This window comes from Mirounga leonina, unplaced genomic scaffold, assembly GCF_011800145.1.
Source record: "Mirounga leonina isolate KUSES-001 unplaced genomic scaffold, KU_Mleo_1.0 Mir_199, whole genome shotgun sequence".
NCBI lineage: Eukaryota > Metazoa > Chordata > Mammalia > Carnivora > Phocidae > Mirounga > Mirounga leonina.
The window spans coordinates 13,315,081-13,459,259 of record NW_023270498.1 but is presented as its reverse complement, the minus strand read 5'-3'; the positions used below and the strand labels follow the sequence as shown (position 1 = coordinate 13,459,259).

The following is a 144,179-nucleotide window of genomic DNA, read 5'->3' as shown; positions in this document are numbered from 1 at the left end:
TTAAAATTATCACGTAAACCACCCACGCACCCTCACACGCATGCTCATGGTTCCCCTTACTTCGCTTATCTTTTTTTCATAGCATGTATCCTTTATGATCTTGTAACAACGTAATTTACTTATACAGTGCTTATTGTTCATCCTGTCAATTCTACATGAGTGTAAGGCGCAGGAGAGCCGCTAAGTTTTGTCTGCGGTTCATTGATGCATCCCAAAAGCTACAACGGTGCCTGGCACCAGAAAATACATTAAATAAATAAATCATCATTACCACAGGACCACACAAAAAGCAAAACAGCAATACCACCGGTGTCCATTCAATTCACTAACATCTGTTTCAACATCTGCCACGTGTCAGAATCATGCTGGTGCTAAGTATATGTAGATAAACAAGTCCCCGTCCTCACCCAGCCAATAGGGCACCTGAGAAGGAACGGGAGCCAGTGAAGGATACCGTGAATCAACGAGAAACGTACTCCTTTCATAAACGTACTCTCTGTTGTATTGATCTTAAAATGGCCGCAGTGGCTACCTTTTCGACTCTATTGTCGTCCTTTGCTTCTAGCAACTAAAAACCATCGGCTGTCAAATCCCTAAAACGTCCTGAGGGGGCTTCTAAAAGAGACAGCGACCTTGGCCAGTAATCGCCCATCCACTGAACGACCTCGAATGCTTTTCCCGGTGCGCGGGGCTCCGACACCCACAACACTCTAGAGACCGCGGCCGGAATGCCAAGTGTTGCACTGAGCGTCCCGGCTGCCCTCCGCAGGGGTCAAGGTCGGACGGGCCCCGCGAGGAAGGAATCCGTCTCGCGCACAACAGGCGCTCGCCGACACTCTGGGTCCAGGAGGGAGCCCCAAACACCAGGCAGGAAGAAGCGCAGTCCTCAGCAGAGACTCACCCCCCAACGCCCGACACCACGCACGCATGCGCAGCGGCAGCCGCCGGGCGCAGCCGCCGGGCGCGTCCGCCTCGCAGCCTTCGCCCCGCCCCTCGGACCGGAAGAAGTTGCCGGCGCTTCCGGCGCCCAGCAGGCCCGTAGTTGCCTCGGTGATGTCGTGGGTTCAAAGCGCTCCCTTGGTCGGGGGTCCCGGAGAGGAGGGGGACGTATTTGACGAGGAAGCGGACGAGTCGCTCCTGGTGCAGCGGGAATGGTGGAGCCACATGCAGAGACGAGTCAAAGTAAAGCTGCGTGGCGGGCGCGGGGGAGATATGCTGGGTTGCGGGGACAGGGGCAAGGAGCTGTCAGGAGTCAGGGTCGCGAGAGTAGAGGCCAGCGTGGTGCCAGCCTGGCCCGGCGCCGCCCTCCCTACCCCTGCCACCCAGATACTGCTAGGATTTCCCACTGAAAGCGTGTGAAAGCACGGGGCGGCGCGTTAGACGCTGGGCACAGACCAGAATAAGGTGGGTCTAGACTTCGAAAAGATTGCAGTTTGATGAGGACCACAGAGAAGGTGGGGGAGAAACATAGACACTGACTGTACTAATTAGGGCTGTCAAAGGACATGTGGTTGCTTGAATGGGTGAAGAGCCTAAAGTTAGGAGTGGCATTAATCGAGACGTACGGAAAAAGTGAACTGAGGAATGTCGAAGAGCAATAAAGGAAAGCTACTGTGGCTAAGTGAAGGAATACCAAAGTTGGGTTCTTCTCTGTTCGGTGTGAATTACCCATATCTACTTGGTCTCGCTAGTCACTGAAACTAAGCTTAATACCACACACTCAGTTTCCAGCTGGAGTGCTCAGAGCTGAGTTCACATGGTGAGGTCCACTTCCACCTAATATCCTTGCCAGCCATTATGTTGCGCCTGATCTGCCCTTGTTTGTTTCAGTAAAATGTTTGCTTAGCCCAACGACCGTGTTACCGGTTTCAGAAACGCTTCACGTGAGGCGGGGCCTAGACAGGCAAGCATCTTCGGCTTCTGTGGCACCATCGCAGATGCAGGACAAAATCCCTGCCCACGGAGAATCTGCAGTTCATTTGAATTTAGATATCAAGCAAAATGTCTAAAATCACACTTTTCATCTTTTTCCTAACACAGTTTCCTCTTCCCGACTTGAGTTGATTATTGAAGACCTCCAATAACCTATTTATTACCCTGCCTTCTCACCCACTCACACCAGTGTTGCCAAGGGCCAGACGTGTAACTCTGGTTCCTTTCTGTGAAGGTGTTGTTAACACAGGGTTTTTTAAAACTGTACAAGAGTCATTATTTTTAAATGTGCCAAATAAGTCGACTTCAAAAGTGGGATGTGCCAATAATAAACCTTTATGAGAAGCGTACTCTGCTTTGGTTGTGTGGCTTTGCCATTTGTTGTAGAACCATTACGTAAAATAGTAAATAGTAATTTAGTAAAGGCCTATTTCATCAATTTTCCAAACTGGTTCTGTGACTTTCTAGAAAAACCTACAGTGGTTTACTTGGTGTTAATTACAGCTGCAGTTCTTCATTACTTATTTTTAGGAAGGTTATAGAGATGGAATAGATGCTGGCAAAGCAGTTACTCTTCAACAAGGCTTCAATCAAGGTTATAAGGAAGGTGCAGAAATCATTATCAACTATGGACAACTCAGAGGAACATTGAGGTAACTTTTTAAACTTAAATGCTGAGTCATTTTAACCTCAGTAATACTAGAGGACTTGTATAAAAGTAGTATGTAAAAATAAAGCACTTAAACTGAAGTGCTTTTTCTAGTGTTAAATCCACAAAAGAGTACTGCGGAGCATAGAATAATATGATCAGTTCATCCACTCTGATACGTGAGTCAGGTGTTGTCCTTTACTGCAAAGAAAATGATAGGAAGGTGTATATTTTTTGCTACCTGAACTACCACTAATTTGTATCTCAAAGTAATTTAAAAGATCTTCAGGTTTTGAATAAACCTTTCAATCTTGCACATGTGGCAGAACACAGTATAACAGACTTCTAGACTAGAAGCGCATGATGAAAATTATAACTGGTAATAGAGAAATGATTCCATTTACTTTAGCGCTGAACGTTGAACACCTGTCAAGATTCCATAGTAATAACAGCATATATCAGACCCAAGTGGTCAAATGGCAGAAAGAGCTAGGAGCATGACAGGCTTGTCATCTTTGACACTTTATACCTTTTAAATTGTCCTCTATAGAAAAACAAACAAACAACCATGAAACAGTTCAAAGAATCACTAATTTTAAAAAGTAGGAAATAAAAGTTATCAAAACAAAAAAAATTAATTGAGGTTTTAGGAAATTCAACTGTCAGAAATCAGAATTTATACACTAGGAAAATGATCAAGTATTCATTTTACATCAAGTTAAATCTTTTACAAGCTCAGAAAGTTTATTGCTAAATCTTTAATATCAATTGATTCCATTTTTAAAACATGATTACTCTTCGGGGCACCTGGGTGGCTGGGTCAGTTAAGCATCCAACTCTTGATTTCTGCTCAGGTCATGATCTCAGGGTTGTGAGACTGAGCCCCTCAGGGTCGGTGTTGGGCATGGAGCCTGCTTAAGATTCTCTCTCTCTCTTTCTTAAAAGAAACAAACAAAAAAACCCACAGGATTACTTTTCACAACCATTATTTTATATCATGATTACCTGAACAATCTGAAATGTCAGAAAATAAAAGTATTGTCTGTACTAGAAAAATAAAGATATCTATTAGGACTAGAAGAATTCTTACCTTCTTCAGGAAAATAATTAGTTATCTCAACAGTGATTACTCTATGACAAAGCTGGGAAAGAGAAGTTGCCTCAAAACTTTTTTTCTACCCTTTAGTTTTGATGGCAAGTACTTATGGTTAGAACAATTGTCTTCAACCTCGGCTGCACCTTGATATCAGCTGGGAAGCCTTAAAAAATAGTACCCCCAGAGATTCTGATTTCATTGGTCTGGGATGTGACCTAGGCCTTGACAGTTTTAAGAGCCGCCCAGGTGATTCTAATGTACATTCAGGTCTGAGAATCACTAGTCCAGAAGCTGTGTGCTGTCCTTCAAGGAGAAACTAATTTTTGTGATCTCTTTCCCTGAGTTGCATCCCTCTTCAGCAGAAGCTACACAGTCATAAAGAAAAAATCTAAAATCAAGAAAAGTGGATGTGAGGGGCGCCTGGGTGGCTCAGTCATTAAGCATCTGCCTTCAGCTCAGGTCATGATCCCAGGGTCCTGGGATCGAGCCCCGCATCGGGCTCCCTGCTCGGCGGGAAACCTGCTTCTCCCACTCCCACTCCCCCTGCTTGTGTTCCCTCTCTCTCTGTGTCTCTCTCTGTCACATAAATAAATAAAATCTTAAAAAAAAAAAAGTGGATGTGCAGTTGTGAAGGAGGTGTTAGGAATTATAAGCACTTTATGTGATTACTTCCAGTTTAATTTTTATCAATAGATAATATCTTTATATATTTTAAAATCTATTTTAGCATCATTACTTTTCCTGATTTTGACTTGCATTATTATTGATTCATTTTTGCATGGTGTTATCTGGAAAAGAAACATGTAGGGTTCAGCATCAAAAATTTGAAAAGCCTTTGATTGTTTAATTTTTTTCCTATTAAACGCTTGTTTATATTTTCATTCAGTGCTTTGCTGTCCTGGTGTCTCCTTCATGATAATGGTTCGGCTTTGATCAGTAAAATAAATAATCTTCTGGATGCAGTTGGCCAGTGTGAAGAGTATGTGCTCAAACATCTAAAATCAATCACTTCTCAGCCCCATGTTGTAGATTTACTGGACTCTATTCAGGATATGGACCTTTGTCATGTAGCTCCAGCGGAGAAAAAGACGGATGAAGCTAAAGATGAAAGACTCTGTGAAAATAATGCTGAGCTTCACAAAAACTGTAGCAAGAGTCTTAGTGAGGCAGATTGTTCATCTTTAGAATGTTGTAGAATACAGCAGCATGCACATTCTGAAAACCCGAGCCTCACTTGGATTTTAGAACAGACAGCCGGTTTAGTAAAACAGTTGGGAATATCACTTGACATATTACAGCACCTCAAACAACTTTAAAAATTCTCTTCACTTTTCTAATGAAAGTAATGTTCATAACATTTCTTAGAACATTTTGTTTCTTAACTAACCAAAATTTGTACCAGTTTCTATGTTGAACACATCACTTGTAGGTTATCCTTCATGGAAATTTGCAATATTTTCAAAATTAACACTACTCAATGTAATAAGAGCTTTTTTTCTTTGTCACTGGTAATTTTTATGTCATTTAAGATACGCTCAGTAACTCAAGTTGCCATTGTCATTTTCAAGTTTCTGATCAAAATTAAGCATTTTCAGACTCATTAGCAAAAGTGAACGAGAATCAAACACATTTTGTAAGGACCTAACCCTGCTTTCTGCTCTTGTCACCATTGGGTGGTTAGGACCTTACCACCCTCTAATTAGACCAAAGTTACCATAAATAACATAGTGGATAACATTGTAAATAGACACACACAGATATATAGAAATAGAGACACACATAGATATATTGAAATTAAGAGGCTATAAGTGTAAGAAACTGAAGAAATGTTTATACTGATGATTAAAAACAAAATATTAAAATTCATTTTTGGTTTTGTTTTTTTTATTCACAAGTAGTCCCTACACCCAGCATGGGGCCGGAGCTCACAAGCCCCAGATCAAGAGCTGCATGCTTCTCCGACTGAGCCAGCCAAGTGCACCATGAAATTCATCTTAGTTTTATGTTAAAGGCAAGGACATACAATTCCACGGAAAATACAAAATACATTCCGTGCTCAAGTACATGGATTTTCCATGTATTAAGGGTTAGTAGTGGTTCCTAACAAAGTGCCAGATTATTTCTAAGCTGCAGTTTTGTTTCACATATCCATACAGGAATAAACACAAACCACTGACATACATTACCCGGTAGCAGTATTCTTAGTCTAGCATAGACAAAATTAAGATTCGAGCTTTTGCTCCAGGACCTAAGCATATGAGACCAGGAAAGGATTTTTCAGCGCTTTCTTGGCTAAAATACAGAGTTGTATGAGGTGCCTGCCTTCAGACCAGACCTTCTTTTCTCTAAAAGATAGACATACTAAGATAGTGAGAGAATCTGATAAAAGAAGTCTTTCAAGAGATTCATAAAATATTCTGCTGTGATTTCACAACCTCCTTCAAGTTCACAGAACATTAAAAGTCATGCCTGGCTGGCTCACAGCTTGGGGTTGTGAGTTTGGGCCCCATGTTGGGTGTAGATTGCTTAAAAATAAAATCTAAAAAAAAAAAAGTTCACAGAACATTAAGAAATTAAGCAACAAATTTGAAGTGAGAAGATCATATATGGGGGCGACTGGCTGGTTCCGTCAGTGGAGCATGCGACTCTGGATCTTGGGGTTGTGGGTTCGGGCTCCATGTTGGATGTAGAGATTACTTAAAATCTTTTTAAAAAACTAAAGACCATATACTCTTTGAAGATTTCTAAAACATGTTGAAGAAACCAAGTGATATTTGACTTTAAAAAAAGTGTTTAAGGGCATCTGGATGGTTCAGTCAGTTAAGCATCCAACTCTTGGTTCCAGCTCACGTCATGATCTCAGGGTCCTAGGATTGAGCCCCACATTGGGCTCTCTGCTCAGCGGGGAGTCTACTTCTCCCTCTCATTCTCCCTCTGTGTTCTCCCTCTCTCTCAAATAAATAAAAATTTTAAAAAATAAAATCTTTTTTTTAAAAAGTGCTTATATCTCTCTAGGTGTAAACACTATTTCAGATATTTACTAATTGTCTTGTTTTATATATATATATATTTTTTTTTCCATGTTTATGGACCAGTCAAAATCTCAAATCCACATGGGATGTTATAAGCAGTCTCTAAAGTTAAAGTGTTGTTCTGCCCTGCATATTAGATATGAAATATCCATCTCTAATGATGCATCTCAAGAAAGTCACACCCTGCGTGAAAATTACACCAGTGCAGTAAATCTTGAGATTTTATGTGGGCTCACCCTGCTAAGATTCTCTGCAGATAATACCCCTTGCCACTACTGATAATACGGTGTTTTTGTGCAGATGTTCATAGAGAAATCAAGAGAATTAGCTGAGTTGATGAGGCTGTTTGGTCGAAAATAACTCTTAAGCTTGGTTTGCCTTTGAAAGTTTCTGGACTGCAGAAATGAATGTTAATGGTATGCCCATCATACCTGTGTCTAATGAACACGAGCCTCTATACTAGAACCAGCAGGATTGAGGGAAAGAAAGCCTGCTTGCCGTGTGTCTTTTGTCCTGACTCATGCTGTAGGCGTGCTGGCTGTTGCCATGGTCAGACCCCAGACGACCATAAAGGTAAAGCAAGACTGCAGGTGCAGCCAGAGTTGTAAGGCCCAGAACCCATACATGAGGCCTGAGGGGTGTGGCCGCCTTACAAACGGAATTCTCACCCTAAATAATTTCTAGATGCTGAAATCCCTGGAGCTCTTTAGTTTGTTTTAATGGAAGGAAGAGTCCACAATACTCTGCTTTTTGGACATTTTCAGTTGCTAGAGCTGCTTAGGCCACCAAAATGTGTGTGATAGACCAACAGGAAGTGGCAGCTGAATTTACCTGCCCGCATCCTTATCTCATTTATATCCTTAGCACTGCTTATGAACTGCTTTTGTGGTAAACCAAAATAAAAGCCTTGAACCAAGTCCAAGTTGGGATTCTCACCCATCTTCAAACTGAAGTCAAAGCTTTGTGTTCCAGTCCAAGATAGGCATATAGATACGTATAGGAAAAGTCCTTAACTTATATTAAAAATCTTACTGATTTCAAATAAGTAAAAATTAAAATCTTACTAATTTCAGACCAATGGATGAAGTAAATGTCATATGCTATATTAATAAACTACCGATCAGACTTCTGGCTCGACAGAAATTCTCAAATCTCTATCCTGATGGTATTTGACCTATAGTCGGCCTTTCTTGCTTCTGCTGTCACCGCCTCTTCCTGACAAACTACGAAGAGGAGTCTGCTGTCGCTCTCAGACTGTTTTCTGCTCATATACTCCTCAGCGTCAACCTGCTTCTTCTTAAGGTCACCTGTGGCTGAGCTCCCACAGTGGCCCCTTCCTGACTTGTCTCCCCCATCACTGGACATGGTGACCATCCCCGGCTTTTTACAGTCCCTCCACTTGCCTTCAGCAGCACGTTTTCTTACCCTGCTTACCCTGGTCTCTCGCTGTTTCCTACCATTCTGCTAAGTCTTGCCTTCTCTGCCTGCCTGAGGATGCCACACTTTCATCCTTGGACCTCTTTTTGTTTTTATACTCTAACCAGATCATCTCACTTGCTCCCACAGTTTCAAACATACTATCCCAAAGCTGATGTTCCCACGCCTCTTTCTCTCCCAGGCTCTAGACCCGTATTTCCGACTGCAATTTCTGCCTGCCTGGGTCCAGGCTTAGCTACAGAGCACGTCTAAAACTGACCTCGTTTCCATCTTCTCCCTTCCCCCGCCGCCCGAACTGCTGTGCCTTTTGTACTTGCGATCTCCTCCTGTAATCTCTGTTCACTCAAAGCCGGAACCTTTTTTTTTTAAATCGAGATATAATTGATACATAACACTATATTAGCTTCGGGCGGACAGTATAATGATTCGATATTTGTATATAATGCAAAGCAGTCACCACAATGAGCTTAATTAACATCCATCACCACACACAGTTATGATTTTTTTTTCTTGTAATGAGAACTTTTGAGATCTACTCTCTTAGCAACTTTCAAATATATAATGCAGTATTATTAACTATAGTCACCATGCTGCACATTACATCCCCATGACGTTTATTTTATAAATAGTTTGTAAAAGCTAGAAACATTTTTTTCTCTGCTTTTCCTTTGCTATCGGACCCTACTTCCAATGGGGAGTTTATCTGTCTTACTTTAAAACATGCCTTGAGGGGCACCTGGGTGGCTCAGTCGGGGAAACGGCTGTCTTGGGCTCAGGTCATAATCCCAGGGTCCTGGGCTCGAGCCCCCTGTCGGCTCCCTGCTCGGTGGGGAGTCTGCTTCTCCGTCTCCCTCTGCCCACCTCATCCCGCTTGTGCTCTTTCTCTCTCAAATAATTAAATCTTAAAAAAAAACATGCCTAGAATCTGACCCCTCTTTCATTCTAATCACCAAATTTTAATTAACCTTTGCACCAGCCTCATCACTAATGTCCGTACCTCGATTCTAGCAGTCTTCCTGTCCATGCTCCACTGCCACCCTTATCTACCGAAACAGGTTCCTTCTAGAGTTTAAAGCCTGTATTTATTCCCTTTTTTCTACTGGCTAAATTATAAACTTGAATTTCATTTCTGGACCTCCACGGCATTGTCCGTGTGATTTCCCATCCTGCCTTCTGCTTCACCGTGCACTCTATACCTCTTGATGGTTCCCAACTTCTAATTTTATTCATTGCTGACCCTTCACCCCAGATTATTTTATTCCACATCCATCCTTCCCAGCAAATTCCTACTTAACCTTCAGTACCAGCTCAAATTTCAACTTTCCCAGGCCCAGTTAGCTCTTTCCAGTATTCCCTCTGCATCATTTTGAGTATCTCAGACTTCAAATTTATTCAGGAAATTGCCTTATTCATTGTTACATCCCCAGCACTTAGCATCATAACCTATACTTAGGTGGTATCTTAAGTGAATCTACTAGACAAAATGAAAAGAAAACCAGAAATTTAGGATTCAAAATACATCACGTTTTGTTTTTAAAAGGGAAAAGGAACCTTTGTATTTAACTTTAAGAAAAAATTTTTCCTTTCATTTTGCATTTCAATCAAGTCCACATAACCAAATTGTGTCATCATCTTATACCAGGCTAAACAGTAGCATTAAGACAATACTACTTACCAGGGCGCCTGGGTGCCTCAGTCAGTTGATTTTGGCTCAGGTCGCGATCTCAGGATCATGATCTCAGGCTCCTGAGATCAGGCTCCATGTGGGCTCCATGCTCAGCGGGGAGTCTGCTTGGGATTCTCTCACCTTCTGCCCACCCCCAAATAAATAAATAAATCTTTGGGGGAGAAAAAGCAATACTGCTTATCGTTCATTTAAAATTGCACTACTGAATAAAATTACAGTATAATTTTTAAAGATACAAAATTACGTTTGGAGTACAGTTTCAGCTATTAAGCAAGAAAGAACAGAAAGAAACCGCAGGAGAAAAAAAACTGGAAAGAAACAAAAATACTTGTTTCTAGCAGGATGCCTCGTGCCTAATCTCTGATAGCAGTAAGGAGCTGGAGGAAATGAAGGAGTGGGTAAAAAAAATAGCTAACAAATACAGTGTTCATGATATACAAGCACTGTTCTGAAAACTTTGCACATATTAATTCATTTATTATTCACAACAACCCCATGCAACAAAGCTATTAATTATCCCCATCCCAGCGATGAGGAACTGGGGCACTGAGAAGATGAAATAACTCTTCCAATTCACCATTACTACATGGCCCAGATGAGATTTAAAGCAAGGCAAACCTAGCTCCAGAGTCTGTGCTCAAGGTAGATGTGTACTGAGTAATAGCCCAGTAGCAGGAGCTGTGTTTAGCAGAGGGACTGTGAACTGTATTTTCCCCCTCACTCTTCATTTCTACTTTTCTGTATTTTTCAAATCTTCTCCAGTCAAGTATTATTTTTTAATAAACTGTGCATAATAATCAGCAGCTACAGGGCGCCTGGGTGGCTCAGTCCGTTAAGCATCTGCCTTCAGCTCAGGTCATGATCCCAGGGTCCTGGGATGAGCCCCGCATCAGGCTCCCTGCTCAGCAGGGTGTCTGCTTCGCCCTCTGCGCACGTTCTCTCTCACAAACAAATAAAATCTTTAAAAAATAATAATAATCAGCAGCTACAAAGAACGATAAATTTACCAGAAATGTGTTTGCTATATACCTAGAAAAAGAAAAATACCATTCCCTAATTGGGGGAGGGGGGTGGGGAGAGAGAGAATCTATCATGTAGGGAGTGGTACAGCAAGGTGCATTTAGCATATTCAGAGATTAAATTCCCCTTGGACTCCTTAGACTTTCTACACTCCTCATGGAGAGGATAATTTGTGCCACCTATTTTGCGATAATGTTCCTTTAGCTCTCATAAATTTCTACTTAACTTTCACAAAGCAGGGGATTAGCTCTCTGCTTACAAATATATCCATTGATACAGATCGGCCAAAAGGAGCCAAGAGTCCTTAACATACACCAAACTTCATGTCCTTGCCCTATAAGTAGTCTGATCTTTCCAGAAAGAAGGTAAGCAAAGTACAAAGACCTACCTATGATAGATTCAATGCTGCGGAAGTTGAGAAGTTGAGTTCTCCGTTCTTTCGCGCGTGAGTGTGCAACTCGCGGCCGGGAGGGAGGCGGTGAATGTTTGGATCCTGTTTATTTCCCAGGAGCCGTGGGATGAGTTGGCCACTGGGTGGCGCTGCTGCATCTTTGCTTCGTCTTCATGGTCACAAGGACACGAAGCCAACGATTATACCTAAAGCTATGCCAGACAGATTGAGTCATTTGTAACACTGGAAGGTTGGGGAGTCAAGAAACCAAGAAATGAGGAGGGCCCCCCCTTTTTAAATTCTAGGCTGAGAATTTTTCTAAATCAAAATAACCATCATAAGGAAACCTGTTCTCAAGAAAAAAGCCCCTTTTATTCTCCAAATCCCTGAGGGCTAAAAATAAGCACCTAGAACCCAAAGTATAGGGCCTTTAATCAGAAGTGATATAAAATTATAATTTCACATGCTTGAAGCATCTCTATTTTGTGAGGCCGGACTGTGCCTAAAGTGTTTCAAACAATCTTAATCTCTCTCCCTCTCCCTCTTTCCATCTTTCCCTCCCTCTCTCCCTCCCTCTCTCCCCCCCCCTCTCTCTCTCCCCTTCTTTCCCTCTATCCTACCTCCATTTCTACCTCTCTATTTCTTTCATACACACACACAAACTGAACTTTTCAGGATTTAGAGGTAGGGAGAGACAACAACTGACTTTGTTAACCTCTCCAGTATGTCACAACCCTTCTTTTTTTCGTCAACAAGTCTACAACCAGAGGTTTTCCTCACATCAAATACAACTCTTTCCAGCTACTATTAAGCCTGTTTCCTTAGGAGTTGCAAAGTCACCGTCATGTAATATTACTTATAAAATAAGTATATAAGTTCTATAAGAAATTTTTTAACATGAAATATAAATAACTTGCCAAATCCTTTGTAATAATAAGAGTGATTTGACAACAATAAGAGTGATTTGACAGTTCTTGCCAATAAAGCAAAACTGGACTGAAGTGAGGGAGGGTATAATGTAAATAACCTGATAATAAAACACCTTTCTTTTTCTTCGTTGGAAACACCACAAAACAATTTCTTTCAAAATCAGATCCTAAAATAACCAGGGACTCTCATTTGTGATTATCAACTATCTCGTAAAACATCAAATCGTACTTTAGGAACCTTCAACGATGAAGTCATTTACTTGTTAAAAACTAACAAGGGGCACCTGGGTGGCTCAGTCGGTTGAGCATCTGCCTTCGGCTCAGGTCATGACCCCTGGGTCCTGGGATCGGGCCCCACGTTGGGTTCCCTGCTCAGGGGAGAGTCTGCTTCTCCCTCTACTCTTCTCCCCCTGCTTGTGATGTCTCTCTCCCTAATAAATAAATAAAATCTTTAAAAAAATAAAAACCACAAATTTTTCATCTGTGCTAGAAATTATGGTCATGGGGTTGATCACAGAAGGAAAACTCATTTAATGCACTTAGAGATTTAAATCCCAAGCGGGAGCCAATTAAACTATTGTTCTTTGAAATCACTTTGTTTTGCTATTCAAGATGCCAAATAATATATTATTAGTGTTTTAATCTTCTTATAGGACTGTATGAGGCTCCCACAAAGTCTGCAGTCTGGCCATGTTCATGATGACCCCATTTGTCACCTCAGAGACCGTTTTTATTTCTGTCCATATGCTAGAACAAAGGACTGCCTTGGTGAAGGTAGCAACAGCACTAGGGGCAGAGATGCGATCCGTGTTCACTCAGCTGCTCACAGGCTCTACCTCTAGTGTGAACATGAGACTCCTGACCTCATCCCAAGTTACTGCTGGCTCAAGGGAAGCAACCAAGGGACGACTAGAGAAAGGTCAGGCAGAGTAAGTGGCCTTTGACAGATATTGTTCAGTTGATGGAGAGAATGAGTAGAGAGTCTGACAAAGAAGTTTGCTGAAGATCCACAGCTTTTAGTTTGACATGGTGGGGTCTGTATGAAATCAAAGATACCCTACTTCTAGGATTTGATCTAAGGAAATGATTGAACAGGTAATAAAAACTCAGCACAAAGATACTCATTGCTACATTCTATCTAAAGTAGAGAAGAATTAGAAACAACCTAAACAACCAGCACTAAAAGAATAGCTAAGGGGCGCCTGGGTGGCTCAGTTGATTAAGCATCCAGCTCTTGGTCATGACTCAGGGCGTGATCTCAGGTTGATGGGATTGAGCCCCACCTCAGGCTCCGTGCTCAACAGGGAGTCTGCTTGAAGATTCTCTCCCTCTGCCCCTCTCCCTGCGTGCACTCTCTCTCTCTCTCTCTCAAATAAATAAATCTTCAAAAAAAAGAATAGCTACGTAAATTATAATCCATCTATTCATAGCAGTGTGACACACCCATTTACAGGTCATCATTATGAGAAACGAGATACTTATGGGGTATTTCTAAGTGAAAGCTAAAAGTTACATACCTATGTGGAAAAATTATGTTTAAAAATGTGTACTTTACAGATAAAAACTGGAAGATTATGCTCAGATATGGTAATGTATTCATGTGGTGGGATTAGAGGGTTTTTTTCTTTTTCAGAATTTTCTTTCATGTTGTGCTATTTTATAATAAGAAAAGGAAAATATTTGGAAAACTGTTCATTTTTAAGAAAAGGAACCACATATGCTTTATCCTGAAAATCAGAATCTGGAAAAAAGCAAATGCACTTAATTCAAAACAGTGGATCAAGAGAAGATCCCCAGACTACTCTCTGGTGAGGGGGCATACAACAATAAATCAAAATATATTTATTAAGTTTATAATTTTTTTCAGTTATATCAAAACCTAAAATTTATTCCTTGAAGTATAGATAATCGACTTTAAACCCCAATGGAAGAGAAAGGGGATACACTAGAAGCCATTTCTACTTGCCTTTAGTGCATTTTCTAACAGCCCTTGTAAGGTTTTACTTCGGCAGATACTAACAATTACACCTGCTGGGGGGTGCCCCAGGAATGTGGGTACATTCTCAGTAGCATGTGTAGACTGGCCTTAACAAAATAAAACAAAACAAACAAAAATTAAAAAGTGTTTTATTGGATTTGTCATAATATTGCTTCCATTTTAAAAGAGAAAGATCAGTTCACAAAATTGGAATTCCTATTAGCCCAATTGAGTTATTTTTCACTGACTCTCGGGGAAAACCGATATCATACATAGGAATCACTTGTACACAATACATCTTACCCAATAATAAGATACTCAGAACTTCAAAAAGTTCAACAAGAAGTGACTGACTGCTAAGTTAAATAGATTTGGAAGAGAATATATATATATATTCATATTTCTTTGGTTCTCCATGTTGATTGGACTATGGCAATAACTGGTCAAATTTGCCATTATTTTGTGCATGTTAATAAACTGTATGCATACATACATATGGTATTCTGTCTGCTTCCGCAAACAACTGGAACCTCTTCATTCCCACATCTGTAAAATGGAGGTAATGGTAGCAATTTCAGTGTTTCTCTGAGGATCCCCTGCCATCACGTATGCAAGTCAAGTGCTTACTCGGTGTCGGATACCCAGGAGAGCCGGTGTCCCTGGTGGCTAAGGATGGCAGATTGTCTGCTCTGAAGCTCCATCACTGACAAGTCCCGTCACCTTCCTGTGCCCGTTCCTGCATCTCTCAAATAATAGTGCCTACCTCATAGGGTTGTCAAGAAGAATAAATGAATTTGGGTATGTGGAGTACTTCGGACAATGCCTGGTACGTCTGCGGTGCTCACTACCCGTTAGCTGTTTATTTTCTGTTCTCCTGAGCGATCGTGCCTGCTATTTGGATAAACTGCAGCAAGAGCTTTAGCTGTCTTTAAACAACTTTAGCTATCATGAAAATCTGCCCTGATGCAGACACAGCCAAGCTTGCCACTGCTATGGCTAAAGGTAATTAGCATGATTCCTTCCTCTCGCTCTCTCTCTTTTTTTTTTTTTGTTTAGCGGGGGTTGGGAGGGAGAGATGGTTACATAAAGAAAAGAAAAAAACGTTTTAAAGATTTACAGAAATTAGTATAAAATTATACTTTAAAGTGATGATCGATGGGGGAGTTTTTGGAAACTTTGGGGACCTTTTTTTGGTTGTCAGAGTGATAGAGGAGGGTGCCCCTAGCAATAGTTGGGGGGAGAGGATGCTGTACCTGCTGCAATACCCAGATCAGCCCTTCACAACACAGAACTGTCCTGCATCCCTCACAACATTCAAATGCCCCGGAGACATTCATGTAAATGGAAAATCTGTTTATAATGATCTAAGCCTAGAACCTAACTATTTACTAAATATGAACCCAAATGGGTTTTTCTTTGTTTGAACATTATTGATTTTCCAAGTTATTAAATAATTAGGTTCCTCGTGAAGTATTTCAACATTACAGAAACAATGTAGAAAATATTATTTAGGAAAAGTAAATCTTCCATATTGCTACCTGTTATGGACTGAATTGTGTCCCCCCGAAATTCATGGTGGGACCTTATTCCCTAGTACCTCAGAATGTGACTATATTTGGAGACAGGGTCTTTAGAGAGGTGATTAACTTAAAATGAGGCTGGTAGGGGGGCCCTAACCCAGTCTGACCAGTATCCTTATGAGAAGAAGAAATTTGGACATCCACAGAGACACAGAAGAAAGACAATGTGAGGACATTGAAGAAGACAGTCGTCTGCAAGCCAAGGAGAGAGACTCCAGAAGGAACCATACCTGCTGACGTCCTGACCTTGATCCAGAACTCTGAGGAAATAAATCTCCGTTGTTTAAGCCATCCAGTTTGTGACACCTTGTTATGGGAGCCTGTGCGAACTGATAAGTCACCCCTCCAGATTCCTCCAGAATCTTTCTAGGTACATACTAGCAAATGGCACAATTTCATTTTACAGAAATGCATTGCTCAAAACAGATACACATTGAATATGCAGTATTTTCAGAGAGGATAATTTGATGTGCAGAACAAAATCCCTACTAAAATGAAATCATACCAAATATACAAAAAGCAGCTTGATCTGTTCCCTTTATAATATATCCTAGGTATCAGCCTGTGTCTGCAGTGGTAACTCTCATTTACTGAGGGCTTCGTATGTTCCAGGCACTGGAATAAACACTTTGCTTGCAATGTCTTACTCCCTGTTCCTCAAAGCCAGTTGAGATAGTAGAATTGAGAGCCCTTTGGAAACTCTAAAGCTCAGACTACACATAAAGGGTGTCTCCCCAACAGTGGCCTTCATGGAGTCACTGACTGGAAAACCATCAAGCCTGGAAGGAGCATTTACTCACCACACACGGAAGGAAACTGAGACCCAGGGGAAATGGGACCTGATTCTGGTCAACAGAAGCCCCCAAAATCATTTCTTGCAGGCTCTTGGGACACCACGGAAGAACCAAGCTCAGGAGGTTAAGGAAGGGCGTCCACAGCTCACCCAGCCACTGCGAGGCCCCAGCCAGTGTGGCCTCTTGAGTCTGCCATTTGACTCAGCAGAACCACTGTCGCCAGAAATACTCCATAACCACTCCAAGGTTTTCGTCCACTCCCTTCAGATTCCAAGTTCTAGGCAAGAGTGTTCAGTTCATTGTTCTGTCAGGGACGGGCAGAAGGACTATTGGTACCTCACATTGCAGGGGGAGAGCTGTGTCTGCCAGCGAGCCTCAGACGGTGGGAGGATCCCCCAGTCACGGAAGGAGACTCAGATGCTGGGCACAAAGCGGCCCACGTCCACCACCAAGGGGAAATTCGGGCTCAGGATCAGGAATCCCGACTTTCAGGTCAATCTTCTGTTCTACAACCCCTTCCTTTACCACCCTGGTACCATGGTTTCTTTAAGAACATGAGATACCTTTTTTGGGGGGGGGTGCAGTTTAGTACATACAGAATTTTTCTGGGGATACTACTACCTAAAAAGAAAGAATGTTGTAATGGGTTGTGTTTGGAATTTTGCCAACTGACAACAAATGGCTCCTGGTATCAAGCCACTGATGCAGCTAATTTATCTGTCACAAGCCCTCCCCCCACCCAGCTGCAGACTCTGTCATGCCTCGGTGAAGTAGTGCCCCCACATTCACATCTTAAAATACCAATGCTTTTGCTGTTAATTATCTTCCTTTTACTTCTCCCTTATATTACAATTACAGCCCCCCCCTTTTTTTAAGATTTTATTTATTTATTTATTTGGGGGGTGAAGAGGGAGAGAGAGAATCCCAAGCAGACTCCGTGCTGAGCTCTGAGCCCAACTTGGGGCTCGATCCCACAACCCCAAGATCACGACCTGAGTGGAAATCCAGAGTCGGAGGTCCAACCCACTGAGCCACCCAGGTGAACCCCATCACAATTTTTTAAATTATGTCTGGAGGTAAGATATTATAAATTTCACTTCAAGGGAGTCAAGGATGCATTACAACCTATTACTCATGGAAAAGTGCGTAGACACATGGGTCAACGTGGTTCTAAAAACCACTACTTTAAAGGTAACAACTTAGGATAAAATCTGGAAAACAAAAACTTTGGTATGTATCTTCCTCACTACCTTTTTTTTTTTTTTTAATTCTCTTTAGTTTCTTTATTTCCTTTCCTTGGCTAAGTGGCTCCTACTTATTTTTAGTCTCTACCGGTTTCCAGGGCTTTTTTTTTTTCTTCCCCCAGGTCTTTTTAAAGCTCCCAAAACTATATCTGTCTCTGAGAGATGTTACATTTTCTCCAGTCTTTCTTTTGCTCCAGACTCGATTTAATTAACATGTTCCTGTGGGCTTTCTGGTTTTGAAAAGCTAGTGACACTTAGTCCTTTGTACATGTAGGGAGCTTGTAAACTTAGCAAAGCTTGGAGGAAGGAAAAATCACAGCTACTCCCCACACTGTCCAGCAGGGACAGGAATTTCCAGTGTTTCTTTTCTGGCAGTAAGTGTCCTCTCTGAGGAGAAGGCTTCCCCGCTCCTACCAAGTATGTGCCTATTTGGTTAGAAGCTGTTCGCTGATTACAACCACTTACAACAAGCCAGGCTTCCAGGCTTCCTGTTTATTCTCTTGCTTGCTCCTGATTTCTAAAGACATCACCCTCCATTTCTAGAACTTACTTTAAAAATGAAGACACTATGCAATTTTAACTTTAGTTTAGTGTAAAATAAAAAAGTTATAAAGTAAGTCACTTGAGGTCATTTTAGAAGCAATAGAAACTAATTTACCTTGGAAATCGGTGAATTTTGAAAGGTACGGTAGCCGTAGATAAACATTCCTACTATGTAGCTTTCTATATAGCTAGTTCAGTGGCCTCAAGGGCACACGGATTTTAGGATCTGAAACCTGAAATTGAAGCTATTTGTTGATCGTTTGGGAAGAACGTCCTTAAACATATACAAAGAAGTACTCCTGTTCCAAGACTGAAATGCGTCCTTCCTGTGGGATGTCGGTTTTGCAGCATCTGAGTTGCTTCATTAGAATACAGTAGGGTTCAAACGTACTAATGTGTATAAAAATACTTAGAGATAACGTATTTTTTCTTATATAATTGGGGACACCACATCCTACTGAGTTTTAGTAAAAGTCCCCATATTCTTCTTGTTAAGAGTAGAAGGTAGCTCAAACATGGTTCTTAGCTGTGCAAGAAACCTGATTTTCTTCAAGCCGGTGTTTAACCAGCAGCATCTAAATCTGACCCACCCTCCTCCACCCCCCAAAGGCACTATTCCCTTTTGACTCCCAAACACCGGAGGAATCCTGGTGTAACAAAAGGCCTGTTTCTTCCTGGTAAGGCAACTGTTAGACTTCAATGAGGAATAGGCTACCCTCTCTTAAAATCTTGTCAGTGATTTAGTCCATCTCCTGCACTCCAGAGAGAGATAGAAGTCTAAGGTCTAATAAGAGATAAATATATCAAGTTAATTGTTCGCTGATTGTTTGGATGGATTTGAGAAAAAGGAGAATCAATGCAGAAATATTTGTTGGTGTGTATGGAGCACTGTCCCAGGGAAAAAACATTTTTTCTTTAGCTGAGCACTTGGTCGTGCTCAGGGGCGGATGCTAAATGCATTGACTTTAACTTCCACGGCCTTACCTTTTTGGCCGGTGGCAATGGCATACCCTGTCAACTTCCCTACTTCCCATAGCTCACAATATTGCCAGAAGGATCTTTCTGAAAGATCATATTGTTCTCTTCCATGTGCCTCCATGACGGAAACAACTGGTCTCAGCCTTCCTTTTCTTCTCTTTTTTTAATTTATTTAATTATTTAAGTAATCTCTACACCCAACATGGGGCTTGAACTGCAACCCCGAGATCAAGAGTCGCATGCTCCTCCAACTGAGCCCATCAGGCACCCCACGCAGCCTTCCTTTTCAATGTCTCCTGTTAGTACAATAAAGCCTCACCCACCAGGGAGAGTAACACATGCTGTTCCCTAAGAACTCTGTGTTCATCTAAGTATTTATTGCTGTGCCTGGAATACACTTTTTCCACTGACTTCTTCTTTACATTCAACCAAAGTACAATCTCTAGGAAGCCATCACTCATTCTGCCAGGGCTAAGCTAATAACTTTCTCCTCCGTACCTCCCTGGGACCTCCTATGTTGCCACATCACTTGTTATAATTAGTCCTAAGGGTTGCCCCATCGGTCTGTGAGCTCTTACTGGGATTGAACAGATTTTATTAAAATCTGGATCCTCAGGGGCGCCTAGGTGGTTCAGTGGGTTAAGCAACTGCCTTCGGCTCAGGTCATGATCCCAGGGTCCTGGGATCAAGCCCCACGTCGGACTCCTTGTTCAGCGGAGAGCCTGCCTCTCCCTCCCCTTGCCTGCCTGCCGCTCCCCCTGCTTATACTCTCTCTCTCACTATCTCTCTCTTTAAATAAATAAATATAAAATCTTAAAAAAAAATCTGGATCCTCAGCATTTAGTACACTGCTAGACATCTAGTAAGTGCTCAGTATACATGTATTAGACAAATAACATTCCACAGGATGATTCTTTTCTCTCCCACAGTCTAGACGACACTTCTTTAAATTCATGCAAGTCCCTTTATTTTCTGGGGAAAGGTATCTTGGATGTCTATGAGGATTTTGTCCACTGGAATGGTATTAATGAATAAAGTGACATAATTGGTCTGGTTTGTTTAGGTCTTTTGAATTTATAGTTTATATGACTCAATTTGACAGAACTTGATTGCTCTGAACAGAAGAAATAGAATTGCTGAACACAGAGTAAGAGATTATCAAGCATCCAAGGGAACCCACCAAGACATAGACCTTGTGGGAACATTCAGATGACTGTTGGATTTTCCTCTTTTATTTTATCCCATCCCTAGAATTTTGGGATTATTGGATCTGATGGCTATCTAGATCCATTTGGGATTGCTTGTTGGTGCATGGGTTTAAGTTTTAAATGGCCAACAACATTCCTTGACTTTTTTATACCATTATTGTCCAACCATCTTTGTGGTAGTTTTTTGTTTGTTTGTTTTTTGTTTTTTGTTTTTTGTTTTGATTATGTGTAATGTGTGACTGTTTCTATTTTTGTTTTTCTTTTATTTTTGGTCATTTTCCAAATTGGAAATAATTTGCCTACCCCTGACTCCTCATCTGGGATTTGACTGTGTCTTTGACATTTGTTAAATGCCAGGAAGTGTTCGTTATTCTTTCATAATTTATCCCAGATGTTTTTGTTTATTGAAATAATTCTTTCAAATGTGAAAGTAGTAAATTTTTTTAAGATTTTATTTTTAAGCAATCTCTACACCCAATATGGGGCTTGAACTCATGATTCCAAGATCAAAAGTCCCATGCTCTATGCCACTGAGCTAGCCAAGCACCCCGAAAGTAATTTTTTTAAGTGTACAGTTAACCTTTGAACCATGCGGGGATTAGGGATGCCCACCTCCCGCACAGCTGAAAATCGAAATGTATAACTTTGACTCCCCAAAAACCTAACTGCTAATAGCCTGCTTTTGGCTGGAAGACTTACCAATAACATACACAGTCAATTAACACATATTTTGTATGTTATGGGTATTATATACTGTATTCTTACAATAGAGTAAGCTAGAGAAAAAAATGTTATTAAGAAAATTATAAGGAAAATACATTTACAGTACTTTACTGTAAAAAAAAAAAAGTGCATAATTGGACTCAGGTATTTCAAACCTGTGTTGTTCAAGAAACAATTGTATGTTATTCACAGTTGTGATTACCCCACCTCGACTAGTGCTCGGTAATATGTGGTGCTTAATAAATACCTTAAATACCTTAAATGAATGGGTGAACATTTTACATCAAATCTTTTTCTTTAATCCCCACAGACAAATTGATTTTTTTTTCTGTCATTGAAATCAATAAAATGCTTATCATGATTTTAATAGAAACAAAACTATTAAAAATGTGTTTTCAACATTCTCTTAAAGAAGATTTTTTTTTTTTTTAAGTGACATGGCTTGGGGTTCCTGGGTGGCTCAGTCGGTGAAGCGTCTGCCTTTGGCTCAGGTCACAATCCCAGGTCCTGGGATGGAGTCCTGCATTGGGCATCCCTGCTGCTCCCCCTGCTTGTGCTCTCTCTCTCTCTGACAAATAAATAAATAAAATCTTTAAAAAAAAAAAGTGAGTTGGCTTTTTCAGTTTCAGTTGTATGACCTGAAAATTGTTTTTTAAAAAGCGAAAATAGAACGTCTGTATTTAAATTTTTATTCCTCTTGGGGCATCTGGGTGGCTCAATCAGTTAGGCGTCTGCCTTCGGCTCAGGTCAGGATCGAGCCCCGCATCAGGCTCCCTGCTCAGCTGGAAGTCTGCTTCTCCTTCTCCCTCTGCCTGCCTGTCTGCCTGCTTGTGATCTCTCTCTCTCTCTCTGTGTCAAATAAATAAATAAAATCTTTTTAAAAAAATTTCATTCCTCTTAACTACTGCTTATGAAAGGATAATCCATTTTGATCACTAATGCTGTTATGAGCCTTTGTGTTTTCCATAACTGAAGATGATTTACTTAAGTACCTGATACCTCTGTTACAAGATATTCTTGTGTTTGCCAGGAGGCACCATGAGGCCCATCAAGGGCGATTCCAGGAATCTGGCCCCAGCATCCAGAGCAGTAACAAAGCCGCTGCAACCAGTCAGCATCTAGGGAAATGCAGCCTTATTTCAGGAAGCCATGCTTGGAAGTAGCAGGCAGACAATAAGGTCATACATCATGAGACACCAAGACAATGACTCACCAAAAGTCCCTTTCCAAACCTTGGGCCTTAGAGGAAGTAAACACCTGACATGTGTCACTAATAAAATATGTGTTATACTTTACAGTATGTGATTGTAGAAGCAGGAAATTCAGAACACAAGGGAGGATAATTTCAGCGCAGCCCAGCCCCATCAACATGAAAATCACATGTGTATATAAATGGATTATTACTGAATATACAATATGTATTTAAGTATTTAGTATACTAAGTATTTACTAAGACACTATGCTAAACACTTATAAACTACAGTAATAGAGTTAAGATTCCCAACATAACTTAAATTTCAATCATTTCAATTAGTGGAGATATTTTAGATGTAATTATCATCACTTGTCATGAGATGATTATTATTTATAATCTATTTATTAAATGATAAAATCATGAAACTCATTGAGCACTTAGATTATGTGAAACACTGGCTAAGGGTTTCATAGGGTAACTGTTATTTTATTCTCATTAAGTGCTACTGTTATCCCTATTTTTTTTTAAGATTTTATTTATTTATTTGACAGAGAGAGAGACACACAGTGAGAGAGGGAACACAAGCAGGGGGAGTGGGAGAGGGAGAAGCAGCCTTCCCGCGGAGCAGGGAACCCGATGCGGGGCTCGATCCCAGGACCCTGGGATCATGACCTGAGCTGAAGGCAGATGCTTAATGACTGAGACACCCAGGCGCCCCCTGTTATCCCTATTTTACAGATAAATCAAGAGCCAGTAAGATTGAACTCCTATCCGCCTGGCGGCAAACCTATCCCCCTAAACGCTATGATCTTTGGCAACATCCCCTCAGGCCTCTCCACTGGAGTGCCCACCTTGGTGGTCGCCCACACAGCTTCCTAACACACCTTGCACCAGTGACCTCTCTGTCTTCCCCACTTTTCTACCGTGTTCCCTGGGACCACCACCTTCTGTATTCGTTTGCTGGGGCTGCCATAACAAAATGCAATAGTCTGGGTGCCTTACACAACAGAAATGTGTTTCCTCACAGTTCTGGAGGCAAGAAATCTGAGATCAAGGTGTGAGCAGGTTTTGTCCCTTCTGAGGCCTCTGTCTGAGGCTTGCACATGGCTGCCGCCTCCCTGCGTCCTCCACATAGTCATGCACTCACGTTCCTGCTATCTCGCCCCATGTCCATGTCTCCTCTTCTTATAAAAACTGCAGTAATACTGGGTTAGGCCCACCCTAACTTTAGGGACCTCCTTTTAATCAGCTTTTTAAAGTCTTTATCTCTAAATATGGTCATATTCTGAGGTACCGGAGATTAGGACTTCAACATATAAACTTGGGAGGGACCCAATTCAGCCCATAACCTCTACTAAATACACTACTTCACCTGAAACTTTGTTCCAGGCGTGGCTTCTTGGGACCACAAACAACTACAACAAACATGAAGGATGCTGTTTGGTACACAATCCTAAATATTTCTTTGGTGTTTTTTGTAAAGTGCTGTTGTACGAACAATGGAGACTCTCAGTTTTCAATGACATTAAAATGCCTTTATTTCATTTTTATTCTTGAGGGTATCTTTGCCAGATGTAAAATCATAGACACTTTCACTAGATATAAAATAAATACAAAGTTCCAGGTTCTTGGGTTTTTTTTTTCTTTCAGCATCTTAAATATGCCATTTAACTGCCTTTTGGCTTCTGGTAGGAAGTCAACTGCCATTATGTATCATTGCTGCCCTGTTTACAAATGTGCTTTTTTTTTCTCTGGCTGCTTTAAAGATTTTCTCTTTAATAGTGGATTTCAGTAGTTTAAGGAGGATGTGCCTCGGTGTGCTTATCTTTGTACTTCATGTGCTTGGGAGTTTGCCAAGAGTCTTGGATATTTCACCAAATTTGGAAACACCTCTCTCTCTCTCCTTATAGGTCTCCATTTACACACAGTGTTAGACCTCTCAATATTGTTCCACAAGTCACTTGGGGCTCTGCTCATTTTTCCCAGGTTTTCTTCTGCTTTTTTAAGATTGGATTAATTTATTGATCTAACTTTAAGGGTACTAATTCTTTTCTTCTGTTATCTCCAATCTGAAGTTAAAGCTATTCAGTGGATTTTTTATATCGGGTATTTTAATAACTAGTTCTAGAATTTCCATTTGGCTATTTCTTTTCTTTCTCTGTTTTTTTTTCTTTTATTGTTGTTGTTGTTGTTGTTTTAAGTACACTCCACACCCAGTGTGGAGCCTAATACAGGGCTTGAACTCACTACCCTGAGATCAAGACCCGAGCTGAAATCAAGAGTCAGACACTTGGGGCACCTGGGTGGTTGAGTGTCCAACTCTTGGTTTTCACTCAGGACATGATCTCAAGGTCGTGAGATCGAGCCCCATGTAGGGCTCCATGTTCAGTGCAGAGTCTGCTTGAGATTCTCCCTCCCCCTCAGCTCCTTTCCCCACCCCCCACTCGTGCACACTCACGAACACATGCTCGCTCGCTCTCTCTCAAATAAATAAATAAAATCTTTTAATAAAAAGAATCAGATGCTTAACCAACTGAGCCACCCAGGTGCCCCCATTTGGCTATTTCTTTTTAATTTCTGTTTCTCTGCCGGGATGTCCTATATGTTTGTTCATTGCAATTATATTTTCTTTTATATCCTTAAGTATGTTACAGTAACTGTCTTTAAAATCCTTGTCTGCTAATTATAATCAGAGACATCCTAGGGTTGGTCTCTATTGATTATCTTTTTCTTTGACTATTGGTCACACTTTCCTGTTTCTTCTTCACTCTAGTAATTTTGGATCTTGCACTGGACATGTTGGATGATACATTGTAGAGACTGAACTCCATTATGTTCTCAAGAGTATCAATTTTTGTAACAGAAGACAGTTAACTTGGCAGAATTTAGGCTCCAAACTCTGACTCTTCTGTGTTGGGCTGCAGCTGAAATCTCTGTTCAGTTCTTTTAGCTTTATAGAGGTTGCTTGGATTCTGCCCTGCACACACATAGTGCAGGAATCAGCGAGAAGTTGATGCAGAGTTTATACTCATAAATTGGAGACCCCTCTATGGCCCTCTCCTTTCTGGATTATTCTCCTTCATGTTTCAAATGTAGTTGCTCCAAGCACTGATTCTGAATATTTAACCTGTGAGATTACAAGTGTCTGAGCCTTAGCTACACTGCATGATGCTGACGGGAGTCAGCCCTCAGGTAGAGTCATTAAAAATGGAAAGCTCATCTAATGTCCTTCCCTTCTTCCAAGTGTCAACTCTCCACTTTCTGCCTGCTTTGGTCATTTTTCAGTGCTTTCATACAGTTGTTTTCTTATATTTTGCACAGAACTTAAAAGTGTTACCTATGGATTGGTTGATCTGATTCAAGCTACTCAACCATTAATGGAAGTGGAACCTCATTTTTTCCCCTTTAACCAAGAAAAATCGCTCCATATCTAGACATCTGCATTGTATTTATTTATACCAACCCTGTTGGTCCCTACCAAAATATGCTTTGATTTGTTTTTTCACTTTTTAGAGATAAAATATTTGGAAAGAGGACCGCCTGCCTCTCCCCTCATCTTCTGGTGCTGCTATTTCATTTCTCTGCTGAAAAGAAGCTGTCAGGCTACTTTTTCTCCAGAACCTCCCTACTTATATGATTTTACTTGTCCTGATTTATCTTTCCAATTCTATTCCTGTGGATTAGTGAATAGAAACAATTTAGACAGGGGATTATTTTTCCAAGGTTGACGAAGTGCCTGGGAACATTTCCAAGCATTCCATTCATTGTTCTCTTTTTATTGACAAAAATATTTATATAGACTTTTTCTAGAGGATTGTACTGTCCATTTCTGAATAAAGGGGATTTTGAGTTCATATCTAATGTAATAACCATGAAAGGAGAAAAGATTGTCACATGCGCCAAAGAAGATAGAAAGCCCTATAGAGGGACACAACTAGGCCACATAGTCTACTCAATTCAAGAAACCTTAAAGAAGAAGAAGGAGGAGAAGGAGGAGGAGGAGGAGGAGGAGGAGGAGGAGGAGGAGGAGGAGGAGGAGGAGGAGGAGGAGAAAGAAAGAAGAAGAAGGAGAAGGAGAAAAGAAGAAAGAGGAGGAGGAGGAGAACAAGAACAATAAGAGGAATCTTTGTGCCAAACTATGGTGCTGGTGCTGGTCTCATTGGGACTGAGGGTGGGAGATGACATTGGCACAAACTATAAATGTCTTTTAAAACAGCTCTATTGGGACGCCTGAGTAGCTCAGTCGGTTAATCATCTAACTCTTTGATTTCAGCTCAAGTCTGGATCTCAGGGTTGTGAGACTGAGCCACACGTCTGGCTCTGTGCTCAGTGGGGAGTCTGCTTCTCTCCCTCTTCCACTCCTTATGCCCCTCCCTCTGCTCACCCTCTTTCTCTCTAAAATAAATAAATCTCTTTTAAAAAGTAAAAAAAATAAAATAAAACAGCTTCATTAAGATATAATTTACATGCCATACAATAATTTTTTAATGGTGAATAATATCTGAATAAGTGAATAAAAAGTTCCTAAACGACTTTTTCAGTAACTGCTGTATTACAAAAGGAGGGGGAAATGGGCCCCTCACCTCTGACTCTGAAGTACAATTACTGTTGCTATCATCACACTTATTCAAAGCTGTGTGTGGTGTCAGTAAACAGATATATGGCTGACTTTTAAGCCTGGAATGAGTGGTTTTAAAGATGGAAAGAACATGGGCGCCTGGGTGGCTCAGATGGTTAAGCGTCTGCCTTCGGCTCAGGTCATGATCCCAGGGTCCTGGGATCGAGTCCCACATCGGGCTCCCCGCTCCGTGGGGAGCCTGCTTCTCCCTCTGACCCTCTCCCCTCTCATGCTGTTTCTCTCTCGCTCGCTCTCTAAAAAAATAAATAAATAAAATCTTTAAAGATGGAAAGAACAGAGGTTTGGTATCTAAGGAACACATTTGGAAACTGTCTCACATTAAGCCCTCCTGAAATGAGAAGAAATCATACCTGTTTCTTTCTGATTAAGACTGTATACAGGATATTTCTTTCTCTAACTCAAGCATTTAAGTTCCTGCCCAGTTGTTAATTTTCTCCATTGAAAACATCTTTTTCTTAATGTCTCTGGCCTTTATTAATTGAGCTAGAAAAGACAAAGGAAGTCACACATGGCTGAATTCTCCATCATCAAAATATTTTTTTCTTTTTTTAGAGTTTGCAAAAGGAAGGCACTTACTATTTGGAACATTTGGGAACTGACAAAATCGAGTTTTACCAGATCTGGCGATCTGTAAGTCACCTCTAACAATAGATATTACTCATGAGGTAGCTTAAATGTTTCCATCTCCTGGATTACTTTCCTGACTCCACTCACCTCACAGCCTGGCTTAGACTGTGGCTTGCAGACTCCCTGTACATACTTGCATCCTATTACTTACCACATTGCATTGAAATGCCCTATTTACGTCCCCGTCGCCCCTATTTGACAATCTACTCCTTGAGGATATGCTCTTATCTCTCACTTCACTGTGAATCCTCAGCTTTTAGGTCGGTACCTGGAATAAAGTAGATCCTCAATACATGTTTGTTGGATAAATTAATGACTGTGCCCAAGATGCACCTAATGTTGGGAAATTAATTAACATTACAATAAGCAAATGGGTTGTGTCTATACAAATTTCAAGGGAAAGATTTTAGAAACAAATATTCTACACTGCTGGAATTGACCTTCTTTCAGTTTGTCCTTCCAGTGATAATTAGTACCTAAACTTTAAAAGACATTTCTGGAATAAATCACAGTAACTGTGGGGTTTGCCATCATTTAACACATTGGAAATGCAAGGCTTGTCCCTAAAATGGAGTTATTTTTGAACTGTGCCTCTTTACAATACAGAGGATCTTATTAAAGTCTTTAGGAAATGTAAATATATATATATATTTATCTATATTTATATAAATATAGAGATATATATGCCCTAGGTACCCTTCTTGTATTACTCACAATGCACTACATAATCAAACAGAATCGTTTCACCCTCAGAACCGTGTCACTTATTAGAAAAGAGACAGTGAAATGTATGACTGGGCACCCGCTTAATTTATTATGAGTTTAATTTTGGAGACTTATCAGCTCGAAGAACTAGCTGACCTCAGCTTATTACATTTTGTTTTTCTTCACAAAGGTGCTGTTACTGAGTTACATTTTTGCCTTAAATCGTGGAGAAAAGATATCCCTCTGATCAGCCAACAACCCCTTATCTACTGTCACCAGGTCAATAAGAAGCCCGTTATCAGCAGTAGCACCAAGATGCTGGGCTTTTGATAGAGGGAGAGGTAGATTCAATAGATACAGCCTGAAAACAGGATTGTTTTCAATTCTGGAAAGAACCCCTTTCCAAAAGGCTTATCTCTAAAAGGTAAGATGCTTTCTGTTCTTTGTCCTAGAAGAGTATGCCAACTACCTTCCCATTAAACTTCTCTGTACAGAACCTGGATTTAACATAATCTGCGGTGCAAATTCACTTTCTGGGTAGAAAGGGAAGCCCTCTCTGGAAAGGGGGGGAAAGGTGAAGTAAGATACATAGGAAGAAATGCTGACAAAAGAAACAAATGGATTTGTGAATGTTGACAAGTCAGAAAGAAAGCAAAAAAGGGAAGAAATGATAACCCTACCCTGGATTAGTCATAGATATTACTTTACACACTGTTCAAAGATGATAGAAAGACATGCTTTCAGGGCCGCCTGGGTGGCTCAATCGGTTAAGCATCTGCCTTGGGCTCAGATCACGATCCTGGAGTCCTGGGATTGAGTCCCTCAGTGGGATCCCTGCTCCACGGGGAGCCTGCTTCTCCCTCTCCCTCATACTCTCTTTCTTTCGCAAATAAAGAAATAAAATCTTAAAAAAAAAAAAAAAAAAAAGGAAAGAAAGACACGTTTCAATTCTTCCTGCCATTACAAGATGTACGTAAATGTAAGGATTAGGTAGCAAGGGAATCCAGCTCAAGTGCCAGACCATCAGGTTAAATTCTCCCGCGGTCATCTGTTAGCCTTTCCAGAGCCTCAGTTTCCTTATCTATAAATAGAAGTGATAATAGTTCCTACTTTGTAGTGTTGTTTTAAGGGTTCAGTGAGATAATTTACAGGATGGCACTGCATAGTGTCCAACAAATATTGACCATTATTATTGTTTTTAGCTATCCTGCCATATGGTTTATGATCATTCATAGTCCCTTTGTGTTTTATTTCATTTCCTTGGAAGTGAAAAGGGGCACAAATCCATGAACTAAAGTTTTTTGAGGGCAAGGTGTGTATCTTATTTATTATGGTATTCCCAGTATCTGGCATAGTGCTTGGCACACAAGTGATAAATATCTGTTGAAGGAATGGAAGAACAATTATTACAAAACATAATTTTAATTACAAGTCTTATGGGTTGAATTGTGTCCCCCCAAAATTGTTTTTTTAAAAGACTTTATTTATTTATTTTGAGACGAGAGAGAATGGGGGAGGGTCAGAGAGAGAATCTCAAACAGACTCCCTGCTGAGGGCAGAGCCTGACACGGGGTTCCATCCCAGGACCCTGAGATCATGACCTGAGCTGAAACCAAGAGTCAGATGCTTAACCAACCACCCAGGGGCCCCTCCCCCTCCAATTCTTATGTTGAAGTCCTAATCCCCAGTACTTCAGAATGTGATCTCATTTGGAAATAGGGTTGTTGCAGATATCATTAAGATGATGTCATATGAGAGAAGTGTAGGCCTCTAATCCAGTATTACTGATGTCCTTATTTAAAGGGTGCTTTGGGGATAGACACATACACCAGGGGAAACACCATATGAAGATGAAGACAGCTTTGGGGTGATGCATCCTCAAGCCACGGACCACCCATGATTGTCAACAGACCATCAGAAGCCACAGGGGAGATTCTCCCTCCCAACCCCATCCTGGCAGAAGAAATCAACCCTGTCCACACCTTGAACTTAAATGTCTAGCGTCCGGAACTGTGAGGTTCTCTTGTTTCAGCACCCAAAGTTTGTGGTACTTTGTTATGGCAGCCTCAGGAAATGAGTCCAGGAGTTTAGTTGCAGCATCATCTTTAAAAAACTGTGTATGTTTATTTATAAGTGTAGTTCTTGGTGGTTTCGATCTATTCTGAAAGAGATGCTTTGGTTAGTATTATTTTGCATAAGCAAACATTGTTCGAACCAAACATTATCAAGAGCAAAATGAGGGCGCCTGGGTGGCTCAGTCGGTTAGGCGACTGCCTTCGGCTCAGGTCATGATCCTGGAGTCCCAGGATCGAGTCCCGCATCGGGCTCCCTGCTCGGCGGGGAGTCTGCTTCTCCCTCTGACCCTCCTCCCTCTCACGCTCTGTGTCTCTCATTCTCTCTCTCAAATAAATAAATAAAATCTTTAAAAAAAAAAAAAGAGCAAAATGAAATCGCTTTTTGGGTAGGCACAATTCTAAAAAGTTATCTAAGTCTTTTGGAACCGGCATCATATTACTAAACTCTATGCCAAGAGCATGTTCAGTATCTGACATTACAACTGACTAAGTCGGTAGCTACAGTGAGCAGACTGAGATCAGCAACAGAATAAATCTCATTGTTTAATTTTATTCAAGTTGAAGTTCTGTAATCACCTCTACTACTTTTATGAAAACACTGTAAAATGTTTACGGAGCCAAGTAACACTAGTAAACAAATCTGCTTATGGCACTATTTCTTTTGAATTCTCAAGAATAACTGACAATAGGGGCGCCTGGGTGGCTCAGTCGTTAAGCGTCTGCCTTCGGCTCAGGTCATGATCCCAGGGTCCTGGGATCGAGCCCCACATTGGGCTCCCTGCTCAGCGGGAAGCCTGCTTCTCCCTCTCCCACTCCCCCTGCTTGTGTTCCTGCTCTCGCTGTCTCTGTCTCTGTCAAATAAATAAATAAAATCTTTAAAAAAAAAAATGGTAAAATAGGGGCGACTGGGTGGCTCAGTCGTTAAGCATCTGCCTTGGGCTCAGGTCATGATCCCAAGGTCCTGGGATCGAGCCCCACATCGGGCCCCCTGCTCGGCGGGAGGCCTGCTTCTCCCTCTCCCGCTCCCCCTGCTTGTGTTCCCTCTCTCGCTGTGTCTCTCTCTGTCAAATAAATAAAATCTTTAAAAAAAAAAGAAAAGAATAACTGACAATAAGTGTAACAATAAACTGTAAAGAACAGCCCAACTTCCCTTGACCTATCTGGTCCTTGTTGCATTGAATCCCATTTGAATCCTTAGGAAGAGCATTATATCGATTTGACACGGTTATGAAATAACAAGAGATTGAAGTATATTCATGAATATTCTAACTTCAAGGAGAGTAATGATGAGGCATACTGAGCATATAGAAAACAATAAATATTGAATGAAGGAATGAATGAAAAAAATGAATGTATTAAGAGAGCAGATTACTTTTGAAAATGCAACCACAGGGACACCTGGGTGGCTCAGTCGGTTAAGCAGCTGCCTTCGGCCCAGGTCATGATCCCAGGGTCCTGGGATCGAGTCCCACATCAGGCTCCTTGCTCAGCAGGGAACCTGCTTCTCCCTCTCTTTCCGTCTGCTTGTGCTCTCTCTGTCAAATAAATAAAATCTTTAAAAAAAAAAGAAAAGAAAAGAAAATGCAACCACAAAAGAGTAATTAAGGGGAATTTTTGTGGAGTAATAGTTTTGGGATCATGTTTGCTACCTCCATCCTTTCTAGAAGCAGACCAGAGGGACTCAAAAAGACAGCTGGTCAGAAAGGAGACCTAAGAAAATATCTGGTTAGAGAGATGTTGTTAAATATATCGTGGACTCAGCCTACCCAGTCTCTCCCTGAAAATTCCCCAGTCCGCTACTGCCAGAAAGACACCACACCCCAGCCCAATCCAACCGACACACCACTGAACGAAAGCGGTGACATATTTGGCTTCCTTGATACCTAAGAGACTTGTGGGGATATAGGTAGACAATACATTTCTAAGCGTTCTTAAAAGTCAAGTTTTATTTTACTCAAAGTTTTACCCTGAATAGAAACTGGTGATGAAATGAGGAATTCCCATGCCATAGACGTCTTCAGCACACAAAAAGATTCAAGGTTTCTGAGAAGACTCACTTTGCTAATATTGTCAAATACTCTTTGTATTAGCATTCTTGTAATGCTAATACAGGGGGAAAATATTCTTTAAAACTCACAGTGACTTTGGAGTGCCTGGGTGGCTCAGTAGGTTAAGTGTCCAACTCTGGGTTTCAGCTCAGGTCATGATCCCTGGGTCGTGGAATCGAGCCCTGCATCAGGTTCCACGCTGGGCATGGAGCCTGCTTAAGATTCTCTCTCTCCCTCTCCCTCTGCCGTCCCCCAAACTCTGCTTATGTGCGCTCTCTCTCTCTCTCTCTCTAAAATAATAAATATAAATAAATAAATAAATAAATAAAACTCACAGTTACTATAGCTCTTTCTTCTAAGATGAAGTGGCAGAATTCCAATCAGTGAGGACATTACTCTGTGTTGCTTCCTTCCTTTGGCAGATACTCATAGAAGAGGATGAACGGAGGGACTGAAGTTTTCAAGTATCTGCCAACTTTTCTATAACCCCCAAAAGTAAGACCCAAAGTAAATGGCTCCTAATTTAGCAGTGCATGTAATGAGTTTTGACATGTAAAGATAAACCCCAGTCCCTAAGTAGATGGAAAATGGAATTAATCTGAAAACAAGGTCTGAGAATTGGGATGAAGTGCTTCTTCCTGAAGAGATTAGCTTGAAGATTGAAGTCAGAGACTACTATGGAAGGTGATCAGTGAAAATTTCCAACAGACAGAATTCCTGAGGATGTTTAAAAACAAGAATGTCTAGGGGCGCCTGGGTGGCTCAGTCGTTAAACGCCTGCCTTCAGCTCAGGTCATGATCCCAGGGTTCTGGGATCCAGCCCCGCATCGGGCTCCCTGCTCCGTGGGAAGGCTGCTTCTCCCTCTCCCACTCCCCCTGCTTGTGTTCCCTCTCTCACTGTGTCTCTCTGTCAAATAAATAAAATCTTTAAAAAAAAAAACCAAGAATGTCTAATAATCCATTTTAAGGTGTTTTACTGGAATAATGTAAACTCTATTCCCTTATCCTAAACCTTCAGTAAAGTTGGTGCACGCATATGCACACACAATGCACAGGCTCTGTGTGTCTGATATGAATGGATTTTTTTATATTGAGGAAAAGAAGTCATGTTCCATGGCAGGATGAACACAGTGCATAAGGAAACTCTTTGCCACAGGAGATGAGATGCATGATCAAGAATTCAATAGAATCAAGAAGTTGGACTTGAAGAATGTCAGCCTGAGGAATTTCAAAGAAATATTGGGAGGATTTTGGATTTCCCACCAATGGCTAGATGAAGAGTTAACTCAGTTTCTGAAATACATCAAGGGCAGAGTTTATCAATTAAGATGACTTTGGACACAAGTAACAGAGAACCCTGGTTCAATCTGACTTAAATGATAAGGTAGTTAATTATCTCATATAACTGCAAGAATAAAGGAAGGGCAGAAAATACGGAGGAGGGGTTGGTTGACATTAAGGATTATGTGCTTTCAATATCTTCACTCTGACATTTCCAGCTGATAGCAAAATGCAGTTCCTGCCAATATATCCTGATATAATATCCAGAGGCAGGAAAGAGGCCATTTCTTGGAATCTCCTTTTTATGAATGAGGAAATCTTTCCAAGAAGCAACTTGAGCAGACTTCCGTACACATCTAATTGGCCAGAACTGTATCACACGCTTACTTTTAAACCAATCTCCTGATAAAGGAGATTGCTTCCATCCAGAAACACTCTAATTGGCTTAGACCAATCAAGATTTACTCCTGGGTTGGGGATGACTCATCTTCACCTGACTCACAAGACAGGTATAGGCAGATACCTAAAAAATCAGGATTTTAGGTATACAGTGTGACTTCCACAAGTGTATGAGTCTCAAGGAAAATGATACATTGCAGGATGTGTAAGAGGTATACACATATATACATATATAGTTTGTAGTTTGTGTGTGTATATGTATATATATATATACATACACACAATATATATATAGTATATACTATATTAAGGCTAGTTTGATTATTAGTCATAAATAATGGTTTTAGTGGTTCTCGCAACAAGAAGTTCCTTTTGTTTTATGGGAAGAATATAAACAGAGACTCAAAGTTGATTTTTTTTTTCCAGCATAAAGGAGTTAGAACCCATTTAGAAAATGTGTTCAGTTCAAGGCATCATATTTTATGAAAACTGACAAAATTAGAGTGCATCAAAGAAATCCTATGCTATGAGGATTAGAAGAATAATCTGGGGCTATTTAACCTGGGGAGGGGGAACACTTGGGAGACTATGACAGGAGTCTTAATTTATTTGAAAAATTAGTATGTGGGATACGGTATAGACCTATTCTGAGTAGTTCCACAGGTTAGAAGTAGGACAATTGGCTGAAACTACAGTGAGACACACTTCAGGTCAAATGAACATAGCCAGCTTGCAGCAATGCTATTGAGAGCTTCTTGCTTTGGTGGGAAACCAGATCAGGTCACAATCACTGTAACCTACTGTAAGTTGGCACCCTACTTAATGGGCTGTGATGGCTAACTTTATGTGCCAACTTCGCTGGACAACAGGGTGCCCAGATATTTGATCAAACATTATTCTGAGGGTGTCTGTGAGAGTGTTGTTAGAGGAGATTAACATTTCAATCACTAGACTAAGTAAAGCAGATTGCCTTCCCTAATATGGGTGGGCCATATCCAATCAGTTGAAGGCCTGAGTAAAACAAAATGGCTGACCCTCCTGCAAAGAAAAGGGAACCCCTCCTACCTGATTGTCTTTGAACTGGGACATCAGCATTTTTCCTTCCTTCACAGTCAAACTGAAACACTGGCTCTTCTTCAGTCTCTGGCCTGCTGGCTTTTGGACTGGGACTTACATCATTGTCCCCCCACCAAGTCCCCAGATTGCTGACCACAGATCTTGAAGCTACTCAGGCTCCATGTTGTGTGAGCCAATTCTTAGATAAAGATAGATGATAGATAGATAGATAGATAGATAGATAGATAGATAGATAGATAGATGATAGATAGATAGATAGATATAGATAGATAGATAGATAGACAGATAGATAATCTCCTATTGGCTCTGTTTCTCTAGAGAACCCTGACATATATGGACTGAGAACTTTTTACAAGGCAAGTCTTTTCTTCAGTTCTTACAGGTGAGTGATTCATGTTCTGTAGATTATCCTTTTTACTTATTGCTGGTCTGAGGAAAACTAGAATTCTGATTCTACTTCAATTTTTGTTGATCCATTCATCATTGTTGAGTTCTTTTCATTAGAAAACGGAAACAGGGGCACCTGGCTGGCTCAGTCAGTGGAGCATGCGACTGACCTCAGGGATGTGAGGTCGAGCCCCACACTGGGTGTGGAGATTACTTAAAAATAAAATCTTTAAAAAAATGAAAAGAAAGAAAATGGAAACTGGTGGTCTGCCAGTTTTGCCCTACCTCCAGGGGTCATAGTAAAACAATTTTTTAGAAATTCCCTGATCTAGACCACTTCAAACGTCTCTTAGAACTTCAAAATCCCTGGGGTGCCTGCGTAGCTCTGCCTTCGGCTCGTGTCATGATCTCATTGTCCTGGGATTGAGCCCCACGTCAAGCCCCACATTGGGCTCCGTGCTCAGCTCAGCGGGGAGCCTTCTTGTCCCTCTCCCTCTGCTCCTCCCCCTGCTCGTGCTCTCTCTCTCAAATAAATAAATAAAATCTTTTTTTTAAAGTTGATATCAATCTAAGATATAACTATACACAAAATAGATATAATTTCTGCCCTCCCTAGCGAGTAAGAAATACAAACAAGCGATTCTAATATACTGTGCTATGTGTTAAGCCAAGCCCAGGGACATGAAAGGAGCCCATGCCTATGTCACCTGCAGTAGTCAGGGAAGTTGTGGAAAGTCCTCTTGGATGAAGTGACATCTAAGTTGTGATGTGAAAGGAGAGGAGAAAGTAGCGATGAGTGGTTGCCATGTGGTGTGAAAGAGGAGCGAAGGGGAGGTAGGAGGTTGGAGAGGGAGGTGAGAGATTTCCTCCAGGCAGGAGAAACAGCAGTGACAAGAACACCACACAAGGTGGTACTAGACTTCGCTGACCCCACTCCCACCCCACCCTCTACTTTTTCTCGGCTGAACTGAGATCACAACATACCCACTGTTAAAAATGGGAAGCTGTTATTATACAGCAGTGTTCATTGCCAACTAAGAGCTGACTTTCAGATAATCTTTGTACAGCAGTGCTTATGCAAGTATCTGAATATTTTACTGCATTGGAACTTTATATTTTATAAAAATGAACAAAAGAAATAAAAAATGTTACTATTAACAGTGTAATTGAGACAAAGGCCAAAAAAAAAAAAAAATATTAGGTTTTCCTCATGTTGTGAATCTTTAGCCCAAATCAGATGCTTGTTGAAGTGGATTTCCTGTGAGTTCAATGAAAGGAAAGAATGATATTAAAGCATGTTTAGAAAATACCGGAAATTTACCCTTGACCGTTGCGTCTAAAACATAAAATACAGTGATGAAGGAAATGGAGAAATTGTTAAAATTATGGATTGATAATTGCCATCCTTAAGTATTCCAGTGATTCGAACACAGGAAGAACATGGTGCAAACAGAATAGGGATGCACCTCATTAATGAACCCATTACCAAGAGAAAGCTGGAATTCAAGTTTCTCTCAGTAATTTTCCAAAGTTCATAAGACATTAACAAAAATGATCAATACTCTAAGAAATATACATCATCAACTTCCTTCCAACATGAAAATGAATTTTGTCTACTAAATGTCACCATAAATGGGAGAACTGGAATGTGTTAAGAAATTTATCATATTTAATGTTTAACCTAGGTTTTAAAAATATTATATATACATATGGCAGGGATTAAAAAAATAAAACCTTTGTACAATAATTGGGAATATTCTAGTATTTATATTATAATCTTACAAGCCTGGTATAACATGTCTTAACTTCCGCTCATTTAACTTTCACATATTTTGGGGGACCCCACTATGTACAAAAGCAGACAACTACTTGTATTCCTTGACCTGGATCTGTGTGTGTGTGTGTGTGTGTGTGTGTGTATGTGTTGAGGGAAATGGTGAGTGACCAGATATGAGTCTACAGAGATAAGCTGACATTAGATTGTATAAGGCCTTATAAGACACATAAAGGAATTCAGAACCATCCTGAGATTAATGGAAGTACTGAAAGGGTTGAGGCAGGGAATTATATGAACTTCTTTGCCTCCAGAAGATCGTGAGGGTTGCAGCATGAAGAGTGGATGTAGGGGGAATACACTGAACCCACTGGATCTGTACTGCAGTATAGTAAGCAGGTAATAATGGCTCAGATTAGGAAAGTGGGAGTAGGTATGGAGTGGAATGGATGACTTCGAGATATACTAAGGATGAAAGTTTAAAAGATTGTGGTGATAGAGTAGGTGTTGAGGAAGAAGATGGGAAATGCAAAGTAAACATTTAGATTTCCAGTTTTGGGCATTTGGGTGGGTGACGGCATCGGTTCAATGTGAACATTCTGTGTTTGAGTTGGGTGCCTATGAAACACCCAAGAGATATCAAAGAGGGAACTGAATATATGGGTTTCAAGCTCAGGAATGAGTTGATGGCTAGAAGTCATCGACATACGATTAGTAAAACCATGGGCATGGATAAGATCATCCAAGAGAATGTGTAGACTACACTAGAGTGTTAAGATCCTTTGACTTCCTTGGAATGGCAATATTTAAGCAAAGACAAAAGGACCAAGGACAACGAGGAGTGGTCATAAAGGAAACAGTGAAGTGTGTTATTAGAGAAGCTAAGAGAACAGATTGTTTCAAAAAGAAAGGAATGCTCAACGAATTCAAATGCTGTTGAAACATTAAGTTAGAGATACCATGGGGCACCTGGGTGGCTCAGTTGGTCAAGCATTCAACTCTTTTTTTTTTTTTTAAAGATTTTATTTATTTATTTGACAGAGAGAGACACAGCAAGAGAGGGAACACAAGCAGGGGGAGTGGGAGAGCAGGGAGCCCGATGCGGGGCTCGATCCCAGGACACTGGGATCATGACCTGAGCCAAAGGCAGACGCTTAACGACTGAGCCACCCAGGCACCCCGCATTCAACTCTTGATTTCGGCTCAGGTCGTGACCTCAGGTGGTGAGATCAAGCCCTGTGTCCGGCTCTGTGGTGGGAGTGGAGCCTGCTTAAGATTCTCTCTCTTCCTCTCCCTTTGCCCCTCACCCCCTCCAAAAATAAATAAATAAATAAATAAATAAATAAATAAATAAATAAATAAATAAATAAGAGATATCGTATAATAGGATGATATTGGTGACTTTATCAGAGTAGTTTCAAAGCAGTGTTGGGAACGAAAGCCTGGTTAAAAATGGTTAAGGAGTGACTTGGAGGTGAGGTAGGGGAGATAACAAGCACAGAAAATTCTCTGGAAAATTTTCTTTAGTGAAAGGAAGGAGAATCTGGGTAGAAGCTAGAGGGAGGGAGGATATGAGGGAGATACTTTCCACAAATGAAATTACCAATGGCTAGGAACAAGTAGGGTGAGAGGTTGAATACACAACAAAGAGAACGACTGATGGAGCTAGGTCCTCCAGTAGACAGGAGGAGTTGAGATTCAGAAAAGACAGAATGATGGTCTTCTATTGTGGAAAGAACGAAGAAGGGATGGATATGGTTCAAAAGATGTGGGGTTGATTATAATAACTAACATTCACTATCATGTAATTTTTAATTCTTATAATAAACTATACAGTATAAGTATTTTTTTAAAAGATTTTATCCATTCATCCATTTGAGAAAGAGAGTGAGCAGGAGCCGGGAGGAGCAGAGGGAGAGTGACAAACAGAATCCCCGCTGAGCACGGAGCCCAACCATGCTCTCATGATCCTAAGATCATGACCTGAGCTGAATTCAAGAGTCAGGTGTTCAACCAACTGAGCCACTCAGGCACCCCTAAGTATTTTTTAAGATTTTATTTTTAAGTAATCTCTACACACAACGTGGGGCTCAAACTCACAACCCCAAGATCAAGAGTCAGACGCTGTATCAACTGAGCCAGCCAGGCACCCCCCGTATAAGTATTTTAAAAGGCAGAGAATAATAGGATTTGTTCAAGTGTCTTGCTTATTAACACCATTTTCTCTGACTTCCGAGACTCAAACCATCTAGGTTTACGAAGCCTAGCCAGACATTCCTTCTTTTGTAAGGTACCTGCTACAAAGTCTGAAACATAGTAAGTATTCAATAAATGCTAATTTAATTCCCTTTTGTTGGCTGACTCTAGACTCCGGTAGTCAGCTGCTTCACCACTAATGGTATCTAATTCTCCCTTCTGGCTTTGCAGATCTGTACCTTCTGGTCTAATCCTCTCTACATACGAGGTCCCTCCTGACATTGAAAATACCTTCTGTTCTGGTCTATCCCCACCTCTGGAAAATGGAATAGTATAATTCACTTAATGAAGTATATTAAAGACTACATTCATATTCTGCATGAAGATGTGAAGGCATTCTGTGTATGTGTATGCCCCCTCACCCCCAAAGTACACAAAGGAATAGAGGAGCCCCTAGAAATTGCTGCTAGCTATGCGATAATTCCTCTGAAAAGTAATACAACTTATACAACTGAACAAAAACTAATTTTCACAGTCTGTCACAGAATTTCTCACAATATATCAGAGTCCTTAGGGGCGCCTGGGTGGCTCAGTGGTTAAGCGTCTGCCTTCGGCTCAGGTCATGATCTCAGGGTCCTGGGATCGAGTCCCGCATCGACTCCCTGCTCTGCGGGAAGCCTGCTTCTCCTTCTCCCTCTGCCCCTCCCTCTGCTTGTGCTCTCTGGCTCTGTCAAATAGATAAATAAAATCTTAAAAAAAAAAAAAGCCCTTAAAAATATCAAATTGGGTTCTTCATTTACTCGGGGTGAAAATGTACAATTGTATTTATAGTTGACAAGTATAAAAATTTGTTAAAGGTTGAAAGACTACAAAGAAACTTGTAGAGAAGTAGATAAATTAAATAGAACCAAGTTTATCTATTACCTCGTTCCAGGGAAATATTTCATTTGAAAGATCAATCTGAGCAGCTGATGGCTTCTAAACAATGAATACTTGATTACACAATAGTAAGAATTGATTTTGGAACTAGTTTAGTGATAGGAGGACAATGTAAAATATAGTACATCATCTCAGGTACCTTAACTATAACTGTATCTTAAAGAAAATGGTATGAAAATACTACACAGCTACAAGTCCAAAACTTTGATATATTATTTTTTTTACTTTTTTAAAAATACTTTATTTATTTGTTTGCTAGAGAGAGAGTGAGAGGGAGCACAAGCAAAGGGAGTGGCAGGCAGGGGGAGAAACAGGCTCCCTGTTGAGCAGGCAGCCAGATGCAGGACTCGATCCCAGTCCTGGGATCATGACCTGAGCCGAAGGCAGACGCTTAACCGACTGAACCACCAGGCGTCCCTCTAATAGGTATACTATTAACATTTCTTTTAAGATGTCAGGAAAGATTAAAAGAAACAATATAGAAATACTTTCAGCTATACAAATTCAAAGCTTCCATGACAAAAAAAAAAAAAAAAAAAAGACCGGGGATTCCACCATTATTTACATACATTTTTTTCTACACAGAAAATGCCTATATCTAACACAATCTTAACCAATTTTAACCCTGGGCAACGGGAGCACTGTAATTAGACAACAGACTTATTATTTAACATGTTACTTGCCTCATGTCAGGTACGGTTCGAAGCACTCTACAGGTATAAACTCATTTAATACTTTTTTTAAAAAAGATTTTATTTATCTGACAGAGATAGAGAGCACAAGTAGGCAGAGTGGCAGGCAGAGGGAGAGGGAGAAGAAGACTCTCTGCTGAGCAGGGAGCCTGATGCAGGGCTCGATCCCAGGACCCTGGGACCATGACCCGAGCCAAAGGCAGATGCTTCACGGACTGAGCCACCCAGGCGCCCCTAAATTCATTTAATCTTAAAACCATGTAACAGACGGGCACCTGGCTGGCTCCATCGGTGGAATATGCAGCTCTTATCTCGGAGTCGTGAGTTCAAGCTCTATGTTGGTTGTAGAGATACTTAAAAATAAAATCTTAAAAAAATAAAACAAAACCATGTAACACAATATGATAAAAAATACTTTAAAAAACTTGAAATTGCTACTTTTCTCTCCTACCCCATCATATGTATTCAGTAAAGGTCCAGTGAAAAGATCTTTAACTTGGACTTGTAAGATTTGAGTTTGTTTCTGGGTCTATTTACAGTTCTGGGTGACCTTGGATAAGGTAATGAAACCAGAGCTTCCCAAACCTGACTGATGATCAGAATTCAAAGGAGGGTGTTATATATGTGTGTGCGCACACACATACACACACACATGCACACGCCTGTTTTGGAGGTGATTATATATATGGGTTTTTCTTTTTCTTATTCAACTGATCATCACAATATACTTTTTATTTTCATCCCTAAAATACTTTGAGTATTTATGCCTGACATCATGGATACAAAGATGAATAAAACAAAGTTTTTGCTGAAGACACAGCCATAAACATAAGAATAGCAGCTTAAGTTTTAAAAATTTAAGTCTGGCTGAATTTTAGATTCTGCAGGCAATCACAAGCCAAAAATGTCCGTACTATAAATACGTTCTGGCCTGTCACATCAAGCTGGTAACCACCAAGTACTACAGGGAACAGTGCATTTGAGAATCTCAAAAGTTTGACTTTGACTCTGCTATTTGACAATTTGTAGCAAGTCTTTAAGCCCTCTGGGCCTCTTTTTTTGAACAATGTGTGCCTCACAAAATTGTGAAAACAAAATGAAGTAATATAAATGTTAAGGAACCATGAGTATTATAGACAGGAACATATATTTTGAGTTGCTTTTCCATCAATAGTGACAAATTGTCTATAACCACTTTTTTCTTATCTGGCCAATACACCCAAAGAGGCTTTTGTTGTTAACAGTTGTTAGTATATGTGTAGTTAATGTACATTCATATAATATTTTTATAAATTGGTATATAGTAAGTATGTATATAAAAATATGCACATTATATAGTCATGGATGTTTAAATGTGTTTATGCATATCTTTCAAAATAGAAATACTGAAGCCACGAATCTAATGGGCAAAATTTCATCTACTGTAGGGTAGACACTGGATAAAACCTCACAGGCCTACATATTTGATTTTGTATTTCTGATTAAGCAATGATGGGAATGACAGAAGACTCACAGGAATGCTTCATGTTTCAGATAAACATGTAATTGCAGGTAAAATTCTTATTATTCTATAGGGACATGAATAATGCTTTCATAGAAAATTCCAGTGAACTAATTGCAGTAAACTAATCATTAATTCTAAAACAAGATTCTGACAAAAGCATACCTACCTATACATCCCCCCCAAACATAGATTAGCTATAACAGCAGTGAACATAAGAATTGTAGTTACTAAAAATTTCTTTTACTTTTACTCATACTATATTTAATATATATGGTTTGATCATAAATAATAAAAATTAAACTCACAAGAAGAAATCTAAGCTTATCTTTCTTTTTTTTGTAATCCAAGCCTATTTTAAAAACAGAATCCTTCATGTTCTTTGAGTCACCCAGGCAGCTAATTTAGGAACGCTCATGAGTTCTACTGGATATTAGTGCTAATTATTAATGATATGTAGTTACAATTATACCCTTTCATGCAAGTACCTCAAAGAGCTTTTAAAGCATTAATTTGTTATTTCTTATAATATCTCTGAGAGGCAGGCCAGTAGAGGGTTATTATTATTTCTATTTTACAAAGAAACTAGGGCATGGAGAGGTTCAGTGACTGTGCTAGGATCATATGGTGAACAAAGAACAAAAAAGGGCCTCGAGATCATTGTTCTCATTTCCAGTTCGGTATGGTATCCATTAAAGGGTTGTTTAATACACCTACATGTATTTCTACTCTAGGAAAACCGAGAATAATATATTTGAATAATCTACGAACTAAAGGTGAGAGTTCCTTAGTTTTAATGTTCAAAAATGCTGAATAAAAACTAATAATGACTCTTTGGTTTGCCACTGTAGCTCTTATTTACAGGGCTTTTGTTATTTGTAGCTTTCTGAAGTCTCTGCTCAAATTGATCCATTCTATTTCTGACTGCTTTCAGCTAGGTTAGCGTGGCTATCAACAACTAAGAAGCAGCTGAGACAGGCTGACTAATGAACTTGAGGTTGTCTGTCATTGTGTTCTCATTGCTCACTCTTCTTGAAGTCATCCTCCTTGTTTTCCATTCAACAGATATCTGTGCAGCCTACCATCCTCAATCCTTTGTGGCTGCTTTAAAGAAGTTGTTTATTGTCAATGATTAAGCCTAAAAATTTTTTAAATTAACAATGACATTTCATCTTCTGAGTTTATGATTATATCCTAGTTAATCATTGTCATACTTGGTTTTTTGTAAGCCTGACCTTTCTGGTCCTTAACAGGAACATTAAACATTTGAGTATTAGCACGTCGTTGGGCATACGTATCACCACGTGGGGATTTTTAAAATGTAGTATTTCAGCAATTTTCCCAAGAAAAGGGAGAAGTGGTTCTGAAACTGTGCTCAATGAAGTGAGACTGCAGTGGGCTTGGATGTAGTGATACAAGCCTGTGGTTTCTAACTTTAGCCCAGAATTTCCCCAGAGCTCTAGACCCATGTAGCAACTGCCATTAGACAGCACCACTGGTACTTCAAGCCCGCCAGGTCCAAAGTGGCACTTGATTTCCACATCCCCTCCCCTATCCCATCCCAGCCATTCCCTATCTCATTTCGTAAATTACACCTTTACCCTCTCCCAAAAGCAAAACAAGGCACTATGTTGCTACTTCCATTTGCTTACCCAGAATCTGCCCCCAGCAATCAATTACAATCAGTTTATTTGGCATCCTGATATTTTAGGAATCCACCTTCTTTGGGTCCTCACTGACACTCTCCTAATGGTCCTTATCCTGTCTCTTGAATTCACGGCCCCTTGTCTACAAGCCCTCTTACCCTTCTCCTCCCCTCAACTAATGTCCTCTACTAACAACAGCCTAAGCTGTAAAACTGTCCAGGGTCATTCCTCTACCCACTGCTTCATCAAGGAGTGAAAGTTCACAATTTGGTTCCTATCTGCTTCTCCAGATTCATCTTTTTCAGCAACTCAGACTTGAACTTTTAAGTCCTGTCATTACTACCCAGACTTCTAAACACAAATATGTCCCTGTGCTGTACGTCCTTTTGTTAGAATCTGGATTTACCATCCCACCCCTTATTTTTGTGTTGGAAAATCCCTTATCTTGAAAATCTTAACGCAGTTACGAGTCATCCATTCTTTCCTCTGAATACCTCGATATACCACACTTCCAATCATAATTATTTGCTTTCATGTCTGCCCATTAGACTGGGTATTCCTCGAATGAGCTGTGCAAAGCAGGGAGTTGGTACTCAACGGTGGGAGGAGATAAGGGGATAAATATATGTCAATAGCTAAGTCTGTAAGTGCTAACGGATGTTAGGCAAGCGATCTATTTCCAATCTGTGGAAGGATTCAAATAAAGCAACCGATTTAGTGGAACCACTTTTAACTTAAGCTACCAAATCACAAGATGGGGGCGCCGTTTGAGCTCAGCGCCGCACCAGACACCAGACCTGCGGTGTCCGGGAGGCTCGAACCCCCTGAGTAAAGGACCACAGACCATCCTCCGGGCCGAGCTCTCCAGGGATCAGCAGTTAGACAGGAGGCCCAGGGCAGCTACCGAAACCCTCCAGCCAGGGCAGGCCACTGACCAAACCATCTCCAAGGATTCGGCCCGCAACGAGCCACGTCGCCAGCTCCACGCTGGAAAACCCCGGCCACGGCACAGAGCGGCCTCCACCCTTGGACAACCAGGGAGAAGCGGCTGCCCCCCGGAAGCAAGATGGCGGCCTCCGCTTTCCCCTCCTTCCCCGAGAACCCCCTCCTGGTCCCCAGAAGAGAGACAAGGACGTCGCGGCGCCGACGCCGAGATCCGGGAACCTCCGCGAGGCCTGCGGCAGCTCCCGAGCCCCCGGGAGGCGACTCCACCTCTCCGCGCGCGGGGAGCCGGGGGTGGGGCGGTCCAAAGGGCAGCGCAGCCAGCTGTCGGCACGCAGCGGGCGGACGCCGGCCAGCCCGCGCCCTCCCGGCCATTGTTCTCCAGCCCCGGCCCTCAGCACCTTCCTCTCCGCCCACGGACAGGAAGTCGCTCCCCAGCCGGCCCCGCCCCGCTCCCCCAGCGCCCCGGAAGTGATCTGCGGCGGCTGCAGCAGAGCGGCCAGGAGGAGGGTGGATCTCCGGAGAGCCGAGCGCCCCGAGTCCTCCTCCTCCTCCTCCTGCCGCCCAGGCTCCGCCGCCGCCCGTCGGACTCGTCCTTCTGCCGCTCGCGGCGGGGAGCCTCCCAGACGACAAGGGCCAAGCTCTCTCCGGCCGAAGCCAGCTCAGCCGCGGCTTCCGGAGCCCGCGGGGCGGCGGACCGGCTTGCGGTGCAGGTGAGCGATGCCTGCCCGGGCCGCCCCGGGAGGGGTTGGGGCCGCCGGGGCGGTGGCGGCGGCGGGGGTGTGTCCGGGCGGCGGCGGGCCGAGGCCCAGGCTCAGGGCCCGGACGCCGAGATTGCACATCCCGCGTTCTACCCGGGAGCGAGCTGCGGGACGAGCCCGGGCTGGAATCCGGGGCGCGGTGTTCGCTGCTGTGCGGGCGAGCGCACCCCCGAGAGCCGGCGGCTGCGGCGCGGTCCTCCGAGCCGAGCACCTCCTTGAGTTGGCCTCGTCGGAAGGTCACCCTGTATCTCTGGCCCGCCGCGCCGAGGTCCCCGCCTGGGCGGTGCCCGCGACCTGGGGGGACCCGTCGCCACCGCCGCAGTCCCCGCGCTTCCCTCCGCCCCTCTCCCCTCCTTCCCTTTCTTTCACTCCTCGCCTGTACTAGAGCAGTTGCTTTTTAAGCATCTTCGCCAGGGTTTTGTGCCAGTTAAAGGAATGGCTTTTTCAGACTGAAGTCATTAGATGCTCTGCATTGAACTGCACAGGTTTACCCATATTAGAGTAATCTAGCCTCTCAAGCGAGGAAGAGAATATAGATTATTTTTGAGTAGGGGGTAATTCCTGTGATTTGTTCCTTATGGTTTTCCGGAGTGGAAGATGTGATTTGTATGCTTTAGCCTGGGTATATGTGTGTAAGTGGGCAGGGATGACCGCACAGAGAGGTGGCAGTGTTGTTTCAAGGTTTAAGGAGAATTAGGGAGTTAACTGGCCTTTGCTTGGGAAACCTGAATGTCCAGACTTGTGAGAGCTTATCCAAGTGTCTTTGGGGTTGTGTGAGAACTCCAGTGCCACGCCCTACGTGTCACGCTGAAAAGGACCCAATTTACAAATTGTGTTTGGTGTGTGTTGGGGGCAGGGGGAGTGGGGAGGCCTTTATAAAACATGTGTCATAAGTTAATTTTTGTCCTGAAAGTACATTACAACTTTAATCATGTTCCCAAACTCGGATAACAAAATTTGTTAGTAAACTCGCAGTAGAAGGCCTTTTCTTTAGCTTATTAATGTATTTAAATGTATCTTACTAGTTTGTGTTTCTGTGCCTATGAATACAACATTATTATAAAATGACTCTTGTGACTCTTCAGACATTATTTTTAGACTTTGAATTTTTTCAGGGCAGGAACCATGTCTTATGCATTCCTGTGTTCACAAGTGATGACTGGAACATAGAAGTTATTCCCATATTTCTTCACTGAATGAATGAATGTGTAGGTGATCCCACAGTTGCCTCAGGAGTCATTTATTTTGTTGGCTTTTTGTTTTGTGTTCCAGTTTCTTGGCACATACAGACTTTGCGTTGTCTTAATGTTTTTTAGAGTGGTGAAAGGACAATCCAAGAAGAATCCTTTGCTGTTCTTCCAAAACTATCCTCCCCTGAAAGGTTGAAATTATATTTGGGGTATTGTGATTGGACATTGTAATAACTAGTATTCCAGTCTTCAGTACTTACTACTTAAACATGTTTAGCCAGGGTTATTCAGAGATTTCCTAGTGATAGTAAGTTTATGTTTGGGGTTGATAACTGTACCATATCTTAATAAAAAAGAGGAAATTAGGAGTTACCACGGTTTGGAAAACCTGATACATCACAGAATTGCTTATAGTGGCTTATTTCTGCCATGGGTGCATGAAATCCTCTGGCATCCTGATATGACCTTGGCATGATTTACCAGTAGCCACTTTCACGTTTCTTTGCAGAGATCCGGATGTTCTGTGGTGTGTCTGCTGAGTGTGCAGTCATCTGTGTCACTTATTTTGAAGTAGTTTCATACAACCCTTTCTTTGCAGGGCTTTCAGGGGAAAAAAAGGGCTAATTATAGGGAAAAAGCTTGTGTACCATTTGTGTGGGGGAATAATTTTTGTCTATAGATGGTTAGTGCTGATATCTTCTTTCCTCTCCACATGTCTTGTGTGGTCCTACACTGGTTTTCCAAGCTCAGCTTCTGCAGGATATAAATGAATGTACCAGAATCACTTCTTGTATATGTGTGTATCGCTCTTACACACACTTGTAACCCTTATAGATGGGTGACAAGGACAGTCATTTTTGAAATAGTATGTATTTTTAATGAGGCAAAGAATTATGATTTGCAAGTAGCAGGGAGACGGTTTATGGTTTTTATTGGTTTATAAAATGTTTTAACTCTTAGACACTAAGGAGAGAGAAGCCTGCAGTTTCTTATCTCAGCAAAATCACCACTGTACAGAGGTCAGATCTCTCTTTAATTCAGCAACCCTCTTGGTAATAACAGTCTGTATACATTGATTGCCTGCCAAGCACTGTGATAAGAGCTTTAGTTATATTATTTTTAATTTCCACAGTACCTCTGTAGGATAGGTAGTTTTTCCATACTTTACTAAGGTCAAGTGAAGCTATTGGCCGGAGGGTAATACCTAGTATTTAGGAGAGTCTGGATTTGAAAGTAACGATTTCTGGGAGCATTGCATATTGCAGTTAATCCTAAAAGGCTGAGGAAAAACAAGTTTCTGATGGAGCTGAACTTCAGGAAATGAATCTAATGATCTCAGCACTCTTGGCCATCAGGTGGGCCCTGGGGTTACCACTGTTTATCTCCAGCGTGCCTACAAATGTGTTACCATCCACTGTGTGTGCCATGATGAAGTGGTTGGTATTGTTCAGAGAGGGGTCCTGAAGGAGGAGAGTGTTAGGAACTCAATAGTGGTGTTGATTACTGCTTTTCACCTCTGAAGTACCTGAATAATCCCTACTGGAGGGGACTATGGAAAACCTATTTTGTAGTGACCTTTCCTGAAATCTTGTTTTTTAGTTCTTTCACTAAAGGAGGTAGTGGGGGGAATGTTGGGGGTGGGGGCAAGAGGCAGAATTGGGAAGAATGTAAAAGAAGCAGAGGTATCCTGGGTCTGTTTTTACCATTTCAGACCATGTATCATTTTCACTTTGGGTTTAATATAGAGGTTTAAAGGTGGCAGAGTTCTTGTAAGGGTCTAATTGCTATTCAGTGCTGGTCGAACTCTCTTTACTCTTCTCAAGACTGTGCAGTTGTGTTTTTTTTTAAATGCACTTTTAATGGTCTTAATTTGAAGGATGTGTTCATCTCTTGGTTAAAAAAAAAAAAGGTATGTAGCTCTAAGTAAAAAATGGCTCATTCCCCAGCCCCTATTAGGAACAATTATTCTTTGTTTTTCTAAGACACCTTTCTTACTACCTTATTACACTCAAAAGGATTTGGTTACAATATAGAAAAAATGAAATTAAAGCTCTATGAGTTTTAAGTCATGTGAGTAAATTTTAGAAGAGAATTTGAATCTTTGATGTAATTCCTCAACATCAAGAGGGTAGTTTGTACAAGCCAAAAACAGTAAGCTTACATAAAATATTAGGATACTATTCTTCAAGCCCTTCACAGTTAGAATTCTCTTTTAGATGCAATAGACCTAACGCTTGACACACATAATCTTTCTGAAGTCTGGGATCCAATTGGGTTGCTGAATTCACTTATTGAAACTAAGTATCAGGGTTTGACAATGTCATGTTGGAGAATGAAACATAGCAAGATTATGAAATGACTTCTACTCCCAGATGCATCATGAAGGGCAGGCAGAGATCCCCAGTTTCCACAAAGATCATGATTGTAGTCATCTAAGCCACAGGATCCCTGCTTTCTAATGCAGTTGAGTAGCTAGCGTAGTAACTCATTGAAAATGGAGGTTGCCCACTATGGATTGCAAATGCTTTAGTTCATCTGCCCCTCTTACATCTATTCTGGATTACTGCAGCAGCCTGTTAGCCTTTTGTTGCCCACCCCACCTGGATCTGTTCTCCACACTTGGTTAGAGCAGTCGTGACACTCCCCTGCTTAAAGCCTTTTTGCCGCTCCTTCTTGCCCATTAATAAAATCCAAACTCCTTTAATCCTTAATCTCATATACAAAACTTTCAAGACCTGCTCCTTCTAGCCTCATCTCTTCCCTTTCAGGATATTCTGTTTCAGCAGTACCAAGCTTCTAGAATGCTAGCGTTTTCTTAGTGCCCCATTTCCTCTTCTTGTCGTTGTAGCCATTCCTCCTTACCCCAGTCCACTGTATGCCTGCTTGTCTTCCAGCACTCAGTGCAGGTTGTACCTCTCCAAAACTGTATCTTGATTAGATTCTTTCTCTTGATCTCATCCCTCAAAAACAAGAAGCCAAAAAACCAACAAATAAAAACTTTAACAACTTTCAAGACTGGGCTAGCTGCTCTTTTTTGGGCTGCCATAAAATCCAACATAGCACTTTTACCACTATGGGCAGTGCCTTCATTAGTCTATTATAAACTTTGTTGACCACAATCCATAGTAACTACACACATAACTCATAACTACACACATAAATACACTCTTAAAAGCCTTCACAGGCCTTTACCAGAAGTTCCCAAACTTTTTTAGTTCATGACATCCTTATCATATCAATAACTTTTTCACAGCATCCCTAGATCAAAAGAAACACCTAATGGTTTAATTTATTAGATAAGCCCAACCAACTTACTAAGTATTTAAGTCCTAAAAACTTAGTAGCTGTTTGGGAAAAAAATACACATGAATTAAATAATTTTCTTTCTTAACTGCATAGTACTCCATGGTTTATTCAACCAGTCTCTTGTACTTGGACACTTAAGTAATTTCCAGTATTTTTCAATTACAAATGACATTATAATGGAAATCTTTACATATGTGTGTCTTTGTATCGTTGGAAGTAAATATTCAGGATAAATGCATATATAAGATTTGTTGGGTATTGCCAAATTCCTCTCCTTAATGGAGCTGTACTATTTTGAATACCTACCAGCAGTGTGTAAGAGTGCCATGGCCTCACCAACGGAGTATATTGCCAAGCTTTTGCATTTCTGCCAATCTAAGAGGTGAGAAATGGTATCTCAGTATAGTTTTAATTTGTGAATTGAACATTTTTTTGTATACTAAAGGGCCATTTTTTACATTTAAAAAAATAATTGTTCACGTTATTTGCCCACTTTTTATTTTTATTTTTTTAAAGATTATTTAAAAAAAATTTTTTTTTAAGATTTTATTTATTTGCGAGAGAGAATGAGAGACAGAGAGCATGAGAGGGAGGAGGGTCAGAGGGAGAAGCAGACTCCCTGCCGAGCAGGGAGCCCGATGTGGGACTCGATCCTGGGACTCCAAGATCATGACCTGAGCCGAAGGCAGTCGCTTAACCAACTGAGCCACCCAGGCGCCCCTTTATTTATTTATTTGACAGAGAGAGATGCAGCGAGAAGGGAACACTAGCAGGGGGAGTGGGAGAGAGAGAAGCAGCTTCCTGCAGAGCAGGGAGCCTAATGCGGGGCTCGATCCCAGGACCCCGGGATCCTGATCTGAGCTGAAGTCAGACGCTTAACGACTGAGTCACCTAGGTGCCCCCTATTTTATTTTTTAAAGATTTTTATTTATTTATTTGAGAGAGAGCACACAAGCAGGAGGGCAGCAGAGGGAGAGGGAGAACTGAGCAGGGAAGCCCGACAGCTGGATCTCAGGACCCTGGGATCATGACCTGAGCTGAAGGCAGATGCCCAACCGACTGAGCCACCCAGGGGCCCCATCAAATATATTAATCTTAAATTTATTACATCTGGATTTTTAGTTATCATTAGAGAGTCTTTCTTTATCCCCCAGTTATAGAGGAATTTACCCATGCCTTCTAATACTCAGTATAGTTTCATTTTCCACATTTAGTTTTCTGATCCATTTGGAGTATATTTCTGTATATGGTGTGAGGAATGGATATAATGTTATCATTTTCTGCATGACTATCCAGTTGTCCCAATGCCATTTATTTTTAAAAAATCTTTGCTCCCTTTATCACATACTAGATTTCTATATGTAGTTGGTGTATTTTATTCTGTTGGACTGTCTGACCGTTCATGCACCAGTGCTACACTGTTTTAGTCATAGAGGCATTGTATATGATTTCTTTGTAGGACTAGTCCCCATTATAGCTCGTCCTCTTCATTGTTGTCCCTGCTATTCTTGCATGTTTTATTTTTCCATGTGAACTTCAGCATCAGTTTATCTAAGTCCATTCATTAAAAAGCTTATTGCTATTTTTTATGGAGATTGCATTAAACTTATGATTTAACTTAGAACTAATTTCTTGATGGTGTGGAGACATCTTAACCTAGAACAAGCAATGTTTTTTCATTTTCTTAAATCTACTTTTATGTCTTTGGGGAATGGTTTATGGTTTTCTTCATGCAGGTTTTGAACATTTCTTGTTAAGTTTATTCCTAAGCGTTTTATGTTTGTTGCTGTTGTTGTTGCTATTATAAATAGAATTTTCTTATACATCATATCTTCTAACTGGTTATTACTCATGTATGTGAATATTGCAGATTTCTGCTACCTTGCTAAACTCATATTGTTTGAGTTACTTTTATCATTGCTTCTTTTAGGCTCAGATACTATTATATCACCTGCAGAGATTTCACTCCTTTCTTTTCCAGTGGTTATGCCTCTAGTTGTTTATCCTGTCTAATTGCATTGATTAATATCTCCAGGACAGTTAAACTGCAGTTTAACAGTGTCTTTAATAAGAGGTGCTGATTGCCTCATTATTTTTTCTGTGGATATACAAAGATGTACATGGCACTAAATATTAACTTGGATATGGAAGTGCCTTTCAAAGACTGCAGTCCTTCACTGTCTCTATAATTATAAATGGAGAGGCAGAGAAGACGGATTTTCTTAGCGGGCAGAGTACAAAGATAAGCAAGGTAAGGACTGATCTGTAGTTTCCCAGCTCACACAACCAGTCCTAAGTTTGTTCTTTCTTACCTTGCCACACACAGTTTTGTCGAACTTCATCGTAATCTTCTCTCAGCCAGTCATGGATGCCACAGGGTGACCTCCTTTTCTCCTCTGGGCTGAAGCTGCCATGTGTCTCTGATGATCTAAGGGTGCCCTTCCAGGCTTTTGCAGTCTCAAGTGGTTTCTTTGCATTGCAGACAGACAAATTAGGCTTACCTTGTGTTGATGTGGTTATGGCTTGGGTTCTTGGGGCTACAGGTCATGTGGTGAGGCAGGTTTGTAATTAGATGAGTTTATCCATGGGGGTGACCTAAAGTACACAGATGTGGGGTGGTTCCAGACAAGTTTGTAGGGCCTGGATCATCTGTTCTTTCTCCAAAATTCATTTTCAAAGACTTAGTCCTCTAGCTGGAAGCGATATGCTTCTGTGGAAGCAAGTGTTGGGCCTCTAGCACACATTCCATCCACATGTCAATTATGGATACACACCAGTGCTGTCTCCCAAGTTCTAGAGGTGCTTTCATTTCACTGCCATCTAATTCACCCACAGAGTTTAAATAGCATATTTTCTGTAGATTCTTATAATTTCACAATTATCTAGGTCCATTTGTGAACTCCCAATCCACATCCTGTTGTCTTTTCATTCTAAGTATTTCCTTTCCCAGGAGTGCTGGATGGTAGGATATTTATTAATTTCTTGCCCCTTATGCTGAGGAGCTCCTCCCCAAAAGTCCCTACAAGTCTTATTCCATGGCCTGTTGTCCATCTTCACTGTCCCAGGAGCACTGGTAGGTAGGTTGTTTAATAATCTCTTCTTGTCCTTAGGTTGAAGAGCTCTCACTCACCAGGTGAGTGAGTGGTCCATTTGTCCATCTCCACTTTTCCTGGGACTCATGTTGCCTTTTTCTCTCTGGGTCATGTTGCTTTTTTTTTTTTTTTCCTTACTTCACCTACCCCTACTTTATCTTTCTAAGTATAGATGCCTTTATTTTTCTCTACTATTTGAAAGAAGGCTGGAGACCTCATGAAACTTCGCCTCTATATACTTCATCTTGCATCTTCTGAGAATAAAGGCATTCTCCTATATAACCTTAATGCTCTTGTAACACACAAGGAAATTAGTAGTAATTCCATAACATCATCCAGATTCAGATTTCCTTCCCTAGTTGCCACCCAGTGTTTTTTTTTTTTTTTTTAAAGATTTTATTTATTTGACAGAGCACAAGCAGAGGGAGAGAGAGGGAGAAGCAGGTTCCCTACTGAGCAAGGAGCCCGATATGGGACTCGATCCCAGGACCCTGGGATCATGACCTGGGCCGAAGGCAGTCGCTTAACCGACTGAGCCACCCAGGCGTCCCTCACCCAGTGTTTTTAATAGCTGTTTTTCCTCTGATCCAGGGTCTGATCAAGGTTCATGATTTCTGTTTGCTCATTATGTCTTCTTTAGTCTCTTATTCCATCTTTTCTAATTAACTTTTTTGAGGTATAATTTACATATCATAAAATTCACCCGTTTAAGCTTACAGTCATTTTTAGTAATTGATTGTGTAAACATCACCATAATCCAGTTTTAAAACATTTTTATCACTTCAATAAAATCCCTTTGCCCATTTGTAGTTAATAATCCCCATTCCCACCTCCAGCCCCAGGCAGTCATTAACTTACATTCTATCTCCACAGATTTGCCTTTTCTGGGCATTACTATAAATGGAATCATTCCATATGTCATCTTTGGGTTGTTGTTTTTTTTCTTTTTTTCTTTTTTTCTGGTTCATCATGTTGTGGCATGTGTCCATAATTCTTTTTATTGGTGAATAGTAAGTATGTATTCCATTTTATGATATGCCACATTTTGCTTATCCATTTACCAGTTGATGGACATTTGAATTGTTTACCCCTTTTTGGTTATTATGAGTAATTCTGCTATGAGCATTCATGTACAGGCCTTTTTGTAGACATATGTTTTTATATACCTAAGAGTCGAAATGCCTAGTGGTATGGTACATTTATGTTTAACCTTTTAAGAAGGTGCTGAACTGTTTTCCAAATGGCTACATGTTATTTTGCATTTCCACTAGCCGAGTTTGAGAATTCCCATTTCTCTGCATCTTTAACAGTGGTTATAGTCTTTTTAGAAATTATTATGGCCATTCTAGTGGGTATAAATTGGTATCTCAGTGTGATTTAATTGCATTTCCCTAATGACTAATGGTGGAGCATCTTTTCATGTGCTTATTAGCCATTCACAAATTTTCTTTGGTGGAATGTCTACCTAAATCTTTTTCCTGGGGCGCCTGGGTGGCTCAGTTGTTTAAGCGACTGCCTTCGGCTCAGGTCATGATCCCAGGGTCCTGGAATCGAGTCCCATATCGGGCTCCCGGCTCAGCAGGAAGCCTGCTTCTCCCTCTCCCACTCCCCCTGCTTGTGTTCCTGCTCTCGCTGTCTCTGTCAAAGAAATAAATAAAATCTTAAAAAAAAAAAAAAATCTTTTTTCCTATTTTTTTAAATTGGGTTATCTATCTTGTTATTGAATTGTGAGTTCTTTGTGTGTTTCAGATACAGTCCTTCATCAGATATGTGATTTGCAAAGATTTTCTCTCAGAGAATGCTGTTTTGTTTTTGTAATGATGTTAACCATGAGCCTTGCTTAATTTTTCTCATTTGCCATGGGGCTTTTTTAGACAATTGGAATAAAAGCTAAATCTTTTCTTAATTCTTCCACATGTCTAGCTAGTACAAAAGCAGAGTAAATAATTAAAGACAATGATAGTCACCTTCGTCTTCATTCTGCAATTAAGCGGTGGGAAACTTCCCTTCTGAACCGTAAGAAGCAAATAGAGATAGATACTGCAGATATTAGGGCTCTTTTGGTTGTAAGAGCCAGAAATCCAGTGTAGACTGTCTTTTTTTTTTTTAAGATTTAATTTATTTATTTGACAGAGAGGACAAGCAGGGGGAGCAGGAGAGGGAGAAGCAGGCTCCCCACTGAGGAGGGATTCCCGGTGTCGGAAGACGCTGGGCTCAATCCCAGGACCCCGGGATCATGACCCGAGCCGAAGGCAGACGCTCAACGACTGAGCCACCCAGGCGCCCCTCGAGTGTTCTTTCATGTAGTTTTCTTTAGCTTTCTGAGTGGGGGTTATATCTGACTGTCTTGGAGTTCCTACATTCCTACAGATTGCTGAAATCAATTTTTTATAATTAGTTTCCTTCTCTCCTCTTTCATTTACTTGGATTCTCAAGCCCTGTCAGTGTCCATATGTTGTATGATTCATCTTCAAAGTGGTTTTTTAAAAGTAAGGATAGTTCCCAGTTCCTTTTCATGACATTGGGTGTATGATGTGTATGGTGCTTGTGACGATGCTGTTGATGTAGTTGTGGTTTTCCTGCTCTAAAAAGGAGATAATTTTTATCACTTAAAAGGATTCTTATCTAAAATCTTTAATAGAGGGCACCTGGGTGGCTCAGTTGGTTAAGCGACTGCCTTCGGCTCAGGTCATGATCCTGCAGTCCCTGGATCGAGTCCCGCATCGGGCTTCCTGCTCGGCAGGGAGTCTGCTTCTCCCTCTGACCCTCCCCCCTCTCATGTGCTTGCTCTCTCTCATTCTTTCTCTCTCAAATAAATAAATAAAATCTTTAAAAAAAAAAATAAAATCTTTAGTAGATAGCTCTAACCACTGTATAAATACTGTCCCTGAAGTTGCTTCCATACCCTTCCAGTACTCTTTAGGGTTTGTTTTCAGTATGGAAGTGAAATGCAGAAATGAGAACTTAGGGTTTGGGCCTGTCTGTATCAAATGTATCATCTCTCATTGAGTTAGAAGAATGGGCTTTGAGGGGCGCCTGGGTGGCTCAGATGGTGAAGCGTCTGCCTTCTGCTCAGGTTGTGATCTCAGGGTCCTGGGATCGAGCCCTGCGTCAGGCTCCCTGCTCAGTGGGAAGTCTGCTTCTCTCTCTCCCTCTACGACTCCCCCTCTGCTTGTACTCTCTCTCTCTGTCGAATAAATAAAAATCTTAAAAAAAAAAAAAAGAATGGGCCTTGAAAGGTTTTCTAACGTATTCTTCCACCGTTTACAAAAACCCCTTCAAAACTACGCAGCCATGAGCCATTGCTTAAGCACTTGCAGTGATCTTACGGAAATCTGGGTCATTTTTGGATGTTTTCATTTAAAAATTCATTCTTGATTTGCACTGAAGTGTATTATTCTGTGACTTCTCTTTGTGCCTGGTTTGCTCTCTGAAGAAGCACTTAGTACCCAGACGTATTTTTGAACCCTTGTTAAACACAGTATATCTGTTGACAGAATTGAGAACAGGCATTTTGCAGATACCTTTCTTCAAGTAATTGAAGATGGCAGTGATACAAGTCCTTTGCCAGCTTCCCAAGTGTCTGCCTGTTCAGGCCAAAGACCCCTCATTTCTTTAGTTAGTTCCTAACTATTCTGATCACAGGCTTCCAAAAACAATGCGGTAACATTCACTTATTTCGAGGTCAAATTTTACAACTTAAAATATGAAACACACTGAATAGAGGAAGGAGGAAACTTGAATCTGTAGATTTCCTTCTGTGGCCAGGCCCTGACGCTAAACAATTTCAGATTCATTATTTCCATTTAATTGTCCAGATTCAGCCAGATGAGGTAGAAGATGAGGAAACGGAAAGGCTATCAGAATGAGGAAGTAAAGTTTAAAAACAAATAGAAAAAACAACAGACCTTTGAACATCCACAGTAGAAAAGCAAGGTCCTAGCACCAAAGGCTATTATGCATCTGATGCTCAAGAGAATAATTATGCCATCTTTCAGAACTCTTATTTTATATCTAATTACAGTAAGCCTGGTAGTTTGCGTCCGAACAGTCGTTAGGGGTGAAGGGATGCTGCTGAAGGCAAGCACATAGGCAGTAGTGATCAGTGAGGGACAACTATCAGAGGAAAGCAAGAGGCAGAAAGACTTGTACATGACCATAGGAGAATTCACAGTTCCACATTCTAGGGCTACAGAATCCGGGGAAAATGGCCCCGGAGTCATAATAGCCTCTAAGAACAGGAGAATAGTTGCTTATTAGGATTCTGGGTTATCAAGGAATTTTTTAAAAAGCTTACTCAGTTAAGTTGAGGAATTTGTGAGACCTACAATTCTGAACTCAAAAACTTTGTTGACTGCACCTCAAAAATTAAGAGTACTATCCTACCTGGATACTGCTTCTGGTGGCTAAATCGCCCGTTTCTCATCGATTATCATCTCTTTACTAAATTCCCATGATGATGATTTTTTTAATGTGTGTTAAGCATTAAGTAAAATAAGCTGTTCACTTGTTGATGATTGATTGCGGGAGGTAATCTATACAGTTAGAATTTGTCATTTCCTATAACGTTGGCTGAATTACCAAGGTTCTCCCATCTTGGATGTGCTAAGGTTTATTACAGCTTGTCTTCCCTTTGTGTGCCAGCACATTCTGATCCACTTCCCCTGCCATCAGTTGATAAATATTTAGAGAATGCTGTTATTAGACTAAGCAGAACAGTTTAAATTTTCATATAAAAATGTATGTGAGTTCTTCTTAAATTACCTAGTTAACAGTTGCTTTCTTTTGGATTGGGAAGTAAAAGTGTAAGATTGTATTATTCCAGAAATACTTTAGGTTTTACCCTTCTTCTCCTTTTCTTCCAAACCCCAGTTTGTTCACTTGGTTGCTGTTTTGATATAAGTGGTCAACTGCCCTTTATTCTTGTAAGTTTCAACTGTCTCTAATATTATTACATCTTTAAGTCTTTGATGCACATATTGACAATTTGTTCTTCAATCAAAAAAAGATTAAAATGTATAGTGCCAGAATATTGATAGGGTCCTTTTTTTTTTTTTTTTTTGGTTGTTTAAAACCTAGTAGTAATCTTGTCAGGGCATTGCTACCATTGAGGATTATAAAACAGTAAGCTTCTCTGTGCTTTTAGTGAAATTTTAGTAACTTTATATTAAGAACAGTTTGTCATGCAGCATAGAATGTATATAATTACCTGACAGATTTGTGAAAAATGTAGGAAACCCAACCTCTGCTTATAAACTACTTTGTGCTGTTTATATGTTGATAGATGAAGAAGTATGATACATTCAGACTTTCCAGTGACTTTCCATAAAAGTGTGAAGTGTTGGGGCACCTGGGTGGTTCAGTAGTTAAGCGTCTGCCTTCAGCTCAGGTCACGACCCAGGGTCCTGGGATGGAGCCCCGCATCGGGCTCCCTGCTCGGCGGGAGGCCTGCTTCTCCCTCTCCTACTCCCCCTGCTTGTGTTCCCTCTCTTGCTGTGTCTCTGTCAAATAAGTAAATAAAATCTTAAAAAAAAAAGTGTGAAGTGCTCTTTGGCTTAAAGTACTGAGACTGTAATTATAACATCATTTGGGTTCAGAACTCTGGACTCATTTTTTCAACTTACTGTCAGTATAAAATATTTTCACTTACACTGAAGTATTTGGGCCAAGGATAAACAGCAGCAGGTTTCCTTTTTGTAGTTTATTTTTCCTAGATTAGTCAGTAAACCTGTGTTTTAGGGCAGGAGGGTTTAGAAGGAAGCATTCTGGGTTTTTTTGTTTTGTTTTTTTGAGAGAGAGCGAGAGCGTGCGCACACATGGGAGCAGGTGGGGAGTGTGGGAGGTGGGTAGGGGCAGAGGGAGAGGGAGAATCTTAAGCGGGCTCCACACCCAGGGCAGAGCCCTACATGGGGCTGGATCTCACGACCCTGAGATCATGACCGGAGCTGAAATCAAGAGTTGGACACTTAACCGATTAAGCCACCCAGGCATCCCAGGAAGCATTCCCTTTTAAGGCAGTCATATGAAAGTAATTTTGAGATGAAAGTTGTTGCTAATGTGTTTTTTCTTCATTCCGAAACTTGGACATGTTGGCAATAATGTTTCATAAATGAAACGAGAAAGGGAAGATTGATAGTAGTTGGGGGATTCCCTTTAGAAATTATAATCTGTTTTGTTTATTCTTTAATATTTGACGCTGATAGACATCCATTTATTTGTCAGTAGAATGAAACTTTTAAGAGAAGTATAGAACATTTTGTGGGAGACAGTGTGGTGTGGTGACATGAACGTAGGTTTTGTTTAATAAAATGTTTGTTGAATGAATAAGCACCTGTTGTGTGCCAGGTGCTGTGCTGGACACGTAAAAGGACCGGCACTCAACCTACGCTTAAGGAACAAGGAGAGTTTTCTGGAAATGACCACCAGGAGGATGAGTAGGAATTTGGTAAAAGAAATTAGGATCAGGTTGAGCTGGACATTGAGGGTTCAGGACCAGGGAATCAAATTCATGCCATGAATTTAGAGTGAGTGTGGTGTATTCCTGAGGGGTAAGGAGGGGAGAGTGCAAAGGCCCTGAGGGAGAGGGTTGGGAGGGTTGTAGACCCATCATAAAGCCCCTCATCTCAGGCCCTTGTGGAGCCATCAAATAAATTTAGGAAGCATTATGATCAGATTTGTGTTTTGATCATTCCCGATGGCAGTGCTTCTGAAATTAACTTTGATGAAGAACTGTTTTTAAAATTCTCAATACGTATCAGACTGAGAAGTTTGTAAAATACGATAAAAATGAATTCCTAAAAAATGAAATTTTAAAAACAGAAAACAAGCCCATTTCAAAAGTTAGATTGAACACATACAAAATCACTCTTAAGTTTCTCTATAAGTTTCCGAATGTATGCTCTCAAATTTGTTCTTTCCTGGTCATTAACTAGTTAGGCTTTGAGTACCTCTGCTACAGAGGAGTGATCTCTTTTTGATCATATGCCCCATCACTACAGAATTCTAGAAACCCCCATGTGTATATTTATTTTTAAATCGCACACATATACTGCTGTGCGGTTATACAGTATACATTATAAATCATAAAATATAAATTAGAAAATAATGGGAGGTTATATAAGCTATTTTAAATTTAAAAATTTTAATAGTATAAATTTTTTCTTTGGCACTAAAACATTGTTTAGTGAAAGCACTGTAGTCAGATGTGCTTTATTATAACTTTTACAAGTCTTGGTTCATTCATACAACAGATAAATAGTATATTAAATCATCATGTTGTATACAATTTCTCCAAATAGAAATTTATCAATTTTACCTCAATAAAGCTGGAAAAAAATAAGTAAAAAAACAAGTGTTATTTAGGCCCTCTTACAGGTGCTAGGGGATACGGTAGACCATAATATATGCCAAAAAAAAAAAAAAAAATCTCTGCTTACACGGTCTTCATTCTAGTGAAAGTCACTTCACTTTGTGAAATGGTGATTCAAAGGCTTGGTTTTAGGTGCAATCTGTTCTATATTTGTTTTAATGCTTGTCACATTTGAAATAGATGCCTCATTAAGATATAGATAAAAAATGGGAGAATGATGTTGTTGATTGTGTTGGCTTAAGATAGTCGTCCGTTTTTAATTTTATCTAATAAATAAGAACAGTTTTTCATGAAATTTGTCTTGCTGATTTCCATTTTCTCTGATGTCAGTCAGTTCTTGCAAATTCATCAAAATGTGTTTCCTTTTTTGTGTCTATTTGTAATAAATGTTTTCAAAATCCAGTGAAATTATAGATTTAAACAGGTTAGAAATTAATTTTCAAGTTGGTGTTCAGGTGAGATTATCTTCTAAAGTGGATACATTTACATTCGTAACAGTAAAAGTTGCCAACTCCTGGTGTATCCATTCACTAATATCACACTGTCTTAATGATTGTAGAAGTCTTTATAGTCAGTAGAGTGGGAGTCAGCAAAGGTTTTCTCAGAGGGCCAAAATATCAAATGTAGGCTTTGCAGGCCATATGGTCTCTTAAAACTACTCACCTCAGCTGTTGTAATAAAAAGCAGCCATAGTCAATACATAAGCAGATGGGAGTGGCTATGTCCCAACAAAACTTTATTTACAAACCTAAAACTGCCCTAAAAAATAAAGTCTGTTAAAAAGAAATGCGAACAGAAGAAACAGCATCACTTTTTCGTTGTTCCTATGGAAAATGCATAACCTGAATCTAATCATCAGACAAAACTCAATGAAGAGACATTCCATAAAATATTTGGTTAGTAATCTTCAAAGTTGTTGAGTTCATGAAAGTCAAAGTATGAAGAATTGTTCCAGACTGAAGAAGGCCAAAGAGATGGAACAATTAAATGCAATACATGATTCTAAGCCAGTGCAGAATCTTGGATGGGGTCTGAGGATTCTATGATAGGACTATGTTAATGTTCATATCCCAATGATGATGACTGTATATTGGTTTATAGGGGATTGTCCTTGTTTGTTGGAAATAAACTCAAAAGTGTTCAGGTGAGATGAAGCATCTTATCAGCAACTTACTCTTTTCTTCTTTTTTTTCCTGGAGAGATGGGGGAGAGAGAGAGAGCAGAGGAGGGGCAGAGGGAGAGAGACAACCTTAAGCAGGTTCCACGCCCAGCACGGAGCCAGACGCACAGCTCAATCTCACAACCCTGAGATCATGCAGGACCTGAGCTAAAATCAGGAGTTGGGACGCTTAACTGGCTGAGCCACCCAGGTGCCCCAGCAACTTACTCTTAAATGGCTCAGGGAGAAAATTTTCTGTATTGTAACTTTTCTATAAATTTGAGATAGTTCCAACACTTAAAAAATACATTATCATTAAAAGTAAGTAAAATAGGGGAGCCTGGGTGGCTCAGTCATTAAGTGTCTGCCTCCGGCTCAGGTCATAATCCCAGGGTTGTGGGATCGAGCCCTGCATCCAGCTCCCTGCTCCACAGGAAGCCTGCTTCTCCCTCTCCTCCTACTTGTGTTCCCTCTCTCGCTGTGTCTCTCTCTGTCAAATAAATAAATAAAATCTAAAAAAAAAAAGTAAGTAAAATAAATTTATTATAGGAAGAAACCCAAGCAGCCTAGTTTGCCAACCACTGGGTACTTCGATGACTGTTCTTCAAAATTGGTCTTGGATGTTGGATGTTATACAGATTTTTGTTTTAAGATTTTATTTCTTTATTTGAGAGAGAGAAAGCATGAGTTGGGGGCAGGGAGAGCAGGCTCATTTCTGAGCGTAGGGCCTGACACGGGGATCAATCCCAGGACCACGATACCATGATCTGAGCCAAAGGCAGATATTCAACCAACTGAGCCACCCAGATGCCCCATGTTTCCATACAAATTTTTAAATCAACTGCCAAGTTCTACCAAAAACCTGCTGGGATTTTGATTGGGATTGCATTAAATCTATAAATAAACTTGAGAAGAATTGACATTTTTTTTTTTTTTTACAGTAATGAGTCTTCCAGTCCATAAACATAAACTAAAGCATATTTAGGTCTTCTTTAAATTTTCTCATTGCTGTTTTATAATTTTTTATTTAAAGTTCTCTGTGGTCGCCATCCTCCAAATTGCCCACCAGAGATTGTTGCCTCTTTGTTCCCTTTCACATTGACCAAATGACATTGTGTGACTTCCAAGACTAGGTCATAAAAGACACTTTGGCTTCTGCCTTGCTCTTTTGGATCACTCATCTGGAGAAAGCAGCTGTCATGTTAAGAGAACATTTAGCAGCCCAGTGGTGAGTGACATCTTAGAGGCAGATTCTCCAATGTTTAAGCCTTTAGATGGTTGCAGTTTGACAGCATCTTGACTGTAGCCTCATGAGAGTCTTTGAGCTAGAACCACCTAGCTAGGCTGCTTGAACTGTAGGATAATAAATGTTTGTTATTTTAAGTCACTAAGTTTTAGGGTAATTTGTGCAGCAAAAGACAACACAGTCTTATACATACTTTATTTTTAAGTTTTCATTCTCAAATTCTATGTAATTACTGGTTTTGTTTCCTTTTTTTGTGCTAAAATACATAAGCTATTTACCATCTTAACCATTTTAAGTGTACAATTTAGCGGTATTAAATACATTGACATTCACGTTGTTAGGCAACCATCACCACTGTCATCCGTCCCCATAACTCTTTTCATCTTGTAAAACTGAAACTCTGTACTCAATAAATAATAACTTCACATTCTTCCTTCCCTTTAGTCCCCGAACCACCACATTCTTGCTGTCTTTATGATGTTGATTGCTCTAAATACCTCATATACATGGAATCTTACAGTATTTGCCTTTTTGTGTTAGCTTCCTTTGCTTAGCATAATGTCCTCAGCATTCATTCATGTTGTAGCATGTCAGAACTTACTTGCTTTTTAAGGTTGAATAATATTCCATTGTGTGTGTGTGTTTACCACACCACATTTTGCTTATTCATTTACCCATGGACACATGGGTTGCTTCCATGCTTTAGCTATTGTGAATAATGCTGCTCTGAACACAGGTGCACAAATATTTCTTCAAGACCCTGCTTTCAATTCTTCTGGGTACAAAGCATGACGTGGAATTGCTGGGTCCTGTGGTAAGTCTGTTTTTTATTTTGGGGAGAACTGCCATACTGTTTTCTACTGTGGCTGTGCCATTTTACATTCCCACTGCAGTGCACAAGGGTTCTGATTTCTCCACATCTTCGCCAGCACTTGTTTTCTGTTTTTCTGATAGTGGTCATCCTAATGCATGTGAAATGGTATCTCATTGTAGTTTAATTTGCAGTTCTCTTAACAATTAGTGATGTTGAGCAGCTTTTCATGTGCTTGTTGGCCATTCGTTTACCTTCTTTGAAGAAATGTTTGTTCAAGTCCTTTGCCCATTTTTAAACTAGGTTGTTTGGTGTTTTTGTTGTTGAGTTACAGCTCTCCCTCGATGTTCTAGATATCAATCCCTTATCAGAGATGTGGTTTGCAAATATTTTCTCCTGTTCTGTGGGTTGCCTTTTCACTCTGTCGATAACATCTTTTGATGCACAAAATCTTCTCATTTTCATGAAGTCCAGTTTGTCTATTTTTTCTTTTGTTACCTGTGCCTTTGGTGTCCTGGCCAGGAAACCATTGCCAAATCCAATATCATGAAGCTTTTGTCCTTTTTTTCTTCCAAGAGTTTTATTATGTTAAGTCTTATATTTAGGTCCTTGATCCTGTAATTACTTTTTAGATATTGAAATATAATGTTAAATTAGGACCACATTTTCAGCAATTTTGCTAAATTCACTTGTTAGTATTTAAAATTTGATTGTTTTGGAGTGTTGCCTATGAATAGTCTCAGTTTTGCTTCTTCCTATCCAGTCTTTTGCCTTTTATTTCTGTTCTTGCTTTATTGCACTAACTAGAATTTCTAAGACTTTACTGACTAGCAGTGATTAAAGTAAGCAGTCTTGTCTTATCCCTCGTCTCATGGGGAAAACATTTGCTATTTTACCTGTAAAGTTTTTGTAAATAGTATTTATTAGTATAAAGAGGTTTCCTTCTGTTTTTAGTTTGCTAATAAGGCTTTTCCTGTGAATGACTGTTGAGGTAGCCATATGATTTTCTCCCCCTTTGTGAATTACACATCAATTTGTGAATAGAACCTTGTATTCCTCGAATAAATCCAGTTGGATCATGATTTTTTTTTTTTTGATATATCATTGGTTTTGGTCTGCTAATATCTTTAATGTTTCTACATCTTTGTTCATGAGAGATTGTCCTGTAATTGACTTTCTTTTCATTTTCAGGTTTTCATACCAAGATATGTTGGTGTTACAAAATGAGTGGGGATATGGTCCCTCTTCTCTTCTGTATTTTATGGGTCTTACTTTTATAAAATGAGCCATATTAATGGCATAACATTTTGTGCACTTCCAGTTTCAGTTTTGTTACACTAGCTGTGAATTAGGCAGAGAATAAATTTCAGATGTGGTGCTACCTCTATGTGCTTATCCTAGAATCCTCCTTATTCATCAGTATAGCTCCATCAGTGATATATGTACATAGTTTTTCCATGTAGCACATTGTTTTTATGAAAGAAGTACTTTGCTTTTGGAGATCTCTTCTCTGCTACCTTTTGCTTTTTTAGCAAATAAAAAAGCAGCTCTTGTGTGTTATGTTATTCTGGAATCCAGTAAATACCTTAGCTGATATGTTAAAAACATCTGCACTTTAATCTACCTAAGAATCTTGTACTTGTTAACCTAAAACCTGTATGATTTCCAGCACTGTTTGTTGTTAGTGAAATTCAGTTTAATTTTGCCTTTTGTTTTCTGTGTTATTTTGGACGTTTTTACCATGACAGAAACAACAAGTGTTAATAGAATATAATGTGGATTTTGCTATTAAGTAAGAAGCCTGAATGGATGCTTATGAACCTTTACCATTAATTTCAGAGTAATGATAAATAATGAAAGTTTTGAGGGCGCCTGGGTGGCTCAGTCGTTAAGTGGCTGCCTTTGGCTCAGGTCATGATCCCAGAGTCCTGGGATCGAGTCCCACGTCAGGCTCCCTGCTCAGCGGGAAGCCTGCTTCTCCCTCTCCCACTCCCCCTGCTTGTGTTCCTGCGCTCGCTGTCTCTGTCAAATAAATAAATAAAATCTTTAAAAAAAATCTTTAAAAAAAATAATAAAAGTTTTGAGTCAGTATTGCATTACTTTAAAGATGACTAAAAAACGTGGAGATTTTCTTATTCTAACCCTTAATTTTTAAAGACCTTATTAATTCTAATTGTTACATAGTACTGTTCCGTAGTCCTTTTATCCAAAATGGATGTGTTTTAGGATTTGGAATCCTTAGACCTAAAGAAAGATAATTTTATGCATATACTAAATATTTCATAATTTGGGGCAGTACCCATTAATCAAATAATATTTCTACAGCAAAGTATATGACTGTTCACACTAAATAAGTCAATAGTACAAATAGTCTCTTGTCTGTTCAGTACAGGTTTTGCCTCACATCAGTTTGCACCATACTTACCTGCAAAAAACTTCATCATTCAGACCTTTTTGTATTTTGATACTGTGGCTGACTCTTGGTTAGCAAGGAGGAATAGAAATGAGGGTTATTGTTTATACGTTGGAGACAGCTGATCTCAGCGTTCCCCTTCTTTTGTAATGAACTGATATGGGTCCCTGAGCCTGAATGGATCATCATTTGAGTTTCAGTTGTCTGTGAATATCCAAATAAATATGAGTAGTAGCACTCCGGGGATACTAGCAGGGCGTGCCACTGCCCAGGATAAAGACTACAGTTCCCCATCTCCCTTACAGTTAACCATGGCCAGGATGGCTAGTGAGATCAAGCAGAAATGATTTGTGAAACTCCAGGAAGGGCTTTCAAAGTTGAAAGGGTTGTACACCTTAAACTTACTTGTAATGACTGGGAATCCTCTGCGCCATGGGGATAGCTGCCCCCTGGAAAACTGGAAGCATGCTGGTTGCTAGATAACATTGGAGCCGTGTTGTCAGCCCTGGGTTGCCTATAGTTAGATCATCATGGAAATTAATTTCTTTTTTTAACCGTCATTTGGGGTTTTCCATCATTAGCAGCCAGACCTAAACCTAACACAGAATTAGATATATAAATCCATATTACCATTTCCATCTTTCATTTCAATTTGGCCTACTTCTCAGATCTGATTTACTTTGTCATTGTTTTCTTCCATGAAACTGATGAAGAGTTTATACTAGAAGTGAAAATGAGTTGACTGTGCCATTGTCTTATTGCTCACCTGTGCTTGCGTGAATCTTTTCAATTCATGGTTTCTTTTCAGGAAGCTTATTAAATTATCTGTCTTGTAAAGATGTTTAGGTAAAACTGAGATAATATTTTTTATATCTGTCTACCTGGGTCATGTAAACTAAATACACCCTAATATCCTCACAGTTAGTGAACAGCTAGGAGAGCACCACTCTCCATCTCTCTCAGATTTCTCGCCCTTCCCTTAGGTCCGACCCCTCGAACTCCTCCATTTGACAGAGACCCAGTGAGGATGTCAGTGTCAGTCAGCATGTTGGCTATTAGTAAAGTTTAATTTCTTTCTCATTTTTTAAGATTAGAAACACATGTAAATACAAGTTCTAATATTTTCCCATATTCCAGTGGCTCATTTTCTATTCATCCTGGGGTGCATATAAGCCTCCTCTCAAGGTCAGTATTCTAGAAAATGCACTGGAAGGGGTCAGGCTATCAGGTGGGGATAATATGATTCTCAGAACAGCCCAGGCTGTTAGGATAATGTCCTAAATAGGATGAGGGGGATTAAGAAAAGCAGCTCGATTTGAAATACTGTGTAGGGCTTGAGTGATTAATTACAAATGAAAAGTTAAGGAGAGGCATCAAGAATAACGGAAGTTTCTGATATGGGTCCCTGAGCCTGAATGGATCATCATTTGAGCTTCAGTTGTCTGCGAATATCCAAATAAATATGAGTAGTAGCACTTGGAAACAGATGGGCTCTAGTCACATCTCCACTCAGCTTGTTAGTATCAAGGATTTCATAAACCTGTATTTGAATAAATGGCTCAACCATTTATAAGCTGTGTGACCTTGGACATGTTACATAACTTTGGGGACTCATTTACATGGTCTATCACAAAAATCTAAAACAAAGAAAATTCCTGGGGTGCCTGGGTGGCTCAGTCAGTTAAGCATCCAACTTCAGCTCAGGTCATGATCTCAGGGTTTTGGGATCGAGCCCCGCGTCGGGCTCGCCCCACTCATACTGTCTCTGTCTCTCAAATAAATAAGACCTTTAAAAATAATAAATAAACCAAGAAAATTCCTATCTACTTTCCAGCCTTATCATTGTGTCTAACATAAAGCCTTGGACATTTAAAGCCCTTAAGTAAGTGTTTCAGCTCCGTGCCACCAACTTAACAGCTGCCCTGCCACTTCTCCTATATAGCATGACATTTTTTCCAGGAAGTCAGACTTAACTTCCCCATCAGCACACCTTTATAGAGGCTGTGGTCAGATGCCTGTGGGCTTCAAGAGTATCTCTCACTGCCTAAGCCTCTAAAGTCATATGTACAGGTTTGGATGATCGTAAATTTTAAAAGGGTCCAAGGTTCCTAGTGCAGTCCTCATTTTACAGATCTGAAAACCATGGTCATTAGAGAAAAACCAAAGACTTCAGAGACTGGTAGGTGGCAGAGCCTAGACCGCTGACTCCTATTCTAGTCTTTTTTAAAATGCTCTAAGTTACCAGGGGCTTTGATTATATTTAAAAAACACTATGAAAGTAGGAAGTGAGAAAAAAGTTAACATACCCGATTTGTTTTACCAGTAAGTTTTCCATCAACTAGGAAGTATTTTTTGTCATTTTTCACGGTTAACTCATTCATTCAACAAATACTACCGTAAGGATCTACTATGTGTTATGGGCTACATAAAGTAATGGAGATGTAACAAACAGTAAACAAAGAAAAATTCCCTGCCCCCGTGAATCTCATATTTTACTGAGGGGAGTCCTAAATGATGTGAGTGAGTAAGACATGTGTTTATCTTCTAGTAGAAGGCATGGCAAGATAATTTAGGACCTTACATTTCATTGTAAGACTGTGTTATTCGGAGTAACATGGAAATTCTTCTCAGGAGTAGATCTATTTTAGAGCTTACAGATTTGCCAGCACATCAGATGTGGGCTGTGAAAAAGGAGGCAAAAATGACTCAAGGGTTTTGGCCTGAGCAACTCAAAGAATGGGGTTGCCTTTTACTAAGATAAGGGGAAAACTGAGAGAGAGAGGTAGGTTGAGACAGGTGATACTAGGAGTTTAGTTTTGGATAGTTTGGAGTTTGGAACACAACCAATTGAAGATGTCGAGTAGGCAGCTGAATATAAGTCTGGCCTTCAGGGGAGAGATGAAATCTGGAGGTGTAAATTTGGGTGTCATCTCATATAGAAGTATACTGAGTGAGGTTATGAAGGAATGAGTATAGACAGAAAACAGGTTCAAGTTGAACCCTGAGATCCACCACACTTAGAACAAAGGGGATCAAAAGGGAGCAGCCATAGAGATTTGAGGAAAACCAAGTGATTATGGTATCCTGGAAATAAAACAAGATATTTTTCTTTAAAGATTTTATTTGTCAGAGAGAGAGCACAAGCAGAGGGAGAAGCAGACTCCCCGCTGAGCAGGGAGTCCAATGTGGGACTCAATCCCAGGACCCTGGGATAATGACCTGAGCCATAGGCAAACGCTTAAGAACTGAGCACGCTTAAGGACTGAGCCACCCAGGCACCCCAAAACAAGGTATTTTAAGAAAAAGGGAATAATATCTGGGTCAGCTGCTGCTGCTAAGTGAAGTATAATGAAGGTTGAGAATTGACGATGGGCTTCGCAACCTGAAGATCATTGGTGATCTTTTTTTTTTTTTTTTTTAAAGATTTATTTATTTGACAGAGACATAGCGAGAGAGGGAACACAAGGAGGGGGGAGTGGGAGAGGAAGTAGCAGGCTTCCCGCCGAGCAGGGAGCCCAATGTGGGGCTTGATCCCAGGACCCTGGGACCATGACCTGAGCTGAAGGCAGACGCTTAATGACTGAGCCACCCAGGTGCCCCAAGATCATTGGTGATCTTAACAAAAGCCTGGTAAGAGTAAGCTTGGGGAGGAGTAGGGGAGAAAAATTAAGACAGTGCGTTGGAGAAATGGAAGGAGGGTTGAGAGTGTTTATTTGGGGGTTTTTTTTGTTTATTTTTAATTTTGTTTTTTAAGAAAGGAGAAATAACATGTTTACATTCAGTAGAGAGGGACAGATTGATGCATTGGTTTTCTGGGCTTTCTGGAGCGATGTTTGGAGTCAGCTAGAGAGAATGGGATCCTACTGCATGAGTTGGAAGCATTGATCTTACTAGTTTTCATTTATAGCAGGTTGGCAAGCCACAGTTCTGGAGCTAAAATCAGCCTACCAACTGTCATTGAAATAAAGTTTTATTGGAATGCAGCTGTGCCCATTTATTTAGCTATTGTCTCTGGCTGCTTTCAGGCTGTTGTGAGAGTTGCTACAGAGAAGCCTAAGCTATTTACTGTCTGGCTCTTTGCAGAACGGGTTTGCCGACCCTGGATTTACAGTAACTGAAAGAGGAGATGAAATATGAGCGGGAGAGAAGTAGAAGGCAGTGCTAAGGAACTGAACATTTTGAAAAAGGTATTCAAATGTTTTTTCTGGCTTGGGTCAGACCAGAAGGAAATGAGAACCTTGAATTTAGAGCAAAATGAGTTATAGCCTAGGTGCTTTTTCAAATTAAGGTGGGTTCTTAGAAGGCCTGCAGTCTCCAAAGGTATAAGCCAACCATGTAGTCAGCTATTGCTGTGTTACAAATGACCCCAATCTTAGCAGCTTTAAACAACCAACATGATTATCTCACAGTTTCTGGGGGTCAGGCATCAGAAGCAGTTTAGCGGTATGGTTCTGACTCAGTCTCTCATGAAGCTGCAGTCAAGGTGTCAGCCAGAACTCCCGTCATTTGAGACGTGGAGAGGTCTAGAGGTCTGGCTTTCTGTCTCGCTCACATGGTGCTGACAGGAGGCTTCAGTGCCTTGCCACAGGGGCTTCTCCGAGGGACAACTCACAGCGTGGTTTCCCCGGGAGAGAGTGATGAGAGCGAGTGCCCAGGACAGAAGCCTTAAGTCTTTTATAACCTAGTCCTGGGAGTGACATGCCTTCACTTCTGCTCTATTGTAACGGTCGTACAGATCAACCCTGGTACCTTACAGGAAGATACTGCAGAAGGGTGTGAATACCAGAAGGCGGGGGCTGTTGGGAGCCATCTTGGAGGCTGACTACACAGACTCGTTTGAACGTCTACAAACTTACATTGTGCGCCTCCAGCTTTGCCGGGTAGTGACCAGTGTTTTCGTAACTGCCCACAGCCGCTAGTAGTGACAGTTTGATTATATTAAAACCCAACCGCAAACACTGTTTAAATATTGTTTCCTTTTTCCTAAGCTTTTTTCTGTTCTGATTACAAAAGAAACATTCATGAAAGAAAACTGGAATTCAGAGAAGTAAAAGGCTCTGGAAATTACACATTTTTCATGTGCCTCTGTTTAGATTACTCTTACTGAGATTTTATTTTGCTGTCTGATGTTTTCCCTGTTTGTACTAATATGTAATGTGTTTTCATATTTCACATTATTTGTGAGCTGCTTTCACATATTTTGTGAAATTTTTCAGCGTCCTTCAGTACTCAGTGTCACTTTTTTTTTTTTAAGATTTTATTTATTTATTTGACAGAGAGAGACACAGCGAGAGAGGGAACACAAGCAGGGGGAGTGGGAGAGGGAGAAGCAGGCTTCCTGCTGAGCAGGGAGCCGATGCGGGGCTCGATCCCAGGACCCTGGGATCCTGACCTGAGCCGAAGGCAGACGCTTAACGACTGAGCCACCCAGGCGCCCCTCAGTGTTACTTTTTAATGATTGTTTTATAATCGCATTTTATGGCTATCCATAATTTAATTCTTTTTTTTTTAAAGATTTTATTTATTTATTTGAGAGAGAGAGAGAGCATGAGGGGGAGAGGGTCAGAGGGAGAAGCAGACTCCTCGCTGAGCAAGGAGCCCGATGCGGGACTCGATCCCGGGACTCCAGGATCATGACCTGAGCCGAAGGCAGTCGCTTAACCAACTGAGCCACCCAGGCGCCCTAATTCTTCATTTTTTAATTACGAATGTTACAGTAAATATCCTTGTTGTTAATTCTCTTTGTACAACCATGATTATGATAGCCTTTTTTCAAGTATCCGTTCTTACTAATAATTCACATACAAATTCAACAAAAGCAATAACTCTAGATATAAATTTTATATTTATATTAGTTTTTAAATAGGACCATGGAGAGGCTTCTGTGTTGAGGGTCCATAGACATTATTAGGTTCTCAAAAGTGATGGGGATACTCACGTCCTGAGTTCATTTGCAAAAATAGGTCAGTGACTATAAACTTACCTTACATAAACCTCTTGGGTTGGATATAAGAACATAACACATCTAATGTCCCCCAAACTCCTATATCTTATGATACGTATGTAAGGTAAGAAGAAAAAATGTTTGTGGAGATTTGCCACTTGCTGTAGTGATCTTAGTAAATGACCTCATTGTCAGAAGATTGAATTGCTTTGTAGTCAGATGTTATATAACATTGACATGGTTATATTAATTCATTAAGAAAATTGCACGAAGTATCTGCTGAACTTAGAATTATCTCTGACTATTCCATTTAATTTTTTTCTGAGGCCTTTTTTGGACATTAGTCTTGGAAAAGCTAACTTAGCTTCTGAGAGCAGTGTGTAATTTGTCCATAATGCATAATACATCGTAATTCCAAGTAATACAACATCACATTATCAGATGTGGGAGCAGTCTGTCTCCTTTGCTGGCTCTCTTTTCTCTACCCATCCCCTCAATCAGCAATTTTTTTTTTTTTTTTTTTTTTTTTTTTTTTCTGAGAGAGAAAGCATGAGCCAGGCAGGGAGGGAGGGACAGAGGGAGAGGGAGAAGCAGACACCCCACTGAGCAGGGAGCCCAGTGTGGGGCTCCATCCCAGGACTCTGGGATCATGACCTGAGCCAAAACCAGAAGCTTAACCAGTTGAGCCACCGAGGCACCCCTCAATCAGCAATTCTTAACTGGAGTTCCTATTCTTGTTGGGGGAATGTCTCAGGATTTTACCAATACTGATTACCTGTTCTCCAGTCATTTTCTAGAGTTTGATTTGTTTATCAAAAGTATATGTATGTTTTAGTTATTTGCTAGATACCATGCTAGATGCTGGGATTTTTTTTCAGAACTGAAAAAATAAGCTCCTTGCTGTTGAAAAGCCCCCAATAATTAATGTGGTGTGAAGCACTGATAGAAGTTATGTCCAGAATGCTCTGGAACCACCAAGGAAGTAGCCACTCAGGCCCCAGAGAGCAGTTGGAAGGCTGGACATGCTTCACAGAAGAGGTTCTGTTTAAACAGCTTTCTTTACCCTTATGTACACATTTCACATTACCCTGTTAGGCCATTGTTTTCATTGAAAATGTTTTGATCCAGTTGTATGGATCAAGAACTTTTTTCATGATTTACTTAATATGGTATCAAATATGCATTAAGTTAGTCATCTTAGAAATAGCTAAAAAGTATATTTATAGAGTAAGAAGCAATTTAAATTTAATTATCTGAGTCTCTACCAGCCTCATTTCTACTGTTTGAATCCTTTGTTGGGAGCTTATACACAGTTCATTCATTTTTTTTTTTTACCATAATTAAGTAATCAGAAAGAATCTGCCAGTCAGCCAAAATTTGCCTTTTTCTTTTCCTCAGTATTTTTAGTTTTAAATTCTAAACATTTTCTCTCAGTCTGTAGCTTATCCTTTCATTTTCTTTTTTTTTTAAGATATTATTTTAAAGTAATCTTTACACCCAACATGAGGCTCGAGCTTACAACCCCAAGATCAAGAGTCACATGCTCTACTGACCGAGCTAGCCAGGCACATCTCATTTTCTTTTTGAAAGGGAAAAAAAAATTTTTTTAATTATGAACTCAATCCATTTGATATATCTCAAAAGATGTAATACTTTTCTTCATTTACCAACAGTAGAAGTTAGAAATTAGCTTTTAAAAACCTCAGCAAATGGCAAACAAATCTCCTTGGAAGTCACAGTCACATATAGAGTGCATCCCGGAAAAGAGGAGGGGCAGGTCAGGTACCATCTGCTTTTATGAGTTTCATCAAATACTGGACCTACTCAACGGTGGACAGAAAAGTCAGCTCTCAAAAAGGAGTATGTTACTACATGAGGCTTTTAATACACACCTTCTTAAGAGCACGTAGTGGTGGTGTGGGGGCGGGGGGTAATGACATGTTTTCTGAACTAGATCTAGGAAGTGGAATCAGTTTGTTCTCTATACCTTAAGGGCTGTCCACTGGTTAATGACTTTTTTTATTTTTTAAAGATTTTGTTTATTTATTTGACAGAGAGACACAACGAGAGAGGGAACACAAGCAGGGGGAGTGGGAGAGGGAGAAGCAGGCTTCCCGCTGAGCAGGGACCCCGATGTGGGGCTTGATCCCAGGACCCTGGGATTATTACCTGAGCTGAAGGCAGACACTTAACGACTGAGCCACCCAGGTGCCGCCTAATGACTTTTTTTAAAGACTAAATAAAAACAAACCAAACACACACACCCAAAATGGAAAAGGAACGAATACTACTAAGATGTCCCTGCCTGCTGTCCGGAGTGGAACCAGGGAGCAGCTTCAGCAGTCCAGATTAGCCTGTTAGAGAGTCATCACAAGTATGCCTTGCTTTTAAACAACAACAGAAACTTTTTTTTTTTTTTTTGGAAACAAAAGATCAAAAACTAATACTGATCACTTTTCTGACAATATAGAACTACTCCGAATTAACCAGTATCGGGGGAGGTGGGGGGCCATACCGATGGGCCCTGCCTCACACAAGTGCGTGTGGGGAGATGCAGGGCATATGTCGTTATTGGAAGGACAGGTCTTAATTTTTGAGTCAGACCTCCCTTTTAGTACGATGCTGACACCAGCCGTGCAGAACGGGCTCTGTAGAGACGTTCATAGCAGCACACGCCTGCGGCTCCTCTTCGGTCTCCGGCTGGCAGGGGCAGCCGGTATTGCGTCATCAAACACATTCTTTAGGCCTTTCCGTATGAGTTCAAAGCACTCCACATACGTGATAGCCTTCAAGCAGTCTCTGGAGTGGTAGGCTTCTGTTTGTTCTTAAAGCTTCTCAGTAGGAGAGCGGTCATCTCTGATATCAGTTTGGGTCCCAACCAGCAAGAAAGGGGTCTTTTCTCAGGTGCTCACTCTTCTTTCACATTTTGAATGAGGACAGAGACAGCAGTGAAACACACAAAGTCCAAGAGTATGTGGCTCTCCACCAGTCATAACCATGACTGCATGGTTGTCAGAAACAGTTGGGTACATATTCAGAGGGAAATGTGTCCTGTAGGGAATCAGGAGACGCATTTTACCAGCAGCACCATCCACCATCGCCCACAGCAATGCACTTGTTTATTTGTCTGCAGTGCTGAGACAGTTTTGTATCTTTTGTGAGTATTTCAGATTTTGTGTTGACCTCAGCTTCTCCGCTGGGGCCTTTCTGTCCTTTCATTTTCTTCTACCTGCATCATTTTTTTTTTTTAAAGTAAGCTCCACACCCATGTGGGGTTTGAACTCATGACCCTAACATCAAGAGTCTCATGCTCTACCAACTGAGCCAGCCAGGCACCACTCCTTTCATTTTCTTAACTGTCTTTTATTTTTTGAAGGGAGAAAATACGTTTTTTAAAATTGGTTTTATTTGAATATAGCTGACACACAATATCACATTAGTTTCAGGTGTATAGCATAGTGATTCAACAAGTCTGTATATTACGCTGTGCTCACCACAAATGTAGCTACCACTTGTCACCATTTTGGAATGAATAAATCCCAGGAATAAAAGGCACACCATAGGAATGTAGTGGATGATGGTGTAATCATTTACTTACCTGTCTTTTGAAGAGTAGCAGTTTTTCATTTTGATGTCCAATTTATCAGTTTGTTCTTTTGTGGATTCTACTTTTGGTATTCTATCTAAGAAATCATTACTTAGGGGTGCCTGGGTGGTGCCTGGGTGGCTCAGTCATTAAGCATCTGCCTTCAGTTCAGGTCATGATCCCGGGGTCCTGGGATGGGGCCCCACATCGAGGTTTCTGCTCAGCGGGAAGCCTGCTTCTTCCTCTCCCACTCCCGCTGATTGTGTTCCTTCTCTCCTGTCTCTATCTCTCTCAAAAAAAAAAAAAAAAAATTACTTAACCCAAGGTCACCTAATCCAAGGCCACATGCCTAATTCTTTGCTTTCTTCTAGAAATTTTGCAATGATAGGTTTTACATTTAAGAATGGTCCAATTTGAGTTAGCTTTTATATATGGTACTTTCCTTTTTTTTACATATGGATATCGTAATTGTTCCAGTGTCATTGTTGAAAAGACTCTCCTTTCTGTACTGCATTGCCTTTTGCACCTTTGTCGACAGGGGTCCAAAACTGTGAACAACCCACTTTTCCATCAGCAGGCAGATAGGTAAATGAGTGGTGGTGTATCCATACAGTGGAGTGCTGTGCTTATACAGGCAACAGCAGGGATGTATCTCAAAATTATGTGGAGTGAAAGAAGCCTGAGGGATACATATTGCATAATTCTAGAAACCCTAGAAAATGCTAATTAACCTATATAGGAAACAGTGTATTTAATTCAATGTATTAAGGAGGGTGGCGATAGAAGGGGAGATTACAATGGGTCAGACTTTCAAATACATGCAGTTTATTATATATTACACCTCAATAAAGCTGTTACAAATAAAATTCTAAAAATTCTATAGAATAACACAGTAAACTTTCGATAGCTAATATTTTTCTTTTCTTATTCCTTAATCTTTTCTTCATACAATAACCCCTGCTTTATTATTCCTATTAAAAAATGGTGTGTAGGGTGCCTGGGTGGCTCAGTCGTTAAGTGACTGCCTTTGGCTCAGGTCATGGTCCCAGGGTCCTCGGATCGAGCCCCACATCAGGCTCCCTGCTCAGCAGGAAGCCTGCTTCTCCCTCTCCCACTCACCCTGCTTGTGTTCTCTCTCTCGCTGTGTCTCTCTCTGTCAAATAAATAAAAATCTTAAAAAAAAAAAAAAATGGTGTGTAGATCTCAACAAAGCATTCAGAAAATGTGATCATTGTAAACTCATTTTGGGTATACCTTCTGTTTCTTTATTCAAGTCCTTATGTCATGTCAGTTCCTACAGGGTCTGTTATCTTTCCTTGGTACCATTGTTCAACTGCGTAGAACCCACTTTGTTATCCATTTAACTCAGAGTCCCCCAAATGTCCACACTTATTTCACTAGTAGAAACTAAAAAATGATTAGGATCAAGATATATAGGGTTTAAGGGGAAAAGTGTAAAAAAGGAAATGATCGGGGACAGATAACATAGGGAGATAATATTACAGAATTTAGATTTTAACCTAAGAGCACTACGGAGTCTTTGAAGAATTTTAGCTGAGCCATGTCAGACTAATTTCCCTTTTAATGTGATAGGTTGTAGTTACATAAAGAGGCAGGCAATATTAACAACCAGGGGCTTTGTATCAGTCTCTTTGGTATTTTAGTTAAAATGTAGTTTTTTGGGGGTGGCAGAGTCAATACTCTTCTTCTGATACTTTAATTCATTCCCAGGCTTTGTACATTATAGTTGCATCCTGTCAAGTGAAATATAAGTAGCAATTCAAAGTTCAGAGCTACCTCAATTTTCTTGCTTCTGCTTCTTGGATTTGTGAGAATGACAGCTATATTTAGACTTAAGAATTTAGTCCACTGGAATTAAATACAGGCTTCATGTATTCATCCTTGCTGTTTTTCAGTATGAAATCTTCTAAAATGGCATGTAAATGGTTTTAATATCTTATTTTTCTTCCTTTCAAACCTGTAGAGTCAAGGTTCACTAATTTGGGATTAGTTATGATTCTCGGTAAGGCCCTACTGATTCTCGATGACAGCAAGAGACAGCAAGAACCCAGAAAGGAAAAAGGTGATTTAAGAGCAGTGGCCAGGCTTCTGGCAACTGGAATGCTCTGTTGTAAAAGTGACTTCATTGTTAGAAGTTTCTTTGTCTTCATGCAGCACCTGTCACCGCCTAACCGAGACCATGTTTTTCAACACCTGGCATAACATGAAACTACTAGATCATATGAGACCAGTCCTTCAGGAGGTGAGTTGAACTCAGTCCTCCGGTAGGATGGATTGGTGACTGTGGAAGCCCATAAGTGGGTACCAGTTACTGCTAAAATAAACATGCTCAGCCCGTCCCTCGAACTGAACCCTGGGTTTTGGGATAGAGCAAAAGAATGAGAATAAGGGGTACTGGCTTCAAAAGTCATGTGTGAGTACGCAGTGATTTCCTGTCTACTCTAACTACACGGACGCAGATACGTGGATTCTGCTGGACCATGCCATCCTGGGTCAGTTCCAGTTTTAACTCTACCACAGCTTTCTGTGGAATTTCTTGCAAGTGACTTAACTCTTCTCCAGCCCTTATTTCTTCTTATGAAGGATGAGAGAATTGACTATTTTAAGACTTCCTTCTCAGTTCTTCAGTTACATTGTATTTACTTGACTTAACATCTTACAGTAAAACTTCTAGGTAAAAATGGAAATAACTTTTTAAATCCTATCACTTGTAAAATTGGAAGAAACAGGCTAGTATACCGAAGGGGATATTGTATTGAATGAGGTCCCTAGGTAAATCTCACTTTCTATGGGGCCTGGACCTTCCAAATGTTAGCTCTTTGATTATCAGATTGTCCTCTATACTGAAGCCTATGAGCCTTACATGATAATGAGATGCTACAACTTTGCTTCTACCCCCAGTTTGAATTTAGGTGCGCATGTTTAGTGTTTTCATTTTAATATATGGTTGACTTTTGGTAATGCCGTTTAAAGAGATGGGAAGCTTCCTTGTGCATGGGCCTGCTACCCAGCCTATGATTCCCGACCATTCCTGATGAGCCATGACTATCCCTCATCAGCCCCTTCCACCCACTCGCTCACCGGCCCACCCCCCGACCCCACTTACAGTAATAGAACATGCATTCTGCTCTGTATTCTGGCTGTTAGACGTGTTGGAAATGACCGAGGAGGCTTGTCCCTCCTTGACCACATAGACAGTTGCTGTATGTGGGACTCGTTTGAAATTAATGTCGTCCAGTCTCTGTTCCTGCCTCCATCAATCCATCTAGAATCCCAGTGGTCTTTATTCCAGACATAATGATGATTTGCCCTGTGGTATCATTGCTGACTCTGCTCCTCCTCTTCTCAACTGCCTTTCTTTCCCCCTCATTTCCCCATACAAAGTCCAGGTATATTTTTGCCCATTTCTTGGCTAGTGTTAGGAAACTTGCAGTGACAGGTGTACAGAACTTAGTGTCTGGTACAAAGTAGTATATTCAGTAAATGTTAGCTGTTTTTAGTCTTGGCCACTTTCTATTAAATGAATCAGATGAAATTGCTGTTTTGTAAGTAAAAGAAGAAATCTAATGTTGGCAGTTTTATATAGTTCAACTTTATAGATATACAGAGTGATGGTTTTTAACCAGGATGCAAATTAGAATTATCTAGTCAGCCTTTTGCAATATGTAAATATACACTGCCCCCATCCTATCCCATTGAATCAGGATCTTCATGCATGGATCCTGGATAAGTACTTTTTTTTTTTTTTTTTTTTTTTTTTTTAGAGAGTGGGGGCAGTGCACAGAGGGAGAGAGAGAATCCCAAGCAGGCTCCATACCCAGTGTGGAACCCACTGCTGGGCTCGATCTCACAACCCTGAGATCATGACCTGAGCCAAAATCAAGAGTCTGGCGCCCAACTGACTGAGCTACCCAGGTGCCCCCTGGGTAAATGCATTTTTTCCCAAAGATTTTATTTATTCATGAGAGACAGAGGCAGAGGGAGCAGCAGGCTCCCCATGGAGCAGGAAGCTCAATGCGGGACTCAATCCCAGGACCCCGGGATCATGATGTGAGCAGATGCTTAACCGACTGAGCCACCTAGGCCACCCCATGGGTAAATGCATTTTTAAAAAGCTCCCCCAATGATTCTGATTCATATTCCTGCTAAAATACCTGTCAGAGAATCTTCCCTTCGGGTTGTTTTTCTTTTAATGTGCAAGTTCTTTTATACATACCTGTATGTTTTTCATGTAATCCATTAATCTGGTCATGAACTGAAACTTAATTTTTATGACTCCACAAATTACCGTTATTTTTAACTTTCAAATACGATCAAATCTCAAATTAAGATTTATCAGTACTCAATCTTGGAAGGCAAATCTAGGTGCTATCGGATGTTTTCATGATTTTCAAGGAATTTCCCAAGTCTTTCTTTCCCCCGGTTGTGAAAGGTCACTTCACATTATCTTCCATACAACTTAAACTTAGGATTTTGCACTTTTCCAATATACTCTTGCCTTTTCACACAAAAGAGAATAAACAGTAGTAAGCGGGCCACAGTTCAGTTTAACTTACCTTGACTCACGTGACTCACAATGGCAGCTTACCCATGTAATTTTAATGTAGCCAAGAGAAAATGGAGGGAGTTTCTTTGAACAGCAGCTTCTCCCTTCACTGATGGTAATTTGTGTCCTGTTCTCTTGTTGTTAACCAGTGTTGTGAAATCTCTGGGTAAGTGGGTTCTAGATAAGTCCAAAGTTACGGGCAAAATTTTTCTGGTAGTTCATTGGCAGCTATAGACAAAAATAGTAAAACACAAAAAAGAGGATTCTGAGCTTTTTTCTACCTCCCGCCACCAAGTTCTCTCCGATTTGCATTCCTTCATCATGAAGTGGGCTTGCTTTAGTGGCATGCATACTCTCTTAAAATACAGAGAAATTTAAGGTTAGTGTGGCTCCTGAAGAAAAATGACTCTCAGATTTGTAAAGCATTTCATTAAAGTGTATGTATACACTAAACAACATGCAGCCTTTGCTAGTTACCTCAAAAATGTTTTATCAGGAAGGAATATTGAATTTTACCTAATGCCTTTTTCTTGTCTCTTCTGTTGATTATATGGGTTTTCTCATTTGGCTTATTTATGTGATTAGATCATATTCTAGCATTCTTATTATTAAGCTGTTAGTATTTCTGGGATAAAACACATTTAACTGTAATGGATTATTCATTACTAAGAGGTAAAAATCAGGTATTTGTATTTTACGAAATGTTCTTTAATGAAATTATAATGTGGCCCTTTTTTTGATATGATTACTGCTATTTTGGTACCACTGGCTTTTATTACCCAAATAAAATGATTTGGGTAGTTTTTCTGTGCAGCCCTTGAGAATTCTCTTTTTATGTTTAAGAGAAATTGCCTTTAAAACTGTCTGGGGCCCGGGGCACCTGGGTTGAGGCTCTGGGCGCTCAGTCAGTTGAGCTTCCAGCTCTGTGCTCAGTGCAGAGTCTGCTTCAGATTCTTTCTCCCTCTACCACTCCCCACTCACACTCTCTCTCTCTCAAATGAATAAATAAAATCTTTAAAAAACAAACAAAAGCTGTCTGGGGCCCAAACCCTGTAGAAAGGTCATTCTTATCAGTTTCTTCCATAATGGTAGTAAAGTTTAGATGGTAAACACTTAGGATTTGGATTTTTAAAAATCCTGGCTTCACTCCAACAGTGTGACTTTGGGCACCTTCTAAAAGCTCTCTGTGGCTGAGCTGTAAAATGTGGGTTATAGTTTTAATGTCCTTTAAGAGTTTCTCAAGATACTCAAGTAGTTGAAAAAGTGTCCAACTTAAATACTCAATAAGTGAAAATATTTATTTTCCTCCAATGTTATTATCTTATCTCCAGGTATTTTTTCTCAATTTCCCTTTTTTTCTTTTTCCTGCTTTCCTTGGGATTTTTCTCCCAGCTTCTTGAACCATATGATTGGTTTGAATGCTCTGTATAAGATAGTCCTGGTGGGGCGCCTGAGTGGCTCAGTCGGTTAAGCGATTAAGCGTCTGCCTTGGGCTCAGGTCATGATCCCAGAGTCCAAGGATTGAGCCCTGCCTGGATCTCCCTCCTCGGTGGGGAGTCTGCTTCTCCCTCTGCTCCTCCCCAGCTCCTGTGCTCACTCTCTGTCTCTCAAATAAATAAAATCTTTTTTAAAAGATAAGATAGTCCTAGAAGAAGATAAAAATTCAAAAATATTAACATTGGGTAATAGGACCACACAGGTGACTTTTCCGCTTGTCTCTTTACTCTCAAAGTTTTGTATGATGAGTACATGTTACTTTTTATAATAATGAAAAATTGAAGGAGTACACATCCCATGCATGTGTGTGTATGCACGTGTATGCATACGCACACATGCATACGTTTATGTAGGCGGTTGATCAACACTAATGATAACATTAAGAGTACTCCACAGCATTCAGGATAGCCTTCGGAAATGAGCCTGTGGTAAAGAGATTTGCAATGGAGAATTTAGTTGACAAATACTCAAGTTGTTATTAAACATAAGTTCAGATCGTCTATTTCTTATATTCATTGTTAGAGTTTTTAATTAAAAGCAGTGGTATTTCCTGTCTTTTTGCTGTGCCATACTTATACAGTAAGCATCATAGAGTCCATACCAAAAGCGTAATGCAACTATGTGGATGCCTGGTGCCATGCATAATAGCAAGTCAGAATTTCAGAGGTTACCAGTTTCTATTTTCTTTCTTTCTGTGTTTTGAATGAGTCCCTGTTATTATTTAAAAAGAATTGGCTGCTGGCCCTCCGCTCCGCCCTGCAGCTCCCCACTGCCTTCTCTCTGCCCACCATGGCCCTACTGCACCCCCGGTCCAGGCACGCTGTCCCGGTTCATTGCCACCTTCCACCCAGGCCTTGCTCTGCGGCCTCTGCCAGAGCCAGCTCCTGGTGGACCCATGTGGAAATGGGCCCCCCAACATCCTATCCGGGGAGTCCCAGAAGCCTTCCAGAGAGACACCAACAGCAAAAAGATGAATCTGGGAGTTGGTGCCTACCGGGAGGTAATGGAAAGCCTTATGTGCTCCCCAGCATCCGGAAGGCAGAGGCCCAGACTGCTGCAAAAAATTTGGACAAAGAATACCTGCCTGAGACTTGCTGAATTTTGTAATGCAGCTGCAGAACTAGCCCCAGGTAAGAACAACCAAGTGCTGGAAAGTAGCAGGTATGTCACCCTGAAGACCATTTCTGGAACTGGGGCCTTGAGGAATGGAGCCAGTTTTCTGCAAAGATTTTTTAAGTTCAGCCAAATGTCTTTCTGGGGAGCCATCCTGGGAAATCAGGGATGCAGGCATGCAGCCAAAGGTTAATTGATACAATAACCCCAAGATGTGCGGCTTTGACTTCACAGGCACTCTGGAGGACACTTTGAAAATGTCACAGCAAAGTGTTCTTCTCCTGCATGCCTGTGCCTGTGCCCACAGTCCCGCCGGAGTGGACCCTCGCCCTGAGCAGCGGAAGGAAATCGCAACAGTGGTGAAGAAGAACAGCATTTCTTGGCATTCTTTGACGTGGCCTCCCAGTGCTTTGCCCGCGGTGATGGCAACAAGGACACCCGGGCTGTACGCCACTTCATTGAACAGGGCATTCATATTGGTCTCGGCTAATCCTATTGCCAAGAACAGGGGCCTGTATTGGGAGCACGTGGGAGCCGTCACTGTGGTCGGCCAAGATGCTGAGGCAGCCAGAAGCTTGGAGTCACAGTTAAAGATCTTGATCCGTCCCATGTATTCCAACCCTCCCTGATCAGTGGGGCCCAGATTGCCTCGACCATCTTGACCAGCCCCATCCTGACCAGCCCCGATCTGGGAAAACAACGGAGGCAGGAAGTGAGTGTGCGGACTCTACTGGTCCCCGGCCTCAAGAAGGATGGCTCCTTCCACACTAGCAACACATCACTGACCGGACTGGCATGTTCCGTTTCACAGGCAGAGAGGCCAAGGAGTTCTCCGTCTGTATGACAAAGGACAGCCGCATCTCTGTGGCAGGGGGTTACCTTGCCCTGCCTTTGACTAGGTCGCCAAGTCATTTCCCTGGTGACCAGGAACAGAGACAACCTTCCCTTCTCTGGCCTCCGCTGTTGGGAGAGTCACATGGAGGAAGAAGGATGGTGGATGGTGGCGAGCCGGTCACTTCTTTCAACCACAGGACTTAACACTCAACCACTGAATGTGTTTCTCAGAAAAGAACATGTCGTGGAATAGGGCAGGGGCATCTGTGCGGGGGAAACTTTGTGGCTCAAAACCAAACTCCTGCTCATCCTTTAACTCCAGCTCTTCCAAAAGAGTTTACATGTACAAGAAAGACCTAGCCCCCCAAAAAACACAAAAAGCAAAAAACCTCTCGATCATACCATTGCGATGTTCCAGAAGTTTTCACTGCCGCACATGATGGTGTTGGGGGCACCTCTGTAGATCCAGCCTGAGAATAGCACCTACGGGAGGCGTTGCCGGAAGACCCAGCTCTAGCATTAGCAGGCAGCCTCGTGTTTGTCCTCCCGTGACTGAGCAAGCTGATTGGCCACAGACCTCCTTACAGAAATCGTGTTGCATGAAAACCAGCAAGCGTGCTGCCACTGCATGAGGAAAATAAAAGATGTCGTTTTCTGTCTTATTTAAGAAAGTGAAAAGGTTCTTTTTCATACTTTCAGGCATTTTAATGTTCCTGTCTTCTCCCTTAGCATTGCTGTTCTTTGCCTTAAGCACAGAGATCGGTAACTAGCCTAGGTTCTCATCCTGTTAAAAGAGCTGTAGTAGAGGTTAATTGGTACAAAGGGAACTTCTCTTTATTGCTGTAGAGTTCATCTTTAGCTTGAAATCCCTAGTTTATGGGGCACCTGAGTGGCTCAGGCGGTTAAGCATCCCGCTTCAGCTCAGGTCATGATCCTGGGACTTGGAGGATCCAGCCCCGTGTCGGGCTCCCTGCTCAGCCTGGAGTCTGCTTCTCCCTCTCCCTCTGCCCCTCCCCCTGTTTGTGCATGCTCTCAAATAAATAAAATCTTAAAAAAAAATAAATTCTTGGTTTATAAAAATAGTTTCAGTACTTAATTTGCAGAGCACGACTGATCAGTATGGCCCTTGGTAAATTCTTAGTTTTAGCTAACCTGTCTCGGTGCTATAAAGAACACATTTTTTTAAAAAATCATTTCAATTCTTCTCTATAGCAGCAGTGAAGACTACCGGCTCTCCTTTCTATTTTCTCCCACTTGTGCCTCACTCCTCCTCCTTTTCTGTGACAGATATTGCCTAATCTTAACTTTTTTCTTTATTTATGATTACTTGGTCACTCATTTCAGGAAACCTATTTATTCTTAAAATTGGTACTGGATAATTGTATTCTTTAAAACTGAGGCTAATCTGGGGCCCCTGAGTGGCTCAGTCAGTTAAGCATCTGCCTTTGGCTCAGGTCATGACCCCAGAGTTTTGGGATCGAGTCCCCGTATCACGGTCCCTGCTCAGCGAGGAGTCTGCTTGTCCCTCTCATTCTGCACCCGCCCCCCGCCCCGGCCCCACTCGTGCTCTCTTGCTTGCTCTCTTCCAAACAAATAAATAATCTTAAAAGATAAAACTGAGGCTGATTTTAATTAGATGTCTTTGAGATTTTCATAGTTTCTGAATTTGAAGTATTTGGGGATTTCAAGTAAGCCAACAAAGAATTTTAACTCAAGTTTGTAGTGAAAGCCAATAGACTGACTTCTCTGTGTCCCTGACTCCCAGTGAGATGACAGAGGAAAATATAGTTTACAGACAGAAATTTGTAAATTCATGACAGCACTGAGAATGGGAACAGATGGATGACCATCAGCAAAGCAAAGGTTTCCCAGATTTTAAAGATTTTATTTATTTATTTGACAGAGAGAAACGTAGCAAGAGAGGGAACACAAGCAGGGGGAGTGGGAGAAGGAGAAGCAGGCTTCCTGCCGAGCAGGGAGCCCGATGTGGGGCTCGATCTCAGGACTCTGGGAGCATGACCTGAGCCGAAGGCAGACACTTAATGACTGAGCCACCCAGGCACGTCCTTCCCAGGTTTTAGAAGGCAGAAGACAGATGGCATTGATGGATGAACCGGGGTGGAGGAAGCCCCAGTCCAGCATACCCATGAGGAAAAGCTGCAAGTGGAATCTCTCCTTCCCCATAGATTGCTGAAGAGACTTTCAGCTGAGTCAGTAGGAACAGAGGAGAAGAGATGGTAGGACATGATATTATGCATGTATGCATTAAGAGCTAACTGGGTGTTCTGCCCACACACCCAGCCCCTACAAATGTTGCAACAACATTGGTTCCCCTGCTAATTTTGGAAATCTGCTTTCAAAAAAAGGTTTCTTTTTAAACTCCAGCCTGAGGAGGACTAAGATTTCCAGTGAAAGTGTTAGTGACCCAAGGTAAACTCTCCTTGTTTGGATATTTGGAGAAGAATCCAACCTGTCATCCTGTTGCTTGCCCAAGAACCTTGAAGTGAAGCGTTGTCTGTGTGCACATGGAGTCTCCAGATCTGTAATGGGAAGTAGATCTACCCACCACCAGAGGAAACCTGCTATGGTGGCCTGGGGAAGCTAGAGGAAAGAAAGCCTAGCCAGTGGGGACATGAAATTATATAAAATGTAATACGATACTATTGCCAGATTAGTACAGGATATGAATTAACAATTCACAAAATAACTACATGGAAAAAATATTCACACTCTTCATGTAATCAAAGATGGAAGAGAAATAACAGATCTTTTTCCTAATATATAAGTAGCAGGTTTTTTTAAAGAATACTAATCGCTAATAGGAATATTGTAAACAATTTTACAGTCCTTTTGAAAAGGAATTGGACATTATGCCTAATAAACCTTTAAACAATCCATTCATTCATTTCTGTTTCTTAGAGTCTACCTCATGAAAAGCATTTTAAGTGTAGAAATAGATGGTCATTCATTGTTACACTGAAGAATTCTAACCAGCTATAACGTCTTCTATTACAGGACTTGGTAAGTAAACTGCTGTACATCTACAGAATGACATATTAAGTAGCCATAAGAATTACAGCCATGAAGTCAACAAAACAACACTGAAAAACAAGTATGACTTGAGTGGAAAGGGATGCAGAAAGCAAACTTGTGTGTTACAACTTAACCTCTTCCCACCATGTCTCAGTACTTGATTGTGAGATCCTTGAAGTCAGGGATCCTGACTTGCTTATCTCTGTGCCCATCTGCTACTGCCCCCTGATGCCTAGCATGGTACCTGACTCTCAGTAATTATATATTGACTCAGAAGATGGGCATAGGAAAAAGAAACAGGAAGGAAATCCAAAAATAAGCCAAAAGATCAGAGAAGCCACTTTACACAGAGAGAGCTAGCTTACTAATGAAACATGCGTTAAAAAGCAGAATTTAACATGTCTTCATGTGAACTTAGATTCCTTAAAAATATTTCATGACTATTTACTGTGAAAGTTTTTGTCAATATTTCTTCTAATATCTAGGGTTTTTTCTTCTAATATCTAGGGTGTTTTTTTTTTAAGATTGACTTATTTTATTTTAGAGAGAGCGCAGGAAGAGGGCAGAGTGGGGAGAGAGAAACTCAAGCAGACTCCACGCTGAGCACGGAACCCAACACTGGCCCAGTCCCACAACCCCAAGATCACAACCTGAGCCAAAACCAAGAGTCGGTCGCCTAACTGACCGTACCACCCAGGCGTCCCTCTAATGTCTAGGTTTGATATAAGTCTTATTTACTTGAATGATTTTTAAGCTGGATTCAGACATGATTAATTCAATTCTTTTTACTGGTTACATTTTTTAAAATAGCAAGGCTTTCATAGACAATATGAAGTTCATAAATCTATCAATAAGAGAAACTGTAACCATATATATCTGTACCTAATTTATAGCTCATACACAGTAGAACCTAAAGCAGATATAAGTTACCCAAATTATACTTTTATATTAGATCTGTTAAGCATCCAGGCTCTGAGTATTATTTCTTTATCCAGTTTTGGAGCTGGTAAATTCAGTAAATAACACTTAATGTATTTAATTATAAGTAACATATTTGCATGGTTCAAAATTCAAATGATTACTATCTGTTATGTATCCTTCCAGAGTTACCATAGCAGTACAGAAGCAAAGTGTATATTGTTTATAATTATTAATTATTTACTGTTTTCGTAAACTACATAATCTTATTTCAAAAGCATGTTTAGGGGTTCAAAGACAAGTATTAAAATAGCTGTAAATAGTAGTTTATCAGTTTTTTACCTTTCGGGTTCCGCCCTGTTACTTATTTCTCAACATTATTGAAATCAAGTCATAAAAGGATGCCTGGGTGGCTCAGTCGGTTAAGCATCTGCCTTCAGCTCAGGTCATGATCTCAGGGTCCTGGGATCGAGCCCCACATCGGGCTCCTTGCTGGGCAGGGAGTCTGCTTCTCTTTCTCCCTGCCCTTCCCCCCTACTCATGCGCTCTCCATCTCTCTCACTCTCTCTCTCTCTCAAATAAAATCTTAAAAAAAAAAAAAAATCAAGTCATAATATGGTAACAAAACCACTGAGGCCTGGGTGAAAAAAAAACACTTAGGCTATGCTTAGATTCTTGTTTTAAATTATTTTGCTCTATTAAAAGATCAGTATTGATTTCCATTATTTCCCTGCATGAACCCTTCTCACTACCTACCCTTCCCCCCCCCCAACAAAAGGCTGCTCATTCCTCTTTTCCTTACCCATCATGTCCATTCTAGCCAGAGAGTTGGGTGATTTGGCTTGAACTTTCCCCTTTACCTCTCACATCTAACCTGTCCCCAAATTGGTTGAGTATCTCTTGAATCCATCCTCACCTTCTCCCTGGCCCACACTCAAGTCCACGTGGCCCTCTAGCCTTCCAGCCGTTCTGCCTGCCTCTGAGTCATAGTCTCAGTCTTCAGAACTCCCGGTGGGTCTCCACTGCTCTGAGGGAAAAAATCTAAATTCCTGGTACATCAGGTTCTATTTCTGGCCCTTTTTACTTCTTCTGGCTTCATCTCTCACTCGTTTACCTGGTTGGCTAGTGCTTTGTCTTTTAAGTCCCTCACTTCCTCATTTGTTCTAGAGAATTTTTGTTAGTTTTAACTGTGGCAAGGGCTTTACCTTTGTGCTGCTGTTAGTAATTTTGCCCTGACTGGTGGCAGAATGTATACTGCATAGAAAGGTAGGATCTTCTAAAAAGATGCTTAAAAAGATGAATTTTTATGTTACGCATACTTACTCTATTAGACATCTTCCATATGCTGTTTTATTCATGTTAACTTTGGCTTTCCAAACAAGCCAAGACCCAAGGAGATAAAGTAATTCGAGCCTTTGTGATTTTAAGTCTGTGCTTTGATATCTGACATGTTTGGCAAATCATATAAATAAATTTTATTATTCAGACAAGGCAAAATGTTAGGCCATCTTTAAGTGGTTTCCAGCTACTGTATCTTTAAAACAGTATTACTCTCCTTAGTTCAGTCTTTATGATAATTTTGTATTCTCCTTATTCAGTGCAGCTTGAATAATTGGAAAATATTATGTTGTTACATTTTAAAAATAAAGCAGTGCCTCAAAAATAAAACTTTCCGACTTTGAATGTTGCTCATATAGAGCTTGATTCTATCCTTTAAAGTGGAGGAAGACCTCCTGAGACTTTAGGGTGACAATTACTACTAATGTTATATTTCACCTGGACTTCCTTCCACCTTCTCTTTTTAATAATGACTGATTAATAAGGTTTTGTTTATAAATATTCAAAACAGTAGTTTCTTTGTCACTTGATATTTGTCAAAGATATATTGGAATTCTAAAAGTATGAAACAAAAAAATGATGAATGGGACTCTGTCAAAATTAAAAGCTGCTCCTCTTCAAAAAACGTGTAAAGAAAATGAAAAGAGGGGCACCTCGGTAGCTCAGTTGGTTAAGCGACTGCCTTCAGCTCAGGTCATGATCTCAGGGTCCTGGGATCGAGCCCGCATCGGGCTCCCTGCTCGGCGGGAAGCCTGCTTCTCCCTCTGACCCTCCCCCTGCTTGTGTTCCCTCTCTCGCTGTGTCTCTCTCTGTCTTATAAATAAAATCTTAAAAAAAAAAAAAAAAAAGAAAATGAAAAGATAAGCCACAGACTGGGGGAAAATATTTTCTGGTAAAGGATTTTGTTCCAGAAAATGTAAAGAACTGAAAAAACAAAAACCCAATTTTTATAAACGGGCAAAAGATTTGAACACCAAAGACATAGATGGCAGACAACCACATGAAAATATGCTTGACATGATTTGCTATTAGGAAAATGCAAATTACAACCACAGTGAAATACTACTACTCATCTACTAGACTGACAGTACCAGAGAGAAAGCAGCTACAAGTCGCGTACATGTTAGTGGAAATGCAGAAGGGTACAGCCACTTGGAAAATATATTTAAACACAAATTTACCATGCAGTTTAGCAATCCCATTCCTAGGTACTTACCCAAGAGAAGTAGGAAAAATATATATATGTTTATATACACACACACAAAGACTTCTATATGAATGTTTATAGCTTCTTCATCCTTAACATCTTTTAAATGGAAACAACCCAAATAAATGTGAATAGATAAATAAATTGTGCTATTTGCAGGCAGCTGAATACCATCCAACATTAAAAAAAGATAATATGCACTCCTGGTACATGTAACAATATAGATGTATCTCAAAAGCCATAGCTAAGTAAAAGAAACCAGGTACAAAAGGTTACATACAATATGGTCCATTTATATAACGTTCTGGAAAAGGTCGTAGGAACTGAAGTTGGATCAGTGGCTGCCAGGGGATGGGGTCATGGGGGAAGATTGACTGCAAAGGGATAAGAGGAACCTTTTGGGGGGGATGGAAATGTTATATATCTTGATTGTGGTGGTGGTTACATGATTCTATACATTTATCAAAATTCATTAAAAGGGTGATTTTATTGTATGTAAACCAAACTGCCTTTAAAGAAAAAGTTAAAGCCAGTTTTCAACATCAGAAACTATCTTCACAAATTTAAGGGTAAAGAAAATTCTAGGAGATAGATCCGATGACTCCTAAATCAGGTCCCTTGTCTTTTGAGTCAGTGGTGTTTTTTTAATTGTAAATAAATTCTTATATATTAAAAAATAATAGTCTTTTTTTATTAACAGGATTTTGTGCCTTTACCAGTATATGATCTTTTTTCCCCACAACAGGATCTATCTTCATTTATTTGAATCACTCTTTATAAAGTTAGTACATTATTAAATTGTCTTCATGTGTATCTTAGACAGTTTGTGTCAGTCTTATGTACCCTTTGTGAGTGCTGTTGTAAATTCAGTCTTTTTTTCCATTATATATATATATTTTTTTTTTTTTTTTTAATTGTTAGACATTTGGTTGTTTCCAGTTTTTGGCTACTGTGAATAAAACTGTGAACATTTTTTTTTTTTTTTAGATTTTATTTATTTATTTGACAGAGAGAGACACAGTGAGAGAGGGAACACAGCAGGAGTGGGAGAGGAAGAAGCAGGCTTCCCACGGAGCAGGGAGCCCAATGTGGGGCTCGATCCCAGGACCCTGGGATCATGACCTGAGCCGAAGGCAGATGCTTAAAGGCTGAGCCACCCAGGCGCCCCAAAACTATGAACATTCTTGTACAAGTCTTTTTGTAGACATACATCACTTGGGTAAAGCATAGGAGTAGAACTTTGGGTCATAGGGTATGTATATGTTTAGCTTTTTGAGAAATCACCATTTTTCAAAATAATTGTACCATTTTTATACTCCCATCAGCGAGGCATAAGAGTTCTGATAGTTCATCATCCTTGCCTACATCCAATGTTGACTTTTTAATTTTAGCTATTCTAGTGGGCATGAAGTAGGATATCCTTGTGACTTTAATTTGAATTTTCCTCTAATGTTGAGCCATTTTTAATGAACTTTTTGGCCAAAAAAATATCTTTTATGAAGTGTTTATGAAGGTCAAGTATTATGCCCAGTTTTTATTGGGTTGCTTATAACTTTTTCATTACTTTGTTGGAGTTATTTATATATTCAGGATGCAAGTCCTTTGACAGACATAATAAGTTGCGAGTATTTTCTCCCAGCCTGTGGCTTACCATTTAATTTTCTTAACAATCTCTTCTGATGAACAGAGGATTTTAGTTTTGATAGTCCAGTTTTTTCTTTTGTACTTCATATATTTTGTGTCCTCTCTAAGAAGAAATCTTCTCTCTCAGGGTCTCAAAGGTATTTTTCTGTTTTCTGAAAACTTCATATGTTCGCTTTACATTTGAGTCTATCATACATATCAAATTAATTTTTTGATACAGTGTGAGAAATGCATAGAGGTTCTTTTCTCCCAAGGTTTATACAGTTGTTCCAGGACCATTTGTTGAAGATTGTCATTTCCCCCATTTAATTGCTTTGCCCCTTCTTCCATTATACGTTCTAACTGGTTATTTGAAAAGAAATTTATTTTTTATATAACATATTTGTTAACAGAACCATTTACTCTTTGAAATCTCTTTATTTATTTATTTATTTGACAGAGAGAAACACAGCAAGAGGGGGAACACAAGCAGGGGGAGTGGGAGAGGGAGAAGCAGGCTCCCCGCTGAGCAGAGAGCCCGACGTGGGGCTCGATCCCAGGACCCTGGGATCATGACCTGAGCCGAAGGCAGACGCTTAATGACTGAGCCACCCAGGCGCCCCTCTTTGAAATCTCTTATAATAGCAATTTTTCAACTGATTCCTTTGGCTTAAGTATGAAATCATGTTCAGTTAATAATGATCATATGCTCCTTATTTCTCTTTCTGATGTCATCAGATGCTACTTCCAGAACAATGCTAAAAGGAGTGATGATAGTGGGCATTTTTACCTTACTCCTGACAAAAACATTAGTGGAAATGCTTTTGTTTTATCATGAAGCATGATGAGATTTTTAGGGTTTTGGTTTTAAGGTCGCCAGTTTCTGTATTGTGTGAGTACCAATAAATTTCTACTTTGTTAAGGGTTTTTATTAGTAGTGGACTTTTTGAGTTTTATCAAATATTCTAGATCTTATGAAGATACTAATATTATTTTCATCTATTAATATGAGGAATTATATTGACTTCCTAAAATATAAAGCTGTTCTTGCAATATCTGGTTGAATCCCACTTGGTCACTTTGGTTTATTCTTCTAATGTGCTGGATTCTATATGGTAACATTTTTTTATTTAGAGTTTTTACACTGTATTCACATGATAGGTCAGTTAATCTACATTTTCTCTAGTCTCTCTTTGTTAGGATTTCATCGATGTTAAGCTAGTTCTCTGAGGAGGATTTGGAAGCTTTTTCTGGAACAGTAAATAGTATTGATAATACCTGTTCTTTAAATGGCTGGAAAATTATGCCAGTGATATTATTTGTGCCTGGTAATAAACCTTAATAGTCTTAAATCCCTTTCAAGAAAGAATAGTGTGTCTTATTTCCTTGGTCAAGTATACTCTAACTCTTCTAAAATTGTTAATTTTATACTAAATTCCTGGGGTTTTTTACTGAACAGATATTCTTAATGCAGATAGTGAGTGTCATGGGTGAGTTTGCATGAAATATCTTAGATTTTGAGAAAAAGTCACTAATTTGGCCTCTACCTACTTGTGATTAGTAACGGTTTGATAGGAACTGAACTTGAGTGATCATAAACCTTTAATGCACTATTGAAATTGGAGGGGAGGTGAATGCTTCATTTAATTTCTTTAGTATGAGGAATCTCTTGTTAAGAACTTTTACAGCTAATATTTTTGTTAGACTAAAGCCTAATAGTAAGTGCCTTTATTAGGAAAGTCTAAAGACAATAATGAACTCTGGAAATATGAAGATTGTTGGGATTTTTGTTTTTGGTGGGCAGGGACTGTTTGATATCTTACTTGATAAGAGTATTCCTCATTCAGTATTGGAGAACTACATGGATCGTTTGTTAGAAAGTTTCTTAAAGTTTAAAATAGAGAATTTAGAATTTGGATTGAAGATTTGTTGTCTGAAGCACCTTGCCCTTTCTATACGTGCTAGGCTGAGTAATGGCCCACGATATCCATGACCTAATCCCTGGAATCTGTGAATGTTACTTTCTGTGGCAAAAGGGACCTTACAGGTGTGATTAAGTTAAGGATCTTAAGATGGGATACTTATTCTGGACAATCTGGGTGGGCCTTAAATGTAATCATAAGTGTCCTTTTTAAGAGGGAGATAGACGGGGGGTTGACTACGGTAGAGTGACCACAGAAGCAGAGATTGCAGTGATGCAGCTACGGAATTTAATTCTTTTTGCAAAGGGATTTAAAACTGCTTAGGGCCAAGGGAAGCCAGTCTCTAAAAACTGGAAAAAGCAAGGAACAGATTCTCCCCTGGAGCATCCAGAAGGAATCTGCACAGCTGACACCTTGATTGAGCCTTAAGACTCATTTTGGATTTCTGGCAATCAGAAGTGTTAAGACAATAAATGTATATTATCTGAAGCCTCTATAGGTTTGTGGTGATTTGTTACAGCAACCACAGGAAACTCATACCGTGCGGCTACCTGTCCACTAAAGCTCAGCGGCAAGGCCTCGGCCTGTGGAGTTCACAGTGCCTTTGTGGGTGGAGGGAGGGAAAGAAGGAAGGCAGAGAGGGAGGGAAAATCAGGGAATTCGTATTTTACACGACTATTTTGAGCATGGTTATAGGTGTCTAGTTTCTGAATGAAGCAGAGAAAAACAGTAGGATCGAGAACTTGAAGCCCACCCATAACCAAACAAGCTCTAGAGTATTATTCTAGGACATCCCTTTTAAAAAACTGAACAGTAAAAGGTAGAAGATAATTGAGAAACCAAATGAACCAAACCCTTTGAAATTCAAGAATCCCTATCTCGTAAGTTGAGGGGGGGAAACCCTGCACACACATGGAGATGTCCTACTTTAATTAAAATGTAGATTCAGTCCTTCCAGTTCCTAGTTTGGATGAAAGTTCCAACGAGGTAGTTAATTGCACTTTTGCCAAGTGGATGCAAGAAATAAACAAGCTTATATTGTTAATTTTATGACTAATTTTAATTCTTTATTTAAAACAAGTTGTATATACACATGATGCAAAATTCAAAAAATGGTATGCAGTGAAAAGCGGTTGTCCCACTTCTATCCACCAGTGACTTCATTTCCATCCTCACTGGCAACTCTGTGTTACCATTATTTTGTATTATTCCAGATACAATAAACAAGTAAATTCCTAAATAAGAATCTTCCTCATCTGTGTATGCAGTTCATAGCATACGAGGTACATTGTTCTACATCTTGTTTTTTACACTTTAACAATATGTTGGAGCTCCCTCCATATTACTGGGTAAAGAGCATCCTTGTGTTTTGTGGTTGGGGTTATTCCCTGTATCCAGCTTACACTCCCACTGCAGCGAATGAATGTGCCCGTTTCTTTACACCAGGGATAGATAAACTGTCTGTAAAGGGCCAGAAGTAAACATTTTAGACTTGTGGGCCACATACATTCTCTGTTGTATATTCTTGGTTTGGTTTGGTTTGGTTTGTTTACAGTCCTTCAAAAACAAAACCATTGTTAGCTCACGGGCCATCCAAAAAGCAGGCCAAGGGGCTATCGTTTGCTGACCTTTGCAAACATACTGTTATCAACCCATTGGGCAAAACAGTGGTGTCCCAATGTAATTTTATTAGTATTTCTCTTATCAGCAAAGTTGAGCATGTTAGAGCCATTTATATTTCCTTTCCTGTGACTATTCATATCTTTTACCCATTTTCCTGTAGTTGTTGATCTTATTTATAGTAATGGGTTTTTGTTTTTTGGTTTTTGGTTTTTTTAGATTTTATTTATTTATTTGACAGAGAGAGAGTGAGAGAGGGAACACAAGCAGAGGGAGTGGGAGAGGGAGAAGCAGGCTCCCCGCCGAGCAGGGAGCCCGATGCAGGGCTCGATCCCAGGACCCTGGGATCATGACCTGAGCTGAAGGCAGACACTCAACCGACTGAGCCACCCAGGCGCCCCTATAGTAACGTTTTATATAGGGAAATTATCTCTTTGAAATGAATTGCAAATATTTTCCTCAGTTTTATCTGTATATTCTTACTTCGCTTGTAGAAGATTTTGTCATGTAGAAATTGTTTTGAGGGCGCCTGGGTGGCTCAGTTGGTTAAGCGACTGCCTTCGGCTCAGGTCATGATCCTGGAGTCCCGGGATCGAGTCCCGCATCGGGCTCCTTGCTCAGCGAGGAGTCTGCTTCTCCCTCTGACCCTCCCCTCCTCATGCTCTCTCTCTCTCTCATTCTCTCTCTCTCAAATAAATAAAATCTTTTAAAAAAAAATTGTTTTGAGTAGTAAAATTTGTCAGTTATTTGATGATGAGTGGTCTGCAGTAATTCATGCCTTTCCCATTCTGAGATTATCAAACAGTTCTTTTCAGGGTTCTCCCTGCCCCGCCCCTCCCCGCCCAGGTGCTTTTGTGATATATATTTTTTTAAGATTTATTTATTTATCAGAGAGAGAGAGAGAGAGCACGAGCGGGGGAGGGGCAGAGGGAGAGAGAATCTCAAGCAGACACCCTGTTAAGGGAGGAGCCCACCGCACAACCCTGAGATTGTGACTTTAGCCGAAATCAAGAGTCAGAGGCTTAACCAGCGGAGCCACCCAGGCGCCCTGGTGCTGTTGTGGTTTTATCATCTAAATCTTTGATCCACTTACAGTTTATATTGGTGTGAGGAGAATGGATCCAACTTTATTTTTTTCCAGATGGCTCACCAGTTGTCCCCATACCGTTTATTGAATTATCCTCCATGCTCCCCTTCCCCCCTCCATTTGAAATGCCATCTTTATTACGCACTAAACTATAGTATGTATTCAGATCTATTGCTGTATATTCTGTTCCATTGATCTTTCTAGACAGGCTTTGCTTTTGAATTACAACTCCCTCACTGAATTGCTGTGTGATCATATTTCATTGAGGAAATATAGATGCAGTTAAATAAAGAAATGATCAAATCTGTCTGCAACCTTCGCCTATACCCCTTTTCTTCGCTTTACCTCCCCTCCTGTTAAAAAGGAAGAGATGGCCCTCCTCCTGCGTGACCCTTCTCCATTCCTCTGGCCCACTATTAGAGGTACTTTGCCCCTGGAAGCACCCTCTCTTCTACATCATTAATTTCTCTTTTCTTTACTTATTTTTGAAGTATAATTAACATATAGTGTTATGTTAGTTTCAGGTGTACAGTATAATGGTTCAACAATTCTATACTTTACTCAGTGCTCATCACAATAAGTGCACTCATTTTTTTTTAAGAGAGAGTATGGGGGCGCTGGTGGTGAGGGGCAGAGGGAGAGAATCTTAAGCAGGCTCCACGCCCAGCACGGAGCTGGACACAGGGCTCGATCTCATGACCCTGAGATTATGACCTGAGCCAAAATCAAGAGTCAGACGCTTAACCAACTGAGCCACCCAGGTGCCTCGGTAAGTGCACTCTTAATCCCCTCTGTTTATTCACCCATCTCTCTACCCACCTCCCCTTGGGCAGCTACCAGTTTGTTCTCCGTATTTAAGAATCTGAGTTTTTGTTTGTCTCTTTTTCTTTGTCTCTTTTGTTTCCTGAATTCCATGTATGAGAGAAATTATATGGTATTTGTCTTTCTCCTTCTGATTTATTTCACTTAGCATTATACCCTCTAGGTGTTTTTGTGTTGTTGCAAATGGCAAGATCTCATTGTTTTCATGGCTGAATAATATTCCATTGTATACACAATTTTAGCACATCTGCTTTACCCATTCATCTGTCAGTGAACACTTGGCTTGCTCTCATGTTGCTTATTATATATAATGCTGCAATAAACATGGGGTGCATATCTTTTTGAATTAGTGTTTTCCTTCTCTTTGGGTAAATTCCCAATTAGTGGAATTACTGGATCATATGGTCATTCTGTTTTTAATTTTTTGAGGAACCTCCATGCTGTTTTCCACAGTGGCTATGCCAATTTGCATTCTTACCAACAATGCAATGAGGGTGCCTTTTTCTCCACATCCTCTCCAATACTTGTTTCTTATGTTTTTGCTTTTGGCCATTCTGACAGGTGTGAGGTGATACCTCAGTGTGGTTTTGATTTGCGTTTCCTTGATAACTAGTGGTGATGAGCATCTTTTCATGTGTCAGTTGACGTCTTTGTACGTCTTTGGAAAAATGTCTGTTCGAGTCCTCTGCCCATTTTTTAATCAGATTGTTTGATTTTTTTGGGCATTAAGTTGTATAACTTCTTTGTATGTTTTGGTTCCTAACCCCTTATTAGAGATATCATTTGCAAATATCTTCTCTCATTCAGTAGGTTGCATTTTGTTTGGTTGGTTTCTTTTGCTGTGCAAAAGCTTTTTATTTAGGGCAAATCCCAGTAGTTTACTTTTGCCCATGTTTCCCTTTCCTGAGGAAACACATCTAGAAAAATGTTTCTACAGATGATATGAAAGAGATGACTGCCTGTGTTTTCTTCTAGGAGTTTTATAGTTTCAGGTCTCACATTTAAGTCTTTAATCCATTTTGAGCTTTTTTTTTTTTTCCCCCATTTTGAGTTTATTTTTATGTATGGTGTAAGAGAGTGGTCCAATTTCATTCTTTTGCATGTAGCTCTCCAGCTTTCCCAGCACTATTTGTTGAAGAGACTGTCTTTTTCCCTTTCTGTATTCTTGCCTCCTTTGTTGAAGATTAATTGGCCATATAATCATGGGTTTTTTTCTGAACTGTCTATTCTGTTCCATCTATCTGTCTGTTTTTGTGCCATACTGTTTTGATTACTACACCTTTGTAGTAAATCTTGAAATATCCAGCTTTGTTCTTTCTCAAGACTCCTCTGGCTACTCAGGGTTTTTTGTGGTTCCATGCAAATTTTAGTATTATTTGTTCTACTTCTGTGAAAAATGTTGGTATTTTTATAGAGATGGTATTAAATCTGTAAATTGCTTTGGGTAGTATGGACATTTTAATAATATTGGCTCTCCCAGTCCATAAGCACAGAGTATCTTTCCATTTGTGTCATCTTCAATTTCTCTCATCAGTGTTTCATAGTTTTCAGAGTACAGGTCTTTCACCTCTTTGTTTAAGTTTATTCCTAGATATTTGTTTGTTCTTGGTGCAATTGTAAATGGGATTGTTCTCTTAATTTTTCTTTCTGCTACTTCAGCATTAGTGTATAGAAATGCAACACATTTCTGTATATTAATTTTGTATCCTGCACCTTTACTAAATTCATTTATCAGTTCTAGTAGTTTTTTGTTGGTCTGCAGGATTTTCTCTATATCGCATCATGTCATCTGCAAATAGTGAAAGTTTTACTTCTTCCTTACTAATTTGGGTGCCTTTTTTCTTGTCTGATTGTTGTGGCTAGGATTTCTAGTACTATGTTGAATAAAAGTGGTGAGTGGACATCCTTGATCTTAGAGGAAAAGCTCTCAGTTTTTCACCATTAAATATGATGTTAGCCGTGGGTTTTTCATGTGGCCTTTATTATGTTGACATATGTTCCCTCTAAACCTACTTTGTTGAAATTTTTTATCATGAATGGATATTGTACTTTGTCAAATGTTTTTTCCTGCATCTATTGAGATGACCATCCGGTTTTTATCCTTTCACTTGTTAATGTGTTTCTGCCTCTTTTAGATGATTGTCATATGAACATCCATTAATAATGTTTTAAAAGCAACCAAACAATAAATTTGTCCATCTATGGCCTCATTTCTTCATCTTCAGAGTAAAAGTGCACTTCTGTACCTCCTGTTTTCTCTTCAACCAACTCCATCCGGGCTATGGTTCCTACCACATTGGTGAAATGACTCTTCCCAAGGTCATTAGCAACCTTCATTTTGCCAAATCTGGTACTCTTATCTTATATCTCTTATATATCTTGCGGTAAATCTCTTATCTCGTCATATCTCAGCTCAGTCTCCCAGCAGGATTTGACATTTAACCACCTTCTGACTATACAGTCACTGGATTTTTTCCTGAGTGGCCACTTCTGAATGAGACTGCTGGGTTGTCTTAGGAATCTCTCCTCTGCTGCCTTTTCCTGTGTGTCTTCATCTTATCCCCAAGTGAGTTCATTCAGATTTGTGACTTTAAATACATCTGTAAACTGGTGCACCTGGGTGGCTCAGTTGGTTAAGCATCCGACTCTTGGTTTCAGCTCAGGTCATGATCTCAGGGTGGTGAGATCAAGCCCCACGTCAGGCTGCGCACTCAGTGGGGAGTCTCCTTGAGATTCTGCCTCTCCCTCTGCCTCCCCCACTCATGCGTGTGCGTGCTTTCTCTCTCAAATAAATAAATAAATAAATAAAATCTTTAAATACATCTGTAAACTAACCTTCAAATTCTTATGTCCATCTCTACCCTCACTCCTGAATTCCAGACTAGAACGTCCAGTTTCCTTTTCAATTCCCAGCTGGAGCAGAGCTTAGGATTTCTTTCGCAGACCTATTCCTTCCTGTCTTTTTCCATGTTCGGTAGTGGCACCACCACACATTCAGTATTTTTAGAAGATACTCTTGTTTCCCCTGCCCCCCCACCATCTCCCCCATGTCAGCTGTTTCTCCAGAAGTACGCCAGGTAGCATAGCAGTTGGGAGAGCCAGGCTGCCTCAGTTTGAGTCCTTACTCGGCCTTGAGTGAGTCAACTTCTGTGATCCTAAGCTTTCAAATGAAATTAAGATAGTACATCTCACAGGACTGTTCATTCATAACATGTGGTACCCAACTGAATTGATATGTGTAAGGTGCTCTGAGCAGTGCCTGGCACTAGTGAGTGCTCAGTAAAGGTTTGTCGGTGTTGTCCCCAGTATAGATAGATTTGATAGTTATGCAAGTACTAGTTTGGGGGGCCTAGTAGTATCACCATTTGGGCTGCAGCTGCCGTAGGCCAAGCATCTGCCCTCTCTTAAGTGGACTGTGAGACAGCCTCCTGGGCCCTCCGCTCTTGCACCTCTCCCAGCCACTCTCCACACACCAGCCAGGCTAGTCCTCTTAAAGGTGTAAGTGCAATTATGTCACTATCATTGCTTAAAAACTCTCCAGTAGTTTCCCTTACAATTAAAATTAAACTCTGACACCTTTTCATGGCCTGCAAGGCTTTTTGTCAGTTGGCCTCTTCTACCTCTCAGTCTCACCTCCTGTTACTCTCCCCACTGTTACTCCGAAGGCTCCATCCACTCAGGACTTCGGCTTGGTCCCTAAAACATGCCAGACTCTCCCATTTTAGGTCTTTGCACTTGCCATTCGTCTGGAATGCGCTTCCCTCAGAGCTGCCTGGTTCTCTCATAAAATTCAGGTCTCAACTCAAATGCTACCTCTTCAAAGGAGTCATCCTTGACCATCCTGGTTAAACTAGCCTGTCCCCCTACTCTTCAGCCTCGTGCCCCTCATCTTCTTTATTGAACTCAGTGCTATGGAATTCTCTTATTTATGTATGTGTTTGTTTTAAGTTCTAGGTAAGAAGGGGCTTCGGCTTATTTACCATCAAAACAACATCTAGACTAGGAATTGGGAGCTAAATGCCAAGTTTTTGAACTGGGAAGAGAGGAGTGTCTCCTCGGTGGAAGCTTCTTGTCCTACATAACTTCTTGAACGTATGGGATATGCAGCTCATAGTTATTAGGGACCGATTGCACTTTGGAAAAATATCTTTGGGAATCTGCCTTTTTTATATCTAAATCACAATATTTTACAATATTTAAATACCTTATATATTTAAATATGTATATGAAATAAATATGTAAATTTTGAATTATATATTACAAATATTTAAATAGTATTTTAAATTGTTCTGGAAAGAAAAGTGTTCTAACCTAGTTGCTATTGCTGCTAAATGTTTTGCTTTCAAAACACACACACACACAGCTCTTAGAGTATACTTACTGTTTTAAAAATAAGACAGTAGTTACATAGTCATGAAGTGATTACAGCTACCAGCAAGTAAGGATCATAATGGTGAGAAGTCATTTCCTGATTCACGTAGGGACACCAGCAACATCATGTTCTATAAACTGCTTAGGCTGGGAAGACTTCAGGCTTTTAGTTCCTTATCTGAAATAATGCTGTTATTTTTCACTATTTCTGAGCAGTGATAGTCATTCATAATCTAATGATTGGTCCCAGGAAAAAGGGGGGACTCCGTTCTTGTGGTTGAGTTGATCAAATTGCTGGCCTCCAAGTACAGATTCCTTACTGGATGCTTCACAGTGCAGGCTGCTTCTGCTAAAATGATTGTGATACGCGATAAGAACGGGGCCAGCAGTGGCATAGATAGCGTCAGCTCAGGTTATGCTCCGTACAGATTGAAAGGACCCTCAAAGTATAACATGTTCATGCTGTTAAATGGATAGTAAGATTATGGGTGGTTGTGGTTTTTTTCCTTAAGACTTTTCTGTTTGAGCGGGCACCTGGGTGGCTCAGTGGGTTAAGTGTGGGACTCTTGGTTTCAGCTCAGGTCATGACCTTATGGGTTCTGAGATCAAGCCCCTTGTGGGGCTCTGTGCTCAGCAGGGTGTCTGCTTGAAGATTCTCTCCTTCTGCCCCTCCCCCAACTCACACATACGCGCTCTCTCTTTCTTTCTCCCTCTTTCTCTGTACAATAAATAAATAAATCTGTTAAAAAAAAAAAAAAAAGACTTTTCTGTTTGGGCAAATAGTCATATGGGTGTGATCTCTGGGCGCAGCCTGAGAGAATTGCCCAGCTCTTGAGTGCCTGTAAGCCAGTGTGTGAGGCACAGACCCACAGTGGACTGTCCTTGCCCAGACTTGTGATCGGATCTCTAGTAGCGATGGCCACTTTATACCAGTACAGTCTAAATCACTCCCCAAGGCTGTCAGACTGAGAACATTTATTTGTTCATTCAGGATGTTTGTACTGAATGGCTGATTTCGCCGAGCCATGTTAGTCACGTTGAGCGTAAAGTAAAGCAAGTAGGCATGGCTCCCTGCACTCAAGTTGTTTCTGGTGTATTAGGGAAGAAGACCCGGAAGAAGCAACTAACACATTCAAGCAGTTTCAACCTGTAATAATGGTTATGAGGGAAAGTATCATCAGATGTTGTATGAGAGCACAGGGCAGGGGAGAGCCTAACTAATTGAGGTTGAGAGTTTCAGGTAAGGCTTGAGACCCCAAAACTGAGAAGTCTTAGCCAAATAGAATATAAGTATGCCAGACGCAGGCTACTGCATGGTGAGGGCCAAGAGGCACCGAAGAGTACCTGCAGAACTGAAGGAGGCCAGTGGGGGGCTGATGCAGCTGAGCTGGGAGACAGGACGGGGAGGTAGGCAGGAGGAGGTGTGAGCTGCAATTTGGGAAAGCCATACTGCCGACCAGAACCAGTCAGAGGATGCTGAGAAGAAAGGCTGCTGCCAGCCTCTTGAACCTCAAATAACAAAAGGCTTCTAGCTTGGGCTCCACATGCTGCTGGTTGTGACCTCACGGCCTCTTTTTCTAAGGCCAGGTACTGGGTGCCATAGTGTGGAGCAGCGCTCCAGCTTCTGGAGGAACCTGGTCTTCCCACCCTGAGCACATACAAGTAGTACACAAGTGTGTGCTCTGAATAGAGTGAGGGCACACTGCATCCAGCCATTTAAGTTAGATTGGCCATCTACTCCATGATGCCCCTTGGGAGGTGTGATATACAGTATTGGATTCTATCTATAATTCTGCTGCCAAGTTACCGGGATGAGATTTCTTCATTTATAAACTGACAGTGAGTAAACCTTTCAGTCGGCAACCTCTTTTTTTTTTTTTTTCGTTGCGGGGCTGGGGCGCGGGTCAGTTGTTTCTTACTAGAATTAGAAGAAACATCTCTTTAATTATTGCCAATAAAGGTTAATATGAAAACAAAGTGGAGCGCCTGGGTGGCTCAGTCGTTAAGCATCTGCCTTCGGCTCAGATCATGATCCCAGCATCCGGGGATCGAGCCCCACATCGGGCTCTCTGCTCCATGGGAAGCCTGCTTCTCCCTCTCCCACTCCCCCTGCTTGTGTTCCCTCTCTCGCTGTTTCTCTGTCAAATAAATAAATAAAATCTTAAAAAAAAAAAAAGAAAACAAAGTGATTGTTTAGCCCGTTTTCATAATCTGTGTGATTATATTCTAATACCTGTAACACTCCATTATTGTCAGGATGTAGTTGCACTGGGAAATTTTTACTTTGGGTCACAGCTCATTACTGAAAATGAGCTGTTCTAGGAGAAATGCCTGCCCTTGATTCATATACTTGTATTGTCATGGTCTTCTCTGATAAGTCGTTCTTCCTCTAAATGAGCATACTTCATGTGCCATCTGTTGAAAATCACCACAGTGATTTCATGAAAATGAAAACTAGTATCTTGAAGCCCAAGGACACCGTATCTTTTTCCTACACTTGGAATTCTGAAGAAGAATGTACTGAGCATTACTTATTTTTTCATTCTTCGTTTTTAGATTCTTCTTACTCCTTTGCTGCAAACTCTGTGACACAAGATGGCTGCAAACAAGCCCAAGGGTCAGAATTCTTTGGCCCTACACAAAGTCATCATGGTCGGCAGTGGTGGTGTGGGCAAGTCCGCTTTGACCCTACAGTTCATGTATGATGAGGTGAGTGCCCATTTTTAATGAATAGCTAAGTTTGGGCTTTCAGAGAGGATTTCTGTGGCTTCGTTTTGGTGCTGTTTTAGATGTATTCCTGAATCGTTGAAAGCTACTGTAATCGTTTTTTCCCATTTTTAAATTCAGAGCCAACGTTTGTACACATCTTGATTTAACAAATCAATGACTTAAGATCCTTAAAAACTTTATACTTTAAAAACAAAACGAACCTGGAAACAGTACCTACTTAAAGCAATCTAACTTTGGCTTTTTCGTTTTAAGTGTTTAATGGAGGTTCCCACCTTGAATTAATAGATCCGGTAGATACAGTACCTAATTGAGACTTGAAGTTGACATAATAAGGTGTCCTGTGATAATAATAATAATAAAAAAATAAAATAATTTAAAAATAGTGAAAAAATCTGTTGTAGTATTTGGCATGGCGCTGCACTCACCATTAGACAGGTAAAGGCTGTGTCCCTAAAACGTAATTACGAGAAGGCTACAGATTTGTGTGCCTGTATTTATATCAGACTTTACTGCCCCAGAGTTAAGGTCTCAGCCCATATACAGCAATATATTCTTTCCCCAGAAGATTCTTACCAAGCCTAAATGATTTAAGAGTTGATAATCCAGCTTAAGCATTTATCCTCAACTCTTCCTTCCAGTAGAAGCAAGATTTTATGATTACTCTTTCTTACTTAATCCTCATAACAATCCTGGTATGGTAGTATCCCCATTTTACAGATGAGAAAACAGAACCTCAGAGAGGTTTCTCAACCTGTCCAAGAGGAATGTGATCGCCAATGAGTAACGGAGCGTGAAGCCTGGTCTCCTAACGACAAATCCTGCAGACCCTTACCACCCGATTGCCTGCTCATCAGCATTTCTGTCACACGCGCAAATGGCTTAAATCCAGCCAGTTGTCTCGCTGACTGGGGACTATAGCAAAAAAATTGGAAACAGAAGAGATTGAAATGGTTCTTTAAATGAACTTGCTGATTTATCTGTTCAATCTGTTTTCCATACTATGCATTTTAATAGCTAGTCTTTCAAACTAATCGCTAAATCCGGCCCCTTCTTAACAATAAGGAGGAGGTCAAAAGTAATACTATTCACATACCTGACATTTGATGAATGGTTAAGCTTTCACTTAGTATTCATCAATATTAATATTCACAGTAGTATCTGATGTGATATCTGAATATTTGTATTTGTTAAATCTTCATAAATATTTAATACTTATAAAAATAAGCATGGAAATATGGCAGAATGTTCTGTAGCCTTTATAGTTAAAAATATACTGTGTTCATTTTTTAAATAATTATATATTGAGTATCCTCCATGTTCTAAGCTGTTCTAAGCTCTGGGAGCTACAGTGATGAGTAGAATAGTCAAGGTCCCTACTCCCAGGGGTTATATTCTCATAGAGGGATATAGACATGAGCAAATAAACAAAGTATCAGATAATGAAAATATTTTTAGGAACTAATTTAAAAAAACCTGCAAAAGTATGTATATCTACATACACACATGCTAACAATGATACACTGATCAAAAATACCAAGATGAGATTTACAGAGTTGAAGATAGATGTGGGAATGTAAAGTTGTTTAATTGTATTATTTAAAAAGTCAGACATTTAGAGAGAGATCTCAAAGTTCGTGATTTGTTGTTCTGCTGAGTAGTATAAGCCACTTTATTGACTTGGTTCATTTTAGAAAAGATTTCACAGCAACTTTTTTTTTTTTTTTTTAAGATTTTATTTATTTATTTGACAGAGAGAGAGAGAGCACAAGTAGGCAGAGAGGGAGAAGCAGACTCTCCACTGAGCAGGGAGCCTGACGCGGGGCTCCATCCCAGGACCCCGGGATCATGACCTGAGCCGAAGGCAGCCGCTTAACTGACTGAGCCACCTAGGCGCCCCTCACAGCAACTTTCAATGCTTACCTCAATACTGACTCACTTTCAAGTTATTTCCACAATTCTGGCATGAAAATTTATATTTAGAGTCACATTGAAAGGTTTTTATATATTTGATTAAGTAGATGTATAATCATTTTTGCAGGAAGAAAAAGGCACAGTTTTCAAGCTGTAAACCATCTAAACTTAATCATTCATCCCTTGCTTTTTGCAAAAGTAGAAGCCACCGAATTACCTAAAATGAAAATGTAAATTAATGTTGTGTTTACCACTGGGGAACACAGAAGGAAGAGTGCATAGGAGCTCTCTGTACTGTTTTGGCAACTTCCTGTGAATCTGTATTTCATCTTTTCCAGTTTGTGGAGGACTATGAGCCTACCAAAGCAGACAGCTATCGGAAGAAGGTAGTGCTGGATGGGGAGGAAGTGCAGATCGATATCTTGGATACAGCTGGGCAGGAGGATTATGCCGCAATTAGAGACAACTACTTTCGGAGCGGGGAGGGTTTCCTCTGTGTCTTCTCTATCACAGAAATGGAATCCTTTGCAGCCACGGCCGACTTCAGGTATGGTGGGGACCGAGGCCTTTGCACTGACATCCCGCACAGCGATGTCTTCCCCCAAAACAAGCGGACAGCTGGAGCTGGCTCCTCGTTACTCTTTCACTCTGTGTGTAATTGCGTTTATTCCCACTGTGACAGCCTCAATACCCGCTACTCAAGTGTTTCTCTTTGGAGTATACTCCTACTGCTGCCGTAATACTTGACACTTGGCTCACCTCGTGGAGCTCTGCCCCAGATTTTAGATCTGTCTCTGTGAGTCACTGGTGTTACGGCGCCTCCGTGAGGCTCCGCAGGCACGTCGCCCTCCCCCCATGACACACATGCCTGGCAGCACACGCTGATTGTTTTAATAGAAATAATAACACTTTAGATTGGCACACAAGGTTCTGTTATCTATTTCTTATATCTTATGTACTATTTGCTTCATCAAAATCTGTCATCCATTTGGTTTGCAGGGGGCTGGTTGGTAAAGGGGAGAGAGGTTCTAAGAGAGATACGGCATAAGTTCTTGAGTAGTCTCAGATACTACATGCATAATCAAAAGTATTCTTTTTTTTTTAAGATTTTATTTATTTATTTGACAGAGAGAGATAGCGAGAGCAGGAACACAAGCAGGGGGAGTAGGAGAGGGAGAAGCAGGCTCCCCACTGAGCAGGGAGCCCAATGCAGGGCTCGATCCCAGGACCCTAGGATCATGACCCGGGCCAAAGGCAGACGCCCAACGACTGAGCCACCCAGGCACCCAAAAGTATTCTTTAAAAATATATATATTTTATTTGTTTATTTTAGAGAGAGAGTGTGAGCAGGGAGAGGGAGAAAGAGAACCCCAAGCAGACTCTGCACTGAGCACGGAGCCAGATGTGGGGCTCGATCGCACTGGGGTCACGACCTGAGCTAAAACCAACAGTCAGATACTCAACCCACTGAGCCACCCAGGCACCCCCAAAAGTATTCTTTAATTACATTTGTTTATTTTTGTGTTGCAAATTTGCTTTGGTATGAGGGACGCAAAAGAAACATGTCGTGTATCCTCTATTTTCAAGATTCACACAGCCTAGTTGAAAAAGGCATGAAACCAAGAGCAAGGTAGTGACAAAGTAGGAGACGTGGGCAGTGATCATTGCCGGGATCCCGGAGAGGAGAGAAGCTGAGAGGCCTTCATGAGATAGGTGAGCCTGGATAAGAAGGATTTCCACTGATGAGGAAAGAGGTTTTCCGGTGGTTGAGCAAAAACTGAACCTGGGCTTATATAAAGCTTCCTTTTCATGTCCACTTGAAAGTCTCAAGAACTTAAAGGAATTTAAGAGAGCATTCTTTGCAAAAAAAAAATGTCATTGAGAAACTTTCAAAATGCAGATTTATGGGGCACCTGGGTGGCTCAGTCAGTTAAGCGTCTGCCTTCAGCTCAGGCCGTGACCGCAGGGTCCTGGGATCGAGCCCCGCGACAGGCTCCCTGCTCAGCAGGGGTTCTGCCTCTCCCTCTGCCCCTCCCCCTGCTCCTGCTCACTCTTTCTCTCAAATAAATAAGTAAATGAAATGCAGATTTATTTGTAAAATTAACTTTATTGGTTTCTCTAAGGAAGGAGTTTTATATGTGATAAAGTGAAAGGGTGCAGGCCCTGGGAACTTATAATCTTGGGAGGCATGTTGCAAGTTATATAAATGTCAGTGCTCATTCACTCATTTAGCAAATATTTGAATGCTTGTTCTATAGCAAGTCCTGTTCTAGGTAAGGGGATAAATGTTGTCACCAGAGTTTGCCAAAGCCAAAGTGGTATCTCAGGGGAATAAAGTATTTTTACACCAGGAGTGAGAATCTTGGGCTACTGCTGTGACAGAGAAGAAGTGAATCATTCATTGCTCTTCTGTTGTACCTCCGTACCTCCGACATGTTGCCTTCCCATAAATAAAAATAGTCCCAGTGACTCAGCGGCAACAGGAAAACATTTTTGAGGCCATCTGAATGGTTACGCTCCACATGGTCTAACCCACAGTGGCAGCTCCTCTCTGGAGCCTTCCTGGGCCTCCCGTCTCCAGGCAGAGCCCACCGTTTCCTCATCTGCACACACAGTGTGGTTGCAACAGCGCCTCCGGCACACTTACCACACTCCCAGAATCTGCTTGGTTTGCATGTGTTTTCCCTGACGAGGGGAGAACTCTTGAGAGCAGGACCCACTCGTTAACCCATCTGAGTATCCCTAGTACCCATATTTGGCCCGGTCCCTGGCATGTATCATACAGGGCATGCTTAGTAAACAAACGTTTAATAGAAGTGTTAGAAAACGCTCGTTTTGGGCGCCTGGGTGGCTCAGTCGGTTAAGCGACTGCCTGCGGCTCAGGTCATGATCCTGGAGTCCCGGGATCGAGTCCCGCATCGGGCTCCCTGCTCGGCTGGGAGTCTGCTTCTCCCTCTGACCCTCCTCCCTCTCATGCTCTCTGTCTCTCATTCTCTCTCTCTCAAATAAATAAATTTTAAAAATCTAAAAAAAAAAGAAAACGCTCGTGTTTTTTTTTTGGTTCTCACTTTTCTTATGTCAAAAAGAAATTGGACCAGTTTGCGAAGGTGCTTTCCTGTTCTAAATTCTATAACAGCCTCTAACACTCTATTTAAAGGGGGCGTCACATTAAATAAAATGTGTATGAAGATTATAGACATAGCATTGCCTTTCTCTGACATCCAGGAAAGTAGCTTATTCAAACCAACTAATTAACTCTCATGAATATTGTCCTCTCACCCCTGAACCCAGTAAGTCCAGGCTTTCCATGGCCTCGCCTCGTTTCTGATAGCATTCATTAATGCTATCACTGCATTTTCAGTATTGGTCTTCCTGAAGCACCTGACTCAGAGTAGCTTAGTAGGTGTTTTATTAAGAAACTAATGACTGTATATACATATGACCAGAAGTACCAGAGTCACAAAAACCAGAGTCAGTCTCTGGTGGTTAGTGAGATCAAGTGGTAAGCCCGTTGTTGTTAACATCTTAGTTGAGGCTGTTGATCCCAAAGGAAACTGGTTAAAAAGGCACCAGCACATTTGTTGTTACCGGCACTGGAAAAAGATAATGACTGGCCCATATTCCCTTCACAAGCACATCAGAAATGTAACAGTAGTAATGGTGAGTGTTGACATGCTCTTTGCAAGAGGTCATGTGCGTGGTGGGAAACATCACAGCCCTCCAGTCCTGTACAGCTCAGCACGTGTCCCCCAGTTACTGTGCCCCACTGACCTTGTTCCTTCCTAAAAGGGAAGGGAGAGAGGGAGAGAGAGAATCAGCGAAAGATGGAGGTGACTGTGTGGTCCATAATCTATTCCTGCTAGAAATCTGGGAATTTGGGTGCAGAGAACTGCGGCAAACACTGAGTCTGTTAGAATGTTTACGACAACATCGGTCATCAGGTGAATGAATACTAAACATAACCCTGCCTGATACTCACACACTGCTCACCACACACCAGGCACTGCTCTGAGCATGAACAAGGTGCTAGGGAATTTCACAGATTCTAAGACACACATTTTTTGCATTTTATCATCTCTTAAAATCAGGGCTGTGTCTTGTAGTGGGACATCTTACAGTTGTAACTAGCAGCGGTTTTTCTCAGTGGTGCATGACATAATGCGTGCAGTGAGCAGCACTGAAAGCCCGTGGCCCACTGGGGATGCTCAGTAAATTGCTGGCGGTGATGGAGGTGGCAGTGGTATTCAGGCGACGCTGTCTAAGAAGCACAAAATAGACAAATCTGAGATTAAGCCTGGGTGAAGATCCATATTCCATCTCAAACATCACGATAGATCCCTGCAAAATCAGTGTCCTCTGCTGACCTGTCATTCTAATCACCCCTTTAATTTTCTCATTTTCTCTTAGTCTAAAATATTGTTTCTGTAGTTTCAGCATCTCTTCATTTCAAAGGAGAGGCATTGGTAAGGTAGAGAATGTTGATTTTAGAAGAAAACCTCTTTCTCCAGTAGAGTACTGGTAATCGTTAAGAACAGCTAACATGTGTTGAGCATTTACTCTGTGCCAGGCTCAGTTCTACTTTACATTTCATCCTGCTGGCAACCAGATAAGGAAGGTTCTGTTGTTAGCCCCATTTTATACACGAGGAGACCAAAGCAAAGTACTTTGCTCAGAGTCACGGTTGACTAGGAGGGACAGAGAGCCATGATACCTTTAAAACTGGTGACGGCCTATAACTTCTCTCTAAACACAAAATCTATACTCAAGAGATATCTGGCCCTTGTGGGGCTTTTAAAAACATTTAGTGGGACCATCGATACGAGGTAATAAGGATATGAGTAAGAATAAGAATGGTGCTCTCTCCCTCTGTGGTCTTCCTCCCCAAATCCCATAACCCCAGTTTAATCACAAGAAAAACATCAGACAAATCCCGGTTGAGAGATGTTCTACAAATGAGCTGACCAGCAAGTCTCAGAACTGTCAGGGTCATCAAAAACAAGGAAAATCTGGGAACTGTCAGAGCCACATGGAGTCTAAGGAGAGCTGATGACTAAATGTCATGTGGGATCCTGGATGGGATCCTGGAACAGGAGAAGGACATTAGGTAAACACTAAGAATATCGAAATAAAATTTGGACTTCAGTTAATGATGTATCAGGATTGGCTCGTTAGTTGTGGTAAACGCATACACTAGCGTAAGATGTTACCAGTAGGGGGAACTGGGTGCAGAGAGTACAGGAACTCTGTACTGTCTTCACAACTTCTCTGCAAATCTCAAATCACCCTTCTCATAAAAGTTTATTTTTAAAAAGCATTTGGAGGAAGTTGCACTTCCATTTTGTACCTCTACTGCCATATTTATATTGTCTTCTCTGGTGTATTGTTCCTTCATCAGAAAAGTGAGTATGTAACACAAGTGATTGATGATAGAATGAGGAGGTCGTGCTGCTCATGTCCCACATGCAACGAATGAGCTCATTGTTACTATAAAGAAACATGTAAATAAATGCTCGTTGCAGATGGTATTTGTTATTTTGTTAGTCTAACACATGGGGGTAATATTAATATTTCTTTCTCATTTCCTCTCATCCAGGGAGCAGATTTTAAGAGTAAAAGAAGATGAGAATGTTCCATTTCTGCTGGTTGGTAACAAATCAGATTTAGAAGATAAAAGGCAGGTTTCTGTAGAAGAGGCAAAAACGAGAGCCGACCAGTGGAATGTTAACTATGTGGAAACATCTGCTAAAACTCGAGCTAATGTTGACAAGGTAAAGGGCGGCCCTTCTTACAGCTACATCGTGTTAACAATACATTGATTCGCTCTAACTCCGCTCCATTGTGTCTAGAGATTTGTGCAACTTTCGAACAGTGATTTAATATGTGCTGATTGTTATCCGCCCTGAACGCTCAAGTACAACATGTTCAGAATTTCTTACTTCACCTTGTCCTCAGGTTCCCAAGAGACATTGAAATACGACACACCACTTTTTTTCTAGCACTGACAGGATTTCTGACCTGAATCCCTGCCCTTTTTAAATTTTTCTTTTTACTTAATCCTGATGGGCTGGGTAATTTATTTATTTATTTATTTTTAGATTTTTTTTTTTTTTAATTCATTTGAGACACAGAGATAGAGAGAGAGAGAGAAAGCATGAGCAGGGAGAGAGGCAGAGGGCGAGGGAGAAACCAAACAGGCTCCTCGCTGAGCCAGGAGCCTGATGGGGGGCTCGATCCCAGGACCCTGGGATCACGACCCAAGCTGAAGGCAGACGCTTAACCATCTGAGCCACCCAGGTGCCACTGGGCTGGGTAATTTAGAAGGCAGGGTGTTAAGTCCCCTGAGCTGACACCTGCCCAGCCCCATGTAGGTTCGCTCCCAAGACAAAGGAGCCCCAGATGAGAGGGCTTCGAAATTTTTTACTACACCTACACTCCCCACCCTCAACCTGTTTTTCCCTCTGCCCTCTTCTGTATCTCCCCCCTTTGCTCAGGTGGCCCTTTCCTGAGTTCAGGTGAGGAACACCCTTGTCTCCTTTCTAGGAGCCAGCCCAGGTGCATTATTTCATCCTGCTGCTGGAGACCTACATCTTCAGTGTTCAGGAAAACTGCCCCCTGCGCTGAGGCATGGGCTCCTGGAGCGCCCCATGTAGGGCCTTTTCCAGCCATCAAGCATCTCAGCTCTGCCGAGTGCCTCGCAAACTCTAACTGGCAGAATCGTCTGTGGAACTTCATAAAAACGCGTTCCTGGGTCTGACCCCCCGAGATTTTGATTCATTTGCTGTGGGTGGAACTTGAGAATTTGCATTTCCAGTAAACTCCCTGGTGGTACAGACTATGGCCCAGGGGACCACACACTTCAAGTAACAGTGCTTCTGGGTGGCCTCAGGTTTTAGTGAACTGGTCTGCTTGTTGCCTGTAGATTCATAACGCTGACCCAGAAATCATTAGGCTAAAAAAAAACTAGAGATTCTTAAAAAAAAGAAAAATTAGAGACTCGTTCTGTTCATTTACTGTAGGTCTTAAGACAATGTCATTATACTGTCTTAAGCCGATTAGGTTTTTTTGTCACATGGTCAGATTCCTATAGGCCCAAGATACCTGTACAAAATGAGTGTTACAAGATGTCTACTCCGTATACTGGTTTCTCTAAAGCTATGGCAAATGTATTTAAACTACTAATGAAAGTATGTCTTAAAGTTCAGTGTGTTTGGAGTTTTGAGAGGCAACATTGAATATTATTAGCGTTGTGTGTGTATTGGGGTTCCTCCTAGTTGATGTCTTGAGCAGGTAGAACACACTCTGTTAAAACCTATTTGAACTGAGGGGAATGGGGAGAGGAGGCGAACAGGAACCAACCAAGCCGTGAAGCTGTCATCCCAGCGATCCCTATGGTGTCATCTGCTTGCATGAATTTTTTTGCCCTATGCATATATTGTCAAAGGAGGAAAGGTCAAGGTATAGGGCTATTTTAGTTACTCTCGCTGCGTAAGAAACTGTACCCCCAAAACTTACGGGTGAAAACAACCATTTATGCTCATGGAATCTCTGGGCCGAGCATCTGGACAGCTCACAGGGGAGATGGCCTGTCCCTGCTCCACAGTGTCTGGTGCCTCCGCTGAAAAGCTTCAAGTCTGGGAACTGGAAGCCTCTCGGCTTAGCTTCTAAAGACCGTTAACACGTGTCTGGTTCAGCCAGTTGATGCTGGCTGTTGTCCAGGGACACCTCGGTTCCTTGCCATGTGACCTTTTCCAGGTGCCCTACTTGAGGCTTTCTTCCAGCAGGGAGGTGGGGTGGGTGCCAAGGGCCAGTGTCACAAGAGAAGAAGAACCAGGCAGGAACCACGTCACCTTCTCTGACCCAGCCACTGGAGTTTACACGGCATTATTTCCGGTTTGTTCTCTTGCCCGAAGGAGGCCCAAAGTCCGTGTCGCCGCCCCCCCCCCCAGGTCAACAGGAAGGGGAATGGACTCCAGCTCTTGATGGAGAGTGGCAAGACACCAGAAGAACACAGAGGGAGTATTGCTGTGGCCGGTTTTGGAGAGTGTAGTCTGTAGCCAGTGGTCACCTCTCCAAAGCAAAATTAGATGCAATGTGGCAGCTTGTAAACCAAGGTACACGTTCATATTGAATACTGTGATTGCATGTACTGCTACCCCCTGAAGAGTGCACATGCCGGATAAAATACCTCAGTGGCTAAATACAAGTAACTCGCAGCAGCTATTCAGTTTCTAGAATTAGGTGCTATGTGGTTTCTTGCTGAGGAAATCATGTTCGTAGTTGAAAGAGCTCATACTCAGTAGTGTTAATAAGACACAGGCACTGTGGCCAGCACTAGGCATGCATCTTTAACCCCGTAAAGCAGAAGTGCTCTTCTCATGCTCACTTTTTAGATGAGGAGCCTGAGCTGTGGAGAGATGACATACTGGAGTCAAGTTCAAAAGGCCTGTGATGGCAGCTGCTGGCTCTGGGTGTGGCCGACTCTGGGGCCCACATCCTCGCTCTTCTACTCCACACGGTAGTTGGAGTACCTGTGGTTCCCCCCCGGGGTGTGTGTCACCCACTGTGGGAACCTGCTACAGGTTTTTCTGGGCTCGTGAGTGTTAACATTGTCTCCTGTTATATTGGGAAGTGTCTTGTTTTGTCACAGAAAACAAATCCTAGCTCCCCTACAAGACATTAAGGGCTCATGCCGTGTCCTCTTTTGGATTCCCAATAGACTATCGAATGAAGTTTCAAAGAGGCAGATTTTGAATCCACCCTGTGAAAAGCTTCGTGACCATCTGAGTGGTCGAGCCGGGGCCTCACCGGTCTCAGAGGCCACGTCTGTCACAGAGGAGTCACCCAGAGGCGAGAGGACCCCCTGGCAAACCTGCTTGCGGACTCCCTGGGTGCCAGGTTCATCTCATGACCTTGTTAGTGGCCTTCTGGCTAAATGCTCTGACTCTCTAAAGCGTAACTCCAAGGTTACTCCTAATTTCTAAGGAACGTCTTGGAGGAATGGAAAGAGGTTGAGCAAGTAGATGGATGTCAAAAAGGAGAGTATGATTTCTTACATGAAGAGCAAATTTTATGTCGGGAAAAGAATTTTAGTAGAAATGTACTGTATTTTTAATTTTTTTTTTTTTTCATTAAAAACATGAACACATGCTTATTGTGTAAAGAAAAATTCGTAGTAAGGAGAAAAAGGGAATCACTCTTCACCCAAATTCCACTCCACTCCCCTTCCTGTGAGGTAACCAGTGGTAATTCAGGTGTGTCTTTCCAGATGTTTATCTGCATTTAAAGACCAGTATATAGAGTCTAAGGGAAGGCTTGTGTTTGCTTGTGTTTCCCCTGTATAAATAGGCTTTTTACAGTATATATAGTACATTTATATACTACATATATATAGTATTTCTGTGTATGTAGATCATGCATTTCTGTAGTTTGCTTTTTAAATTTTATAACAGGGGTGCCTGGGTGGCGCAGTCAGGTGAGCATCCAGCTCTTGATTTCTGCTCAGGTCAGGATCTCAGGGTCGTGAGATCGAGCCCCACGTTGGCCTCCATGCTGGGCATGGAGCCTACTTAAAAAAAAAAAATTCTTCCAAAGTTCATTCCATAGTGATGCATCTGCATCAGAAAGCTTCAGGGGAGCCCTCTGACGTTACACGTAGCTGGTTTGGAAGCTTCCTGCCTCTGCTGGCCCAGCTGTGGGCTCGAAGGCCAAAGCATTCCGAAATCACCCCAGGGAAGCCAAGGTGCAGCAAGTGAGGCAGAGACCCCTGGGGTCTGCGTCACTGTGTGTTTCAGTCTCCTGCATTCCCTGCGGGTTTTCTTTGCTTCATTTTTCCCTGTTCTAACCATTTGCACCCCTTTGTTGGTCCTGTGTCCATTTGACTTAAGCCATTAGTCTCTAATCACTTGCCTTTTTTTTTTTTTTTTTTTTTAAATAGCTTCCTTGCTTTCTGACTGACTTTTTGTTTCTTGCTCCAGATCAGGAATCAGCCGTTTATCTAAGGAACACTGGTTCCCTTGGGAGGAATGGTATTTAGCAGCCATAGCCTGAGGACGAATGCGCTCACCATTGTTAACGTCATTGTTTCAGGGCCTTTCAGTGAAGTGCTGGGAAATGTGTATTATTAAAGAAAACAGATCATGAGAGCATACTGTTACTTCTAATTCAGTTTTAGCCTTCAGGATTTTCTGCCTCTCTGACTTTGTACCTTCTCTCTTACACTGAGGGCTAACCTACATTAGCATGCTTGCTCTCTTACCCTATCCTGCAACTTATATATAAGATTGTGCCCTGTTCCTATTAACAGCTAAATTACAAAGTGAAGTTTAAGATTGGTCTTGTTTTGTTTTTTATTTGTTGAGGTTTTGTTTTTATTTTTATTCTTAGCTTCTATTCTGAGATGTATATTCCGTATGCTGTGTTTTAAAGTCTCTTGAGTTCTTTCCTCTGTATAATTATGTCACCAACTCTGTGTGTAGTTCATCTTAATTTGTTTTAGTTTGATTTTCAGTCTTTGGCAGCTGCTTTTTTGTGTTTAATTTCATTTTTTAATATGTAGAACAGTTAGTTGCCAAAGTAGAAGTTGTATAATGAAGCATATTCAGACACGCCTCACTGTTCCATGTCCCCTGTTCCCTTCATCCCGAAAATAATAGTAGTGTTTGGTTTATCATTTCATCATTTCTGTTTCAGATGCAGGCAAATCCACATAACTCCTGCAGGTAGCTCTCTACCTACGCTTTCCAGCACCTCGCTTTTTCAGTTAGCCTTTCCTTCAGAGAGCTAGAAGCACACCGGCCATTACATAACATACATTTGTTTACTTACAACAGTCACAATGCACAAGCTAACTAGAATTTTTGAAATCTTTGTTTTCCATTGAGTTCTTAATAAATCGGTGTGGTGTCACTTCTTACTTCATGCTTACGAGAAAAAGAGAGAAAACAGAAGTAATAACTGAATTTTTTTAATTCAGAATTTTAGAGTATAGACCATGAAAGTTATTCATCCAGTCATCATCCACATACTCATAACTCTTTGTGTACGGTGTGAGCCCATGTCCTTCTAGACCCTTGTCTGTCTGCCCTCAGACATTTGTTAGTGATATTTAACTTTTGAGTTGTTACACTAGTCATTTTTAAATTATTATGCTAACAGCTCTCATTTGTCAGTTTCTAGACATCAGACAGAATTGATAAAATCTCAGCTATGTTGCAACAAAGAAAATTGTTTTCTTAGTACCTGGTATCAAAACGATAAAGGAAGCACTCATTTTCCTCAGCTTTGTTTCTAAAAATGGAGCTGAAGGAAAACAAGTTATTAAATACAAATTTTATTAAACATAAATTAATTACCTTTAAATATCAATTGGTGAAATACATTCATTAATTGTATAAACGGAATCCATTGAGCTATAACTTTGGAACTGTCATTTGTAGTGCTCTTGTCTTCTTTATCTTGAAAATTGGGATGGAAGATTAGGTTATATGATGTGACCAATTTTACCGAAAAGTGTAACTCAGAAAATTTCCCAGTATACTTGGAGAAGGAGACTGGTTTTGTGCTGTCTCCTCCCTCTACTCCCCAAACAAGAGCTCTTAAGTAGTTATTCTTAGTTAATTCCCAGGGCTTACTGCTGTGGTTCCAAGAAGTACCAACCTCATATTATCTGTTGGCTTTATTTACCCTCTTTTCTTCTTTCTAGGTATTTTTTGATCTGATGAGGGAAATTCGAGCCAGAAAGATGGAAGACAGCAAAGAAAAGAATGGAAAAAAGAAGAGGAAAAGTTTAGCCAAGAGAATCAGAGAAAGATGCTGCATTTTATAATCAAAGCCCAAACTCCTTTCTTATCTTGACCATACTAATAAATATAATTTATAAGCATTGCCATCGAAGGCTCAATTGACTGAAATTACTTTAACGATTTGGAAATTGTTATGTATCACTAAAAGCATGAATTGGAACTGCACTGAAAGTCAAATTCACTTAAAAAAGAAATCAATGTGGCTTCGCCAAGAAGCACAGTTCAACTTCTTTCATAATTGCCTACATTTATCGCGGTCCTGAATGTAGCGTGTGGGCTTGTGTTTCGAGGGCAGTCTTTCTGGAACTGTTAGAGCTGAGACGGGGTGGGGGGGATGGGAGGAAAGGCTACTTCCTCTGGTTTATTATAAAGCTTAAATTTTATATCATTTTAAAATGTCTTGGTCTTCTACTGCCTTGAAAAATGACAATTGTGAACATGGTAGTTAAACTGTACCACTTTTTTTAACCATTGTTATGCAAAATATAGAAGAAAAGTGATTGGCATGATTGTTGCATATAGTTAAATTGAGAGTAATTCATCTGTGAACCTGCATCAATTACCTGGTGATTAACGTGGAAAAGTGGTGTGAACTTGTACATGGAAATTTTTGAATATGCCTTAATTTAGAAACCGAAAAATGCCCGGTGACATCATTCTGGGTGTGTCCTCACTGGTGCCGTGGGCCCGTCGCCCCGTGTGTCCTGTTGAGAGCATATTTGCCTGGTACGGAGTACAACTTTTGTGTAGAAGGTTCGTAAAACATAAGCGTCTGCTAGGAGTCTGTCCAAATGTAAAATGTGTGCCATACTCTGGTTCTTGAACGCAAGGGTCCAGAGCATCTTGATTACTTTTAATTAACCTGTAAGGTAGTTTGCAATGAAGGGCCAGGATATACTTGTAAGATAATTTTAGACCGTGAGGGTTCAGCACAGTCACGTTTCAGTGATCCCTCTTTTTCTCTAAGATGCCAGTCCCTGGAAATCCCTTTCTGCGAGCGGTGAGCATGTGTTAAGCTGTTGGTTTCTCTGGACCAGGGCACAGGAGAAAGGTCATTACTGCTGCTGCATTGTGTGCTGGGACACTTGGGGAAGGCAGGCGTGCTGGCCTCCTGTTAATTTCTCAGTCTGTGCTCAAGAGGTGACAGCTTGGCTCTGGGAGAGTTTTCAGGAGTCTCTCTAGTCCGCGTTCATCAGCAGAACACCAGAGCCACATTTTCCTGATGCTAACACCAGGCAGTCGACCCCGAGGGTCGTGCAGAAAGCCTGTTTGGCAAATGCAGGCCACACATGGGCTTGTGTCGCCGTTGGGTGGTGCGCCCACTGGAAGAATTCTAGCGTGCTATTGGGGAACGTAAATTCAACGGGAAATATACCGCTGCCCAGATTTTTCTTCTCTTCTTCGGACTGGGGCTAAGACAGTTGATGCAACAAAGTTCGTCTTTCTTTTTTGCTCAGTCCTAATTTCAACAAGTCAAAGATGTGTTCAGGCATTCCAGGTAACAGGTGTGTACGTAAAGTGAACAAAAATAGGCTTTTTAGGAACTCTGCTCTTTAGGTATTACATCTGACTTGTCATGTTAAATATTTGTCCTTAAAGGGTTTGAGATGTACATCTTTTCATATTTTTCATAGGCTATGCGATGTGCAGAATCAAAGTTACCAATGTAACACCGGCCCCACGGGCCCAGCGATCTCCATGTGTACTCATTGCAGTCTTATTTAACCAGGGGTCCTAACCACTAACATTGTGACTTTGCTTTAGACCTTTCCTCTCCTGGGTACTGAGGTGCTATGAAGCAAACTGACAAGGATGCATCACATGTCAGGCTGATGCCACTACCCGATTGGTTTATTTGCAATTTGAGCCATTTAAAGACCAATAAACTTCCTTTTTTTAAATGCTTGTGGTGTTACTTGATGTTTACTATATATATATAACACATAACATTCAGATTTACCAACCTGGGCATCTTTACAGGAGATTTTTTTTTTTTTTTTTTTTTTTTTTTTTTACAGGAGATTTTAAAACAGCTAAATTCCTGGGCACCTGGGGGGCTCAGTCAGTTAAGCGTCTGCCTTCAGCTCAGGTCATGATCCCAGGATCCTAGGATGGAGCCCCACGTCGGGCTCCCTGCTCAGCGGGAAGCCAGCTTCTTCCTCTGCCTCTGCCTGTCGCTCCCCCTGCTTGTGTGCTTTCTCTCTCTGTCAAATAAATAAATAAAACCTTAGAAAAAAAAAATAACGCTAAATCTCCTTTGCTCTCAGTGTAGGGCTTTCTTTTGGGTAACGCCAGATTCCCCAGATGACAGTAGCATCGGTGCTCGGCGGCAGCCCGGGCTCAGACGGGGGGAGAATCCCATGTGCACGACTGCAAGGAAGATACCCGTATGTGATCATGAAAGTCACACTGTGTGCAGTACTTTTAGAATACTACTGAAGTCCAGAATGACTAGGGGATGGTTTTATACTCGTGTTCTAATCAGAATGATCCCCACAGATCATTTAATTTCCAAATTGTGGCAGGACTCACCACCCTGCTACCATCTCATCAAGCCTCAGACCATTCATTCTCCCTCACATCGGATATCTGGTGGGAAATGGTGGCGTATTAACTGTCAAACAGCCTGTGGGTTAGAAACAATCTGCCCCGATTTTGACTGAGCACTACCTTTTCAAAATCCAGTTGATTTTAATTTCTTACTTAATTCATGAATAGCGCCAGAATGAGCACGTTTGAGTTATAATCGGCATAGTTTTAACCTCACTGAGCCCATTTTTAAAAAGATTTTATTTTGGGGGAGAGAGTGCATGTGCGGGGATGGGAGGCACAGAGGGAGAGAAGCAGACTCCCCGCTGAGCGTGGAGCCCAACTCCGGGCTCAATCCCACGACACTGAGATCATGACCTGAGCCGAAACCAAGAGTCGGACACTTGACCGACTGAGCCCATGGACCTATTTTTAACACCAATGTAGGGTATGCTGTTAAATATTACATACCAAAGGTTAGATTAAGTTACAGTCTTAAACTAAATCAGAATGTCATGTCTCAGAATTGTGCGACAAGGACATAAAACTTAATATTTGGCAACCTTATATTACCACCTTTAGAGTAAAACCATCAAAACATTTACCAAAAGTTCCCACAAAGTTTTCAAAATAATCCTTTTGATTGAATCCAGTGTGATAAGTATCCTTCAGCAAATTACTTTGGAAGTCAAGAGTGGCAGGTCAATAGAGGTCTTCATGCCTTTCCTTTTCAGTAGATATGTGTGTGCCCACTTGTGGGCACTGCTGGGGATATAACAAGGGGAAGGACAGACATGAGTGAGGGGCGACTAGAGATTCTCGCTGAAGAAAGGACCTCTGTGCCCCATGCAGAAGGAGGGAAAGTTAAAAAAAAAAAAAAAGATGAGGTCTACTTACTCTGAGCTAGATCCCCTATGATTGGAGATCTCAGATGGGGTCCCATTTCTTATGATTGTCAACATGTAAAATAATCATAATAAGGGGTACCTGGGTGGCTCAGTCGGTTGAGCATCCATCTCTTGATCTCAGCTCAGGTCATGATCTCAGGGTCGCTGAGTTTGAGCTCCGCATTGGGTATGGAGCCTACTTAAAAAGATAATACAGGGGCACCTGGGTGGCTCAGTCGTTAAGCGTCTGCCTTTGGCTCGGGTCATGGTCCCGGGGTCCTGGGATTGAGCCCCGCATGGGGCTCCCTGCTCTGCGGGGAGCCTGCTTCTCCCTCTCCCACTCCCCCTGCTTGTGTTCCCTCTCTCCCTGTCTCTCTCTCTGTCAAATAGATAAATAAAATATTTTAAAAATAATAATAATAATAATATAATAGCAAACTGCATCCTATATGCCAGATACTGTATATATGTATTTAATGTTCATCCTGTGAGGCAGGTGCTGTCACTAACCCCTTTTTTGCAGATGAAGGAACAGGCCAAAGAGCAGTTGAGTAACTTGTCCAAGGGAGCTTTGGCCATCTGCATTCTCAGTCTTCGCAGAACACCATTTCTGGAGGGCAGGCAGGGCCGGGGGCTAATCTGATAGAAGAACAAGATGGCTTTTAGCAAGAGCCCCAACGAGAAAACAAACAGCTGAAGCCGTTAGGTGCCTTCGAGCACCCAGGAGGAAGCGCTCCGAAGGGCAGAGTGTTCCAAACAGCCGAGAACCAAGAGTGTGTTGAATGGAAGGGAAAGGAGTGGACAGATCTGAAAGCTAACATCTCCGGGGCCCCCCGTGGCAAGGAATTTCAGTCTGTAGCCCCGGGAGTTGTCTGCGGACTGACCTTGGCAAAGGATGCCCGACATGGTGGAAAGATCCTCAGATGTATTTTCCAGAGTCCTAGAAGTTGGCTTAGAAAGGGCCAGAGCCACCATCATTCCATCGGTCTTATAGGCCGGCATGGGGAGGAAATTGCCCAAGATCACACGAGTCATGTAAGAACCAGAATTAGAATGCGCGTGTTGGCTTCTGACTGCAGCTCTTCCGATTGTTCACCTTTCCAACTTGTGGGTGGTGCCGAAGGTGCTTTACCTGGAGACAGCGCAGGAGAGACAGAGGCTCCCAGAACCCGGCAAGCTGACTCTGCAGGCCGGCCTCCTTGGCTTCTCCGTGGCCTTGAGGAGCTCCCACAGGCCTCAGGTTCTTGGTTGTAAAACAGGCAGTCACTGCCTACCTCCTGGGATGATTGTGAGCATGGCCCAGAGAATACACTATGTTTACTACAGGGCATACATTTTTTAAATGCAGAGGAAGGTTCTAACCGTGCCTGGCCCCCTGTTGTTAATAAAAACCATGCCTGTGTGACGTTCTGTTGGGCACTGATTAATCCAGGCGGATACCTCCTGAGTCCATGCATTTCGTGCTGGCATGTGAGAATAAAAGGAACTAGGACACTTGGAGAAGGAGCCAGAGACTCGGGTTATCCCGCATCTGTACTCTCTGAATCTTAGCACTGAAGGGACCCTCCGATGAGAAGGCACAGGGACTGGGAAGTGACGTCTGCAGGGACCAGTGACAGGTGCGAGGTCCTAGCAGGAGAGGCAGAACCCAGGCAATCCTGCACGGCGGGCTGAGCCCCGCTTCATGCCTTTCTGTCCCACTCCGGTACCCCATGAAAGTCAGGAATTTCTCCCAGCGAGGCCTGAGGACCGTGGAAGGGAGGACAGGTCAGATGCAGCTACTGGTTCCTCATCCTCACTGGAGCACTGGGGAAGGGGCAAACTCAGGGGTCCCTAACGTGGCCATGGATATTCTCTGTGGCCCCTGATACGAACACTCCTGCTGAGAGGAGCTGTTCGTCGGTACACTGACCCGTTGACTGAGTCTGGGGCGATGCAATCATTCAATATTTTGACCCTTGGTTTGCAGGAAGCATGCAGTTGAGCACTGCTGAAGAATTTCATTCCTGAACAATTTTCTTAGAAGATCTTATTTTTTACATAATCTCTACACCCAACACAGGGCTCGAACTTACAACCCTGAAATCAAGAGTCACATGCTCCATCGATGGAACCAGCCAGGTGCCCCCTGAAGAATGTTTTTTAAGCAACCCAAGGTACCAGGTCCAAGAGTTTGTGGGGTTGAACTAGCACGCCCCACTTCATAGGCTCTGAGTAAGTTTGCATTTTGGGAAGTCTGGGGTGGTTCCCTGGCTCAAGCCACTAAAATCGAATAAGCTGCCTTCGTCTAGATCCTCCATTTGGGTGGTCGGCTTGCAATCACAAAATCGCATCAGTGAAGCAAGCGGGTGAGAAGGCACATACACCCACATATGTGGACACGCCATACCTTGCCTCACTCTCATCTGGCCCCCAGCGTACAACACTCCTGAAATGCCGTAAATCTCAGAAAAGCAACAGTAAATGCAAAGATCAGCTAAGTAAGTTGTGAAACCTAAGTCACGGTTTTACGTATTTATCCGAGACAGAGTAACATGCAGGAGCTCGACCCATGCAGGACTTGGAAAGGCCAGCTCCAGCCCGTACCGAATCCAGGTTACCCCCTGTCCCCCCACCCTGACCCACTGGGTGTCTGCCAAGCAGAGATGGAAACATTCAAGACACTCAGCAACTGCTTTGTCTTTCTGCTCCTCTGCTGGGTCACCGTCCTGGTGCCAAGGACAAAGGTTTCCAGGAGAGGAGGGATGAGCCTTCTGAGGCTATCGACCACGTGGGCCTTGGAAGGCCATGCTGGGACGGTCAAGGTCTGCATGTCTTGGCCGCACGCTGTGCTTCTAGAATGGAAACCTCTAAGCGGGGAAGCACGTTCCTTTTGTTCCAAGACAGACCGTTCGTTCGTTTGTTCGTTCGTTCGTTCATTCATTCATCAAACATAATTCTTCACTCTTCTCCATCTTTACCACCTCCATTCTCATCCAGGCTAAATGATTTCACCTGAGCTGTCCCGACAGCCTCCTGGTTTCTCACTGTAGCCACCCTTGCTCCCCTCCTAACCCCACCCAGTCCATCCTGGATACAACCATCAGAGCAAAGGTCAGACCTGATCAGATCCTCCCTTTGCCTAAACCATCTCATTAACTTCCAAGTCTTTTTTAGGATAAACACAGAACTCCAAAAAAAGATGGAGTCGGCTGAAAAACATCCCCTCAAAGATGTCTATGTCCTCACCCCCCAGAACTTGCGAATAGGTTACTACCTGACATGGCAAAAGGGACTTTGCAGGTGTGATGAAGTAAGGCTCTTGAGATGGGGGATCATCCTGGATTATCTCGGTGGACCCAGTGTAATCACAAGGGTTCTGATAAACTAGAGGCCGAAAGGTCAGACGTAAAGTCAGAGAAGGAGTTAGGACAACAGAAGCAGAGAGCCAAGCGATTCAGTGCCATGATCTGACCCACCCTGGATTATAAATTCAGTGAGATAGCAACAGCGTTGCTTTTCCTTACCATCCCATCCCCCAGGGCAGCACACAGCCTGGTACATATTAATGCTCCACAAGCTTTTATCACTGGACTGGATGAGGTTGGCCCACAGATAAAACAGCCTCGGGAGCCTTCAGACCAGAGAGGAGGCAGGGTCTACAGATGGCAGCAAACAACAGAGGAAGTGCTATTGCAGTGTGAAAAAGTCCCATGGGAAGAAAAAGTGGGGTGTCACGAAGTCACTCCTATCCATGGAGCTGTGTTGTCTGTTCAACTTTTTATTACAGAAAAACTTAGTCATTCTTAAGAGTAGAGAGAAGAGTAGGACAGACACCCGCCCACACCCTGTACCTTCCATTCAGTTTCATTAAGTAGCAACATCATGCCAATTTTTTTCATCTTTTTCCCAAAACTACATTTTTCTTCCTGGGATATTTTAAAGTAACCCCAAGAAATTATATCACTTTACCCATAAGTACTTCTCTTTTGTTTCTGAATATTTTAACTTTTTTTTTTAAAGGAGATATCCATTTATATTTTATTTATTTATTTTTTTAAGTAATATCTACACCCAACATGGGGCTCAAACTCATGATCCCGAGATCAAGGGTTGTACGCTCTACGGACTGAACCAGCCAGGCGCTCCTATTATTTCTGAATTTTTTTTTTTAAGATTTTTTATTTATTTATTTGAGAGAGAGAATGAGAGGGAGAGAGCATGAGAGGGGGGAGGGTCAGAGGGAGACAGCAGACTACCTGCTTAGCAGGGAACCCCATGTGGGACTCGATCCTAGGACTCCAGCATCATGACCTGAGCCGAAGGCAGACGCTTAACCGACTGAGCCACCCAGGCGCCCAATTTCTGAATATTTTAAAACAAATTCCAGCTATTATGTCATTGCACCTATGAATACTTCAGCATGCACCTTCAATAGGTAAAGATGATTTTTGTTCATCACACCTAACAAAATTAATAATAATTCCTTAGTATCATCTAATACCAGTCTATATTCAAATTTTTGCTGTTTTCTCCCCCACCCCCCAACAGTCTCTTTGTTTGTTTCTATTGGGATCCAAATACAGTCCACACATAGTATTTTATTGCATGTTCAGGTCTTTTTTATTTTTTTAATATTTTATTTATTTATCAGAGAGAGAGAGCACAAGCAGGGGGAGCAGCAGAGGGAGAGGGAGAAGCAGACTCTCCACCCAGCAGGGAGCCCAATGCCAGCCTCGATCCTAGGATCCTGGGATCATGACCCGAGCTGAAAGCAGACGCTTAACCGACTGAGCCACCCAGGCGTCCCTCGAGTCTTTTCTTTTACAAATTTTTGTTACAGTAATTTTAGATTTACAGGCCAGTTGCCAAGATTGGACAGAGAGTTCCTGTATATCCCTCTCCCAGCATAACCCGGTCACACTTGTCACAAGGAATAAATTCACACTGGTACACAAGAGTTAAGCTACAGACTTCGTGGGATCTCGCCAGTATTCCCACTCTTCCCGTGTCACGTTCTAATCCAGAATCTGCACTGGACTTAGTCTCATGGCTCCTCTGTCCCTTCCGGCCAATGACAGTTCCTAACAGAGATGAGCTGGAAGCATGTGGTCGCAGGGCCCGTGGCACAGAAGGCACCGTCAGTGTGGGACCCCCTAACCCTCACCGGCCACGTGTCTGAATCCCACTCCTCTTCACCGCCCTCAGCTGGTAGGCAATCGACATAGGAAACAGTGGGTCTTACATTCAGAAGTCACATGGTTGTCCGCCAAGGCCTGGGGAAACACGCACATCTTGGAGGGTGATTTGGAAGGATCTAGTAAAATAGAAAAAGCACGGGGCACCTGTGTGGCTCAGTTGGTGGAGCATCTGACTCTTGATTTCGGCTCAGGTCATGATTTCAGGGTCGTGCGATCGAGCCCTGTGTCGGGCTTCGCACTCAGCGCAGTCGGCTTGTGATTCTCTCTCCCTCAGCCCCATCTCTGTCTCTCTCTCCCTCCCTCCCTCTCTAAAATAAATAAAATCTTAAATACATAAATAAGTAAATACATAAAGCACATACCTTAATGTTCGCAAATTCCCTTTCTCTGCACCTTGCTAAAGAAACACTCCCACGTGTGCTCAGAGCCCTGTTCAGGGCAGTTCCCGGCTGCACTGTTCGCTGGAGAAGCACTGGGAAACACCTGGATGTATAGGAGCAGAGGTGTGGCTAAACATAACTTAGTCACACAAGGCAAGGCTTTTACAACAGTGTGAAGGGACAGACCAGAGATACCCATCGGCATTAAGAAGCTCTCTAAAATATCCCTAATTCAAAAATGCATCTTGCGCTATGATACAAACAGTATAACGTTTTTGTAAAACCCATATAAAAAACAGCACCATATACATTCTGTGAGTTTGTGTATCTTGAGAAAAGTATTTTTAAAGAAATCTAGGTGAGGGGGCCTGCGTGGCTCAGTCGGTTGAGCGACTGCCTTCGGCTCAGGTCATGATCCTGGAGTCCTGGGATCGAGTCCCGCATCGGGCTCCCTGCTCAGCAGTGAGTCTGCTTCCCCTCTGGCCCTCCCCACTCTCATGCTTGCTCTATCTCATTGTCTCTCTCAAATAAATAAATAAAATCTTTAAAAAAAAATCTAGGTGATATGCCTCAAATACATAATGATGGTCATCCCTGGGAAGGTGGTGGAAAAGGAAAGGATTTGGGGGTTTAAACTTTATCGAATTTATTTTACTATTTTTTATTTTTTTTTAAAGATTTTATTTATTTATTTGACAGAGAGAGACAGCCAGAGAGAGAACACAACCAGGGTAAGTGGGAAAGAGAGAAGCAGGCTTCCCGCGGAGCAGGGAGCTCGATGCGGGGCTCAATCCCAGGACCCTGGGATCATGACCTGAGCTGAAGGCAGACGCTTAACGACTGAGCCACCCAGGCGCCCCTATTTTACTATTTTTAAATAAAGAACGCATTCGTGTGGGGTGTCTGGGTAGCTCAGTCAGTTGAGCATCTTCTTTTTTTTTTAATTTTTTTAATTTTTTTTTTATTTATTTCTTTGACAGAGAGAGACACAGCAAGAGAGGGAACACAAGCAGGGGGAGTGGGAGAGGGAGAAGCAGGCTTCCCGCTGAGCAGGGAGCCCGATGTGGGGCTCGATCCCAGGACCTTGGGATCATGACCCGAGCTGAAGGCAGACACTTAACGACTGAGCCACCCAGGTGCCCCTCCTTTTTTTTTGTTTTTAGACCTTTTTTCTTTAATATTTTATTTATTTGTCAGAGAGAGAGCACAAGCACGGGAAGTGGCAGGCAGAGGGAGAAGCAGGCTCCCCGCTGAGCAAGGAGCCCAACATGGGACTCGACCCCAGGACCCTGGGATCATGACCTGAGCCGAAGGCAGATGCTTAACCGACTGAACCACCCAGACGACCCGAATATCTGACTCTCGATCTCAGTTCAGGTCTCGATTTCAGGGTCGTGAGTTCAAACCCTGTGTTGAGCATGGAGCCTACTTTAAAAAAAAAAAAAAGGATGCATTCATGTACTACTTACATGGTTGAAACTAATGTTTTTAAGTATATGATTACATATATCCAACAAAGGCCTTGTATCAAGAATATATAAAGAACTCTTAATATATATATTAAAGAATATATAAAAAACTCAACAGTAACAAACAAACTCCAATTAGGAAACAGACAAAAGGCATAAACAGGTATTGCACTAGCTGGCAAATAAACATGAAAAGGTGTTCAGCATCATTAGCCATTAGAAAAAATGCAAATTAAAGACACCGTCAAGATAATGAAAAGGTAAGTCACAGACTGGGAGAAAATATTTGCAAAAGACACATCTGTTAAAAGACTGTTATCCAAAAACACACAAAGAACGCTTAAAATTCAACAATAAGAAAACAACTCAATTTAAAAATGGGCCAAAGACCTTAACAGATACCTCATCAGAGAAGACACAGGGCTGGCAAATAAGCATATGAAAAGATGCTGCACATCACAAGTCATGAAGGAAATGCAAATTAAAACAACCAGATCCCACCACTCACCTATTAGAATGGCCAAGATCTAAAACACTGACAACACCAAATGCCCGTGAGGATGTGGAGAAAAAGACCCCTCCTTTGTTGCTGGTGGGGATGCAAAATGGAACAGCTACTTTGCAAGACAGTGTGGTGGTTCCTAGAAAACTAAATATACTCTTCTCATAAGACCCAACCATCAGGTTCCTTGGTATTTACCCAAAGAAGTTGAAAATTTTCATCTGCACAAAAACCTGCACTTGGATGCTTATAAGCAGCTTTATTTTTAATTGCCAAAAATTGGAAGCAACCATGATGACCTTTGGTAGGGGAATGGATGAATAGATTGTGGTACATCCAGTAATGCAATATTGTTAAATTCTAAAGAATTAAGTGCATGTCACTAAGTGAAAGAAGCCAGCCTGAAAAGACTACATATTGTATAATTCCAACTAAATGACACTCCAGAGAAGGCAAAATTATGGAAATAGTTAAAAGATGAGTGGGTTGCCAGGGTTTAGAGAGGAGAGATGAATAAACAGGCAGAGCACAGAGGATTTTTAAGGCAGTGAAAATATTCTGTGTGATACCATAATGATGGATACATCGCATCATACATTTGTTCAAACCCATGGAATGTACAACACCAAGAGTGAACCCTAATGTAAACTATGGATTCTGGATGATAATGATGTGTCTGTGTAGCTTCACCAATTGTAATAAATGTACCCCGCACTCTTGTGGGGAATGTTGATAATGAAGGAAGCTATGCATGTGTAGGGGCAGGGACTGTATGTCTCTTGATTTTGGTGTGAACCTAAAACTGCTCTAAAAAATGAAGTCTGTTTTAAAAAACATGGAGGGGCACCTGGGTGGCACAGTTGGTTAAGCCTCTGACTCTTGATTTTGGCTCAGGTCGTGATCTCAGGGTTAGGAAATCAAGCCCCGAGTCAGGCTCCATGGTCAGTGTAGTCTCTTTGAGATTCTTTCCCGCCCTCTCTCTATGCCCCTCCTCCCACCCCACCCCACTTGCATGCATGCTCTCTCTCACTCAAATAAATACAACTTAAAAAATAAATGAATAAAAATAAAAAATAGAAATGCATGGGAAAAAACCCTCTCTATTTGCAGATGACATGATTTTGTATATAGAAAATCCTAAGGAGGGGGCACCTGGGTGGCTCAGTCGGTTAAGCATCTGCCTTTGGCTCAGGTCATGACCTCAGGGTCCTGGGATCGAGCCTGGCATCAGGCTGCCTGCTTGTCGGGGAGCCTGCTTCTCCCTCTCCCTCTACCCCTCCCCACTACTTATGCTCACTCTCGCTCATGCTCTTTCATTCAAAAAATAAATAAAATCTTTTTTTAAAAAAAGACAAAAAACAAGAAAAATATATAGATAAATTGGACTTCATCAAAATTAAAATTGTTTGTGCTTCAAAGAATACCACCAAGAAAGCACAAAGAATGGAAGAAGATATTTGCAAATCATAAATCTAAGGGACTTGTATCTACACTCTACGAGAAAACTCCTACAACAATAAAAAGACAAATAACCCAATTTAAAAATGGACAAAGGATTCAAGTAGACATTTTTTTCCAAAGAAGATATGCAAAAGGCCATAAAGCACATGAAAAGATGCTCGATGTCTCTAGTCATTAGAGAAATGCAAGTCAAAACCACAGTGAGGGGTGCCTGGCTGGCTCGGTTGGTGGAGCGTGTGACTCTTGATCTCAGGGTTGTGAGATCAAGTCCCATGGTGGGTGTAGAGATTGCTTAAAAATAAAATCTTTAGGGGCACCTGGGTGGCCCAGTTGGTTAAGCACCTGCCTTCAGCTCAGGTCATGGTCCCAGGGTCCTGGGATCGAGTCCCAAATTGGGCTCCCTGCTCAGTGGGGAGCCTGCTTCTCCCTCTCCTCCTTACTTGTGCTCTCTCGCTCTTTCTCTCAAATAAATTAATTAGACCTTTTTAAAAATAAATAAATAAAAATAAAATCTTAAAAAAAAAAACACCCACAAAAACCACAATGAGATCCTACTCACCCACCAGGATGGCTGGAATCAAAAAGACAATCACAAGCGCTGGTGAGGATGTGGAGAAATCAGAACCCTCATCTAGTTCAGCTGCTTGGGAAAACAGTTTGGCAGTGTTACAGGATTTCTTTTCCTGTAGTGCCTGGGGTTCTTGGTCACGCAGCTTCGAAGAATGAAAAGATAGACCAAAGAGTGGTGGACAGCAAATCAAAGTTTATTGAGCAAAAGAATAAGTTTATTGAGTGATAGTACCAAGCTCCCAAAGAGGGGGGGGACCCAAGAGGGTTGCCTCTGGATTTTCTAAGTCTAGGGGTTTTTATGAGCTTGTGGGCGGGCTGTTTTAATCTGATTAACTGTCCATGCACATCCAATCAGGTTGTTGTCATCTATTACATGGGAAAGGGTGGGGGGCTCCTTCCAGTGTGGTGTAAAATCCTTTTAAGGTTGGTTTCCTCTTAGGGCAGGGGTCTCTTTTCCAGGCCTGCCTTTCTTCCAACTATCCTTCATTGGCAGTTCCTGGAAAGGTTAAACACAGAGTTACCATAGAATCTGGCAACTCCATTCCTAGGTACATACCTAAAAAAAAAATAAAAACCTAGATCCACACAAAAACTTGTATGTAAATGTTCATAGTAACATTATTCAAAACAGCCACAAGTAGAAACAATCGATCAATTCATACTAGCCAATGAATTCGATCTATAAGGTAACCAAGCAATTCTATCAATTCATCATAGCCCAAAGTGGAAATGATGGGGAAATGGAGAAACAAAGGTGCTACATCCATTCCATGGACTATAAAATGAATAAAGTCCTGATTCCTGCTGCAGCCAGGATGAACCTTGACATCATCCTCAGTGAAAGAAGCCAGAATACAAAGGGCTAAATAGATATGATTATAAATATTAGATAATTCCATTTGTATGAAATGTCCAGAACAGGCGAATCTCTACAGACCGAAAGCTGATCGGTGGTTGCCTGGGGCTGAGGGCTGGGGAGAAATTGGGAGTGAGTGCTGACTGGTGGAAAGTTTCTTTTTGGGGTGACGGGAAGGTTCTGATTGACTATGCTGATGGTTGCAGAAGTCTTTTACTACATTAAGATCTTGCCACTGAACTGTGTACTTTAAATGAATGGTATGTGAATTATATATCCCTCAAGCTGTTACCTTTCAGATGAAGACTGCATGCTGTACGCGTCCATTTATAGAACATTCCCCATCTAGAAACGGGTGGGTGTGAACACAAAGAGGCAGCAGGAAGTTCTGTTTCAGTGATGAAACAGATCTGTATCTTAAATACAAGAATTTCTATACAGATCTATACAAGTAGCAAACACAAATGAATGCAGGGGTTTTTTTATTTAAAAAGTGATGAGAAGTGGGGCACCTGGGTGGCTCAGTTGGTGAAGCATCTGCCTTCAGCTTAGGTCATGATCCCAGGTCCTGGGATGGAGCCCCGCATCAGGCTCCCTGCTCAGCGGGGAGCCTGCTTCTCCCTTTCACTCTGTCCCTCCCCCTGCTTGTGCTCGCTCTCTGACAAACAAATAAATAAAATCTTAAAAAAAAAAAAGTGATGAAGCGTGAATAAGGCCTGTAAGTCTAGAACAGTCTTGTGCCAATGTCAATTTCCGGGAGTGAGGGGAAGGGTACACAGGACTCTCTGGCTAATTATGCCGTGTCCTGCGAGCCTATAATTATTCCAAGATAAAAATTTTAAGATAAAATAGAATTTTCCAAAACTGGAATTCTCTCGCTCCTGAGAAATGATGAGTTTGTAAAAGGTTGTGTGACTCCTTGTATCAGGATGGCAAAAAATATATAGTTAGTTCGTCCAATGGCTGGCAATTGGAAAGGCTTTTCTAGAGCAAAACTTGGATCTGCAGCTCTACAAGCCAAGGGACCCTCCGTGGGTTCCCCAGGCCTGCATGTGTGATCTGGAATGTGGAATTCTCCCAGAAGTGCCTGGAAGCTCTCGAGGGCTCCAGGTGACCCAAAGTTCTTTATCTTCCGAGGCTGACACAATAGCTCAGTTCAGCTCTCCCTGAGCAAACCCAGCCCCAGCCCCAGCTCTTACATAATGAAGCTGGGGGTAGACAGGGAGTGGGGGAGAGGCTCTTTCCAGAAACAACTCTGATAAGAAACGGAGCAACTTCCAGCTCCAGGAGCCATTTGAAGATAGAGACCAAGTCTTACTTTTGAATTTCCCCCCAGTGCCTTGCCCAAAACAGGAGAAATGCTTTCTGGATGAAGACCTGTTAAAGTTCCCTCTCAGTCCCAGTGGGTCTCAACTCTTGGCTACGCATTAGAGCTTCTGAAACATCTACCATAGCCAGTTCCACACCAGAGCAGTTAAATCACATTTTGTTCTTGTTTTTCTTGCTTTCCGATTTCACAGCATCCTCAATATCATTCTTCCATCACCCTCCTGGTAAGCTTCTGAGGGACGTTTCTTATGATGACCCTCAGTAGAGGACAGAGCTCAATCCCCAGCAGGATTCAGTTAAACGTGATTGCCAGTTTGGGGCTTATCTAAGCATCCATCAATTTGTTGTCTCTATTTTAGTACATGTGTCGGCAAGCCCTCTTGCTCAACTATAGACCCCAACCATTAAAATCAGAAAGAGACAAGACAGCTTAACTCCTGCTCTCACTGAAACCCATGGTTCTTATTTCTTATTGAGGCATTGAAGATGTTTTGCAATGACGGGAACATTCCAATTGCCAGGTCGGGAAAGCCCCCATAGCAATGGAATACCTAGAAGACCACCCCCCCGACAGGTCCCCTTCCCTGCCTGTGATCACATGCTGAACACAACCCTACCACCCTCACCAGAGATCACTGGCTCTCTGCCTGTTCTGTTGCACCTGCCCCGGCTACCAGCACCCGAAATAAATCTCTCCCTTTCTCTTTTCCAAAAACCTCATCTCGGGCGCCTGAGTGGCTCAGTCGGTTAAGCGGCTGCCTTCGGCTCAGGTCATGATCCTGGAGTCCCTGGATCGAGTCCCACATCGGGCTCCCTGCTCGGCGGGGAGTCTGCTTCTCCCTCTGACCCTCCCCCCTCTCATGCTCTCTGTCTCTCATTCTCTCTGTCTCAAATAAATAAATAAAATCTTCAAAAACCTCGTCTCTTGAGTTATTGGCTTGTCTTGAGACAGGTCTATCTGAGTTTGGTCGGCAACAGCGTTGGCAAACCCAGCCAGGAGCTATGCTTTCGATTTGTCCAGCTCCCCCCTCCCCCCGCCGGGTTTTCCCGGGCAGATGGCCTTGGCTGTGCCAGGGCTCACCCGCTCATTTCCTGGGTTAGCGCCCGTTCCAGATCGTTGGGTAGCACGTACGCATAGAAAGCATAAACCCCAAAGAGCAAAAGTTGTACAGTGAGAAGGAAGTCAACTTCCCACCTTGGGTCCCCAGAAGCCACCAGCTTATGTTTTCTCCGGACAACGCACACATATACTCCTAATAGAGATGTGTCTTAGATGCTCGAACTCTCGTGTGCTTTTGGTGTGCTATATATGGTTCTAGAAAGGAAGATACCTTTAGGATATGCTGCACTCTGTCTACATCGCAGTGCATATTTGTGTAGTAAAAGCTCTGTTTCTCAAACTTATTTGAACCCAGAATTCTTCTTTGGGGGAGATTCTTTCTTTTTTTTTTTAAGGTTTTTTATTTATTCATTTGAGAGTGAGAGAGAGCACAGGCGGGGGGCGGGGAGGGGAAGCAGAGGGAGAGCGAAGAGCAGACTCCACCCTGAGCAGGGAGCCCAATACAGGTGGGACTCGATCCCAGGACCCTGGGATCATGACCTGAGCCAAACGCAGCCGCTTAACCGACTAAGCCACCCAGGCGCCCTTGGGGGAGATTCTTAAAGACAACATCCAGTACTGGCATTTTCTGACACTGTATAGAGGTGAAAGCTCATGGGGCAGGGTCATATTTCATAAATTAGCTAGTGTGTCTTCACTCCTGGTCATTCCTGGGCCTTCATGACTTTTCCCCTATGAGGGCATAAGCTGTAGCACTCTGGGCTCACAACCCAAGAGAAAGGAGGGGAACAGCTGCACAAAAATGTCAATTCTGGGTGTCTGGCTTTCAGATTACATCTTTGAGACAAAAGCATGAGAGATAAATCTTTTGAGTTTCAAAAGTCAAAGCCCCAAGGGACTCAGGGCAGACAGTTTATGGCAGAAATCATAGATTTGGGTGAATGCAAGGGAGTAATTTTTTCTCTGCCCTGGAGAAAAAAAGTCAGAGGAGCAGAGAGAGATGAGGCACTGGTGAGTGCCCCCGAGAAGGAGAGAAGGTGACAGAATCCCCAAGTAAGTTTGAAAACCTAAAAGCAAAAGGACCTGTCCTCACTTCCCCGTGGTAACTCTGACGGGAAACCAATCCCCATGGTGAAATCCCAAGTCCAGGACGGCACAAAGTGTATTAGTTGGAACTCGGCTCTGCTGCTATGGGTAGACTCTCCACAAGAAAGAATTTATACACTTTGAAATTTCTTTCTTTTTTTTTTTAAGATTTTATTTATTTATTTGACAGAGAGAGACACAGCGAGAGAGGGAACACACGCAGAGGGGGCAGGAGAGGGAGAAGCAGGCTTCCCGCTGAGCAGGGATGCGGGGCTCGATCCCAGGACCCTGGGACCATGACCTGAGCCGAAGGCAGATGCTTAATGACTGAGCCACCCCGGTGCCCCGAAATTTCTTTCTTTTTTTAAAAAAAATTTATTTTAATTCCAGTGTAGTTAACATACAGTGTTACCTTAGTTTCAGGTGTACAACATAGTGATCCAGCATTTCCATACATCGCCTGGTGCTCATCACTGACAAGTGCCCTCCTTAGTCCCCTTCACCTGTTTCCCCCCATGCCCCACCTCCTGCCCCCTGGTAACCATCAGATTGTTCTCTATAGGTAAGAGTCTGTTTCTTGGTTCGTCTCTCTGGGTTTTTTTCTTTCCCCTTTTCTTATTTGTTTCTTAAATTCCACATATGAGTGAAGTCATATGGCATTTGTCTTTCTCTGACTGGCCTATTGCACTTAGCATGATACCCTCTAGATCCATCCATAAAAATATGGAACACTTCACGAATTTGCGTGTCATTCTGGCTCAGGCGCCATGCTAATCTTCTCTGTATCATTTCCAATTGTTAATATATCAAAGCAAGCACTGAAAATTCTTAATTTGGTTTTTTTAAAGATTTCATTTATTTGAGAGAGAGAGAGAGAGAGCACAAGAGCAGGGTGAGGGGCAGAGGGCTGAGCAGGGAGCTCGATCCCGGGACCCCAGGATCATGACCTGAGCTGAAGGCAGATGCTTAACCCATTGAGCCACCCAGGTGCCCCTGAAGTTTATTTCTCTTTAAAGTAGAAGTCCAGGGGCGCCTGGGTGGCTCAGTTGGTTAAGCGACTGCCTTCGGCTCAGGTCATGATCCCAGGGTCCTGGGATCGAGTCCCACATCGGGCTCCCGGCTCAGCGGGGAGCCTGCTTCTCCCTCTGACCCTCTCCCCTCTCATGCTGTTTCTCTCTCGCTCGCTCTCTAATAAATAAATAAATAAAATCTTTAAAAATAAATAAATAAATAAATAAATAAAGTAGAAGTCCAGGTTGGCTGTCCAGGGCTGGAGGGGTGCTCCACACTATGAAGACCCCAGGCTCCTCTGTGTTGCTGCCTGGTCTCCCATGGCCTCAACATCAGAGTTCAAGTTCTGGGCTGCAAGAAGGAGGAAGAGACAGTGACAAAGCAAAGGGAACCCACATGCTGTTTCCTAAGAAAGGGCTATGGATGCTCCTTCGTCACAGTCACTTAACAGGAGCTTAGGCGCCTGTTATTATGGGTTGAACGATGTCCCTCAAAAAGATGTTGAAGTCCTAATCCCCATACCTGTGAGTATTACCTCATTTGGAAATAAGATCTTTGCAGATATAATCAGGTTCAGATGAGGTCATTAGGGTGGGCCCTAATCCAACATGACCCATGGCCTTGTAAGAAGAGAGAGAGACACAGACACTGGGAGACACGTAGGGAGAAGACAGCATGTGATGCTGGGGGCAGACATTCCTCTACAGGCTGAGGAGCTCACGGAATGGCAGCCCCCAGCAGCAGAAGCTGGAAGAGGCGAGGAGGGTTTGTCTCCTAGAGCCTCCAGAGAGAGGGTCCTGTGACACCGTGATTTCGGAGCTCTAGTCTCCAGAACGGTAACACAATAAAGTTCTGTTGTTTGAAGTCACCCAGTCTGTGGGACAAAGTGGACAATAGGGAGGCACGGTGGCTTCTGAGTGGGATCATGACGTGAGGGAAGTTGTTCTAAAGAGACTATCTCCCCATTGTGCCATTACAATACTTAGCGACTGATACAGGGGCCAGCAGGGGCCGGATCTTGAAGGACCTTGAATGGCAGGCTTCGGAGTCCTCCGAGGGTGGAAAATACCCACCATGAGGTGCCGTCATTTACTCTTTGAGAGGATCCTGAGACAAGGTCATGCGCAGAGGGAAGGCCATCAGCAGACCTTTCTAGGCTCCTGCAGTCCGTGTCTTATCTAAATGAGCCAAAGGTGGCCTCCCTGTATCAGTCCCTAGGCTGTTCATTCCTTCACTGTGGGCTGAGACCCATCAGCTCAAAAGGCCCCCAGGGCAAAACTCAAATTTTTACACATCCGCTTATTTAAAAAGTAGCTCAAACAAGCAGATTTTTAACCATTTAGAGCCTGCCTGCTTTGCATACCTTGCAAGGCACAGCTCACCCCATGTCTGTGAGCCAGAGATAAGATAGAGTCTGATAGTTACAAGACTGCAAGCTGCCCTTTGACTCAGACACTCCCCCACCCCCATGCTGCTGAGCAAGAGTAGCTAGACCTCTTTGAGTCCCACATCCCTGGGGGTTCCCTTGCCTCCCTCTCCTGGGTGGTGGCACCTTCAGCTCACTTGAAGCTTCCGATGGTCTCAGGCCATGAGGGACTTCCCCTGGAGTGCAATCTTGTTCAAGCCCAACTTTGTTAAAGCTTGCTTGTGACTGCCCCTCATGGTCATATGTTTTTCCTTGGCCAGGCCCCAAATCCCTCGAACCTGGACACCGTACCCCTCTTACTCCCACCTGAGACCGCAGCTCAGAATAGGACAGTGGCTCAAACCCAGGCCCTATTCCTCCTGGGTGAACCTCTGATCAGAGACCAAAGGGGAGAGAACGTACTGGGGCAGAGGGGATAGATACTACCCAGGGGCCTGGAGAGTTGGCCCTGAGGCCTCAGTCCTTAGCATGAGGGAAGGGCAGTTTTGGGGATATGGTTGGGATGCCATCAAGAAAGGATACACTCCTTAGTGAAACGCCAGACTGTGAAAAACACTTAAACGCGAAATCTTAAAAAAAAAAAAAAAAAAGTCAAATTCATAGAAACACAGAGTTGAAAAGTGGTTGACAGAAGCTGGGGTATGGGGGAAATAGGGATGGTAAAGGGGTATAAACTTTCAGCTATGAGATGAATAAGGTCTGAGGAGCTGATGTAAAACACGGTGACCATAGTTGAAAACACTGTATTGTATAACTGAAATTTGCTGAGAGTAGATGGTAAATGTTCTCATAAAAAGAAGGAGAGGGGTGCCTGGGTGGCTCAGTCGTTAACCGTCTGCCTTCGGCTCAGGTCATGATCCCAGGGTCCTGGAATCGAGCCCCACATTGGGCTCCCTGCTCAGCGGGAAGCCTTCTGCTCCCTCTCCCACTCCCCCTGCTTGTGTTCCCTCTCTCGTTGTGTCTCTCTCTCTGTCAAATAAATAAATAAAATCTTAAAAAAAAAAAAGGAAAAGGAGAAGAAAGAAAGAAAGATAAACATGTGAGGTGATGAATGTGTTAATTAACTAGATGGGGGGAATCCTTCCACAATGTATACATATATCAAATCACTGCGATGTACCTTCAAATATCTTTTTTTTAAAAGATTTTATTCATTTATTTGTCAGAGAGACAGCATGGGTGGGCGAGAGCAAGCACAAGCAGTGGGGAGCGGCAGGCAGAGGGAGAAGCAGGCTCCCTGGTGAGTGGGGAGCCCAATGCAGGACTCAATCCCAGGACCCCAGGATCATGACCTGAGCAGATGCTTAACCAACTGAGCCACCCAGGCGTGCCAACGCTTCATATATCTTATAATTGTATATGCCGATTATACCTCAACAAAGCTGAATTTTTTTTTAAGGAAGGGGGGGTTACCCTCTTTTAGGGCCATGTCTGGTCATGATCTCTTCGCTGCATCCAGCACAAATGATCACTCTCAGAGCAGAGTCTGGGGTCTAGCATCTAGAAGGCAGGCTCGAATGCCCCCTAGAATGCCACCTCCTTGAGGGGAGGAAGCTGATTGTCGCTGCACTACTCTATCTCCAGTCCTGGCAACAGGGCCTGGCTCACAACTAGCCCTTAACAGGCACTGAGAAAGGGAGGGAGGGGGGAATGATGGACTTCCCTCCAGGGACCCTCTCCAAGCTGGGCTGAGCCAGGTTCTGTGGCCTTCTAAGGAACAGCCCCAGAACCTTCTGGGCCCAAAGAATCTTTGACAAAGACAACCCCCTTCCTCACCCCAACCACAAATACCAGTGCGTAGATGCTTGCCACCTAGGAATGTCCACTCGGGCCCCTGCGGCTTACACACCCCCATTTTTCACTGTCTGCTCGCCGCCTCCAGCAGGAGGAAGTGGAGAAGGCTGGCATTCAGGCTCCGTATAACCCGGGCCCTCCTTCCCCCCCATGTACACCTCAGCTCAGCCAACTTCTGTTTCCAGGGTGGCATTTCCCTTCTCCACCGTCCCCAATCAAGAAAAGCCTTCTTCCTCACCCGTACCTCCCATTGCTGCCTGAACCCCACTCAGCCTTTCCAGGCAGAAGCAAAAGCGACCCGATTCCTTAGGGAAGCGTTCTCTGACGATGCTCCTCTCCCGTCTCCCCCCGCTTCCCCCCCACCGACCCACCCCCAGCGGCCACCAGCAGAGAAACTGAATTCAGGAGGAGGAGCAGGTGCGGGGGGTGGGCGGGGAGGCAGGTGAATCTGGGGAGAACACGAGAGGACGTGCCCGTGGGACATCCAGGAGGAGCGGAAGCTGCGACTCTTGGACTCCCACCTGACTCCTCATCCAGCACCATCCTTCCCAACCCCCAGCCCGAGGGTCCAGGCTCGAGGCTCCAGGCTCGGGGCTCTGCTCCCGGCCAACGCCCACCTAGCTACCGCCGACGTCACAGGACTCCCGCTATCTCATTGGCCGGAACCTCTCTCCGCACCCCCTTGCGTGGGAAGGAGGGGAGCCGTGGTCCGGGTGACGCGGGAGGCGGTTTCGTGGCGACTGCAGCCCGGCTGCGAAGAAGGAACCAAGCTGGGCGTCCCCCGGCCAGTTCTAGGACTCGGGATCCCGCGGGGCAGAGGCCACTGCGTCCGCAGGGCCCGGAGACCGGACGCCGGAGCCTCCCAGCTCCCGCTCGGCCGCACCTGCCGAAGGGAGGCGCGGCGACGGAGGCGGGCGGGCAGCCTCCTGCGGGGCCGCGAGCGCGCTCGCCTCCAGCTTTGTTCTCGCCGTGGCTTCTCCTCTGGCCACGTTCGCCTTCTGTGGCACCAGAGAGAAGGGACTGTGCGCGCTGGTCCGCAAGCAGCTTCAGCGTCACAATGGGAGGTTATCTTATTAACCACGAGCCCTGCATTCTAGACCTGGTGTTGTCGCTGGCCTCAGTTTCCTCATCTGTAAAATAGGGATGTTGCGATTTGGACCGCGGAGCGGGGTGCAGGGGCATTAGAGTCCCTCTAGACTGGTGGTTCCACGCCGGGGGTCTCTCAACTGCCAGGTGTCTTTAAGGGGTTTAAGATGAAGGGACTTGCCCCAGGCCCCACAGTTAGACAAGTGGCTGAGTCAGAACATTGGTCATTTCCAGCGCTTCTCACCAGCAAGGCACTGGGTGATCTTTCAGAGCCAGCGTTTCCTCGTTGGTAGACTGTGACTCCCTCTTCCGTGGGATGTACCTAGAATTATGTGAAATCACGGAGAAAAGATGCCAAGCGCATGGTTCTTAACAAATGGTCATTATGGTGTCTTAAGTTAATATTTAATAAAGAAAATGGATTTTTGTCCAATGTGGATTCTGTGTTGGGTCCCCATGTGCCTTCTGTTAACTATTTCCCCCTTTGGCGAGTCTGGCTTCCCGTGCCTCTCCCTCCCCCAGCCCTCAATTCTGTAATTCCCAGGGGCTCAGCTTGCTTGCTTCTCTCTCCTCCTGATCTATCCCCTCCATCCTCCTGAACATGCTGTACCCCAACCTGCTGTGATCTCCTAGGTTTACTATCTCCAAAGACAAGGCCACAGACTTTGCCGTAACTGTTTTGTAGTTTTTACCACAGGAACACATTTGGGTGCAAGAAAAATACCGAACCAATGCAATTGTGAAGCTTAAGGAAATGATACCAAGATGTAATGTAACTGCTCTGCTAGGCACTTAAATATTAGCATCCCTCTGGCTGCTGGCCTAGGCTCACCTCCCACCTCAAGCACAGCTCTGCAGACGGTTCCCAAATCTCTGTTGCCAACTCATATATCTCTGACTTGTGGACTCAGCTTGTACTGTGCAATATCCTCATTCTTCCATTCGAGAACATGGGCCCTCCCCACTTCTCTGCGTGGGTTTCAGGAGGAATAAGTCCGTGAAAGACAAGCCCCCACTTCTGATCTAACAGCCTGGAAGTGGGTGGATCAGGCGGGAGCCCACCTTCCTCGGCCAGCAGGAATGGGGGATGCTGTGTGAGAGAACTGAGCCCCCTGTGCACATGTTGCTTAGTCTGATGTTTTGAGACCCATGAGATTCTAGATTCCCCACCTCAGGCAAGAACTGAAAGTGGACCCCAGTGGAATGAAGCTAGAGAGCTCGCGGGCTGGGGAAATCTTCTGATACACCGTTTTCTCCTTTCTCCTCTAGTTAACTTAGGCCTTCTAGAACTCGAGGCTCACAAATCCTTTTATGGATCCCTTTCTCCTCAAAATGTACTTAGCGCATGCTCTTCTCCCTGTCTAGAACATTCCCAGCTCCTTGTTCTGGTCCTGCACCTACATCTCCACCAGGCTATTTGTGACCCGTCCTTCTGATCTCAACTTAGATGTCGCTTCTTCTAGGAAGCCTTCCTAAACCTCAAAAATTGGTTAAATATAATTAACAGATGCATATCACAGTATGTAGGAGTGAAGTGACACAACGTCTAGGATTTGTCTTAAAATATGTTGGAAAAAGTAAAGAGGGATAAATGATCAAGAGTGACCAAATTTTGATACTTAATGAAATTGGAGGATTGTATATGAGGATTCATTATACTATTCTCTCTTCCTTTGCACATATTTGAAATGTTACCAACTAAAAAAAGAGAGAAAGAGAGAAGAAAAGCACATATACACATACACAAAATCTTCGTTAGGAGTGACAAGGCCAGGCATAGACCCTTTTGCCTTTGGTCAATGTCCTGTTCTTTGTCTCATGAGGGATTAGCTTAGAACTGTTTGTCCCCTTGAAACTAGGTAGACAATGCAGCGCCTGGGTGGCCCAGTCAGTTGGGCGTCTGCCTTCGGCTCAGGTCATGATCTCAGGGTCCTGGGATCAAGCCCTGCATCTCCCTCTCCCTCTGCAGCTCCCCCTGCTTGTGCTTGCTTGCTTGTTCTCAAACAAAATCTTTTAAAAAATTTTTTTAAAAATTAAAGAAAAAGAAACTAGGTAGATACAGAGATAAACATTCCCTGTTTAGCTGACTGAGACTTCCCCTAATTGCAAAACAATCCCACTGTTAAGTCCTCCGCACCTGTAACCTGTCTACTCATCCCCACAGAAGTCAGGCAAAACTGCCCTGTCTAGACACTCGGACCTTCAGGTCTGGGAGCTATCTCTAATGCAGTTGACTGATTGACAAGACTTTATCTTTGTCTGTACTATGGTTTCATAGTATTCCTCTCCATCATAGATATTTTGCTGAACTGTAATTGCCTATCTGTCTATCTGCCTGTCTGTCCTGCCCAGCATCAAGCACAATACCTGGCATAGAGTCGATACTCAATAAATATTTGTTAAAAAGTGATCGTTCTGCGACTGTTCTTTCTGATCTAGCCAAGAGGGTTCTTCTATTCAGGACTTTCTAGTTTGCAGGAATAATGTGTACCATATGTTTATTACAGAATGCTTATCTTTCTGTTCTCTGTAACAGAAAAATGAAATCTAGCTCACTTAGAAGTTTTGTACTTTTAATAAACAAATTAAAAAGAAGGAAGGGACAGAACATAGTTCTGTATTGGGTTTTCTTTTCTTTCTTTTTTTTTTTTTAAGATTTTATTTATTCATTTGTCAGAGAGAGAGCTCACACAAGCTGGGGGAGCTGCAGGCCCCCCGCTGAGCAAGGAGCCCGATGCGCAACTCGATCCCAGGACCCTGGGATCATGACCTGAGCCAAAGGCAGACGCTGCACTGACTGAGCCCCCCAGGCGCCCCTGTATTGGGTTTTCTAATGGTTTAGTTCCAAGACCATTTTCAAGGAGGTCGCATCTTCCCCTTTCCAGTGAGAGACAGCTGACAGTGGAGCTCACCTGGGTGTTTTGTTTTGTTTTGTTTT

The 144,179-nt window shown here is 41.8% G+C and overlaps 2 protein-coding genes, 1 non-coding gene and 1 pseudogene across 5 annotated transcripts; 3 read left to right on the top strand and 1 right to left on the bottom strand.

The window, feature by feature from the left end:
- Positions 1–1,000: 1,000 nt before the first annotated feature.
- YAE1 (YAE1 maturation factor of ABCE1) lies at positions 1,001–5,541 on the top strand. The gene is made up of 3 exons (XM_035026527.1): positions 1,001–1,182; positions 2,464–2,585; positions 4,564–5,541. The coding sequence occupies exons 1-3, from the start codon at positions 1,054–1,056 to the stop codon at positions 4,991–4,993; spliced, it is 681 nt and encodes a 226-aa protein (XP_034882418.1). The 5' UTR covers positions 1,001–1,053; the 3' UTR covers positions 4,994–5,541.
- Positions 5,542–45,817: 40,276 nt separating this feature from the next.
- On the top strand, positions 45,818–120,516 carry RALA (RAS like proto-oncogene A). Of its 3 annotated transcripts, XM_035026526.1 has the most exons (6): positions 45,818–46,057; positions 70,775–70,878; positions 104,730–104,882; positions 107,153–107,361; positions 112,408–112,582; positions 118,516–120,516. In XM_035026526.1, the coding sequence occupies exons 3-6, from the start codon at positions 104,769–104,771 to the stop codon at positions 118,636–118,638; spliced, it is 621 nt and encodes a 206-aa protein (XP_034882417.1). In that variant the 5' UTR covers positions 45,818–46,057; positions 70,775–70,878; positions 104,730–104,768; the 3' UTR covers positions 118,639–120,516. The 3 variants fall into 3 exon arrangements, with proteins under 3 accessions (XP_034882417.1, XP_034882415.1, XP_034882416.1); XM_035026524.1 differs by lacking the exon at positions 70,775–70,878 and having other exon boundaries at positions 45,819–46,057; XM_035026525.1 differs by lacking the exons at positions 45,818–46,057; positions 70,775–70,878 and adding an exon at positions 87,054–87,253.
- Positions 83,181–85,167, top strand: LOC118024575 (annotated as a pseudogene).
- A 16,125-nt stretch (positions 120,517–136,641) lies between the features above and the next one.
- Positions 136,642–136,747, bottom strand: LOC118024605. The gene has a single exon (XR_004683147.1). It is a non-coding gene; the product is annotated as a U6 spliceosomal RNA (small nuclear RNA).
- Between the last annotated feature and the right edge of the window lie 7,432 nt (positions 136,748–144,179).

Excerpts from the sequence above, each read along its gene's own strand:
- YAE1 (XM_035026527.1), top strand. The coding sequence starts at position 1,054 with ATGTCGTGGGTTCAAAGCGCTCCCTTGGTCGGGGGTCCCGGAGAGGAG. Across the intron at positions 1,183-2,463 it reads ACATGCAGAGACGAGTCAAA|GAAGGTTATAGAGATGGAAT; the intron begins GTAAAGCTGCGT and ends ACTTATTTTTAG. Across the intron at positions 2,586-4,563 it reads CAACTCAGAGGAACATTGAG|TGCTTTGCTGTCCTGGTGTC; the intron begins GTAACTTTTTAA and ends ATTTTCATTCAG.
- RALA (XM_035026526.1), top strand. The coding sequence starts at position 104,769 with ATGGCTGCAAACAAGCCCAAGGGTCAGAATTCTTTGGCCCTACACAAA. Across the intron at positions 104,883-107,152 it reads TACAGTTCATGTATGATGAG|TTTGTGGAGGACTATGAGCC; the intron begins GTGAGTGCCCAT and ends CATCTTTTCCAG. Across the intron at positions 112,583-118,515 it reads CTCGAGCTAATGTTGACAAG|GTATTTTTTGATCTGATGAG; the intron begins GTAAAGGGCGGC and ends TCTTCTTTCTAG.